The sequence below is a fragment of the Drosophila ananassae genome, chromosome XR (genome assembly GCF_017639315.1).
Source record: "Drosophila ananassae strain 14024-0371.13 chromosome XR, ASM1763931v2, whole genome shotgun sequence".
Taxonomy (NCBI): Eukaryota; Metazoa; Arthropoda; class Insecta; order Diptera; family Drosophilidae; genus Drosophila; species Drosophila ananassae.
Window position 1 is genome coordinate 11,078,028 of NC_057932.1, and position 144,179 is coordinate 11,222,206.

General features: G+C 39.5%; 6 protein-coding genes and 1 long non-coding RNA gene across 13 annotated transcripts; 3 read left to right on the forward strand and 4 right to left on the reverse strand.

Moving 5' to 3' along the window:
* Positions 1-4,351: 4,351 nt before the first annotated feature.
* LOC6504276 (solute carrier family 46 member 3) lies at positions 4,352-13,826 on the forward strand. Of its 3 annotated transcripts, none has more exons than XM_032452946.2 (5): positions 4,352-4,697; positions 9,664-10,075; positions 10,946-11,347; positions 11,688-12,428; positions 13,091-13,826. In XM_032452946.2, exons 2-5 carry the CDS (start codon positions 9,696-9,698, stop codon positions 13,368-13,370), a joined length of 1,803 nt encoding a protein of 600 aa, XP_032308837.1. In that variant the 5' UTR covers positions 4,352-4,697; positions 9,664-9,695; the 3' UTR covers positions 13,371-13,826. The 3 variants fall into 3 exon arrangements, with proteins under 3 accessions (XP_032308837.1, XP_001967392.1, XP_032308836.1); XM_001967356.4 differs by having other exon boundaries at positions 4,353-4,697; positions 9,681-10,075; XM_032452945.2 differs by having other exon boundaries at positions 4,353-4,697; positions 9,692-10,075.
* Positions 13,827-21,226: 7,400 nt separating this feature from the next.
* On the reverse strand, positions 21,227-96,644 carry LOC116655298. 4 transcript variants are annotated; one of them, XM_044717387.1, is made up of 2 exons: positions 95,976-96,644; positions 21,227-21,449 (listed from the first exon to the last, which is right to left on the reverse strand). In XM_044717387.1, exons 1-2 carry the CDS (start codon positions 96,395-96,397, stop codon positions 21,368-21,370), a joined length of 504 nt encoding a protein of 167 aa, XP_044573322.1. In that variant the 5' UTR covers positions 96,398-96,644; the 3' UTR covers positions 21,227-21,367. The 4 variants fall into 4 exon arrangements, 3 of the variants coding, with proteins under 3 accessions (XP_044573322.1, XP_032308832.1, XP_032308833.1); XR_004310428.2 differs by lacking the exons at positions 21,227-21,449; positions 95,976-96,644 and adding exons at positions 60,733-61,413; positions 62,594-63,321; XM_032452941.2 differs by lacking the exon at positions 21,227-21,449 and adding an exon at positions 60,735-61,413 and having other exon boundaries at positions 95,976-96,643.
* LOC6502059 (netrin-B) lies at positions 31,074-112,142 on the forward strand. 2 transcript variants are annotated; one of them, XM_032452940.2, is made up of 8 exons: positions 31,074-31,422; positions 31,912-33,482; positions 105,663-105,851; positions 106,544-106,693; positions 106,761-106,865; positions 106,928-106,993; positions 107,190-107,421; positions 107,933-112,142. In XM_032452940.2, coding segments are annotated over exons 1-8 (2,457 nt in total). In that variant the 5' UTR covers positions 31,074-31,420; the 3' UTR covers positions 108,075-112,142. The 2 variants fall into 2 exon arrangements, with proteins under 2 accessions (XP_032308831.1, XP_032308830.1); XM_032452939.2 differs by having other exon boundaries at positions 31,074-31,418.
* LOC26513970 lies at positions 77,015-77,673 on the reverse strand. Its single transcript, XR_004310429.2, has 3 exons — positions 77,584-77,673; positions 77,129-77,522; positions 77,015-77,069 (listed from the first exon to the last, which is right to left on the reverse strand). It is a non-coding gene; the product is annotated as an uncharacterized LOC26513970 (long non-coding RNA).
* LOC116655299 lies at positions 77,534-78,016 on the forward strand. The gene is made up of 2 exons (XM_032452943.2): positions 77,534-77,902; positions 77,962-78,016. Exons 1-2 carry the CDS (start codon positions 77,576-77,578, stop codon positions 77,968-77,970), a joined length of 336 nt encoding a protein of 111 aa, XP_032308834.1. The 5' UTR covers positions 77,534-77,575; the 3' UTR covers positions 77,971-78,016.
* On the reverse strand, positions 84,980-88,672 carry LOC116655300 (GATA zinc finger domain-containing protein 4-like). The gene is made up of 2 exons (XM_044717386.1): positions 88,516-88,672; positions 84,980-88,266 (listed from the first exon to the last, which is right to left on the reverse strand). Exon 2 carries the CDS (start codon positions 87,388-87,390, stop codon positions 86,053-86,055), a length of 1,338 nt encoding a protein of 445 aa, XP_044573321.1. The 5' UTR covers positions 87,391-88,266; positions 88,516-88,672; the 3' UTR covers positions 84,980-86,052.
* Positions 112,143-121,848: 9,706 nt separating the features above from the next.
* On the reverse strand, positions 121,849-123,702 carry LOC6502057 (gamma-butyrobetaine dioxygenase). The gene is made up of 2 exons (XM_001967403.4): positions 122,724-123,702; positions 121,849-122,186 (listed from the first exon to the last, which is right to left on the reverse strand). Exons 1-2 carry the CDS (start codon positions 123,623-123,625, stop codon positions 121,871-121,873), a joined length of 1,218 nt encoding a protein of 405 aa, XP_001967439.1. The 5' UTR covers positions 123,626-123,702; the 3' UTR covers positions 121,849-121,870.
* Positions 123,703-144,179: the final 20,477 nt, after the last annotated feature.

Here is a 144,179-nt window from a genome sequence, read left to right on the forward strand (position 1 = left end):
GTGCACAGCTTTAAGTAGAACGTGAAAATTTGAAACTGAAAGACTAAGTTGCGTAGAAACTGACAGCCGGATATGGAGACTGACTGACATTGGGTCGGAGATGGCATCAAAGCATTGCATATTTTGAACCAATATTATCCACAAATACCAATACTACCCTCTGAAAGGATATAAAAATACAGCAAAGTATTTTTAAATAAAGGCAATCGATTTTGAAGTTCCATAAAAAACAAATAAGAGTGGAATCATAACATCTTTTTTTGGAATAAATTGGTCAAAACATAATCTGTGCTAATTGATTATAACAACTTTTAAGTTCTTACTAGCAATACTAGTAGTAGATAAATTTGTTTTGGCTGACAAATAACTAAATAAGAAATTATTTAACCCTCGAAAGATAATAGCTTCTTCTTGCCTTAAATTAAATAATAAATACGTCTTACATTTTTCAACAGGAACTGACAAAATACGGTTCGTTAATTAGTTATGATTATAATAAACGTATTTAATGTGCATATAACATTAAAAATTCAGGTCTTCTAATTAACTTCTTACAAATATATGTCCTCAGCACATAGAAATAGTATCGAAATAATTTTATAATGTTTGAAATATTGAATATGTTTTTCATATTTCCATAATATGGGTGATTTTTAAATGAATTAAAATCCATTAAAGTGCCTAAAATATTGATTCAATATTGTTGTATGACTGAATTGCGACCCTAAAAACGTAGGGACGTACTACGTATGTATATGTTGAAAAAACTTTAGGCATTTTATACATTTCTTAACGCATTTAAGACACTATAAGAAAGGATTAACAAAATTGTTTTAGAAGAACTTAAAATATATAAAATAAAGTTATGCCACATTTTTTGAGACACTCGTCCCACTGTAAGCTAGTCTCTCGGGCAGTAGGCGGGGCGGTGCAGTCTGGTGGTGCTGATTGGTGGACTGGCGGGTGAAACATCTCCAGTCAATGCACTTTTTGCGGTCTCCGCGGCATTGTGGCTTTGTAAGTCAAGGGCAGGCGTTCACTGAACCCCGTTATTTAACCCATTGAAACCCATCATCATCATAATCAGCAAGTGCAATAATTATGGCCAAACGCTCAAGAGCCACTGATTACAACTAGTTGCAGTTGCAACATCGAAGCTTTCTAATAAACACACTAATTGAATGGGAACTTCTAGATGCAACCCGAATTTTATAAATTAAAGGGAAACTCAATGCTACCTTTTTTAAATTAGTTATGTAATTCACTTTTCAATGCATGGAGAAAATTACGTTTTTTTCATCTTGTGGGTTTTTTTCATTAAGAAGATATTCGGGATCTTTTGTGAAGTACCAAAACAATCTTTATCAATGGGCATTCCCGCAAAATTCAACGGCAATGTCGGCTAACTTGCGTCTTGTGGGACGTAATTACCGCTTAAATGTACAGAACTAATTAATGAAGCAATAAGGAAAGCCAATTAAAAAAAATATTAATTTCACCTTGAAACAGACTTTAGAAAATTTAGGGCCTAATACTTAAAATAGGAGATTTCTTTCTTAAAAGTAAAGCGTATTAGTACACTTAGTTAGTTTATTAGATAGTAGTACATTAAGTATATTAATATTAAGAAGTATATATATATAAGTATATATATATTTAAGTATTTAAGTATAGAATCTTTTAGCATTAATGTATTTTTATACCCTTGCAGAGGGTATTATAATTTTGGTCAAAAGTGTGCAACGCAGTGAAGGAGACATCTCCGACCCTATAAAGTATATATATTCTTGATCAGGATCACCTCCTGAGTCGATATATGCATGTCCGTCTGTCTGTCTGTCTGTTTCTACGCAAACTAGTCTCTCAGTTTTAAAGCTACCGAGTTGAAACTTTGCACACATCCTTGTTTTGTTTGCAGGCAGCACATAAGTCGGAACGGCCGGGATCGGTTGACTATATCCTATAGCTGCCATATAACTGATTGATCGGAGATGCCATAACTTCGTTGTTTTTCAAGTTAGAAAGATGGGACTTTCTATGAATTCTAATTTGGGCAAACTTATCCGATCAGACAAATTTCATAAGGATCGGCCGTCTATAACCTATAGTTACCATATAACTGATTCATCGCAAATGTCATATCTTGGTTGTTTTTCATGTTAGAAGGTTGGGAGTTTCAATGGATTCCTCTTTGGGCAAAATAATTCGATATGCCAAATTTCATAAGGATCGGCCGACTATATACGATCCGCTATATATCTAATAATATAAGATGCGTGGCTCCACCTAGCGGACTGCGACTCAACTGCAAGGGTATATAAACTTCGGCTCCCCCCGAAGTTAGCTTTCCTTTCTTGTTATATCCAATATCAAAATATTACCCTTAATCTACAAATTTCAAATGGTTTTTGTTTACCTATCACAATTTCACAAAAGAGTAGGAAGATGAAGAATCTTTTAATAGAAAAAATTAGCAAATGTAAATATGACACAACGACCCATATATTGTTAAATATAAACAAGTTTTATTATTTAAAAAATTTGAAAAATGTGTATTGCATATATATTTTTCCCAACATGATTGTTGTCTGTCTGATTTCTTTAAACATGTAACATTTATGAAAACTTCCAAACGTTGATCCGTTTAAACATATCTTGTAGCCAAATAGTAAAGAATAATAGAAATTAAAATAATTGATGACGTCGGTTTCTCTATAAGATGCATCTCTTACTTGTTATAAATATTTTAAATACATTCAAAACTGAATAAAGCGCAAATGGTATTTAATTAGTGGGATTTATTTTTATTTTCCTCAATACAAACCCGATAAATCTTTCTGGAATAGTGTAGATCATACCCGATATAATTATAATCTTATTATTATTTCACAAGAATTGTGAAATTTGTAGAGCTGTCCGCTGGTGCATAAACTGTGACAATGAGCTTGTAAGTTTTATTAAAGTTGATCTAATTTCATTAATGACAATACGATTAGAATATGCGAATAAAAAATCATCTGCGAAATAATTTTTATGTAATAGTTGGTATGTATCGACTCCACATTTACAGCCATGGCTGTTCGGATCGGAGCGATATAAATTATGGAAATACAAATATCTGTAAGATATATATGTGTATGTATGCCGAAGTATACGAGTACGCATGAAGATAGCTCTTTTTCATGTTTAGGGAATTAGCTTACATACACTCCATATTACATATTGTAAATTATTAAAGGAATCATTTACTAAATAAGTGTTTTTTGTAAATTAAGAAGTCTCAAGAACTAATATAAGTCATGACTATGACTAGTTTAAAATATTATTATTTTGATAATCTTATCTTTAAAGCTTCCTAGACTTTTTTCCTGTCTTAAAATATTTTATTTTATGTAACGTTTAATTGATAAGCTTTTTAATAATTTTAAGTTAAATTTTAAACTGATGGAACGAAGGGGTATTTTATTATACCGTTATAATTATAACTCATAAAAATGGTGTAAACATTTACCATTTTTAAAAATACTTACGTAAAGTGCTTTTCTTTTAGCCAGTAATTCCTTTGTTTTTTTTTTAACGATGCACCAGAATAGAGTTCTGCCGTCAAAGTCAAAGTCTAGAATAAAAATATTTTAAATATCTTAAATCTCTTTCAAATGCAACTATCATTTTCAATCAGTGTAGTTTTTACAACAGTGGCGTAGATAGCTTTTTCATATGGGGGGGGGATATGACTCAGAATAATATCCTGTTTTTTTGTAAGTTTTATTTTACACTGCGATAATAACCCGCAATCTGCGATAATAATAATTATAATGCTGTACTGCACAGTCATCGCGTAAAAATGTGTTTCTTTTTCAATTTTGAGATTATATCATCTTATAATTCTCAGACCCAAGGGGGGGGATTGATCCCCCTGATCCCCCCCTATCTACGCTACTGTTTTACAAGAATACAGTTCGGAACTTTCCTCCACAAAATGAAGTTACTCCTGGAAGTAGGCAGCAGAAATGGGCGCCAAGTTCCGATCCTCTCCATTACTCAAGTATCGGGTATCCATAGCAGAAACAATTGGCTTATGACAGCTGTTGGAGTTGTAACGGTACCTCTGCCACATGTACCTGTGTTTTCACCTGTAGCGCAGTTTTCGGTTTCAGTGTTTTCTCAGCTTAGCGAACCGGCAGCGATCGCAGCGCGTCGCCTCACCCACTCGCACACCAGCGCGCACTGACACACACACCTATGCACACCTACAAAGGTAAATCTATGTATCTGGAAGCAGCGTCGGCAGAGGCAGCAGCAGAAGCAGCAGTAGCCGCGAATTTACCGTGCGGCGGCTGCCCAGCGGCATTCATCAAATTCAATGCGACAATTTAGTCGCCGAGTTCAGCTCAACGCCGATGGTTTAGAGACAGAAAGCACACAGCTAGTTAGGCCGAAAATCTGCGTTTCAAATAACACATAAAGCGCAGTTATTTTTGCCGCAGTTCCGTTGTGTTGTTCGCTGCACGTTTAATTCAATTCCCAAAAGTGAGAGAGCTGCACCCTGTAGTCATGCCAGTCGGTGTGTAGGCCAATAGAAACCAAAACAAAAAAAAAAAATAAGAAAATTTCAAAGGAAAGTTGAAGAAAAGAAAGCGACAAGTCAACGAAAAGGAGCCAAGCCGAGCACAAGGAGTTCGAACCGCGAGTCAAAGGTAATTTTCCTCAGTGTACTTACAGTTCCTCCCTCGGTGATTATATAGACGTAAATGACTTCCTCCTCCTGTGTGTGTGTGTCAGTGATGCTTATATTTTATTTTATTTTTTTTTCTTACTAATTTTATTAACGACATGTAAATTAAATCAATTCTGCGCATTCATGAAATTCGTTTGCGCCGACATCCGCCCTCTTCATCTTTTTGGGGTAAGTCCATCCCTTTCCACCGTTCTAAGGGGCTAGAGAAAACGATACTAATAAAAAGTGAACATTATAAACTTAAAAAATGTTGTAATATTTTATTAAGACTTTCAAAATTAAATACTGAAATACTGAGGAAATATGTATGTTCCGAGCTCGGTATATGATCATACGTGGAATGATAGTTACTAAGAAATACAACCTGGACACCGAACCTACAACCGATTAAAGATTTCTTTCACTTATAAAATTTCTAAATGGCTTCACATCATTTTTGAAACTTTATCCATTGGGTATTATAGGAGTCTCCTTGCAACATCTTATAGCTCTTATCTTATAGTTCCGAGATCCACGGGATCATTCAGCCAGACGGACACCCTTCATACTTGGGGATACCCTCGATCAGATGAAAGGCGATTTGTCCTCCACAATATACTCTTGTACTCTACGAGTACGTGTGGAATGTGGAAAATTAAAAATACTTCGAAATTACAATTTGCCAAAAAAAATACTACGGTTTCTAGAGAATTTATGAAACAGCTGTAACCTCCAGGTAGCGTAACTTTTAGGTTTATTATTATTTAATTCCACATGCATAACAAAATTACACATACATACAGTGTGTGAGAGAGCGTACCAACCGACTATTAAATATAACAAACCATTTGAATAATGCACTTTATTCTGTTTGTTTATATTTAACAATGAAATCCACTTTGTGTCCAATTCCATCCAAATTTTTGGCGGTGATTCCCGAGTGATTTGCCAAGCTAAATTAATTATAATTATTGGCGAACACAATTTGAACCACTCTCGCATTTAATTTATTCCACACTCGGTTGTTTCCCAATTTAAAATGAGATGCACAGTTTTGGCTGTTGTTTTGATTGCCCAAAATTAGTGGCTCGTTTATCACTATTTTCGTCGCTTCCATCGCTATATCTCGTTTTTTATCGGGGTTTGTTTTGCTTGTCGGCGGCTTGAGAGCGTCTCCTTAGTTGCCGGAACTTTTGCAAATCGCTCTAAATAAAAAATAAAAATAAAAATAAAAATAAAAATAAAAATAAAAATAAAAATAAAAGATACTGGCGTAGTCGAATGGCGCCTAAATATTGTACATTGGATCCGAGGAGAGTCTTTTCTCTTTTTCGGCAGCTAATTGCATTTAATTATTCTCAATTTAGAATCTGGCTAAAACAGAACTTTGTGTCACCGCCAGACTTCGCACAGCTGTATCTCTGTACTCGCGTACTCATACATCTAATTGTATCTGGCATAGACATGCAATTAATATAGTAAATGGGTAATTTAGACCGCTATCGTTTGTTCCGATACGCTTGTGTGAAAAGTTTTGTCCGATAGCCGGAAATGAAAACAGTCGGAGAATAATGAAATAAAAGGTTTCAAATTTAATAACGGCGCATGGGCGCCGGGGGAAAAAATATTTGGTAGTAATTACATTAATTTGTTTATTAGTATTATCCAATCTTAAGTATAATTTTCTCGTAAATGACCTTTAGATGTTGTCGCAACGTATGCACGCATTTATTAAATTAGCTCCGCTGGGCAAGGGATGAGATACCCGGTACTCTGCCAAAGTAGCACAACAATACTTTAAAGCTATAGCTATTTGCGTAATAATTTTTAATTTTAATTTTAGATATATATTTAGATTTTGACGCCAAGCTATAGATGGAAGTACGTTGACAAATAGTGCAGGGGAAAGCCTAAAGAATGGTATGAAACTACAATATTCTTGCCTACAATTTAGATGAAACCAGGTGGCAACCGGTCACTAAAAGAAGTCTTTTTTACTATTTTCAACACGCTTATAGTATGGCCATCAAATATACTTTGTTTGGATAATCGAATATGCTGCTTCCTGGAGTTGCACGTATCCATAACCATCTAATCGGTTGTTTAGTATGCCACACTGTGTCTGCTGGCCAAGTCTAGTGACTATGCCAACTTGACGTGACTTATGGTCGACCTAACTGACCTTAATCGGTCTTCGGGCTTTGTTTTTCGCATTGTCTTCCGACTGCTTTGATCAAGTCTGCGTAGGTGAGTGCGGCAGACTACTATTTGGCCAAAACTGCAAGCTTGCTGGAGATGTTTCTTAGCCAGTTTACAGATTCAAGGTCAAAGTCTTCATCGGAGCCGATCACAGTGCGCCGGAATAGTATTTGCCTCTGGCTTAACAAGCTGACGTACAATAAACAATGTGCGAAAGGTTGGACTCTGGGTTTTATAGTAATGTTAACTATAACTCGGGTTTTTAAGTCAGAAGCCTTCTGGGCAATCCTATTAATTTATTGATTTCGCTTTAAGCCTATACAGTTGAATTAAACTGAATATTCCAGTAGCGGAAAAAGTAATTCTTTGCAGTGAAATGAATATCATTTAGTTGGAAACGTGAATCCTAAATGCTTTTCTGTCACAATTAAAGGCAATTGAAGTAAAAGCAAACGAGATTTGCAATTTAAACCTAAACAATGCCTGAGACAATAAACTATTTAAAAGTGAGGTACAGTGGACCCTCGAAGAGGGGCTGGGAAGTGTGTGTGGATCGCTTTTAAATGGCTGCTTTTACTGTGTGGTCTAATTACTGTGTGGTCTACAGATATTTTGTTTGTCGTTTTTTTTTTCCTATTTGTATTTTGTATTTTGGCCAGTAGATTTGACCGCGTCATCGCTTGGCGGAAGTTGAAGATTAAAACGGTCATTGATGCACTTTATGGGTCGCCACATACTTGATTCCGGATGAAGGCCAATTAGTTTTGCCAAAATTTCGCCATTTTTCGACCTTGGACCTTGGATAATTAACAAAAAAGGCTAATTTTAAAACTATTAACAAAGAAAAAACCACAAATTTCATTACTATAATGTTTTATTTTTAAAATTAATTGATTTTCTCGAATTATATAAAAAAAACAAAGTTAGCATTTAAAAAAAATAGTAAAATATTCAAAAATGATTATAGATAAAAAATGAAACAAACAGCCATTGTTATGAGTACTATTACGAAATTACGAAATAGTGATGACTTCAGAAAGTCCCTTCAAGACTTTCGAAGGTTTAAGACACTTGTACAAGTTATTCAAAAAATATATAATTTAAGATGACTTTAGGGAATAATAAAAATGAATCGATTCTATTTTAGTGCTTTTATTTAGGCATAAAATCAAAGTCTGTCAAGGAAGTTGCAAAAACAAGGAAATATGTTTTGGCTTTTCAGATAAGAGTTGTTATAACTTTTGTGTCTCGCGAAAATAATTCAACACACTCCGTCAAAGGTAGAAGGAATCAGTGATCCATAATGTGTTTTTTGCAATCACTTCGCGATTGTTGCTTAAATATTAAAACAAAACAAAACTTGCACCACATTGGCATGATAAGGTTAATGTGCTTGGCACGTGAAACTGTTTTCGGGGAGAGCAGACTGTCGGCCAAACACGGCTTTAGGGCACCTCGGTGTGGCAACAATTGTGTAAACAATTTCCGCGAACAACAACAATCCATGCACTTGCCAAAACAATTAAAAGCTACAAAGCAGCGAAATTTCAACAAAGACGACATCGAATGAGAGCCCCGGTAACTTTTTGGAATTTCCAATGGCAATTCGTCAAGAGCTTCACAGAGATAGGGCTCTCGGAGCCGGGAGAACCCGGCCCCCTAGAGATCGGAGTTCCACTAATTACATTTCGTAATTGAATTGCCCTGGCACACAGAAACATTAGATCCGCGATGTTTCACGACAAGTTTCATTAACGACCAGCGGATGCCTCTAAGGGGGATCCCTTGAGGGATACGCGTGGGGGTGTCATTAACAGAGTAGCAAGTACCGGATCTCCGATAGCGAGCTCCCCATTCGCGAAGATGATACGACTAGACGCAATGACCTGGCAGTGGCACCAGTGAGTGAAAACGAAGCCACTCTTGCTCAATTCTTTAGACAACAAACAGCGCACACTATCACCAAAGTCAATTGAATTAGACAAAATACCCAATTGAGTCAAGAGTGTCTCTTGACTATAACTACCTAATACTACAGATCTTTGCAAGGTAGTGTTTTACTAGTGTAAGACCTATCGAGACCTAGCTAACAGTGTTCAATATAAATTCTAGAGCTTTTGCACTAGAACTATAAATACCCGCTACTATAGATTTCTGATTTAATTAATTGTTATTAAAAGTAAAATAAAATGGGGCTGGTATTACACAACTCAAATTTTTAATTTACATTAATAACTTACACTTTTTAAAGAACAATGACAATAATAACAATTAACCATAAATGACAATAATAACAATTAAAATAAACCATAAAAAATATATATCTTTCAAGTAGTCAATATTTGAGTAACTACCAATTTGTATTAAATAGCGGATGAACTCTTCTTAAGCAAGTTCTTAAAATTGTTTTTTTAACGAGTGACTGCGAATAACCCTTTAAGGTGGCATCTACTTCTACCGTTTTTACTTACATATACATTTTCCAAGCTGTTTAAGTATTAAGACTATTAATCGTGAACTAATTTTGACTGTAAATCAAATCGAATATTTCTGTTAAGTAAGCCTGTTCAATCAAATCTGAGTTGCTTTCTGGGTTATCGCATTTGTAAACCTTTAGTAGAGTACAACTAGGGCTATTAAAAAACTGTAACTATTAAGATAATAAATAAATTAGAAATTATAATTACATGAATGAGGATTTAACAAATTAAATTAAATAAATTTTTTTATATATATATTTATTGGAGACTTACCTGTTTCGTAGATTGCCGCCAGGACCATGTCTCCCAAGGACGGCAGCATGGGCAAGCTCGAGTACGGTAAGTACACGGTGAACCAGACGGCCCAGTCTCCTCCGATCACGGCCACGAGCACGCCCTCACAGACCGCCAGCCAAGAGAAAGGTCCTCCATCAAAGGAGAAGAATGGCAAGGATAATGCTGCTACGACGACCACGAAGCGTTCCTTGCGGGAGAAAATCCGTCTGGTGGCCAACAACATCACCGTGGAGCCTATCCTGGCGGCCTACATCATGCCCAGCGTTCTCTCCAACCTAGCCACACAGAACCTCAACCTCGAAAAGGCCTGTCGGGTGAACATGGCTTACGGCGACGAGGTGTGCGATGCCTTGACCCGTCGCCAAACTGCCAACTACACACTGTAAGAAAAGCAAACAACAAATCAGCACTAAATACGAAATAAAAGCAGTAATAGCAGATGAGGTTATATATATAAATATAGAACATAAGGAAGCAGCCAACATATCCTTGGGAAGAGTATTATTTTAGTATGATAGAATTCCCTACCAGATATAGTTGTGTCCGAATTAGTCTCCACAAATAACAGTTTCTCAGTTTTAAGGCCTGTTTTTCTGAAATGTATTATGGTGTTCTTTTTCCGATAGCTATCATATGAACCAAACAAGATAAACTGCCATATACATCGGAATTTTAAAGTCAGAATCTTGGTAACTTTTTTTAGTCTTCAATTTACAGCTTGAGGGCTTTTTAGTGTCCTTTTAGAAAGAAGATAGAATATTGGATATTATATAGAAAATTAGATAGAATGCAGAATATTTCTTGAGCTTAACTCTGTCCGAGACTTTATATTTTTTCCATAATTCACTCATTATGTTAGGCCCATATGTTATGTTAGGAAATAATGTTAGGCCCATTAAAGGATGGATATAATTCATTAATATTAAAGAGGAAACTTGTTAAATTTAAATACATTTGAGTAAAATTTATATTTTTGAAGGTTATTTAGTCTTTTTAACTAATTTCAAAAATTTTTTTCCTAAATAAAAAATAAATGAAATAGAATTAATAGAATTTTAGATATTTTTTTCTCTCGATGAAGCGAAAGATTTCTTATATAAAATTAACAAACATTTCTCAAACATATAAAGTTACTATAAAAATCGTTAATTTAAAAAATAATCATTTAATTTTTTAAAATTAATATTATTATTAAAATTTTAAAGTTTTTAACTTTAACTTAAATTTATTCTTTACTTTATTTTCTCACCAGGGAGGAGGAAACCGTGCAACAGATGGTGGCGCGAATGGCCGCCTGGAAGACGGTGATCCAGTCGCTGTTCCCCTGCCTGCTGATCCTCTTCTGGGGCTCCTGGAGCGATCGCCATCGCCGCCGAAAACCGTGCATCCTGATCCCGGTGGTCGGGGAGTTCCTGGGGGTGGTGGGCCTCATGCTGTGCGTCTACTTCGAGAAGGCGCCCATGGAGGTCGCCGCTCTCACAGAGGCCATCTTTCCGTCCCTCAGCGGCGGCTGGTTCACCATGCTGATGGGCGTCTTCAGCTACATAGCGGACATCACCACGGAGGAGGAGCGCACCTTGCGGATCGGGATCCTCAACGTCTGCTTCTCGGTGGGCGTGCCCATTGGCATGGCCTTTTCCGGAGTGCTGCTCAAGTGAGTCACTCGAGTCCTTGACTTCTATATAGATCTCCCAGCAATTATATTTTTAGACTGCTTAAGACATTCAACTTGAACTTATTAGAAGACATAATCAGTATAATTACTATTGAATTATTTTTTTCACAGTAATTTGAATAATTTACTTTTTTGTTAGTTTATTAGTATTTATGCCTAAAAGTATGCTATGAAAACTTACCACCAGCATTGGTCTCTCAGGCGAAAGTCGACTACAGAAAATGAAATATTAAATAATAAACAAATATATGAAATGAAATATTTGGAAAAATATTATTTAAAGTTTTTATAAAACTAACCATTATCTTTGACCTTGCAGGCAAATTGGTTTCTACGGCGTCTTTTCCATTTCGGCCGCCTTCTACGTGATCGCTTTTGTGTATGGATTCTTCTTCCTGGAGGAGCCGGTCGCGCGGCCGGAGAAGAGCGTGGATCAGAAAAGCCTGCTGGCAGACTTCTTCGACAAGGAGCACGTGGTGCAGACGTTCCGCGTGGCGTTCCAAAAGGGCGAGAACCAGCGACGCAAGCGAGTGATTCTTCTGATGATCGTGGTGATGGTGATCATCGGACCACTCCACGGAGAGATGGCTGTGACATATCTGTTTACCCGGTTCCGTTTCAACTGGTCGGAGGTGGAGTTTAGTTTCTTCTCCACCTACGCGATGTTCACGGGCCTAATCGGAGTGATCTTCTGCGTAGGAGTGCTCTCGCACAAGCTGAACATTGACGACGCCCTGGTGGGCGTCCTCTCTAGCACCTCCAAAATCCTCTCCTCGTTCGTCTACGCCTTCGCCACCCTGCCGTGGCACATGTATCTCGGCGGCCTGGTGGAGATCTTCAACGGCACCGCATTTATCGCTATGCGCTCCATCGCCACCAAGCTGGTTTCCAAGGACGAGCTGGGCAAGGTGAACTCCCTCTTCGGTGTCGCCGAGGCGCTCATGCCGATGGTCTTCGCTCCCATGTACACCACCCTCTACGCGGCCACTCTCCGGGTCCTGCCCGGCGCCTTCTTCCTCCTCGGCGGTGGTCTCACCATGTTCTCTGTAATCATCTTCCTGTAAGTAATAGGGGGGAATAGCGTTAATTGCGTTGCAGAGGCACATTATTGTTTTTTTTTCTTTTTGCAAAAAATTATAGTTTTTGAAACAATTAATGCATTAGCTTTGAAAATGTGAGTGGCAAACGACTTTGAAAACATCTTTTGTGGAAAAAACTCTCTTAAAACTCTTTTACCTTTAAAAATTCAAGAAAAATCATTGATATATAAAAGCTTGAAATTTCGTTAATATTGTTATTGAGCGTTTAATTTTTAAATTTAAAAATATTTATTGGAAATCTCTTGCCACCGTGGCTAAGTACATGTTTCTGTTTACTCGTTCAAATAGTTTTTTGCATAAATTTTAAATATATATATTATATAGACGTTCGTTCAAACTCAAATATTCAAAAATAACTTGCCTTTTTCGATATTTTTTTGATCTAAGAGACGGTTTTAAATATTTACTATTCCAAAGAAATAATATTCGATTTTTTTGATTAGACAAAAAAGGATTAAAAAAAGAATAAGAGAGTTGTAAAGTTAGTTCGAATAGTAAGACTAGATTGGATTATTTGGTGATTATCTCTATTTTCGTGGAGCGAAAACACCATCTCAACATTATATAACCCGTTAAGTAAATGTCTGGCTTAAACTAATATTAATTTTTTATTCCCTATCAGATGGATGTACCGTTTCCAGTTGAAGCAGAGACGCCGTCTAGCCCGCTCGGACGCGGAGCGGGCTTCCGTGAAGGACCCGAACGGCAACATCAACGCCATCGAAGCCTTGGCCCTGGCCAGTGAGGCCAAAGGTCAAATGAACGGCATTATTTCCAATGTGATACACGAGTCCCTCGAGCATGCCGATCCCCCACCTCCGACTGCTTCCGATCCGATTGAACGGGGAATCGAGAACCAGGGATTCATTCAGGAGGAGCTCCGGGACACCAAGGCGGTGTAGGAAAGCCTTTTGACCCTGTCTCCCCTCATGTACATACTTATAGACACACGTTTCCCCAGGGATGATAAAAACAGGAAGATCGTGCGCGGATTCAAAAACTATGGATTTCCTAGATCTCGTGCGAGATTCTAGATGGAAGTCACCTGATTTTATTGCAAGAAAAGTTTATTTCCACATTTTTAAAACCTGTTTGAAAAAAGTATTCGAAACTTATGTTTCCAAATACCTAAACATCGTATTCATCGCCTTTTTCCTATCCACCTACAAAATAACATGTACAATTGCAAATACACCTACATATTTTTTTTATTTAGCCTTAAGGATTTTATGTATTTCCAAGTTTTTGTTGTAATTATCATATTTCTGTTTTTAGCTTTCATAATATACAACGTTTTTTTTGTTCGTAGCTATAAGAAATATTTAGAGGTATTTAATAAATGTAACTGCGACCGAAAATCTCCTCCGTCCTTTGACCTTAGGGACCTGTTAGGAGGGGGATATTGCGGCACGATATCCCGGATATCCACGTGCAGTCCTGGACACCACAATCTGTGCAACTGACAAACAATTACACACACAAATGAACCGTCGTGGGCGATGGGTGGTGAGCGAAGGGTGCGGCGCTCTGGCCTCGGGCCTATCGTATCGTACCCTTCCTGCACGCACACAGGACAATCGAGCAGGACACTGGACACTGGAAGGGGGCGCGGAACAATTGGTTTGCTCATGTCGCAAATAATTGTCGATTGCGTTTCACGAAACGGATGTGTTTTGTTGTCTGATATTGCTGCTCTTTTGGCAGTGTGTCCTTGCAAAAAAGGATGTGAGTGCATCTCTCTGATATGCCACGAATTCGCGGTGCCATTGAGGCCGACACTGTATCATTATGTCATTATCTTACACATTCCATAGCGGCACTTTAGCTGTTTTTACCCTATAAAAAGGTGTTTCATTTCCAAGGGAAGGGCTCAAGTATCTATGTTATGTTGTATTCTAACTTGGAATTAAATTTAAGGACAATTTAAGAACACCAAAGAAAACTATTTAACTTCAAAGTACTTGTTACAAAACTAAGGTAGCTCTTCAAATAAATTTTCCCAAAATGAATCTATAAAATGTAGAATTGTAGTTTCAACATATTAGGTACGTTTGTATAAATATATTATATTTTCTATAGGATAGGTGTTTTATTAGACTAAATACATTTTTTGTACTTTAATGAAGAACTTATAAATGAAATACCCTTTTATATAAAAGAATAAGCAGGAAATAATCCCGCATAATATTTTTGTATACGTATATTTTTTAATGAAAGATCACAAGTAATTTCTTATTTAGTTACCATTATAGCGTTCCATACAAACTCTTGTCAATAAATCCTGTACTGTAAGATTCTTTTTTCCGACATATATTAATTTTGCGGAAATGCATATCCATATTTTCAGACAAAAGTTAACTCAGTGTATCCTAAAAAGAATGGAATAATACATTTCATGACGGAACTCTATGAGCAGCTAGTAAAATTTGACGTAAGTATCGGATACACCTAATTTAAATTGTGTATCGACGAGAGATTAAAGAATTTATATCACTGTGGACGGACGTCCACGAGGTGACGACCTGCATGCCTTGGCGTCCTCGAGGAAACTCTATTGAACATTTGGACATTTAAATAGGAATTTTTTTAAATACTTATGTATCTGCTGCTGACTACCTCAAATTATGCTTGTGATACCAGTATTTATTTTGATTTAAGACCTTTTAACGCCGCCAATACAGATATTGAAGACTAAAATTGGTTTGCGGACTATTCAAAGATACTTACTTTCTAGTGAATTGCAATTAGGCAATCTGTCGCTCGAACGCATTTCCGCTGGCGATGCATTTTTGGCAACCGCATGCGGCACGTTCTGCACTTGACAGGTCTGGTGGAGGTGGGCGGTGGGCGGTGGGCATGGCAGACAGGGCAGCATCGGCGGGCATCCTCGTTGTTTCTGTCTTGCTGGCCTTTAATTACTTTTTCGATATCGACTGCGCCGAGTTTCCTCCAATAAAACGCCCACCTGGCCACGCCCTCTGCCCCAGCTCCAGCCCCGCCTCCATCCGCCTACTTGATCGCTGGCTCCCAAAGCAGTTTTAGGCCAAACCCTTTTCTGCTCCCCGCCATGCTTAGCAACATTGCTGCTGGCCAACATGTTGCTGACTCAAGGCATCTTGTTGCTGGCTTTCGGAAATCCGATAGGCCATTTGTTTCTGTTTTGCCTGCTTTTCCTCTGCTGGCTTAAGATAAATTTTGACCCATAAATAATTGGACTAAACAATGCGAGTGCAACGAATTCGAACTCGAACTAGAATCGGTACGGGAATGGGTTAGGATGCGTATTTGTTTATGTGTTTATAGGAAAACAAGCGGGGCAAGCCCATAAATCTAAAGCGGCCTTCATTTAATCTGGCTTAAACACGCATTTTCTTGACAATTTCACAGTAAACCGTCCATTTAACATGTCCCTGCGCTTGTTCCCCGAAAATGAATTGAGCACTCCCCATAATTAATATGCGATTTGGCTTCGGATGGTCGGGGGCATAAATCAAGTAAACGCTAACGGTAAATCAAACGCAAGAGCAAACGCAAGTCGAGATGCTAAGTCCAAGTCAGCGGCAACGGCAGAACCCATCGAGGTCACCGGATTGATTGAACCCCGGCCCAGGGGCACATGGATTTGGCCCGAATCAAACGAGTTAATTAGGCGAAAGAGCAGAATCAATGGGTGGGGAATCAAGTCCATAGTTTTGGCCAAAAATGCCCCGGATGTAGGACAAATAAAGCCACAAAAATAAACCAATTTCAATAAACTGCAATAAACTTTTATATTATATTAATGAATAAAATCATAAACATTTAAAGAAATTAAAGATGAAAATTAGATTTTAATACGAAAGTTATTTTATAATTTTCATAGTTTATAGAAAAATTCTTTTCACCCTATATTTTTTAAAACTATATTTATCTTATATCTCTTAATTATCATTTTTTTAAAGAAAGTTGGATATCAATTTTCTGTTTTTAATTATACAAGTAATTTATAATGTACTTAAACCTTTAATTTTTTCTAAAAATAATTTTTCTAAAAATATACTCATGTGACGGTGTAAACTACATTATAATAAACTTATGTATTTTATTTTTATAATAAACTTATACATCATACCCTTGACCTTCCCAATATGAGGGGTGTTACAAAAATCAAGGAAGTAGAACAAAGGATAAGGAAGCTGAAGGAATGTTTTCCTTGGCTGGGAAAAGTCAAGCGATTTGACCGTCAAATTCCCGCAACGGACTCTATCCGTGGGTTGGTAATGGGAGGATACGGGTGGTCGGGGATGATTGTGGGTGGATGTGGGTGGTTAAAGGTTGTTGTGGGGCTTTGGCCGTAAATGGGTCCCACCACTTACCCGCTCAGAAGCACTGGCAAAAGCCAGACACACATGTCAGTAAGCCTATTTTGTCTCTTGACCTCATTCCTTGGTCTGGCTTTCGCTTTTCCCCCATTACATGCTTTCCTCCTTCTCTCCGCGCCCCTTCCACACCACACCACTCCACTCCACTGCACTCCCTTCCCGTTCCTTTTCCTGTTCCTCTGCCATTTCCTTTCGGCCTGGCCAAGTTCAGAGTCCAATTCTACCATCGATGGCAATTGCTAAGTAGTTTCGCTTTTAGTGCAGAATTTGGTAACCCACTTTCTGTGTCTCCTGCCTTTTTATTTCTGTTGCGGCCACTTCACATTTGTTAGACTTTGATATTTGCCACTCTCGAGGGTGAAAAGGTTTCCTCTGCTGAGACCCTGCTAAGACCGGACCCGGCGTCCTGGAAATTTCCTCAGGAGGATATTCCTGGTGGGAAACTTGCTTGGATGGGACGGGGAATCAATCGATTTGAACTCTGACACGGGATCAGGCAGTACTGCTCGGCGGGTGGTGATCAAAAGGAGAAAGGACTCCCTTCCACTTATCCCTCACGAACTCAGCTCCTCCCCTGATGCTTGAAGTCACCTCTATTGTTTGCACAGTCTTTATGTCAATAGGAGACTCTTAGATGCAACAGTCACTGTTGCACTGAGAAACAAAATGAACACGATATGAAGGTTGTCTCATTCAAATGGGGAATGTATTAGGCGCTTGGCCCCCCATCAGGGAGATTGAAAATAATTTCTTCTCTAACTTTAAATCTAGTTGAATCAAAAAAACAGAAAATATATTTATGCAATTTCATATTAATATTTATTAATTAATGAAAACACAAATTAAAAAATAATTATTAGTAGTTCTATTAAAAAATAATTTGCAGACTTTCTAAAATTTACAAATTAATACAATTGATTTGTTGAAAATGACACAAATTTGGTGTTTTTGAAGATTTGGATGAAGAAACTTTTCTACAAAATTTTATTAGTATTGAATAAATAATTATAACATAATAAAAAGATCAGATTTGTCATAAAAATTGGCATTATATTGAAAAATGTCCGATATTTGTAATAAATATCTGCTTCAAAATTGCATTCTTTATAAAATAACCTGCCACATAACTTCTAGGGTATATAAACTTTCATTATTTGAGTTTATTAAGACATATTTTTTTTATTAAGATTTTTTTGAGGTAGCGTAAGGAATTTTTTTAATAGCCAATGGCTTGAGAAGCAACTTTTCTGGAAGTGTACAAACAAAATTAAAAATTTGTAAGCCTAATTGCCTATATTTTATTAATTTCTCTTAGTGCGAGGCTGCAGTATTCGATGTTGCACTCGCGGCGGGCAATTAAACCAAACAATAGTGGCAGGAAATCTGTGTGTGCCCAAGATGCTCCTACCCGTTGCACACATGTACATACGTACCACCCCGACTCAACGACTCGCCCCTCCAGCCCCGCGGCTCTCCACACTTGCCGAGTCAATTGCCACCACAACACTAATGTAGTCCAGGCCCTGGTCCCAGGTCCCTTGTGGCAGGTTCCTCGCCCTTGCGGAATCTTGCCACCCGCCCCTCGAGCCCGGGCTTAAGTAAATATTTGGCCTACGTGCCCATTACGTGATTTCCCGATAGTCTCCCGATCTGATAATTGATGGGACGGCGCACTTGAGATGCGACGCCTCATCGCCTGGGTCTTCGCTTCTCTGGTTCTCCGCATCTCGAGTGGAAGATGCGGCCCGGATGAAGAGCGGAAGCCTCTGTGTCCCTCTGCCACTATTCGACATGCCTCAGTGCCAACGAACTGGGGATTCCAGAACTTGGTGCGATCCGAGCCCAAGTTGCTCGCTGTCCTCTCATCTTTTCGGGTTGTCGGACACAATGTCAGGCAATCGAACAAATCGCTGGGAACCAAACAGTTCTCAAAGTTGAAATTTGTAATTTAACAAGAAAGGAAAGCTAACTTCGGGCGGAGCCGAAGTGAGATATACCCTTGCAGTTCAGTCGCAGTCCGCTAGGTGGCGCCACGCATTTTAAATTATTAGATATATAGCGGATCGTATATAGTCGGCCGATTCTTATGAAATTTGGCATATTGAATTATGTTGCCCAAACAGTAATCTGTACCAAGTCCCAGCTTTCTAACTTAAAAAACACCAAAGTTATGCCAATTCCGATCGTTGTATGACAGCTATAGGATATAGTCGGCCGATCCTTATGAAATTTTGTACATAAGATATTTTGGTCAAGTATAACATGTGTGGAAAGTCCCAACCCTCTATCTTAAAAAACACCAAAGTTATGGCATTTCCGATCAATCAGTTATATGGCAGCTATAGGATATAGTCAACCAATTCCGGCCGTTCCGACTTATATACTACCTGCAAAGGAAAGAAGGGTGTGTGCAAAGTTTCAACTCGATAGCTCCAAAACTGAGAGACTAGTTTGCGTAGAAACCGACAGACAGACGGACAGACAGACAGACGGACAGACGGACATGGTCTTATCGACTCAGGAGGTGATCCTGATCAAGAATATATATACTTTATAGGGTCGGAGATGTTTCCTTCACTGCGTTGCACACTTTTGACCAAAATTATAATACCCTCTGCAAGGGTATAAAAATATATATTCGCTCAAACGTGGGCTTGAACCAATCAACAGACTTAACAGTTTTATAGATCGAGTCTCTACAAAAAGGTAAAGACTTTATTTAATTTCTGAACCAAAGTGAAGAAAGGTTCATTTCTAAATTGAAAGATATTGAGTTAATATTAAATAAATTGTAACTTTGAGCTTAAATGTTTAAATTCAAACAATTTTATGTTTCTGGGCAATATAATAATTTCATGTGTGTTGAAGTCGGGTAGGGCGTACATTAAGTCCAATCAGTGACAGTTTCGATCCAAAGGAAAATCAATTTAATTGACACTAAAAAAATCAAGATCTTTTATTGATAATTAATAAAACTAATATGAATATCACCTAAATAAAATAATAAAATAAAATATACCAAAGATCATGGGTTTATTGGAAAATATCTTTGCCTTTTCATTTCAGTCGTTTTCATGTTGGATACAAATGTGTGCACATTTAATCAATCGAATAAAAACTAGTGAGCACATGATTTGACTTTGTTTTAATTTCAAAATTTGTTAATTAAACTTTCCAGGAAACGTAAGGTCCTATTTAATATCCTGTCAGGAACAGAGGACTGCTGTTGGAATATTTTTGTGGAAAAGGGAGGCAAAAATAATGATAATGCTGTATGCCACGCTTTTTGTTCATTAACTTGATGCGGCGTTGGAGTCAAGAGCTACAACAAGGATGTGCCTCTCTGATGCCCCTTCCCCATGCCCGGTAGCTGTCCTGCCACATCCACACCCACGCCCGCTTCTCGTCCCGACTCGTCCTGTGTGGCCGAAACATGGCTTATATGGAAAACTTTATGCTTCGTTAAAAATGATGTACAAATCAAATGCCAGAAGCAATTTCCCAAAACAACTACACCACCAAACAAAGCCAGACAAAAAGCTGCAACAACTTGGGTAAAGGGCAAGGAAGTTGGTAGCAATTGGGGGCTGCGGGAGCTACCACGGCGAGGGCGGAGTGTGTGGTTGGGCGAAGAGTTGGGCGCAAGGCAATGAGCAAAAATAAATAAATCATTTAAATGAAAGAAATCGCATATAGAGACATGCGTGTGTGCGGGGGAGTGGGTGGCTAGTCCACCCATATGGCTCATTAGAAATACATAGAAGCAACCACAACACCACGGCAATGAATTGAAAATTTAAAACTAACGAAATAAATAAGTATACCGCAGGGTCCTGGCTCTGCACTTCTGTGGTTTATGTACATTTATTGTGTTTTCGAACAAATCAAAAGCTATGGCAAACATCCATGGATGTTGCACAGATAGTTGTGCTGCAGCTTTGGCCTTTGTTCTGATTAGGTTTTTTCTTAAGTGCCACAGAAGGTCCATGAAGACGTAAAAATAAATAAGTCTAAGACTTTTTTTTTTTAAATAATTTTTTAAAATGATCAACTAACTTGGGAAAATGTGGTAGCTTAGCTTAGTTAGCCTAGGTAAATATAATGTATATTGTACATAAGATCAAACAAATAGAAAAAATATTGTTTAATAAAGCTTATTTTTAGCTTTACCAATTAGTTTTCTTACCTTATGGTTCAAAATGCCCTTCCTTTAAGCGGCAAGTTCACCATTCTTTAGAGTTTTTGGTATTTTCGACTTACATATGTTTGTATGTATGTATGCATAAGCAATTTTTTTTTAATATTAATAGACATCCCCCAATAATGCTATTATAGAGTAAAAGTCAAAATAATGTTTAACAAGGCTTATTTATAAATTAAACAATCATTTTCTTACCTTTTCAGCGTATTTTGGCGCTTTCTTCCTTTTATATGTGGCATATCAGAAAACTTGGTCCCAATTGAATGGCATCGTTCAAGTATTACTTTTTTATGACTCGGTGTTTTCATCATTCCAGGTTAGAATCAATCCCAGTTTTTTAGGAATGATTTACTCGAATTTGCTTGCAAAATATTGTAATAAAAGCACATAACCTTGTTTGTGGCTTCCTGGAAATAGAGCTGTAAAAAAATCTAAGGAATTATCGATAGTATCGATGGTTGGCCGATATTTTTCAGACTATCACGATAGTATTAAAAACAAGAAAGGAAAGCTAACTTCGGGCGGAGCCGAAGTTTATATACCCTTGCAGTTGAGTCGCAGGCCGCTAGGTGGCGCCACGCATCTTATATTATTAGATATGTTGCGGATCGTATATAGTTGGCCGATCTTTATGAAATTTGGCATATCGAATTATTTTGCCATTGAAACTCCCATCCTTCTAACTTAAAAAACAACGAAGTTATAGTCTTTCCGATCAATCAGTTATATGGCAGCTATAGGATATAGTCGGCCGATCCTTAACAGATAAATATAGAATTAGATTAGATTATTAGATAAATATAGAATAGAGAAATATAGAACTTAATAAATAGAATCTGTACCAAATCCCATCTTTCTAACTTAAAAAACACCAAAGTTATGCCAACTCCGATCGTTCTATGACAGCTATATGATATAGTCGGCCGATCCTTATGAAATTTTGTACATAAGATGTGTGGAAAGTCCCAACCCTCTAACTTAAAAAACACCAAAGTTATGTCATTTCCGATCAATCAGTTATATGGCAGCTATAGGATATTGTCGACCGATCCCGGCCGTTCCGACTTATATACTACCTGCAAGGAAAAAAAGGATGTGTGCAAAGTTTCAACTCGATAGCTCCAAAACTGAGAGACTAGTTTGCGTAGAAACCGACAGACAGACTGACGGACATGCTCATATCGACTCAGGAGGTGATCCTGATCAAGAATAAATATACTTTATAGGGTCGGGATGTCTCCTTCACTGCGTTGCACACTTTTGACCAAAATTATAATGCCCTCTGCAAGGGTATAAAAATACTCGATATATCTATTTTTTTTGGTGATATTTCTTAATATTATCGATTGATATTTTTTTCACAGTAAATATCATCAATACGATATTTTTTCAAAAACCAACAACCCTACAAAATAATTTGTAATAAGTGCAAAATGGAAATATTTTTGTAAAATATTATATATTTTTGCGTCTCAAGGACGCAAAATACGAAACCCACACTAAAAATAAGTTTTCGTTAGCTTTTTATTGCATTTACAAAGTATCCCGTAGAGAGGCGGTCTTGGGACAAATCGGGAAAAAAATGTATAAGATAAGTTAGAAAGGGAAACAACTTATGACATATTTAAGTACGAATAATTCAGTACACATGGAACGGCGACAAGTAAATAAGTTATCAACTCTTTCCGACGTGGAGATTGAAAAATTTTTAAATTCTATTGTTTTTGACATTGATCTATGTTGGGTAGAGAGATTTGTGTATCTTCAAGCGGAGGTCCTACTCCTTTTGCAAAATTGTTGTCACCCTCAAGTTCGATTGCGTCCTATTCACCTCAAGCCCAGAAACGCAAACGCAAAGCGCCTGCTGAGCATAATACTGCTTATGTTAAAGAAAGCACAATAGTTGAATGTGGATCTGTTTGGACTATCGATCCAAAAGCACCGCTTCTCAAAAAGATGTTTGGTGCCAAACGAACCTAGTCATGGATAAATCTGCAATTTCCTTTAAGGGGTTAGGTGGGTCTGGCGGCAAAAAAAAAATCGTTTTTTTTTTATTTTTTTATAAAATTCTCCAGAATCTCTAGAATATTCTCCCAAATTTTCAAGTCGATTGGAATAAAAGTTTCGTAGATACAGTCCTGAAAAGCTGGACGCTCGAGGTCAGCTATAGGCAGAGCGCAAACTTTAAATGCGTTTTTCTCAAAACTGTGTTTTTGAAATCGGTTGTCAAGATTTCTCGGAAACTACTCAACCGATCTTGATAAAATTTTGCACAGGCCTTCGAGATACGATTATCTAGAACTTGAACGAAGGATTTTTATTTTCGTTGATTACAACTATTTAAAAAAAAAAAAATGTTCGAAAAATTTCACCAAAATTTGAATTTTTTTGCAAAAAGGTGTCCCAAAAATCCAATTTTTGCTTGATTTTGTTTTCCTTCGTTCAGTTTCTAGTTTTAGGTCTGTACTAAAGAAAAATATTTTGTTTTTTTATTGTTGTCAACGCAAAAGCACCTTTTTTGCCAGGAGTCATGGCAAATGACGTCTCAATGGCTAACTGTAAAATATTTTTTTCTCAAAATTTCAGAAATTCATCTATAAATATGTATATTTAATAATCCTAAAAGTTCCAATAAAATATTTCATTCTTTATATAAAAAAAAAATTTTTGAAAATAGGCCATTTTTTGGCTTCCCAGACCCACATAACCCCTTAATGAGCCTGACCTCGGAGATCTTAAAAATCTGGATACGCCATTCAAGTATATCCAATTTTTATACCCTTACAGAGGGTATTCAAATTTTGGTCAAAAGTGTGCAACGCAGTGAAGGAGACATCTCCGACCCTATAAAGTATATATATTCTTGATCAGGATCACCTCCTGAGTCGATATATGCATGTCCGTCTGTCCGTCTGTCTGTTTCTAAGCAAACTCGTCTCTCAGTTTTAAAGCTATCGAGTTGAAACTTTGCACACATCCTTCTTTGCAGGCAGTATATAAGTCGGAACGGCCGGGATCGGACGACTATATCCTATAGCTGCCATATAACTGATTGATCGGAAATGCCATAACTTCATTGTTTTTCAAGTTAGAAGGATGGGACTTTCTATGCATTCTAATTTGGGCAAACTTATCCGATATGCCAAATTTCATAAGGATCGGCCGTCTTTAACCGTATATAACTGATTCAAGGAAATGTCATATCTTCAATGTTTCAATGGATTCCTCGTTGGGCAAAATAATTCGATATGCTAAATTTCATAAGGATCGGCCGACTATATACGATCCGCTATATAACTAATAATATAAGATGCGTGGCGCTACCTAGCGAACTGCGACTCAACTGCAAGGGTATATAAACTTCGGCTTCGCCCGAAGTTAGCTTTCCTTTATTGTTTTTAATAATACTATTATTGAACATATCACTTACAGTTGCGGTCAAAATAATAGTAGTGCCCACGTAGGCTAAAAAATAAAAATGTCGAATAAAAATGAACGAGTCAAAATAATAGTAGCCTACGCTTAGCTTTAAGATTGATCCTTTATAGTCGCACTATAAGTTCTCAATCGCGTTGAAATCGGGTGACTGTGCGGGATGTTCCATGAATCCATGTTCCACAATTAGTTTAATTTGATTAAACTTAAGAGAGATCTTTTTAATTAACATGATAATTTTAACATTATTCCTTTGTAAGGAACCATTTTTATACCCTTGCAGAGGGTATTATAATTTTGGTCAAAAGTGTGCAACGCAGTGAAGGAGACCTCTCCGACCCTATAAAGTATATATATTCTTGATCAGGATCACCTCCTGAGTCGATATGAGCATGTCCGTCTGTCCGTCTGTCCGTCGGTCCGTCTGTCCGTCTGTCTGTTTCTACGCAAACTAGTCTCTCAGTTTTAAAGCTATCGAGTTGAAACTTTGCACACACCCTTCTTTCCTTTGCAGGCAGTATATAAGTCGGAACGGCCGGGATCGGTCGACCATATCCTATAGCTGCCATATAACAGATTGATCGGAAATGCCATAACTTTGGTGTTTTTTAAGTTAGAAGGATGGGAGTTTCTACACATGTTATATTTGACCAAAATATCTTATGTACAAAATTTCGTAAGGATCGGCCGACTATATCCTATAGCTGTCATAGAAAGATCGAAATTGGCATAACTTTGGTGTTTTTTAAGTTAGAAAGATGGGATTTGGTAGAGATTCTATTTTGGGAAAAACAATTTGATTTGTCGAATTTCATAAGGATCGGCCAACTATATCCTATAGCTGCCATATAACAGATTGATCGGAAATGCTATAACTTCGTTGTTTTTCAAGTTAGAAGGATGGGACTTTCTGTGCATTCTAATTTGGGCCAACTTATATGATGACATGCTAAATGTCATCAGGATCGGCCGTCTATATCCTATAGCTGTCATATAACTGATTGATCGGAAATGCTATAACTTCGTTGTTTTTCAAGTTAGAAGGATGGGAGTTTCAATGGATTCCTCTTTTGGCAAAATAATTTGCCAAGTTTCATAAGGATCGGCCAACTATATACGATCCGCTATATATCTAATAATATAAGATGCGTGGCGCTACCTAGCGAACTGCGACTCAACTGCAAGGGTATATAAACTTCGGCTTCGCCCGAATTAGAATGCACAGAAAGTCCCATCCTTCTAACTTGAAAAACAACGAAGTTATAGCATTTCCGATCAATCTGTTATATGGCAGCTATAGGATATGGTCGACCGATCCCGGCCGTTCCGACTTATATACTGCCTGCAAAGGAAAGAAGGGTGTGTGCAAAGTTTCAACTCGATAGCTCCAAAACTGAGAGACTAGTTTGCGTAGAAACAGACAGACGGACAGACGGACCGACGGACAGACGGACAGACGGACATGCTCATATCGACTCAGGAGGTGATCCTGATCAAGAATATATATACTTTATAGGGTCGGAGAGGTCTCCTTCACTGCGTTGCACACTTTTGACCAAAATTATAATACCCTCTGCAAGGGTATAAAAATGGTTCCTTACAAAGGAATAATGTTAAAATTATCATGTTAATTAAAAAGATCTCTCTTAAGTTTAATCAAATTAAACTAATTGTGGAACATGGATTCATGGAACATCCCGCACAGTCACCCGATTTCAACGCGATTGAGAACTTATAGTGCGACTATAAAGGATCAATCTTAAAGCTAAGCGTAGGCTACTATTATTTTGACTCGTTCATTTTTATTCGACATTTTTATTTTTTAGCCTACGTGGGCACTACTATTATTTTGACCGCAACTGTAAGTCGATTGAATTTGCAGTATTTTTTTTGCAACTTTAAGGTATTTTTGCTCAAAATAAGTCCATTGTACATTTTTCATTCGCAGAGCAATAATCTTTCTACAATAAACTGTTTATATTTTGATGCGTCAAAGATGATCTGTTATCGGTTGGTGAATATGTGGGTACTGTGTTTCACATTTGTTCAAAATGCCAACTAAGAGGGTAAATCTACTATTTCTGAATCCTTTGCGCTATTAGCAATTTTACTCTTACTTCAACAAAATTTCGGCTTGCATCTGATCGCCTTGAAACTTTAAAACATAAAAAACAAACCTCATCTCTAGTTTTCGCACTCCCCATAATTATAATGGGCGCCGTTAAATTTTAGATTTGAGTGCCGCGCCTCCATTGCCACGAGCTGGTCAGCGGTCATCACCATCATCGTAATGATCGTCGGCCTCATCTGGAGGAGTGTGCCCAGCTTCGCAGTGATTGTAATAATCAGGTGCTGGCCAGTGGCCACTCTCTATTTGGCGGCACCCGAAAGCGGGACGGCGTCATAATAACACATTTGCAATTTTACGGTCCGATTTGAGACCTCAAGCTATTGCCAAAACGGAAGAGCAATGTAAGTACACTTGGGGAAAAAAACTAGAGTTATTATGTCATGCTAATTCATGTTAATTATTTCTTTAAGAAAATATTACATTTTAAGTATTTGGTATATTAAAAAATGTCGAGACATTTCAGATTAATGCATTGACTTTTCAGAACGTTCTTCCTTTGATTTAAAGTAATAAGGAATTATTGTAGATGCAAAGACGTCCTAAAAAACCTAGAGTACTTTGTACATATGTGTAGAGCATGTAACCGGGAGAAGGTTGATTCCGAAAAGCCATGATTTAGCCATGTGCGGTCCGGTTGTCAAAATATTCCGTAGAGAAACTTATACTCAGAAAACAAAATTTATCCAAATCAGCCCATTGTAAACAGTAAACACATCGGTAAAAAATAGTTCAGCTTCCCTAATGGTACATATGCTCCGGAAATCTATTGTTAAAAATATATTTTTTTAGAAAGTTAAATGTGTAATAACCTTTATATGTATGTATGTAAATGGAAACTGAACATTCTACGTATTTCTAAGTGTTTTAAAGCTTTGCTTTCCATGCAAAGATCTTTGGGGAAGTGAAAAGTAGGATGGGGAAAGTTTGCTCGGTAAAGGAAAGCAAAACGATATTTCGCCGAGAGCTCCTAGGCCAGTAAACAACCGAAATTAAAATTCCATTACGGGAGGCTCGAGTCGAACCCAAATCAAAAAGGGGGATAAAAAGGCAAAGGAAACACAAAATCCTCAGCAGGTCAAATAAGGAATCATACGAGACGAAGGGACCGGCCATAAGACATGCCCCACTCTGTCCCTGTCCCACCGGCCCACTGCCCATCTACCCATTTCCCTCGCACAACACATGGGCGGGTAGCGGGAGGCTGGCTGGCATAAATATTTATAAACAATGAACACAACCAACAGCAACAACAAATTCGTTATAAATAAAACATAACGAGCAGATTTCCAGCTCCGAATCCGAATCCACTTGAAACGAAACGCAAGCAACACTCAGCCTGGAAACGACGTCGACAGCCATGTCAAAAAAAATGTCAAAAACAATAAATCAAAAAGTAGCGGCGGCAGGCGAGTTAAATAAATGCGAAGAGAAATTAAGTTTAGTATTTAATTTCGAGGCTTATGAAATTTTCACTCACATCTTGGGAAATAAATTTTGAGTAGCCTTCGTCTAGCATTCAGGCCCTAAATTATTTTTGGAGGCTCAGTTTTAACTTTCTTTAAATGAAAAGTAGATTATATTATATTTCAATATATTTTTTTAATGTACTTAGTTACGCATAAAAAATATTTTTGTTTGAAATTCTGTAAAATTAAATTTTATTTTTATTTCCCCTTGTTTTTGTCATTTATTATCACTTATAGTCCAAAATTTATAGTATTGTGTCTTGTGTACTCGATTTAATTATAATATTTAAATCAACAATAAAAATAGTCTCTTTTGGCTAAATTATATTTAAAGGTTTAGTTTGAATGTTTGAATTAAATTTTAAAGAACAAAGCGTAAGTTCCAAAATATTTTGTTTTGGAAAATGGCTGAAAAAAAACACATTTATTTTAAACTTAGTATATTTAAGGTTATGCAATATCTTATAAAATATTTTAAATTTGATGATCTTTACCCTTTTACTAGAAACGGGGACTGAGTTTTTAGTATTTCTTAATGTTAGTATTTTTTTCCAGTGACTTTTTGAAGAAAATCCGTTGCAGGGGGAGCAGACTGACGATCTCTCCGGCTACGTTCCCTTTCGTAAAAAAAAACAAAAACAAAAAAAATTGTGACCGTGAACGGGGTGAAGGTGGAGAGGACTGGAAGGCAGCGGAATGGAATGGGATCGATGTCACTTACGGAATCTCTTTACAAATTGCTGGTCAGCAGCGACGTTGACGGCGCGGCAGTGGTAAGTGGCAGATAAGCGGTTGGGGCATGCCGCTGGGCATGCTCGGAGCATTAAGAGACCGCTGTGCAGGAAGCGGAGAGAGTGAAACAATCGTGCCGGCGACGCAGTGTCTTCCGAAGCGGTCGCCTCTCGCATTCCCCATTACCCATCTTCTTTTTCATGTCCCTGTCGCTTCTCCCTGTCCCATTTCGTACTCATTACTTGTACATTGCGCGGGTACATTTGGTTTTTGGGAACTATGCATGAAGTACGAAGGTTGGTCTCAATATCACACATTTCCGACATTATTTTTATGTGTTCTCTTTTCATATCCCCACCACCTAATTTTTAATGTTTTATTATGTCTAAAATTAGCCATTAACGAAATTGCTAAACTATCAACAGAAAAAACGCTCTAAATACCAGGGTACCCATAAAGTCATACCTTCCCCTTAACCCGTTCCTTACTTGTATCTGTCTGCGCTACGGACTTATGAATGGGTGGAATGTCGAAAAATAACCATCACAGCGGAAGTTCGGGGATCTCAACGGGTGCGACCTGGAATCGCGAAATATATTATACGATTTTGCTATTCCCTTTTCTATTATGCTTCCTGTTAAGAATATTTTTGGGGAGAGGCGTGAAAACAATAATACACAGTTTTATATACAAACGATTGTATGTATTTATGTATTATTTTTTTTTATCTATTATCATTCAATCTTTAATGCTAAAATAAGATATTTTGGTCACAAATGTGAGAAGGGAAATCTAGCAACAAGTGTTGTTGCAAATGTTGCTTTAATTCTTGATGCAACAATGCCTTATCATTACTAATAATCCATTTACGCATAAGAAGTTATTGAATCGGTCTTACCGAAAATGAAATTATATATTTCTGCTGCCAATAAAAACTTAATTATTTTGAAAAAATCACAGTTTACTTTATATTTAAAATTACTTTGTGGTTTTTAGTAATCCCCGAATGTTGCTGGAAAAGTGGAGGCTGCAGTGTTGCTGCCTTTCTAGCAACATGCCCAGCATCATCTTCTCAGGCCAAAGAGCGAGGTCTCTCAAAGTTGTACTTTTAAGTCGCCCTCTAACAGCAGACGCTAACATGTTGAGAGAGCACTGGGCCTCTGAGGACGTCGGCGCTCTCTCGGCAGCATCTATGCTAATTAACAGCTATCTACAGCATCTAACAGATAAAATACCTCATAGTTGCTTTTTCAATAAATCCAAATTTATTCAAACAAAGAAAATCTTAGATTTATTTAGCAACATTTTTTAATTATTTATGATTAATGGGTTTATTAAATGAAACTTGAATTACTTGAAACTTAAAGAGCTTTTTATTTTTTTTTTTTTAATTAAATAATTAAATTATAAGAAACTAAAAATTAATAATTAAAAAATCAGATTAAGTAGTTGACCTTGGATAATGTTTTTTTTTTAATTTTCAGCTCAAAACACTAAAGGGCATTAGAGAATTAAAACTAGAATGCGGGTCTGATCTCAAAGAAAATCAAAACAAAAGAAACGAAACTATCAGAAAGTGCCTTGTGATTAGTGTAGATGCAATCTTTGGGCATACAATTTCCAGGAATGATGAAATTTATGGTCCACAGTTTTCTTTCCCATTACATAGTTATATGTAGCTGGCTTTGGTGGAGATGTATTGGAAGTTATTACAATAAGCTTTCACATTAATTTCGAAATATGTATCTACCTACCGAAGGGTTATTTGATTAAATTTTAAATATCAATATTATTGCTTTACATGAGTTAATTAGCTTTTGGGATTGGTACAATAGTAATGCCTTTTAAATAAATATTTATGTAAACAAAATTGAATTATTTATTTTTTTAAATTTAAATATATTATGTGCTATTGATGATTTTTATGAATTGAGACACTTTGTATAAATAAATAATTATGTATCGCAATTCGATAGGGGCTAAAAGCGCAGAAGTAGAGCCTACCATGCATCATATTCAAGATTCCTGATTAGGATTCCTGTTTAAGGTCCCTGGAGTATGCAGAATAAAATTATCCAAATTATCCACATTTAGATGACAGTTTAGGGAAGATCGGCGATGGTTTGGGGAGAAGAAGTGGCCGCTTCTAGGCGGCAGTTTCCACGGAGGCTGCAACCGGTTACCAGCGCTCTCTCATCGCCGGCGCTCTCCGGCACCATTGACGCGCACGCGCAGTCGAGAGTCGCGGCCTCGGCTCCCAACGAACGCAGCCGAGCGCCGCCGACGGCGTCTGAGTGAACGAGTGGACTTCGCCGGCGTCCAGCGGCGTCGGATGTTTCAGTCGACGAGGCGACGCAGCAGAGTAACGGTAAACAGTCGCGACGTCACACTGGAACGCTGGCAAGGCAGAGAAGCTCAGAGGTTTCGTCGTTGTCCAAAAAAAACGCCGTGTCGCGTCTTGTTTTTGTTTTTTGTTTGTTTGGTGAACGATCTAATCGCGCGTGTGTCTTGCAACAGGCAGCAGTGACCAAGAAACGATACAAAATATATTCGATTAAAAATATACTCAAGTAGAGAGAGACCGAAGTGAGTCGGAGGACTCGTGGACCCGAGTTTGAGTTAATGTATGTACGTAGCTGGAGCACGGGGATCCTGCGAGCTTTTCAATATTCCAGATCGAGATCGACGTTGTCGAGATATGAAGTTTCGAGCCCTGTTTGAGAGGTTTTCAGAATACTGATATTTTGGCGGTTTAAGGTTTATAGTGGCAGCCCATGAGTGCCAATATAATATATTCGAAGCATTTTTTTTATTTTCTAATAGCCTTTCATACTTAAAAATAAAATTTATATAGAGTTTGAAACAAATGTACTTCTGGTCAAGTGATAAGGATTATCAAGATTGAGTTTTGGGTGAAAGGCCATTGAAAACGATAATAAATATTGTTGCACTCCTTCCAATATTCAGAAGTAATTGTTTTTTTTTAGTAAAAATTGTCTTAAAAATAGAGGTTTCTTTTGTTTGGAATATTGAAAGCTTGGGGAAGCTAGTCCCGCTCTCCTGTGGTTGCTATTCGCTGACCTTACCGTTTATTTGTCGCCCTCCTCCGCCATCCAGGGTTGAGAGTGCCAGGAAACCACCAAAGACAATGGCAAGCCTGCTCCTGGCACTGACACTGGCGCTGGTCCTGGGCCTGGCCGTGGGTCCCGGACCCGCCCCCGCTGCCGCCGCCGCCGGCGTCTCCGCCAACGATCCCTGCTACTTTGAGGGCAAGCCGCGCAAGTGCCTGCCCAGCTTCGTGAACGCCGCCTACGGGAACCCGGTGCATGCCTCCAGTGTGTGCGGCGGCCAGCGGCCGGAGCGGTACTGCGAACTGCTGCGGGACGGCAGCGCCGGTGAGTGCCGCACCTGTGACATGCAACAGCAGCAGCAGCAACTGCGCTACGGAGCTGCCGCACTGACCGACTTGAACAACCCCAGCAATGTGACCTGCTGGCGGTCGGGGGCGGTCAGTGTGCCCCACGACCCGGACAGCGCGCCGCCAGACAACGTGACCCTGACCCTGTCGCTGGGCAAGAAGTACGAGCTGACCTACATCTCGCTCTCGTTCTGTCCGCGCTCGCCCCGCCCCGACTCCCTGGCCATCTTCAAGAGCTCCGACTTCGGGCAAACCTGGCAGCCGTTCCAGTTCTATAGCTCCCAGTGCCAGAAGTTCTACGGCCGCCCGGACCGGGCCAAGATCTCAAAGTTCAACGAGCAGGAGGCTCGCTGCATCAACTCCCAGCACGACGCCAGCGGCGGCGGAGCGGGTACGGGAGGCGCCGCCCAACGATTCGCCTTTAACACTTTGGAGGGGCGACCTTCCGCCAATGATCTGGACGCCTCCCTGGTGCTGCAGGACTGGGTGACCGCCACTGACATCCGAGTGGTCTTCCACCGTCTGGAGCTGCCGCCACAACTGCTGAAGGCCAAGAACGCCAACAGCTTCAGCGACGAGATGGGCGGTAGTCGGGAGGCAGGCGACGACGACGACGACGCCGACCTGGAGCTGGACGGCGACCAGGACGAGTACGACTACAATTTGCAGGACAATGACAGCGCCGACGCCGGCTACGACGAGGAGTACGAGGAGCCCAAGAAGCACCTGGAGCTGGACGACGAACTGCATCTGGACTATGCCAGCGACGGCGAGGCCTCCAAGCGCCACTCCTCCAAGCACAAGGGCAGTCTCTACGAGAAGCACTACCAGGGAAAGCTCTCGGCCACAACGCCCCCCCAAACGCCCAAGAGCACTCCGTCTAGCAAGGCCACTCCCCCCAGCACCACCACCGCTTCCGCCTCGGCCGCCGCCCAAGCAATCCTGCCCGTCTCCCATCACTACGCCGTCTCAGACTTTGCCGTCGGTGGGCGTTGCAAGTGCAACGGCCATGCCTCCGAGTGTGTGGCCACCGCCGGATCCTCCGCCGGATCGGGACTCTCGGACCCGGACGACGGCCAGGACGAGGACACGCACCTGGCAGGAGGGCACTTCGGGCGCAGCTCCCTGGGGCTGCAAATGGGCGTCAAGCTGGCCATGACCTGCGCCTGCAAGCACAACACCGCCGGACCCGAGTGCGAGCGCTGCAAGCCCTTCTACTTCGACCGCCCCTGGGGCAGGGCCACCGACCAGGACGCCAACGAGTGCAAAAGTGAGTACCTTGACACATTCCCAGCCACATAGAAATAGGGGCACTGCATCTCTGGGGCAACTGCCTCTCAAAGAAGTACAATTTTATGATTTCTCCAGACACTTTCTGAATGGTCTCGTACTTTTATCTTCAAAGGGGCTTATCATTTGTTTTTATAGAGTGTTTTTAGTTTATATTTTAATTTGGGAATTACTTTATGAATGGATGGTTCAAATGATTAATGTTTTTGGCATCAAAGTGATGAATATTTTAGTTATGTTGTTGCATTTAAAACACTTATTTAAATCTATTTTTGCTTAAATAATTATTTTGATAAGAATTGCATTTAAATTGCCTTGATCTATGGATAGTATCAGGCTCTATATACTATAATTATGGAGGAATGATTTATTCTCAGTCTGATGAGAAAGTTATAGTTAGGATATGATAAGTTAGTTATACATTAGTTCCATTCCATTAATCATCTGTCTCGTATCTAATTCTCATTAAAGTATCTAATAAATCATGCTTGAGGTTGGCCTCTGCGGTTCCTGGTTACTAGAGATACATACTTCAGTTTACACTTTCCACACAAGCGGTTAGCAGTCTAAGCCTTTTTCTTCGCAGACTCATTAAAGTGTCATTTGAAAGGGTCATATCCCTTACAAGTCGGGCCTCCAACTACCACTGTCTTTAATTAAAAATATAATAATTTTTTTTTTTTGGCAAATTTTACTTTTTCTCAGAGAGATTTCCACTTTAAACCTTGAAAACTTGCTCGGGGAAACATGATACGATTCTGAGGCTTCTATTCTTCCATTGAATCCGAAGCGTGAGTCCTCCTCTCCATTCTGCAATGGTCATTGGAGCGACCCTCGGCCAAGAGCCAGAGCTCTTTTCATGGTCACTCGCAGTGGACACTGCAGTTGAGTGCATTTGCTGGTGACTGGCTGGCTGGACGACTGGCTGGGTGGCTGGCTGGAGGGGGCAATGGGGCATGCAACGTACGTGTGCTCCGATTCGAGTGCCGATTTCAATTGTGAGCATTGTGTGGCACTCTGCCGCTCTGCCGCCTCCCACCGTCCAGTGCCTCCTCCTTGATGGCACTGGAGTGCTCGCCATCGATCCCAACGCTCCGCATTGCCATCAACATTCCTGCCTCTGCATTCTTTATTCAACACTTGGGGAATGGCGCAGTTGAATGCTTCGAACCGAGACGGTTTTCTGCCGCCCAGCGGCATCCAGATATATTTTATTTAAATCAGTAATAAAATTATTAGTTTTCCCCTTATCTCCTGACCCCTTATCGCTGAAGAATTCAACAAAGCATTCACGAAATGCCTAAAATACCGCTTTATTTTAAGGAAATCGCCTGGAAATGGCTTCACTAGAGACTCCTAAGAGCTTCCTTAGAGACTATTCTGTGATAGTTTTCCTACAACAATTCTTAAAGCCAAAATCGGGGAAAAAAAACATATAAACAGTGCCAGGGAGGAATCGATTCAACAAATCTACGCAAACATTCCCTTTCAAAAGTCAACGTCGCCATCATTGTCATCAGAAATACGATAGACAGAGTCTATGTCTGGATGGCTTGTCCTCCGGTATCCTTCGGACGGACTCACCTTGGCGGCCCGCCTCCGCAGAGAGCCATAAATTACTAACGATTAACTTTTTGTAGGCCATTGACGGCGACGTTGGTCGGCCCCCATCCAAAATTAATCAAAATGGTGGTGATTTGGGGTGGTTATAGGTACACCCCATCACCGCAGGTCAGCTTGAGACCCAGAGCCACGTCAGTCGTCACTAATTTATTACTCAAGAGACGAGAAAAGAGTCGAAGGCTGTTTTGTGTTTCCAATGCAACCTCCTCGATTAGGTTACAAAAAAGCGGTAGTCAAGCCCGCCCCAACATCCAAGGCTCTCGGATCCTTTGATAATTCTACATTGGGTTCCAGAAAAAGTGCCTGGGCTAACGTCTTCTAATTGACCCAGAAGCCAACTAAGGCGAATGAGCCAAAGTGCTGTGGCCAAATCTCTCCAATTCCATCGAAAAATTAATTTTCCTTGGCTTACATTCGAATTACCCCCGAACCAGAGTCCCTGGACTTCATTAAAAATGCAACGAACACTGGCCTGAAGGATTTGGAGCTTGCAGAGTCATAAAGGAATATCTGGCTTTCACAGAACAACTCACAAGAAATCCATGAATGGTCTTTAACTCGGTATAAGTTGGAACTTTGTAAGCAATTTTAAATTATAAATATGACAAATAATATGTGTCTTCTTTGCTGTAGACTTTATTTTAATTTCAAATCAACTGTTTTGAAATATATTCAGTGGATTCCATAATCCCTTATAGGTGGAAATCCCTCGAACTAGAGTGTTTACATAGGAACGCGAAATACTCGCTACTGCTGTCGTACGAAATTGTTTCTCAAAGTCCCTGAGCGCAAAGGAATCCCCTTTGACCGGCCAGGGCCCCCGTCCCTGGCTCACTTCCGAGCCATTGGGTCGCACATTAATATTTAGATTTGCTTTATTCGCCGGCGATTTGTTTCGAATCCGTTTGCAGTTCGGCGGTCGCAGTTGGAAGCGATCCGATAAATTGCTCCCTTTCCCAGTCCCCATGTCCACCCGCTTCGAACAGGTCGCTTCGCACAGTGGGCGATTTGTGTAAATACTCAAGAAAAATAATTTAAATAAATCAGGAAGTTTATTTTTTTTAAACTTCATTGAGTCTTACATAGAAAATCTAAAAATAAAGGCTTACAATTGAAAAATTTAGGACTGATAGACTGTTGAATTTAATATTAGTTGAATACAGTTTTTTTTATTACGTTGAGTATATTTTAGTACGTTCCTACTGCCCTAATGATGATTATTTTTTTGTAAAATTATTATTTTTAATTAAATACTACCCAGCTAATCAAGTACTGAGACTGACACTAACGAATAGTGTATATAAATATACTATATTGACAGTAATAATTTATGGGAGTTTACTTTTTACTTATTCTTAAAAGTATACTTCAAATTAAAATATTTAAAAAAAAATACTATTAAATAAAACTTTTAAATGCATAGGTTGATAAGAAAAAAATGGAATAATATGTAGTTTCTAGGAACTTTGTAGAAACTTTCCAGTTCCAGTGTGAACTAAGGAGGTGATCCTGATCCATAATCCGACCATTTATAGGGTCGTAGATGTCTCCGTTGCACACTTTTGGCCAAAACTACAATCCTCGATAATAATCGAACTACCGTTCAGAATTGTTAAGCAAACAATAGGTGTTGCATATTTAATTGTGCCTAAAAATTGAGAGACTCGTTCCACCGTAAATTCGGTGGCTCATTGGCTCACGGCTCGCGGGCCTCTGGGGTCGAGTGAAGCGCATCTAATGCGAGACATCTGTTAAATTTTTGGCAGACTGCAGCAGTTAGGGGCGGGGGTGGTGGAAACAAAGAGGCAGGGGCAGGGTTGGTGGCATTGGCAATGGAAACCAACAAGCCAAGGGGCATTGTTGCCGTCCCCTGTCCCCTGACCGGACCTCGGGTCTTGTGTCCCTCATTGAGATGCTGCTTTCTTTATTACATTTATTTGGTTGTGATTTCCATGTGTTTACCATTCCGCCTCTGCCGGCCGAGGGGTGTTCGGTGTGTTGTTGTGTGTGCGGCACGGGGGCGCGACAAATTCGCTTCGAAACTAATTCGCCTGCAAATTGTGCCTGGTAATCCCGACAGCTGGGCGCTCTTAGCGCGAGTGGTGTGGTGGGCCGAGGTGGAAACTATACATTCCGCAGCCAGGCACCCACAACTGACTTGCAACAAATTGGCCTGGCTTTGCTCCGGCTGCACTGCCGATTCCATCGGGGTTTCCTCAATTCCCAATTAAATTTGTAAAGGTTTGATTGTGCCGGGTAATACCGCCGAACATGTATTTATTCGGATTTGTACCATAGAGCCCACCCTCGATACTATCATCTTCTTGCTAAGAAGTCACTTGAGTGTTGTAAATATACAGAGAGATTGGTATACATTTTTGGTATAACACGATATGATACCCGGGACTTCTTGCTCCTCCTGTTCAATTAAGAGTCTGTGTTGCCAACAGGCTAACTAAAACTCCCTTGAACCTGAGTAGAAATTGTTGCCAGTGCACTTGAAATAGTGGCAGATAAAACAACAGGAACTGAAAAATAGAACGAGCTACCTAGCGGTTGGTAGTTGAGTTGTTGCACAAGTAAGGCGAGAGGATGCTGGGCGGTTGGCAGACCGAAAGCAAAATGCAACATTTATTGCATAACCACAGTGCTGTGGCTTTCCCTCTCGTCCTGTCAGAAGGGAGGAGGGGTCGGTGGGTGTCAATGTAATAAAATACTGCCATCGTTTCGATTTATCCTTTAGTGTTTCAGGCGCTCGCCCCTTTAAGGCCACAAAAAATGTTGATTATTTAAATAATCTGTGGCGCAAAAAACGCACCGGAGAGCCGGGCATAATGAGTGTCCTTTGTGCGGCGGCAGGACTCGAGACTGTACTTAATTTGCATGCAGCCCGCCGGCCCGCTGTCCACGGGCACAAATGTGATTTGTTTCGCTGCCCGGAATTTGAGCGAAATTGTTCGCAAAAGCGCAATGGGAATCTTAATCGGACCAAAACTCACTCATTGTTTGGAGGAGTGCTGGCGGAGGAGGACTCCTGGAATGTTTTTGAGCAATTTATTTCATTCCATCTAATGGATGACGCTGCAGGGAGGCAGTGGAGGCAGGGAGCATCAAGCAAGGAGATAACATCAGTTTATCCTTCAGAGCTACAATATTGCCAAATTATGCATCAGGACAATGTTGAGATTGCATTTAATTTAATGCTTTGTGGCGAGCCATTAACACTTCGATAAAGGATCTATTGTGGGAGAATCCTCTTTGTAGTCCTCCCGAGAAACTCAGCTGTGCATCCATATGGTTATAACCTGAGAATGTTCAACAAAATGCTTCGGTTTCGAACCAATGCCAACTGCATCTTAGAGTGAACCTGGGTTGGTTTCCCCGGGGAATTCCCGTACATCCTGCCAGTTCCATCCGCAGGACTAATGGCCTCGCCGGCACTCTAATTCCTGGCATCACTGCACAGCGTTTGATTCATCACTTTTACTTCTATTTAATTGCTCCCGCAAGCATTTGTGAACCACCAGCTTGGCCATTCCCGGGTCTGCTGCAAGATTGCTACTGCCACTGCCACTGGCACAGCCACAGCGTTCTCTGCTCCTGCTGCCTCTTGGCCGAAAAACAACGATAAGTTGATGACTTTTTGGCTTTTTCCGGAAACTTGAAACCTTTCAACTGCACCAAACTATGACCCACGCTTCCCCGACCAAGCTGCTGTTCTTGCCGCTGTTTGTTGCATATTTTTGCCACAGAATTTTTCTCAAGCAATTACTTTTTAATTTGAGCAAGCACTTTGCGCCAGCAACAAAGAGCCACGTCGGTAGTTGCGACGCCCCCTTAAAAGCACCTACTTCTGCAGCTTCTTGTCTTACGTCCAACTACACTTTGGGAAAAGACAGAGCTCTTCTCAGTTGCATTCGCACTCTCATAACTTTTGGGAACGGTGATGTCAATACCCGAAAGATTAACATACAAACAAGTTTCGGTTTATTGGCCAAAATTCTCCCCCAGTCTCTCAGTGCTTCGGGGACCAAAAGCTGATTAGGCTAACTGGTGATCCCCCTCGCCCACGGAAATTCAAAACAAAAGCGTTCTTTGGCACTGCTTCCCATATGGAACGGCTAGCCTCCATCCAGTCGCTTTTATGCGACTCTCGTTTTTTGGTCAGCCGCCGCAGATGTGGCCCAAACCGTCATCCGCTACTTCGGGCCACAACCACTTCAAAGAGCCTCTCGGTCTCGGCTAATGCAGCTCCAATTAGATTTCGCTATAAACTCAAATTTAAATTTATGATTTCGGGCAAAAAAATGACTTCATCGTGAGTCAGGGGCCAGGCTGTGTGGTAACACTTTCCGTATGTATTTTTATCTTAAGGCCTTCGGAGATTATCGGTCACACATTCAAGTCTTTAAAATCCCGGTTTGCCTCCAAAAGTGGACTCTAATTCCCATTTTCTTCACTTGTCAGATGCAGAAGAATATTTCAATTAATTTGTTAGGTTTTCACTCTCTTTGCGTTTTGTTTTATTTTTTTTGGAGTGCGCTTTGTTTTTTTCCGCTCGTTCTGTTTACTTTTATTGCTTACCCTCTGGTCCTGGTTCTGTTCTTCAGATTTCCTAGAGTTCCTGGCTCCGATCCTGGCCCCAAGACCCGAAAACATCCCACCGATACTTCCAAGGCTCTTTGTTTTTCCATTATTGTTTTTGCTCTGCTGTGGTTTTGTTTTCAGTTTCGCTGATTTCGTTCCTGGCCTCAGAAGATCACAGATGTGGTGAAGTGTACTATTTAAATAAGTATATAAGATGTTAACTTAGTTAAATTAGTAAATGTTAATAATATTTAAACTGGTACTCAAAAAATTCATGACATAAGGTTCTGGTCCTAAATTTATTCCAATTTCTGCCTATTGTTTACCTCAAGAAACACTGATTAGTAACCTCATTTATCCAATCTATTCATACCCGATACTCATAAAGACTGACTGGCTCTAATAGCCATGAGAGTCTTCTTACTGGTTAAGGTTTCACACACATTAGGGTTAAGTTTTATTAATTACTTTTATCTTAAGCCCATTGCTTATTAACCCCATTCGTATGTATATTTTCCCTCGACATACCTGGTACTCAAAAATTACATGATATAGGCGACTTCTCTAGTTACTATTCCTATTTCAGCCTGTTCATAACGACTTTCTGCTATGAAACATTGTCTTTTATCTTCATTGTCTTATCTAAACTACTCATAGCCAGTACTCATGATGGGGAAGGTCTTCTTTCTTGTGTCAATATCAAGGTTAATTTTATAAGTTACTTTTATCTTAAATCCGGTATCCGAGTACCTATTACTCAAAAAATGCATGACATGAGGTGATTGCTTCCATAATTATTCCTATTTCTGCTATATTCCTATTTCACTAGAGTCTTCTTTTAGACAGAAGACAGTCTTCTTATTTGTCACAATATTAAGGTAAAGTTTTTTGATTTTATGTTAATCCCAAAAAACTCAAATCAAATAGGTGACAGCATCGTATGAAGCTTCTCCTTTCCATAGAAATTGTGGAAACATTTTCTACGTACACACACTCATTCATTCATTAAGTCTGTCCTTCATTTGCTTATTTCATTCAGCCTTGCTGTTGGGAGCTGTTGGGAAAAAGCTCTTCCTTTCCTTTCTGATTGAAAATAGAAAAAGTTTTTTGTCCGCTTTTCCTTAGTTCCTTTGGCATCTTTGCGTTTTGTTTGTTTTATCCTTTCATACCCTTTCTGGGTGCTATGTATATGTGCTTGTGTAGTACATCATATAAGGAAATAGTTTCGACTTTATGAACTTTGTATAATATTCAAAAGGGCGGAAAAAAATGTCAAAAGGAAAAGAGGAAAGAAATATGTGCTTTGTGCCATTTTTTTCTTAGTATTTTTTTAATTTTTCGTATCTAACTAATTCATTCCTGACTAGGTCAGGGAATATTTGGGTGCAGAGATAACTTTATCACAAACCCTTACCTTCTGATAGTTACCTTATTTCTTCAGTGATGGGCATTTTAGACAAAGATTGATTAAAATCTTGCTAGGGTATGAAAACTCAAACTCCGTTCGAAGCAAGTCCTGCTTTCTCGGCTCAACTGTGACTTGTTTCCACAGATATGTACGTACCTCTGGTTCCGTATCTCCGACCCGGTCGGAGTCGGTCGTGTTTAGCTGCAAATTGCAATTAGTGTTCACTTATGCTGCGATAGGGGGACTGCAGGGATGGAAAGCCATTTGCCAGCCCTTTCATTCATTTTCTTTTATTTCCTTGCGGCGTTTGTGGGTTGTTCGGATTTGGTTTTCGAAAAGCGAGTTCCCTTCTTCCCTGCTCAACTGATTTGATGGCGATTGGACATAGCTATGCACTTTATTTTTTCGTTTTATATTATATTTTCGGGTAGTAATATAAAGAGCTCTGTGTAAAATAAAACGCTACCCCCTTCTCTGGGCTACGTCCGAAAACTATTCCACTCACCTGCTGCCGCTGGTATTTTAATTGCCAAATGCTTTGTAATTCACCGCAAAACAATATGAACAAGTGAAACAATGAAACAAAACACTAAAAAACGACAAGGCAGAATAGGAATAATGTTTGGTTAGTTTTCGGGGTGTGTGTTAGTGTTACGGTGGAAGTTGGCGCCGCACAGAACTTCATTTAAAAGCAATTTTCATTGCAATCCGAATGGTTTCGGTGGCTGGGTGGGTTGGGGACTCGTTTAAAGTGTCCGACTTGGTCGGGGTCTCCCCTCCCCGATTTCGGTTTCATCTCGTTAGTTGCCTTGAAAACTCACATAAATTAAAGGCACGGAAAAACTATTAAAGCGTTTTGTCGTGCCTCGGATTGCCGTGAGTGTGTGTTAATGAAGAAAATTATATGCTGAGGTGGTGGTGTGACACGGAACTGGGGGTATTGGGGTGTCGGGTGTAGTGGGCCTGCCTTAGTCAGGAAAGCATTTCAAGCCAAAAATTTTCTGCCTGATACTTTGCCTGGATGGCTCATTTAGTGATGGGTGGATCAGGCGTGAGGCACGCGTGATTCTTGGGTGAGTCGTGCGTGAGAGGAGCGTTAAGAAACTTAGTCGCAAGTGTCTGATGGGCCAAAAAAGGACAGGGAACTGCAATAGTCAGAAGGAATGTTTTATAGTTTCAATCGTAAGAGATGATCGTGTTTTTTTCTTTATAGTAAAGTACTATAAAGTTTTAATAAGAAAATATAAACAAATTAGACAATGTCTAGCGGCTCAGAAGCCCTGAGAAACTATTTTAAGCTAGTCGTAAACTTGAGTGTGTTTTTAAACTCTATAGCAATAAATAATAAGCATCAAGTATTTTATTCAGGCATTCGCATAGCACTCTTGACATCTGTATCAAGCAACTATCGTTACTTTCTGTGCTAGAAAGACTTCCATGTTCTTAGAAGGCACATCAAATCACAAGTTGTGGCACTTACCACCTCTATCTCCATTTCCCGATCAGGTATAAGCTAACTTGGCAGCATTCGAAATTCGAATGGGTCGCTGCTCTATGCGTGTTCCACATCCCATTGGGGAGTCCCGGCACACACGGCCACAAATTAATTTTCAAGCAGCATTTTGATGGCCTTTTCCTCCAGACGGAATGGGCGAGCGTCGTGTGGCAGCTGGCAGGGGGGGATGTTAATAAGTTGCAGCGATTTGTTGCCTGTCTGTCGAGCGCCCACAGGCTCCCCTTCTCTCCCGTGCCGAACCCCCCCACAGCTCCTATGCATACAAGTGTTAATTACTTCCAATTCGAATTTGTTTTCGGGTTAGTTTATAATTTTTTTCTGTGTTTGTTTGGTGCTTCCAACACAATGTAGTCGGGGAGTCTTCCCTGGAGGATTGGGCAGCAGGCGCCGCCACATAGTACACTAAAAATAAAATGTGTTTTCTTTTCAGTAGTTTTCAGTAGAAGTCGTGGGTTTCAGAGGGATTTTTAAGGGGAAAGTATATGTGCATCATCGTTAGAAGCCTTCGGATGAACTATATTCAAGTACCGGGTATTTCAGGCCTAGATTTTCAGAATTTAACCACTTTTGTTTGTTTTTGTAGATTTTCAATAAAAATGTTAAGTCTATAAAATGATTTTGGTGGAAAATATGAGGTCATTGAGCTGCAAGTCGACTTAACTAAGTTTAGATTTTTGGTAACAGATCGCATTTCTGGAAAGCCACAAGTTGGAGTTCCATTCACCCCGCAAGTGACTTTAACCCTTTTATTTGCGTTTAAGATGGGTGTCTTGTTTGGGGAGGCTGTCTCCGAATCGAACCCCATTACTGCATCATCTTTGCAGGCCTTTTTTCGAATTGCACGTGGACCGCATACGGGCGGCGCCCCCAAATAGGGGCTGGGGCCGGGGCTGGGGCTGTAGGTAAAAGGCAGTTAAAACTGCAGCACGTAGTCGTTAGCGTTGAAAAGCGCGAAAGCGTAGCATTGACTGCCAAATGAAAGCCAGGCAAATAAAAGCCAGCCAAAAGGGCAGAGGCGTAGTAGGGGGGGCCCAGATTCGACTGCACTGACCACGGAAGGGTGTGTGGGGGAGTGCCAGGCAGAGGCAGAGGCAGGGGCGGGGGCAGGGCTGGGCGCAGCGTAACCGCAGAATCATGCGGCCTTCGGTTAGTTTGAATCGCTTCTCCTGCAGAAGCATTTCAAATTCCATTTCTTTTCTCCCCTCTTCTTTTTCCTCGTTTTTCACGTTCTTTGGGGCTTTTCCCTTTGACTTGTGAGAGCAGCGGAGGGGGTCAGTGGGGCATGGGCATGGGCGGGGATGGGTGGCTGGGGGGACGGTTAGTTGAGTGCGTCTCTTTGCACTTCATTGAGCCGTGCAAGTGTTAAAAGTGTAGCAAATTGTGTGGTTTTTATGCCCCCGAAAGAGACGGCTGCATATCAGACGAAAGGGACGGGCGCATGCCCCTCGAAGAGGGAAATAATGAGAAGCGGTTGGGTTTCGCTTTGATTTGTGGATGTGTTATTTCGATTTGTAGGAATTCCTTAAATCTTCTGGCTGTACCGCTAGGAACTTCCCACTCGTGAACGAGAGAGGACATGTATGCCCTATAACTTGGGGAACAGAAAGTGACAGCATGTGGAGCGGAGAGACGGACACGCGGACACACGGTCAAGGAACAGATAAGCAGATTTCCCCAAAATGTAGTAGTAGCATATATAGAACTATTATTTTGCATTCCAACACTTTTTAAAATATTGATTTGTTTAGATGTTTAGTTTTTTAAAACTTAAATTTTAAATAAAGTAAGATAATAAGTTAAAGGATATGCACTAGTAGAAAGTCTGACGAATCAGAAGAAAATCAAGAGTATTCTCAAATGTATTTAAAAACGTTTTCCTCCCCTTATAGGAGTAGGGGATAAAGAACTTTTGAAGACCGAAGCATGAGAGTTGCATCCTCATGAGAATGAAAATAAAAACTAAACTAAAGTGGAATCATTTTATCCTAAAATTAGAGAAAGTGGTTGCGATAAAGATTGTTGAGAGCCAAAGGGACAGTTGAAAGTTTAGTATTCTATAATATATGACATTGTAGATATAGAATCCATATTTTCCATTACCCCTCTAAACCCACACATTAACCCATGAAACTAAAGCAAAATCCTTTTATTCAGTCCCTAATTAGGTCATCAAGCATTAATGAACTAAATACAAACACTTGTTCGCCAGCGCTTGTAATTATTATTTCTTGTTTGTTTTTCATTTCCCGTGTGATTAATTAATCTATGTATGCCACCTGCGATAATTTAAATCATATTCGAGGTATTCGAGGCGAAGAAAAATGAAGTAGGACTGCAACTTAAAGCCCCCTTCGGTTGGGGGCTTGATTTAAGTTCGATTCTCGCTCCCCGGCTCCGCTGCGGCTTATTAATATTGAATTATTTGTCACTGGCCAGCGGCTGCTCAAACAATGGAAAATTAATTGACGAGTTCATTAACTTTCAAATGAATATGCTAACAAGGGACATACACCATATACACCAACATCGATGGCAAAAAAACAAAAGCACACAACCGACAGGGAAAATAAAATTTCAGGCCAATTTAATTTTAAACTGTCGCTAATAACTTTTAACCCAACAGTTGCCGGTGGCCGATAAACTAATGATGTATTGTGTTCTGGCCCCCCTTTCTGGGCCCTCCGGCTAATGAGGTGGAAGTGGGCAGAGTGGGCGTGGCTGGCTGTGGGGCTGCAATAAAATTCAGGCTAATTAACAGGCGGAAAAAGGCTCAACGTTTTTCCATAAAATGCACACACGCTGCCTGGGAAAGTATGGCGGCAGAAAAGCGACCCAGTCTCAAAGAATATTATGATAAAATATAGTCAAAAAAAAATATGATAGCTTGTGAAGTGTTCAGTGGGAGAGTAAGGCAATCTTAGAGCTGCAACTTTGTAAAGTCGATACTCCAGAGTTGGTCCATCATGCCCTTCGTGCAACCATGCATTTCCAGGGTGACTGGAAAATTCGCAAAAACGCTTTAAAGCTGCTTACCAGTGCGATTTAGTTTCCACTCCAGACCTGGTTCATTACGCATTATTTATGGCCGCAAACAAAAGGAAATCAACAGCCACTCTCATAAATACAAAAACATTCATATAAACAATAAAACTGACTAATAAAACCCGCGCATATATTTTTGACTTCATTAAAATGTTGCATGTTGTAAATAGTGCTCCTATAAAGCTATTATTAGCAAATCTGGTATTGGGGGAGGCAGGGGCTCGAGATTCCACAGAATGTAGAAAATTTCATTAAAGTGAAAAGTTTCGGAAAAGCTCTTTGGCCCGCATTTCAATTTAAAACTCGAGTGGAAAATGCAGGCGCGTTAATCGAAAAGCCACAATGCCAAAAACGTGACAAAGAATAAAACTGTGTAATTAAATTTTCAATTTTGACTGCGACTTGATTGCACTGAAAAAGGGAGGGGAACACTAGGAAACTGACTAAAAATATACGTTATATTAGGCTATCACTTTATGGCTATTTCCACGTAAAGTATAATTTAAACAAAAACAGAATACAAAATTTACCGAAAAATTACGTTTTTATAATCTATATCGATTAATGCAGATATTGTATAGATTTAATATCCATTGCTATCCATCCATCAAATCTAAAGCAATACTACAGCCTATATTTTGCGTTTCATTTTTTTTTAAATGTCGCAATTTAATGAATCAGTTCGAATTTTTGACAAAAGGAGGTGAACTTAATATTAAAATTGTCAACTATACAGTCAAAACTTTGAAAATGATGTTCAGGGATCTGCCAAAAATACCGTTCTCATCGAGAAAAAGTGCTTTCGAAATAAGAAAATTTTGGGATTTAGAGCCTTTTTAAAATTAACAAAAAAAAAAAAATATAGATGGTACATCAGTGACATTATATATCCTAGATTAGAAAGGTATATTTTTTCCTCCAGATCCCTCATCAAAAAATATTTTAGATTTAGATTTTTATATTTTAGATAGATTTTTTTTTCAAAATTTGTACTTGGTGTCTCCCCTTAAGCACTTTAATTTACACACCAGAATAATAGCCATAGAATTTGCTCATTTTTGGTAGCCCCATTGTTTCAAAAACCGTTCGACAAGCTCGTCGACATTAAAGCCAGTCAGTGCCGGCAATTGCGAACTGTGCAAGCCCCGCCAGAAAAATTCGAACCCATTCAAAACCATTCACTCTGAATCATTCCGATGTCGATGCCGTAGCGCTGCGGATACCACAAAAAGCCGGACAATTAACTGCAGCAACAACTGATGATGAAATCGAGTGGGTGGCACACACACGCAGGTGGGTGACTGCCGATTGGACGGTCGGAGGGGCTGGTGGGGTAAATTTATACGCGATAATTAAATCGAATGCATTTTTAAGCTGGGCACAAATGACTGCAATCAATTTTGGTTGATTTCGCTGCAGTTAAGTGTGCGCATTTTTCAATATACCCCGATCCCGATAGCCAGACTGATGGCGGCCCATGTGGCGTATGAGTGATTTGCAGTGCTTTAGCCCACTAAGTTAGTCAGACCGTTTAACTGAAGATACCGGGCATTAATCACTAGTCATTGGAAGGTGATTTAAGCAGTGTTTGAGCTTCGACCACTTCATTGGTGATGAACGAGCTGGTGCTATGAGAGAACATACTGACAAATGCCTATCAGACATCTGCATGAATGCATCCACAGCGGCTAAGGAATCATTCTCTCTGAAAATGAGTACACGTTTTAGAGCTCTGCCTAGAATGAATATAAGTCAATGATAGTAATATGTCAAAAATTTTACGGAAACTTTACAACGCCCTTATGATGCTTCCTTTCTGATCTCGAAAAGGATCTTCTAATTCCTGATCTTCTGATCCTTTTTAAGGGATCAGATCGCTGGAGCAGTTAATATTGCTGCTGGAGCAGCAAGGGCAATATATCCTTATTATGCCCACTATTGCAGGACATTAAAATCTTAGTTCCGAATTTCATCTTATTATTGATGCCATGCTTTGGTTTTGAGTAGGTTGCATAGTGGACATTCTTGGACATTCATTCATTCTTGGAGTGCATTCATATTATATGAGTCTTATGCCCGCGTCATTTACCTTAATCCATGTTAAGAGTTTCAAAGTTAACTTCACATTTCACCAAATTATTCACTGCAAAATCTTTGAAAGCACGACAAATGTAATATCCATTTACTTGGAGTACAACTTTTTTGGGTCTCACTATTTTTGAGATGTTGTAGCAAGTGTTTCGGTATTATTGAATATACTGTACTAGAGTTTCTGAATGCAGCTACCTACAGTACAGAGCTATGGTGCTAGAAATGAATGAAAGCATCCATATGTCTACTGAATATTAAATAAATATTCTTTTAAAAAGAAAAAGCAACATAAACACAAACCCTGAAAGTGCTCCGGGGCGATGTCCCTCCATCAGGTGTATGGATTTCGCGGCAATCACCGCGTAGAACGAGTTACCTTCAATAACAAAGTCATCACTGTACCGCCATTCGATAGTTTCGCCACGCACTGTGCCTGCCGAGCTAATTAAATCGGGCAACCCAATATCTCCTTATTTAAATTCATATTGGCGATTGATGCGAAAATTCGTTTACATTTTCCGCCCACTGGACAGCCGAAGATGACGGCTGCGTCTGTTTTTTGCTTGGGACGAGATGGCATCAATAGCCGGGTTTCGGTTACAGTTCAGTTTCAATTTTTCGTAGCCCCATGCCTCCCGAAACAAAGAAAATAAAATTGCGGTTGGCTGTCAACAGAAGGGAAGAAACAAAAAAATCAAATAGAACAACAGCAAAACGAATCAAGAGAATCATCAACAGGAAGGCGGTCTGGCTGGGGGAGGGGCTCCCGTTTTGACGGAAATGAATAAATTATTTTTTAAAATTAAATATTTGAAATGGCAAAGTTAACATAAAAGAGCGAATTATGCGAGCGGACAGACCGAAAAATAAGTCGTAAGGAAGAGGAAAGCATATCGACTACAAATACCCGCTACTTTCAGCTTTCTTGGGTGCTTTCGGGCGATTGAGTAAAGAAATTGCATTTCTTTGAACTTGCTTCCATAAATGGTCCAATATTATGGCTTAATAATTATGATTTTATGGTTTTAAAACACGATATCTGGGTAAATAATATCTGAACGACAAATAAATAGAGTTACAAATAAAAAGACTGAAAATCGGATAAATGGAAGCTGATCAAGAAGATACTATATATTGCATCTCTTATAATTTATAATTCTTAGATTTATAGTTCTTCGAAGTTCCTGATGCGAACATACCCTTGCACACCCTAAGTACTGGGTAAGGCCAGAAGGAAAAATGAAAAATAAGAAGATGCTTGCCCGGTGGCGGATGTGGCGGCCGTTAAAACACTCGCAATGAACTGTCGGAAACATCAGTTGGGAATGAGCCGGAGAAGTCAAGGCAATAGCTATACATTCCCAGCAGCCGGGGGGTCCAAAGACCGAGGACTGTGGACCGGGCTCAATATTAATTTTATGCAAAGTGTGGAGCATTCAAATGATTGTCCCTCCGCCAAATCAGCCAACTGGACGTAATGCGACGCGCAACCAGAGCCGTAGGTCAAGCAGAACTGGGGAGGGGACCGTACAGTGCGCACCCAAAGAAAGGCAATCATCCCTTAATCTCGAAAGAGGTCAGATTTTACGGGATTTATTTCAGTTTACATAAATATTTTATTCCTCACATTTACGAATTAATTAGTGGTGTAGGAAATGGGAGGGTAACTTTTCTAAAAAGTTGTTTTTAGCGATGGAGAAATTAAACAAACAAAACAATTGATAATTTAAAGTTGGGATATAATTTTAAACTTAAATCCGTTATTAAGAAAAAGGTTTAAAAGCTTTTCAAATGGAAATTGTTTCTAACCTTCATAAATTGCAGGATGATAGTATTATAGTACCCACATCTTAGTTATGATAGATTTTTATTCGAATATCAAGTATTCCCTACAATTCTATTCTATACTGAAAACTGTTCTATGTTCTAAAGCCGTACTGTGGCCCTAGTCTCCCAGTGGACGGGGTGTGTGTCGTGCTGGGCGACGAGATGCTGACAAGTTGTCTAGGCCTTGGCAGAGAGACAGGCTGCCTAAAGGGCAATCGAAACTGAAACAGCCCAACCAGCAGCATCCATGTCGAGACTTTGGCCACTGGGCATAGCAGCAACATCAGCAGGAGCAACAGCGACAGCCGCAGCGACAGCAGCAACATCTGCAACCATCCAAGATGGAGGCTGCTGAAGACTCTCCCCTTCGGAGGGGGAGTGGGTGGATTCGGTGGCACCACCGACTTGAGTGACAAGTACGTGCAAATGATACTACAGCGTACGATGTACTTGAATTCTTCCCAGCGTGCTTCTGCTGTTGCACTTTGCGTTGCTGCGTTGAATTTATTACGCGTTTAATGACAGCGACAACTGGCGCTAATCTGCGACATCTATTAGTTGGCTGCGCCTTTCGCATTATCCGCTCTGCAACTATTTAGCATGTAAGCCAACTTCTTTAAAGCTCAAGTCTGCTTTTTGGCCCGCAATCGCGAAGGGCTGGGGCCAGAGAGGTCAAAGGCCAAGGGGCAACACGCGCATTGATGTTGCTGTGCCTCCACATTTCCGGCTGAGGCTGAGTGCTCCTCCACCTCCACCTCCACCTCCGCCTCCGCCCCCCGGTAAAGGTAAACCCAGGTATACCCAGTTTTTTATTCTCTGTATCGGCATGCGGAGATACCCACAATCGAAAGAATAAGAAGAATGGCAACCGCCACAGGAGGGGCGCACATTTTTATTCGCTTTAATGAAAATCCTCTTATGCTCGTCGCCCCGCTGACTGCAAATACGGAATAGAGATGCCTCCTCCGCGGGCGGGGGGCGGAGTGAGTGGGGGCGCAGTCACAGGAGACTCTTCGGGGGGGAGCCTCCGCACAGGCACGACTGTTATTGTGGCGTGATTGTGAAAGCAAAGCAGCTTAAAATAGGCAAGGCCTGCCCAAGCTCGAATCTGGCTGCTTTCGTTTCTCCGGTGCGCGCTGAGCGGATGTCCCGGCGACCGCAACAGTAACTGTAACTGTGGGTGTTGGACTTACTACTCAGTTTCTGGACTTTCTTACCTGACCTTTGGGATAGACCAGTATGCCCCTAAATAACCTGCCTTGGCTTGAATTGGCATTGAAGTTTTTTGTTTTTTGGGGTTTAAAACCTTATTTTCTATAAATAAATACAATTTTTTTATATTTTCCAATAGCAAGCAAGCCTAGGTTGTACTTTATACCAAAGTACAGAGATTTTTATCTTTTTATACCCTTGCAGAGGGTATTATAATTTTGGTCAAAAGTGTGCAACGCAGTGAAGGAGACATCTCCGACCCTTTAAAGTATATATATTCTTGATCAGGATCACCTCCTGAGTCGATATGAGCATGTCCGTCTGTCCGTCTGTCCGTCTGTCTGTCTGTTTCTACGCAAACTAGTCTCTCAGTTTTAAAGCTATCGAGTTGAAACTTTGCACACATCCTTCTTTCCTTTGCAGGCAATACATAAGTCGGAACGGCCGGGATCGGTCGACTATATCCTATAGCTGCCATATAACTGATTGATCGGAAATGCCATAACTTTGGTGTTTTTTAAGTTAGAGGGTTGGGACTTTCTACACATGTTATATTTGACCAAAATATCTTATGTACAAAATTTCATAAGGATCGGCCGACTATATCCTATAGCTGTCATAGAACGATCGAAATTGGTATAACTTTGGTGTTTTTTAATTTAGAAAGATGGGATTTGGTACAGATTCTATTTTGGGAAAAACAATCTGATTTATCGAATTTCATAAGGATCCGCCGACTATATCCTATAGCTGCCATATAACTGATTGATCAGAACTCGCTATAACTTCGTTGTTTTTGAAGTTAGAAGGATGGGAGTTTCAATGGATTCCTCTTTTGGCAAAATAATTCGATATGCCAAATTTCATAAGGATCGGCCAACTATATACGATCCGCTATGTATCTAATAATATAAGATGCGTGGCGCCACCTAGCGGACAGCGCTTCAACTGCAAGGGTATATAAACTTCGGCTCCGCCCGAAGTTAGCTTTCCTTACTTGTTATATATTTTATATTTTGCCTCAAAACAGATATTTAATTTAATATACTATTTATTAATTATTTGATTATTTTCAATCAAAAAAATCATTAGCTTATAGTATTCTAAAAGAGCGAGAATTTTTCAATTTGATCCTTGAAGGATTATCTACGTATTTCCACTATACATTTTTAAATTAATATTTTAATTTTTTGTTCAATAAATGATCATTATTTATTGATTGAAAAATATTACTAGAAAATAATGATTATTTCATGATTTGTATCCTAAAACCTATAATGATTATCCGTTATATGGCCTGTACTTGTGGAGTACTCTTTTAAAGGCATATTGGTTTCAATTAAGATTACTTTGCTTGTCCTGCTAACTTGTCCAATTGCTCATCTCTGACAACAAATAACCGCCAACGTAATAAGCAACAAACGCAACAAAAACGCCAGGTTGCTTTGTGCCAAGTTTTGTTTAAAGTTTACATTGGTTTTTGCAACTGCAACTGCGAACCCAGCGATGGCAACGGCAGGGCATCCTCGAGTCTCAGTCTCATCCTCATCCCCTCAGCTTCAGCCTCAGCCCCAGCCTCCGCCCATGTACTTTCGCACACACAACCGCATCAGACGGTGAACAACAACAACAACATTAGTGGCAAGAACCAACACACAAGCAACAACAAACAAACTGAAGAGTTGTCGACGCTTGACGATGTCGCTGCGGCAGTTGATGTTGCTGCTCACGCTGATGCACAGAAAACAAAAAGAGAGAAGAGGAGAAAAACAAAAATAAATAAACTACAATTACATGCAACATTTGCATCAGATTGCGGTGCGTTGAAATTATTTGTTTCTGCTAGCTCTTGTTTATAAATAAACATAAAGGGAAAGCTAGTGCCATAGGTTGCCAAAATTTAATCGTAAAAAATATAATGCATTTCGAATTTAATATTTTAATGAACATTTATTAATAAATAGTTATTTTTTACCATTGAGGGTTATTTATTGCAAAACTTTATACACATTTACAATTTTATCTAGTCTTTGATCACAAAAATGACAGAAAGTAGAATCTTCTGTGCCAAGACATTTTTTCAAATATATGTTTTTTATTTTTATACCCTTGCAGAGGGTATTATAATTTTGGTCAAAAGTGTGCAACGCAGTGAAGGAGACATCTCCTGAGTCGATATAAGCATGTCCGTCTGTCCGTCTGTCCGTCTGTCTGTCTGTCCGTCTGTCTGTCGGTTTCTACGCAAACTAGTCTCTCAGTTTTAGAGCTATCGAGTTGAAACTTTGCACACATCCGTTTTTTCCTTGCAGGTAGTATATAAGTCGGAACGGCCGGGATCGGTCGACTATATCCTATAGCTGCCATATAACTGATTGATCGGAAATGCCATAACTTTGGTGTTTTTTAGGTTAGAGAGTTGAGACTTTCCACACGTGTTATATTTGACCAATATATCTTGTGTACAAAATTTCATAAGGATCGGCCGACTATATCCTATAGCTGTCATAGAACGATCGAAATTGGCATAACTTTGGTGTTTTTTAAGTTAGAAAGATGGGATTTGGTACAGATTATATTTTGGGAAAAATAATTCAATATGCCAAATTTCATAAGGATCGGCCGACTATATACGATCCGCTACATATCTAATAATATAAGATGCGTGGCGCCACCTAGCGGACTGCCACTGAACTGCAAGGGTATATCAACTTCGGCTCCGCCCGAAGTTAGCTTTCCTTTCTTGTTTTCACATCTTTTTAGCATATTTTTTCAATTTAATAGTTTTTTGACTAGTTTTTTTTTTTGAATAGTTTTATCTACTATATTATAACTACTACTACAACTAATATAATTACTATCCTAGTTCATTTTAAAAATGGGAAATGTTAAGGAATATAATTTCATGTAACACAGATCGACAAAATGACAAAATTTTTACATCATTACCTACTATTGAAACCTTAAACAAAGTCTTTAAATTTTATTATAAATATATTATATTCTGTTTATTAATATTATTTTATATAATATTATAAATTATTATATAAATATATAAAGCTAGCTTATGGTTAAAACTAAAAGTTAAGTGTGGGGTAGAGAAATAGCGGCTAGTGGCCTTCAGTGTTAGTAATATAATTTCTTTCTAAGAAACAATTTTGACAAATAATAGCAATTGTTAAAAATGAATATAAATAATTATACAATATCAATGTAGTCAGACCTTTTTCTATTAAAGACTAAAAAGAAAAAAAAATAAAATAGCTATTTGAAACAAAATAAACATTCTTGAAACATAATTTTAATGTCAATTATTATGAGTTATTTAAAAAATATATCTTAAAAAAAATTTGCATTCTTTGAAAAAATAGCTTCTAGCCACATTATAAGATAGCATATTGGTCTATAATTTTTTCTGTCAGTGTAATGTTGACGTTGTCTATGTGCCATTGAGTTGGTTAAACGCGATGCCGCTGCCAACGTTGTTGCTGGCTCTGCGTGTATATTTTACTAATTTAGATAAACCTGCAGCAAGGGCAGCAGAAGGAGCAAGTGGGGGAAAGTGGGCAGGAGCATTGGGGCATGGGACATGGGGCAAAGAAATTCTATCGCATTGCACACATGAGCACGTACAGACATGGCACGGCTCCAAGCCGCCAACGAAACGAAACGAGACGAGTCCAACCAAGCCGAACCTGGATGTGGCAGAGGAAGTGGAAGTGGTCCTGGTCCTGGTCCTGGACCTGGCAATTTAAGATTATGAACCGCACACGGCAGCCATAGGAGCAGGGGGATCACGCCCGGAGCAAGGTCTAGGCCTTGGCAATATGCTCCATTCTTCGCCTGGCTCTTGGCCAAGCCCCTTGTTCTTGGCCGCAGCGTCTCGTTCCTCGCTGCTGCAGCAAGCAGGCTGCCTCTCCAGTCCCTGCCACATTTCCCTTACCATTTCCATTCTCATCACTGGCCGCAGGTGCAGCTGCCTGCCTGCAACTTAATTTTAAATACTCTCTGTTTGGGGTAGAGTTACACAGTAGTTGTATGTAAATATATCAGAGAATAAATATTCCTATCATTTCCAATATTCCAGAGCTGAATAATACTTCTTAAGTACTTATCAACTTTAAGCAGTTTTGCCTATTAGCATCTCCTTTTCTTATTAGTACCGGGTATTTATAGTCTTCTAGTTCTTCTTCTTCCATAAATTAAATCCTTTCAGGCAAAAAGTGTATCAACGAATGCGGTCACTCTGGCAAATTATCAGCATTCTCTATTTCGCTAACTTTTGCTTCGGTCTTACGGTTTTCTGTTCTCTGGGAGGTCTGGGAGTGTACTTTGCTCTCGATTGCCTTGCCAGCAAATTGTAATGGTGGGAATTAGCAGTCCGGACAGTCGCGTCTGTCCGCACACACACACACCATGCCACGCCCCTTTGGCGGCACGCCCCCAAACTTGTACCTGATGTTGCTGCTGCTGTCGAGTGAGCAACTTCATTGCATATTGTAATTGAAAAGTTTAATCAAATTATAAGCTAGCATTTCCCGTAATTGCAATTGAGTTAAGCATTTTGCTACGGCAACTCCCACATCTACGTGCCTTAACCAAATTGGAGGCGGTCACTCTGGGTGGCAGCGGTGTAGCCAGTGTGGCTGTAGCTGTTGCTGCTGCAGCGGAACGTGCCAAGAGTGGGTGGTCCATGAATATGCATGAGTGGCGTTCGATGGCACTTGGCGGTGATGTAAATCGCTGGGGCTTGGATGCCCGACGAAAGTTGGGCATTAGCCCATCGATAAGACGGACTTCCCTTTGTGTTTTCCCAAAGCTTCGACAATATCAGTTGCGGGAATAAGCTACACTTGTTGCGACCTCCAAGAGCGATTGTTTATGGCTTGCACCCATTATTCGCAGTTAGTGCAGCATCAACAAATTCCTAAGATTAGTCCTTGAGTAGGCACTATCAAGCTCTCTTATCCTTAGTTCTGGGCACCCTCTCTGAAGGATGACTTATTGCTGTGTCTTGCGGAAAACATGGCTACTACTTCAGTTCGAAGTATCTTCAACCACTTTCATCAATTGCAGGACATGCCCTAGAGCTTTAATAAATTACTCATACCCCACTGTTTCAATTAATGGTAGCTTTTAAACCAATCCGACCTTAAAGCTTCGAAGCCCCCAAAAAATATGTGTTCTGTTTCGTTTATCCAACTCCCAACAAGGCTCTGTAGCAGATTCCAACGAACATCTCGGGCAACTTGTCCCTCAACTAAATAATTTATGATATGCGGATTCAATGAAGGGCTGGTCGCCCGGACTCCTCCGGCTCGGAAAGTGTGCCGGATGGCGGGACTGGAAACTAAACGAGCCAAACTGCAAAACTGACAACTGAAAGTGAGATTGCAATGACATTTGTTCTACTGCAATCCGGCCTCCCCGCCGCCTCGCCCCCTTGTCGCAGGGCACTCGCAAGTTTCTGTTTGACTTTGTACCCCTTTGTTGCCCCCGCACCGGCCCCCGGCCCCCGCCCAGTTGTGTTATGAAACATTAAGCACTTTGCATGTTGTAGCCAAAGTTTGGATGCCTGCTTGGCTTGTTCCGTGCTCCGGAGGAGTATCCACAGGGGTAAGGCGGAGGGGCAGGGGATGCGGGTCTTGTGGAATGTGAAGTGGGCTGGGGCAGAAGCGGAGGTGGAGGTGGAGGCGGGGACGGTGGTTGCAAATCATTAACAGACATTAATTTTGCTCTGCATGTGTCGAGAACGACGTACAGTTTTCGCTGCCATCAGATCACAGCTCGACTAGGCCAGATTAAAGTACACTTCAAGAAAAATCAGGTATTTTAATTGGATTTAAATTTATATTTGTATAAATATTAACCCTTTGGTTGTGATGTATATCTGCAACATACCGTTTAGTTGCCAATATTTTGAACCAAAATTACAAAAAAGAAATTTAAATATTTCCAAATATATGTTATGCCAATAAAAACATTTCTTTAATATATTTTTTATAAAGTTTAATAGAATTCTTAAATTATGTGAAATACTCAAAATAAAAATAAAGATGGAAAATATTACTTTTCCAACCAATTTGTTTTACTTGGATATTTTTTCGGATTCGGTGTTCCTGCCATGTTGACATGGGCTAAGATATTTTATAATTTTAAAACGTAAATGAATCTATATCTAGCCAGAATATAATTATATTAAAGTTTTAATAAGCTTTATAAGCTCTCTAACTAAGACTAATGGTCTTGTAAAAATAAATATTCTCTGAATTAATTTTAATTTTATTAATTAATTATGTCTAATTTAGTGTTTATGAGGTTTCTAGCTCACCATTTTTAGCGCTAGTTTTTTAATAAAATTTGTTTAGTTTTTTAAATGATATGCCACTTGGATCGCTTTATTTTTGAAAGTGTAAAATTACCCGCAGACGGCAGCATCGGAGCGGAGCAGCAGCGCGCACAAAAAATGTTTGCCGACATCTAAGATTGCCACAACGTTGCCGGCGGGTTACACAGCCGCCTCTAACAATTGCGACCCGGCACCAGGTGAAGCTGGTTCCAGGGGTGACAGCAGGGGTTAAGGCCCCGGAGCAGGCAGAGTAGCAGGGGCGGGGGCACCAACCGGGGCAGGGGTAATGGGTCTGAGAAACTACAAAAGCTGTTGCTTGTTATCTATGTAAGAAGCCGACCGTGTTGCATGTTGGCCAGCGGATCATAGAGACAGTTGATGGTTCGTCGAGTGGCGAGTAGGTGTTTCATGTGCTTCTGATCAAAATATTGTGCTTAGTGCTGGAATTCGGCGCTCACCGCACCTTCTTTTCTTGTATAGTAATTCAAAATTTCCGAACTGAACTAATTACTTCTTATTGGGCTAGAGACCGAGCCAAGCGCTTAAGCACCGCGTATAAATGGACGAGTTACTAGCTCCACTTGAAACCCTTCATGGATGATAATTTCAAATTCATTGTGAAATTATTGCTTTAAAAGTATCTGCTGGAGTCCTCTGGCTGCTTCATTTCTAATCATCCGAAACGAATCTATACTGCCTCCTGGCGGATCAGGACGAGAGGGGGAGGACTCCTGCCCCAGTGGGCCTCATTTTCCATTACCACTTATTTTGTTTATGTGGGAGCGCCGTCTGCTCCCTTCCAGTATCTCCGGGTGGCAAATCACGGTCGCCAGAGCCCACCCGGCGTATACGTTATGCTTATGCAGGGAGGAGGACAAGATGGGGGAACAGTTGCGAGGACTGGAAAGATGGGGAGGCACTGGCCTATGAACTGGCTCTGGTTCTGGCTCTGGCTCTGGCTCTGGCTCATGGCCAAAATGATGGCCATCTCCTCCGTCGTCGAGTCGCTGCCGTCTGCTGGGTGCGCACCTTTTGAGTTAATTGCGTTTTGCTCAATTTAATATTGAATTTAATTAGGGGCGCATTTTTGCCAGCCATCTCCCAAGGAGGCCACCCAGGGCACATTAAAAGCTTTTAGGGCAAATGAGCAAATTAAATTTGATATGCGAGATGCCGGGACGTCGAGACGAGATAGTATGCCCCCGAAAGCGGCCCAGCTCGATATAGAATATACGTCTTCGGGCGTAATCCCATAAAATTAATGCGTTTATTCGGAAAGTGTTAAGCAGTTGTGCCCGAGGCAATTGGCGAGAGCATTAACGAGGCATTTGTTTAATTGCGACTGCCGGAAAGCTCCTAACGCCGGCGGAAAGTGAAAAGTGTTGGCGAAACTGGGCAACTAATTGACAAATTGGCGCTGGAAAGTAGGCAACACCCGTGGATTTGCGTACTGAGGGGGGTGGCTATCGGAAGAGGTGGTGGTTGTGGCAATCAATTGCTCATTAAAATGCTGTAGCTGAAAACGAAAACTGAACAACTGCCCACCATGACGACGACGATGACGCTGGCGATGAGTTCTCTACGTTTTTGCAACTCGTTCGCCATGTTGCATGCCACAAAATCATCAACACGTTAATTGAATTGTTGACTGACACACACATACGTATGTATGCATGTTCCAGGAGGGTGTGGGAGAGTGGTGCAAGGAACCAGGGGCAAAATTGCTGGACAGGCTTCGTGCGAATGAGGTTCACCGCTTTTCGGTTTCGAAAGAGACGATGGACTGAGATGGGGCATGCCCCGTTTAGTTGATGCGAATGCGTTTGCTTTCATGGTTCGCTTCGCCGGTGGCATGCAATGACTAGCAGCAGCACCACCAACAACAACAACAACAACAGCAACAACATCAACAACAGTAGCAACAATAACAAAAACAACAACAAACAGAAGGAGAGCGCCACGTCAGCGCCATTTTCAAAAGCCTCCCAACGATAAAATGGCTGCAAGTGGCAGAAGCAACAACAACCATCCACATCCACGTCTATCTCTATGAGTCTTCTATGCCTGTGCCTGTGCTGCGTGCCTATGTGTGTGTGTCAGTGTCCATCTATGTGAGGCCGACTGTGTGTGTGTGTCTGGTAATTAATGAAATTGCAACGCATTTGAATTTTAATTAAAACAAAGCGCACAAATTACGACAGAAGCGAAACGTGTAATGTTTGGCGAGGAAAGAGTGGAAAAATAATAGAGGACCTGTCATGGAAGGATTTCGGAATGAAATATTATAGTTTGTGTAGCAAATGAGCTATTGTCGAGCTAAAGTTACCAATATAACAATAGAAGTATTAGTAGTGACGTACTTACGCTTCAGATGACCTTTGCGCTGCTGGAACCAGTTGGGAATTATTCAAAGAAGGGAGCAGAAGAGAGAACTGTGAGCCGTACATTACAGGGCAGCGTCCGTTGGCGCTGTTCATTTAACCACAAAGAGACGCATACTGTCACTTGAAATGCAGAGAGAGATTTGCTGACGATTCCCAAGTATAAACTAAAAATAAACTGCAACTATGTAAAGTTTAGGATTTATTTTACCCAATTTCCATAGGACAGCCCTTGAATTACCTGGGAAACGCCGCTTTAAGCTCTCTAGCTCACAGACACTGATTTTTCAATCGCTGCTCTATTTACTTGTGGCCTCCCAGAGGGCCGATTGGCAATTCCTTGGCCTCGGCCTTTTTAGCAGCTAAATTGCTTGCTTCCGTTAACTTTCCCAGAGGACATGGTCCAGAAAAAAAAAATGGAAGAACAACAAACAAACTAGGTACTACCTGTGAGACAAAAGCTGAGTCGGTCGATGAGGCTGGTTAATCCCGGCCACTTTGAATAAAAATGGCTTATAAAAATAAAAAAGTTATTAGAGAATTGAATAATATTATGATTATTTCAGCCGAGAGTAGAGAAAGTAAAGAAAAATCTTCTTATTATAAGTGTGTATAGTCTCGAAAAGTCTTTCCTTTTTTTTTCAGTGTCTGGCTGTTTGGGTGTGCGTACGTATACATATGTGTGGCTACGAGGGTGTGTGGCCATTGAATGATCCACAATGTTCAATCGCCCCATGGGGATGCGTCGCTGGCCGAGGCAGCAGGGAGAAGGGTAGGGGCGCCGGTCAGGGACCGCTGGGCAATTGCTTTTGTTTCGAGAGAACAAAAAACACATTTTCGCCAGGCAGGCGGCTGACCAACCACTACCCATCGCACCGCCCAACCGCCCAACCACCCAACCACCCAAGTGAGAGGAAAGTCCGTGTAATTGCGTTTGTGATATTAGCCTGAAGTACACTTGCTGATTCTTTTTTCGAAATTCGTTTCTGGCATCCAGTCCATTGAAGTTTCTGCCTCTGTTGCAGTTTTCAAGCACATGGCCCCTCTCCGTCTCCCGGCTCCGGCTCTGGCTCCCGTCTGCCGACTCCCGACCATGTTTAATTTGAATTGTTTTCATTTACAGTTGCCATTTATTCATCGACCGAACGAGGAGCACTTGATTGGCAAAAAGCAACAAAAAAATGGGGAAAAAAACTTCATGTGATAAAAGCCCACTTCCGAAGTTTTTATACCCTTCTCAGTTGGCTTTGTAAACAAGAGGGGATGATTTAGCACGATCCTGTGTTGAGTTTCGCCAGAACACTTCATGATCGGTTCCTGGCGGACAAACAACGGACAGACGGACACGACTTTTTCTCGAAAATGTTTATTCAAGTACTCGCATCCATTGAAGATTCTGGTTAAGAAAGAACCAGATTTTTAGTATTATCGTTTGGAGTTTCAGGGAAGTACGGAAGATATTTTCGTAAAGTCTATATGTAGGTCTGATACCAATAAGTCCTCAACTTTTATTCTATACTTATACTCTACTGGTTTAAAATATTTATTTTAAATAGAGATTAGAAGCTAAAAGATAGTACTTAATCGCTGGTTTCTTTAAGCAGGTACCGGGTATCATATAGTATCCTCGAATATGCCCGAAAATCAATGCCATTTCCATTTTAGACACACAGACAAGATGGTTAGGGTATTCGAATTCATTGAAATTTCCGGCGGAGAAAAAGTCCGCTTTTCAATATGGAATTGTTTTTCGCTTTTGTTCTCCATGGCTTTTCATACAAATGGGCTTCATATTGAAGCGTAGATTTCCTGCTTGGCTCGAAGGACAAAAGCCCGGTCATTGTTGGTCATTTCGTCACTTGAGGAGGAGAATGTGTCCTGAAATTGTATTTGGAATAAAAAAAGGTAGCTGAAGAGTATTATGGAGGATAATTAAAACTATGGAATTATGCAATTAATAATACTTTGGGAAGACTCCCCCCTTAACCCACTTTCCTGTGTCGCTGTCGGCTCGTGAGTGATGGACGCTGTCAGCGGCGTGAGTCACGAGGCCACTGCACACGTAAACTTGCATTTCGCGAATTTCGCATTGCGCATACGACGCGTTGACCCAGTTGGAGAGAGCCAAGAAGCCCCCTCCATCCCGGCTCATCCAGCCAGCTCCTCGGCACCAAAGGAAGGCATATAAATTATAATTTCTCTTTGTTGATGTTGTCATTTGTTGTTAAGCGCATTTTCGGCTAATTAAAAGTGAGCGACGGGCGAATGTAAAGAATCGCAGCGCCGAGCAACGCAAATTAAACGAAGAAGCGATGCCGGAGACCGCGGGAGGGGCAATAAAACAAATGTGGCTGCCACCGCCGGAGGGGCCACGAAAACTGTAAACAAGCGCGGCTAAATTGAAATGAAAAAAGGTTAACTACAAAAAAGCGAGACAAGAAAAGAAGGCAACGCAAAGTGGCTGAAAACAAAGCGGCGGCAGCAACGTCAACCGAATTTCACGCTGACAAATTATGATTTATGCCAGAGCCCCGACTGCCGACTGTTGCTGTTGTTTGTTCTGAGGTTCTTGATGTTGCTGCCGCTGCTTTGGCTGCGATTGTCACTCGCTTTGACGTGGGCGCCAGGCGATGCGAGGAACGCAGCTGCAAAGCCAGCTCCGAGCTGTCCAAAATTTGAGAAACAAAAGCCCGGCATAATTGTTAAGTGATTTGAAGCGTGAATCGGGCGTAGCACGCTCATCTCTTTTTGCCTCCAAACCAAAAAAGTGTTGTACCGCTCCACATACAACAATCCATCAAACAGTCCATCGACATTTTTTGGCTCAATAGGTGCTATTGTTAATGGATTAGAGTGGAGTGTTTTCATGTTTCATGTCTTAGAGCCAAGGAGGTTATGAGAACGCACACTTTTTAATCGGGTTCTGGGAGGTTGTTGATCATTTTAGGAGTTTAAGGAGTGTGAATGGACTGCTATACTAATTTAAACACATTTTTTAAACAAAGTTGGCACTTAAGTAGCGGGTATGTAAGAGAAACTTATATATGTTCTTGCTTACCTGTATCAAAACATATGGATTGAACAAGTATCACCACAGGAAGCGACGTTTTTCTGTATTTGTAAGAACGAGATGCTTGCTGAGGCTTGACATTAGTGAACATGGAAAATGTGAAAGGAAATCACTACTTTGATTGTCGTACTGCTATTTGAGGCAATATTGCTTCTTTTTTTCTGAAATTATCTCTGGCTTAAGAGAAAGCTTTCTCGAAAATGCTGCTACAACTTTAAAAGTAGTGGAAATAGCGTTAGTGGAACTTTAAGGGTGATGTATGGCTGAAGTGAATGAATTTTATGAAGGAATGAGCCGTGCAAATATCTCTATTTTTGAGAAGCATATTTTGGATAATCTATAGAATCCTTCTCTGTCCAGTGTGCTTTCACTGTAACTGATGTAATCCTTGTAAAGCAAGTAGCCAGACGTTTTGGAAATACTTGTAAATTTTGGGTACTCGGTTGCTATGGTTCTTATTCCTCAGTGTTTTCGGGCAGGGCTCTACTATGTATAGTCGGTTTTTTACTTTGGTTCTTGGACTTAAACCGCTTTGAAACGGGAATAGAAAGAAAAGTTTTGGGAAATCTCTGGCAGATGGGCCCATAGAGCTAAATAAATAATTTTTGATTGATTTGTCTCTCCTTCGCTTTTGTTGCGGCTCTCAATTAGTGAACTCCTCCCACACAGCAGAGGCCGATGTCGGGAATCGATGAATCATTGTCGACAGTACAATGAGGACTAAGTGCATCTGCAGGCAGTTGTAGTCTTCGTACGGCATCCGAGGGGAAGCAGTGGCAGACCCCATTGGGCCTGTGGCAGATGGAAAAAGGCTTGATGCTTCAACCGCACACAAACACACAGATACACGGCGAAGCACAAAGCAGGAGACATGGCCGGCGGCGATCGTTGGAATCCGCATCCCAATCCGAGACCGAACCCGAATCCGAATCGGAATCGGAATCAGAACCCAAATCCAAAACTAAAGCCAGAGGAGCTGGGTGCCCCTTCTCCTAACTGCCCCTTCAACTTGTGCCTTCTGTTTTGCTGTCTGTTGAGAGTTGACAACTGTGCACTTTCATGGCCCATGGCTAGAGCCATGAAATATTTTCTCTGGCAACGATTGCCTCCCTCCCCAGTCCCAGCCTCATGCCTCATGCCACATGCCTCCTGCAGGTTGTCATGCGAAATCAGCAGTTGGGTCTTTGGCGAGCAAACGTAGTCGGCATGTGATTTGGTCAAACATTGCTCAGTTGCTTCCAGGCAGGAGGCATTTACATTTACTTCACCGTTTTCCATCTGGCCTGGTCAGGAGATATTCGAGCCAGGAGCTGGGAGCAGTAGCAGGAGCAGTAGCAGTAGCAATAGCAGGTTGGTTGCCCGACTCGTTAGTGGCTTGATAGGGAGTTGCGACAAGATTCGTTCTCAGTGGGGTTGCAGTATCCATTTTCACAGAAGCTTCAGAGACAAAGTTTAGAGGAGTTTTGAACAGCCAGCCAAATCCCCATTTAAGTCACTCTTTTGTGATAGTCACAGCTTCTGGAGGAACTCCAGTCACTGGCTATTACTCATCCCTGGCGGTCCCTTCGGTCAGGGAAGCTCCTTCTGCCGTTTAACTCGAAATTCAAACACACTTTTCGGTCAAGCGCTGATTGTGAAATCTTGTTTGTTTGTTGCCATCAGCCCCACCCACGGCCACCCACTCAATCATTGGACATTGGCCATTGTCCGGCTCTGGAGAACCTGCCATTCTGCAGCCTCCTTCGACCGGGCCAGAGCTCTGTCATGGGCCACGAAATGGAAATTCAATTAAGGGCCGAGCAGGAACTGCTCCTCGTCCGATCGGCGAATATATATGCAGATTGGGGGATATGACAACAGACTGCAGACGTCTATCCAAACATAACACCTTCATTTCGGAGTGACCTGCTTCTCGGGTCGTTTATCCCAGAAGCGATCTGCCGTCGAAGCTGGCCAGAAGGGGATCTGGCCATCGCCAACGCCTCTATGCCCGGCCAAGAGAGCTGCGCGTCAAAACTAATTAAATAACTCGTTCTTTTGCATCGGGCAGACTCTGGACGGGCAGACTGGAAACGAAGCTCGGCCCGGCCATGTTCAGCTGTCGAAAGCAATTAATTTTCAATTATCTCTTGGAAATTACACAAAAAGCCAGAGCCCAGTCGGACTCGGAGTCGGACTTGGACTTGGAGTCGAAGTAGAAGTTGAAGTTGGGGGTCCAGAAGTCCCAGTCCGGGTGTCAAAGTAAACAAAAGCGGAGGAGAAAGAAAAGTCGGCCAACTAAATTGGCCAATTACAGGGCCAAAGTGTTTGCATCGGAAAAGCCCTAGCCCCAACTCCGACCATCAGTTGGCCCAACTGACCACATCAAAGTCGAAATTCATAATTATAATAATTTTTTCTTTGACTTTGAGAGCCACAAGATGTGTGGGAACTTCTCGGCAGAGACACTGAGATTCGGGTTCAGGTCTTGAGGCTTGTGGCTGTTTATTAATCGTCTTCGAATAAAACTACCTGGTGCGGCTGCTACTTTGTATGTCCGATGGCCATCGGGCCAGTGACTGTGCATTAGCAGGGCAGATCAAAGACGCCATATCGGAGGCCATAAGGCGAATGGACGATTTGCATTAGCAGCCTCTTAGCCAGTGTCTGCACGCCGGCACTCAGACGCTCCAGCCCGGCCAGGTCCTCCCCGGTGTCTTTGGAAACAATGCAATTCAATTAAATCCAAATGGAAATGCAAATGCAATTTCAATTGCGGCATCCAAGCCGGAGGTGGAGCGGCTCCTCGCAGCGCGTCTCATTTGACCGCAGTTTTTGGTTTCGGTTTGCTCCGGAATCGGGGTCGGGGCTACCTCGTCTTGGAGCGACGAGTTTCAAGTTGTGAGCTCTGAGTTCCGGCTACCGGGTGCTGGGTGGCGGGGGAACTGCCGGAGTCTGAGACTCGTCTGCTTCTGTTCTGGCCCGCCTTCTTGCGGCCGAATCGCCTTGTCTGCGCCGTTCTGTCTGCATCTGTGGTGGCGTGATTTAAAAATAGTTTTGCGTGCCGGAATCGGAGGGCCGGGATGAGCAGGTCAGGCTAAAAATATATAAAAGCGGCGACCGGCTTTCCTACACTCGCAAAAAGTGTGAGTGTGACTCTAATTCATAGTATTCTCTTATTCATAAATAATGATTATTTCTTTTTTGAACAAAAAAAATCAAACACTTGGAAAAGACATAGTTACTACACACAAATATGTTTATTTCAGACAATCTATACATTGTCCCAATTAACAAACATAATGATTTTTTATGAGTTATTCAATATAAATTGGTCGTAATTATGTTCGAGCTAAAAAGAACAAAAATCATGAAACATAGTAATTGATGATTTTTATTTTTTTCGAGCAAAAAAATGGCAATTTTCAAATTATGCACCTCGTATCAAAAACTTTCCTTTGCCAAAGCCAAGTAATTTTGTAAAATTTATCAAAACGCGGTTATTATATACAATTACTATTTAATATTATTTAATTTAACAAAGAGCAGTTAGCAGGAGGATCTCCCAACTATGACTTCTGATGCCGGGACAGAGTGAACCCCTTTGAATCTAAGAAATGTTTTTTTTCTAATAATCCATAATATTGGATTATACACCAATGGGTCTTAGACTGCAGTTCTCGATTTCAACATATCATTCCTTTAGTTTGCAACGAAATCCTCTGTTTCATCTTCTGAAGCTACCTCACTTGGTTGCAACACATATTGCAACATATTGCACCAGCTGCATCTTGTATTTGAGTTTAAAAGCTGCATGAGTTTTGAACTAATTTAGTAGCAACATTTTGTAATTCTCGTCTTATCTTAACGAAACAATGGCACAATCGTTGCTACATGGTTCGTTTCTGTTCCTTTTTTAGAAAGTGCCATAATATCAGTAAAAATTATGACACGGAAACAGTAAATGGAAATTAAGCTTTATTTCGATCGAAATAAATAAAAATTATGAACAATCATCACTTATGATTTTATTAGGCCAATGATTAAGGCCAATTTTTATCAAATACTCAAAAACAAGCATTATTTGTAAGGCAAACGCTTAAAGCTGATAATATAATTACAAGTAAATTTTTTTATAAAACTGATTATTAATACGGTTCCTCTCATACGGTTATGAAGGCCCATTCCCTATGAGAATGGGCCTCATAGGTCAGAATAATATGTGATACCCGCTACTCCTTCCACTTTTCGCAATGGCGAGAGAAAGTAGCCACAATTCCAGTTCTTCTGGTATAAAGTAAACAAATGTTCCTAATTTCTTTACTTTGGTTTCTAACCGGCAACTAAACGGATTCCAAAGAGTTTATATAGCATTTGACGGCATCTGTCGCGCCATAAAGCCCATTGGTCATTATTGGACCATCTCCCCGGAATTCTCAACACACAAAAATTGATTCCTCCTCCGGCAGCCGAGTCGAGACTTTTATTATTTCATCTGCAGGGAAGCATTTATCTCCACTCTGACTCTGCTTTCGGATTTAAAGTGACCAAGTGACCCTTCTCCGGCTGAGTCCACATGGCCCATTGTCACATTGGCAGGGCGATTAACTTATTTGGGTAGCAAAGTCCCACTTCCCAGTTCCCAGCCCCTGTTGGCAGGTCCCAGATCTCAATCAATCCCCTTTGGACCGATGCTGTCACTGGCTCGCATTTAATACCCGTTAGTGAAGTGAGATCAAGGGATATACGAATGGGTTTTTGCAAATAAATATTAGTCTGAAATAGGGATAGATTATAGAAAGGACTGATTTTTTTTGGAAATAAACATAAAATGTATCTTTTATTTTCAAGTTGAAACATATCAATAATCTATAAAAGTCTATAAAAATTCATATTTCTTTAGTAATTTTTCTTCATTTCCTAGTAGTATTTTCTAGTTTAATACTTTTTATAAAATAATTCAAATTCAATGAAGTAAATAATGGTATAAAGTGCTAGTATATAATAAAATAAAATAGTAAAATGAAATAATAAAATCGAATAATAAAAATTCATAATATAAAAACTCAATGAAATCTATGTTGTTCGATTAGTCTTCTAATCGAATCTTAGGCTAGTTTTTCAATTCTCTTTCTCTCCTTGAAGAACTGTTAACTACATAGTTATAGTAACAAATTCATAAAAGTTTTTAGGCCCATTAATTAATCATGAAAATAAACTTAGAATTAGAAGCTACCCAATTGCTGAAGCCCCATAAACGCTTCCCGAAAACTACGACTATCTGAGAGATTATGATGATATCTTGGCTTGTTTAGGTATTATCGCCTCCTTAATCCCAAACCAGAAAGAGATCTGCATACCGCTGTATGCAGAGTTCTAGTCGGTGTGCTGGCGAAAAGTAAACACAAATCTTGGGTATTTTCACAGTCGCATATTTTTCGGAACTCGGGGCACTCTTTCTTCATTCTGCGCTGCGCTGTTTGCGTTGCGTCTTTTGCGGAAAGTGTAAATATTATTTCAAGATACTTAACCATGTTGTTGCCTGTCGGTCTCTGAGGGGGGCGTGGCAGGTGGCAGTGGCAGTGGCGATTAGCCCATATCGCCCCCGACAACTGGAGGAACGTCCTTGTCCCTGTTGTGTTTCTGATGTGTATTCTGATGTCGGCGATGAATGGCAAACTGATGGATTGACTGACTGACTGACTGTTTGCTTGTTGATGTTGTCAAAGCAAACAGCAGCGCTCCACTTGTGCCGTTGACGGGGGGACATGGGGAGTGGGGCTGTGAGTGGGTAGGAAATAAAAAACCGCCGTAGAGATGCCGCCGCCGCCACGGAGTCTGGCCAATTATTAAGCCAACTAATGGCCTCGCCCGCCGACGGATATGATGCAGCCAGCAGCCTTCTCGTTACGGCTCATTTGCAGGCGTCTTTCGTCGGATCCATGAATGTACATATATATAGTCTGTATACTATATAGGGGCGATACGATACATAGTGCATACTCGCCCCGTCTGCTCTTTATCGCCCCGAACGTTTAGGCAATATCATCAGATGCTGCAGCTGCACCTGCAACACAGTCGCAGCCAGTGCTCCGCAAACGGAAACTCATTAGCGAAACTGTGTCTTGACAGCAAAAGCCACGCCCACCTCCACCTCCTCCCAGCCCTACCTTACAACATCGTTATGATGTGCTTGAAATTTTATTTATTTTTTTACCGTACTGCTCCTCCTCCTCCCCCGCCTGTCGGAGGGTCCTGGGCCGGGAGACAATGGGGCATATTGGCTAGGCCATAAATCTCCGCCCGAGATCTTGCTTGGTCACCCGATTCGAGCAAATCTTCTCAAGATTTGTGGCTTCTTGCGGGTCGGAATAGGCCCACTCTATTTAAATATAGCCAGTTCGTGAATGGCTTCCACCAGAGACCTTTGGCATACCTTCGATGCTCTTTTTTCGGCCAGAGTGTGTATGAGGTTGTGTTTATTTTCGATGATGCTGGGTCCATTGGTGATGCTGGGTCCGAAAATCATCTAATACTAAATGAATACTATTAGGATAATCGGCCTAAAAAATGCCATTTGTACATATTGCTTAGTTATGATATTTATTTTAATATATCTAGCCCTTCTTGCGAGGAATGCCATAAAATATCGAAATAATTATCATCCAATCCTTAATGCTTGTTAAAGTATTACTTGCTCCTTGGTTATCCCAGCTCTTGCTTGATCTAATTGAGAATTCCAACAGCGTTAGTGTATTACCATTCGCTGTTTTGTGGCCAATCCTTCGCATTCCCCAACACACACACACACACACACTGACACTTTGGGGCGACACATTGTGTTCCTGCCTCAACTGTTGGTGTTGTTTCTGTTATTTTTTGCCCCGCCCGTTTGCACACAAATTTTTATGACGACAGGTCGGTTGGTTGAACGTTCATTTGGAGGGACGCGGGGGCAGGACGAAGGACTAGAGCGCGATTTTATGCTCCGTGTTGCAGCCTGCACGGGAGGAAAATTCGCCGACAGGAAAATCGGTCTTCCCAAGCCTTCAGACTTGCTGAGAAAAGTAACAAAGGAATTGAAGTTCTTTAAGTTCGGGGGTTGGGTATTCTTTTCTTAAATATTTACTACAAAATCTTTAAAGAATAATTAGGATTTTAGAGTTTTATTTTTTTTTTGGTAAAATAAAAATGATTCTATAATAATCTACAAGAATACATTTTTTCAAAAATTAATCAAGTTCTCCCACTAGAGGAGTCAAACTTCGACTGCGGCGGCCCTTGAATTCTGACAGTGTTGGCTGAAAACGAGCAGCTGGAAGCCTGGTAAGTCGGCGAGGAGCGAGGAGCCTGAGCCGGGTGGACTCCCGGCCGACTCCGGGAATCTGAGCCACGGCCAAGAGCTAGAGATGCGGCGGGGCTAGAACGGGAGCCGAGTGAGATGAGTGGTTGACATGTAGCCGCCATTAGCGGTAAGATGACAAGCGTTGAAAGCGCGCCCGGGGAATTAAAACGCAAAAGGGGAAAACTGGCAAAAAAAGAAGGCCAAGGAAAAAGGCAGAAGGAGAGGAAAATGGGGAAAAGGCTATAGAAGTCGCTGGAAAAAAGGGAATTGGATGCAATAGTTTTTTCTTTGCGTTTTTTGCTCTTTTATGGCAGCAGTGTAGCAGGAAGCTGCAGGAGAATGTATAAAAAAGGTGCAAAAATCATCAGCATGCTGTCAGCGGCAGTCCCCACGCAACATGCCGCCTTCTTGCCGCCCTCTCCTCGCCGCTGCACGCCCCTGAAAACCGCCTGTCACATTAAAGTATCATTTGCAGTCACTCAGCCAGAGGCCCTACCCGCCCGCTCCTGCTGTCCTGCTGCGGAATTCCCAGCGATTAAAGTCAATGGCATTCGCGATTTTCAGACCGCCCGCAAGTCGCCGTATTGATTTTGCGATTCGCAGACATAATTTATGGCGGCGCGATTTTAGCGCGTTTTCCGTGCGATTTGCCTGATTTGCGGGTGCGTTTTTTCGCTGGGCATGACTCTGTGCCACCGAAGTGAATACATTAGCATCGATAATTACTGGGGAAGTAGCCCTGCCACTTCCTCCCCACTGGATGTGTGTACTTCCAGGTGTCCGCCGAACGGTTCGACTTCATTTCGAGGCCATAAATTCATAGCCGTTCTGCATTGCTAATTAATAATTCATTGGCCACTCATTCTTTGCGCATTCATAGCTGCTAAATATTCAAATCTGAAACATTTATGGACCTGCGAACGAGCCGGACCTGATTTATGAAGGCATTCGTTGGTTTTCATCAGGCCCTGTGCTTCGTTTCAAGCATATTTTTGGCTGCATTCGAAAATCTAAGACATGGAATGGATCTAGTTTGTGGCTTGGCGACCGTGACAGAGGTAGCTTTTGATGCTTCTCAGTCTCTAAAGCAACTGTGCCACTTAAATTATGTGGCAACACGATGCACCAATATTTATCACCTGGCTCGAGTGCAGTCTGTGGCCCGTTCGCGGCCATTTAAGCCAAGTTTTTCGGCAATTGTACGCACTGTGGGCTCCTAGAGGGGCGTCAAGTGGGACGAGGCCTGGGCCAAACGAGACCAGGCCCGGGATTAGCATTAGCATAAATTTCAGCTAGCTCGCACTCACAACATCCCGAGTATGAATATATAATTCGACGGTTGGGTGTTATTTATGATAGAGTGTGTGCGTTTGTGCCAAAGAACTTGGAGAAACTTTTCGACTGGAAACAGTGCTCGTTGATGGGTGGGATGTGGGACTAGGCCGGAACAGGAGCAGGATAATCGCTGCTTAATGCAGTCGCGCATATAACGCGACCCATCCGTCCGATCTAGCCAGCCATTTGTCTTACCATTCCGCCATTGATAACGAAAGCGAGACGGGCGTCAACCAGCAGAACCATCCGAAGCCACCCAACCACCGAGCCACCCACACCACTCCCCATGGGACCCATGTCTGCTACAGCCTACGCACCACCGAAATTTGAGTGTGCACTGAGAAAACAGTCACTGAGAATAATATTTAAAGATACAGTACCCTCCAGCTCAGGAGAATTCCTAAATAAGCTCTCCTTAGATGCCTATTTTTGGGTTAAAGGTGTCATTAAAAATATGGCGACCATGACTTTGAATTAGAACTACGCATATTTGTTGTAGAAATTCGCGAGAAGCTTTACGTTAGAGTTTTAATTTCAATTCAAAACATATAACCAATAAATAATAACTATAGAGTAGAAGAAGCTTAAGTAGTAACCCATGTAATATGCTTGCTTTTCGCAGATTTTTTCTTGCCGTGTCTCAATTGAAAAGCATTCAAATTTAATTTGCATACGGGCTGGGAGGAAACTTTTGTTTACCTTGCGGTAGTGAAATCAAATTTAAATCCGCTTTGCGTTCCGCTTCCTTGATTCGCAGCAGGATATTTCAAAGGGATCCTTATCGAAGTCGCGACTAACTAGGCCGCGTCTAGAGTCTGCGTCTCCGAGTCGAGGCCGAAATAGGTTACCGTTTTGACCAGACCAGGCCACGAGGAATCCCCCAGTCCACCGGCTAGCCCCACCCACCCTGAAACACAGTCGCGCCACATTCCCACCCCAAAAAGCCACCACCGCCCCACAGGTGGCAGGCAAAAACTGTTTGAAGTTTCCACCTGGACGGGATGGGTGGATTGGGTGGACTCGGTGGTTGGCTTGCCTTAAACGATGCAAAATTATTTTTATTTATTCGTCCGTTCAAACAGATTAGCGCTCGCAAGGTGGCGCCACCTCAAAGGCCCCGCCGTTACGGAGAAATGCAAAGCCGTACACGTGTATTTATCGGAGTGTGTCTGCGGCAAATTGCCGAAAAAACAACGGAACAAACAAGTCCCAAGAAACCTTCGAGGAATACAAATAATCCCCTTGAAAGGTCCCACCTCGCACTCTTTTTTTTTTTTGGAAAATAATCGTATTTATTTGTCTTTTTTTGGCGGAAATTATAATTTTTTGTGAGTTTCATGTTTAAAAGTTAGTTAAAAATAAATAAATATTAATTTTAGCATGGTTCCAATTGAATTTTTATCAAACAATTAGTCCCTCTTTCCATGCAAAAATTGAATAAATTTTCCCATAAATTTAAAGAAGAGAAATGTAAATTCTTAAATTGTAAGATTTTTTGTTAAGAAACCCATTGGATAAAAATCTAATCTTAACTTTTGAGGTGGCAAGAACACCAATTTTTATCACCTTTTTTAGTTTTGAAGACAATATTTGTATTCTTCTTTCTGTTTTTTTCAATTAGTAATGTTTTTCTGAGTTTTAAGAACAAATATTCGCCTACTTACTGCAATTATATTGCGATAAATACAAAAAGTTAGTCATTTTTAAATAAATAAAATACAATATTTACCATTATTAAGTTTTTAAGCTGTTTAAAGTAAAATTTGATACAACGAAACTTTATTATTATTTTATTACAAAATGCATTACAAATTTGATACAATTGTCTGATTTTATTTTAAGTATTCGACATATTCTAAAAAACACACTTTTAGTATTTATAAAAAAAATGTTTCTGAACGGCATGAAAAGAATGTTTGAAAAAATTATTATATAATATGCGACAAAAATGTGATTAGACTTGAGAACCATGACTTTAAATTTTTCAATTATTTTAATACCTTTCCTTAATTTGTAAAAATTTTACCTAAGAAGCTAGAAATGAAATGAAACTTTTTATAAAGCGATTCTGCGGAGAGTATTCACAGTCAACATTTAATCCATTGACTTTAAAGGCATTCGAATGTTCGCCCATTTGTGTATGAATTATTTGCCTGCGAATTTCCATCCTTTTCGAGGATATTTTCTGTGAAATCGTTAGGGAATTCAGAGGCTATGAAAACCAATATTTTATTGATGTTCGGCAGATGGATTGGAGAGATGGGCAGTGGCAGGTGGCAGGTGGCGGGCGGTAAGGCCAGTGATGAAGGATTCCGGTCGGACCCTCCAGCTGGCCTGTTGGCGAGCTATTTGGCAGCTCGTAAAGGCCCTAAGCAATTGGCTCGTGGCCATTGAGCCGCCCATTAACCCAGCGCATTACCTTGTTACCTGGCACATGAATAAATCACGGATGATTCACAGCCACCCTGGTCCGGATGATAAATGCCACGGGTTTCGAGCAACACGCCGAAGGACTGGCTGTCGGTTTCTGCGACGGCATCTTCGATTTGCTTAACAAATTTGCGAGATTCTTAACACATTTGCATATTGCGTAAGCCCCGCCGAACTGTCAAATGTATGACGTGGCGAGCATTTCGTTCGACTCCTGTTTATTTCCGTGCTGGCTCCCCCGGAGAATCCCTAATAAGTTGCCGGCAAGGACGACATTTCCGGCGAACGTCTGAGAGAAAGGGGGCGCTGTCCTTCGCACTTTTTATTGCTGTCGTCAGTGTTGCTATCCGAGCCATTTTAACAATCCACTCGAGGAAAAAAACGAGGGCAGGGTGTATCAGGGTTTATGGCAAGAGTGGCACAATCTTGCAAAGATTGTTCGTATTCTCGCAGTGTACCTCTCGGTGCCCCATTTTAAAAGGATTTCTGCATCGAGTTTGTTTAGCTTCTTCACACGATTTTAAAGACAGGACTGGAAAGTGTTCGGGGTTAGGGGGGCATCGCTCAATCGACGCTTCTCAATAAAAAATGTGCTGGCATTCCTCGGCATTCTCGCATTTCTTTGGCATTTGCGATTTCCTTCCAATTCGTCGCCAAAAGGTCGGCACCTCTTGATTTTCATCGACAAATGGAGCCGCCCTTTGTGCGAACCATGGAATTCCAGTGTTGGTTTGATGAGAGGTATTTGCTCGGTAATTTGCATAAAACCAGCGCCAAAAACAACCTCAGGTCAGCCCAGGATTATGACTGGGGAGGAGTGGCCCTTCTTGAGTTCGAATCAAAGGGTTATGGTTAGTGGAGAAACTAGAAACTGTTGGTAGAGAGATAGAGACCCAATTAGAAACCGAATTAAAAGAAAAACTTTTAGACGCTGCTGTTCATATACAGCCTGTGGCAGTTAATGTCCTTTCATCCTCTATTAGATAATAAAGCTGGGCCCTCTTCCTCCGGAATAAACCAAGCACTTGGCAGCACGGGAAAACACCTCGTAAATTGCAAATAATAAAAAAAGGACGAAGGAAAATTATTTTTTGCTGCTTTGGCCAAAAGTTTCCAAGTCGCCAATAGGAGGCGAGAATAAAAAACATTACCGAGAGGCTACTGACCTCCCTCGCCGACAGAATTCCCACTCTTCGTCAGCTGCTGTTTATAATATTTTTGTATTTTTTCACTTCGTACCCCGATGGTGGAAATCCTTTCCGCTCCTGGAGCTTGCCGGGGCCTTCCTGGGAGAACGCACATAAAATTTAATTAAGTGCAACAACAGCAACGGAATCAGGGACTCTGGTGATAGCACAGCATCGTTTATAAAATTCATATAATAACAATAAATTTTCAAATGCGCCATGCCAGCCAAGCCGTCGTCCTTCAGCCCGTCCTCGCTCCGGTTGTCCTGGCCAAGGTATTACAATTTATCGCCAGCTTGCGTAGCACGCGCAGCAAACGCGAAGAAATTTGCGTGCCGGATGCTAGTGGGTCGATGCCCGGGGGGAGGACGGCGGTTCGAGGCGGGCAGACCAGACTGAGGCGGTGGCGTGGCATTCCGCTGCTCCTAAACGGAGTGACTGCACTGAAAAAAACTAGAAAGTAGACTTTTTCATGACTTTTTATTTAAGACATCATATCTTTCATTGATCATTAAATCATTAATTACTCAAATCTCTTAAATTTATTCTACAAGGTCGATAAAAAGGGATTTAAATGAAAGAAAAAAGGATGATTATAAGAGTATACCTTGTACTTGTAGATAACAGATTTTGTATCTTAAAGTAACAAACTTTATTGGGAAAGAATCGATAAGGCATGAGAAGAGTACTGGGTATCACACAGTCAAGAAACAGGTGCCTTTCACTTTTGATTTTAAAACATGATATCTTTTTCATTAAAAATCTGTCAACCTTCTTATAATAAACATTTTAACTATTGAGAAAGTAACAATTATTTTTCTTACTGGAAAGCTAGAAGAGAATGCCCTGCGCTGGAAACAGCAGCTTAGTGTCCCCAGTGGAGACCAGCTTCCTCCCAGTTACCCCTCCCAACTTATCCGTCTTGGCAAATGTGAGGGCATATGTATACCCGATCGGCTTTAGGAATATAAAAAACCAGGACGGCTCGGTAGTCACATATGGCGAGTTCCTCCTCCACGACGACCCGCTCCCGGAATCATTTGTCTATTTGTTTGCTTTTCTTCGGCTGGCTGGCTCATTCATTTGACTCGAATTAATTACATGACACGCACACGGAACCTGGAGTCTGGCTCCAGCGCTCCCCTCCTTCCATCGGCCTGTTCTGGCCTAATTTATTAAAAAGACCGAAAAAAAAAACATAAAGGGAATCCTACTCTCCAGAAGCACAGGCCCATCGTCTTTATCTGCAACATTGGCAGTCGGCTTTTTCTTACACTGGGAAAATAATTGGTAAAGCGAATCTAATGCTTAAGTAACAGTGAAGTGGTAGTCCATCATTAGGATATAATTTAAAAGATACTTCACGGTAACGGAGCTTATTATTTATGAATTTAAAGGCTTTTAAGGCCTTTGACAAATAGACGTTGTCGGCTCACTTAATTAAATGTTACTTTAAAGGACTCTATTGCTTTAAAATTGTATATAATTGATTCGACATGATAACATTTCAAGGACTAAGCATAAATCTTGGCATAAATCCAGCTTAAAACAAGAAAGGAAAGCTAACTTCGGGCGGAGCCGAAGTTTATATACTAGGGTGGGTCGAATTCCAACAAGTTGTTCAAATCGAATTCTAATAGTGCGGAAAACTTGCTACGGAATACTACAAGCATTTTGCAAAAAAAAATTTTGAAATCGGTCAATATCTTCTGTTTGCGCATCGCACTTAAAGTTTCGAAAAATTTTCGAAAATAGCGAATTTTCAAAACTTCTTAAAAGTACGATTTAGCCGCAATTTTCCAAAGTTTTACTTATTATTATATTTATTTTGAATCATTTAAAAGGTTTTTTCGTAATTAGGTAAATCAATAGTGGTTTTAAGAATTTAAAATAAATAAGTTTTTAGTACAAATTTCATGCATTACGATTGTTTTTCACGCTCAGCTTTCCCCAGGATCAACGACGAGGACGTAGTGAAAAATCTGATCCCATTTTTTTTATTGCTATTTTTTTATTTGTTTTTAATGATTTTTTTTTATTTTTTTAATGATTTATATATTTTTTTTTGTTTTTTTTTTTTTAGATTTTTTAAAATTTTTGTTGTTTTTTTTTTAAATTTCCTTTTTGTTTTTCGATTTTGTTTTATTTGTCTGTTGTATACTGGGACTTGTTCTCAAATTTAGGCAAACTGAAACGAGAATATAAAGTTGAGCGTATGTAACCATCCCTATTGTGATAACCACATACCTTCTTCGACGCTTCAGTAACAAGCTTAACAGTTCGCTGTACTGCTTGAGTGTGGCATGGAAAGCTTAGCAAGTTGCTTTGACCGATTGATAGTTGGTTATCAATGGAAGATACCAAAACTGCATTTGACACATTCCTAAGTACTGGAGGAGGTGATACTGCTGTAGAAGACCAGTCGATCATTTCATAGTACTTAGTGGCATTAGATTATACATATCGAGTGAAGAGCCCTCCGAAAACTTAGTTCACATAGTTACATTTATAATGAGAGTGTATTTACCTACTTGGTTTCAAATAAAAATCAGTGATTCAATAACAGATGGTGCGAGACATGTCTTCACTATGATTAAAAATTCTCGATACTTGCCAAAACGTCTTTTAAAAGTAGTTGATCCTGTTATTCAATACAATTCTTATTTCGCGCATCCTGAAAATTTGCTTTTGTCTATGCTCACAGATGAAAATCTTAATGTACGTAAGATCGGGTTGCAAAGAATTTTAAAAGCCAGAGAGAAGACTCCTACTGCGGAGACTTCGGTGCGCTCGTTCCTTTTGCCAAAACTAAACTTTAATGCCACTAAGTACTATGAAATGATCGACTGGTCTTCTACAGCAGTATCACCTCCTCCAGTACTTAGGAATGTGTCAAATGCAGTTTTGGTATCTTCCATTGATAACCAACTATCAATCGGTCAAAGCAACTTGCTAAGCTTTCCATGCCACACTCAAGCAGTACAGCGAACTGTTAAGCTTGTTACTGAAGCGTCGAAGAAGGTATGTGGTTATCACAATAGGGATGGTTACATACGCTCAACTTTATATTCTCGTTTCAGTTTGCCTAAATTTGAGAACAAGTCCCAGTATACAACAGACAAATAAAACAAAATCGAAAAACAAAAAGGAAATTTAAAAAAAAAACAACAACAAAAATTTTAAAAAATCTAAAAAAAAAACAAAAAAAAAATATATAAATCATTAAAAAAATAAAAAAAAATCATTAAAAACAAATAAAAAAATAGCAATAAAAAAAATGGGATCAGATTTTTCACTACGTCCTCGTCGTTGATCCTGGGGAAAGCTGAGCGTGAAAAACAATCGTAATGCATGAAATTTGTACTAAAAACTTATTTATTTTAAATTCTTAAAACCACTATTGATTTACCTAATTACGAAAAAACCTTTTAAATGATTCAAAATAAATATAATAATAAGTAAAACTTTGGAAAATTGCGACTAAATCGTACTTTTAAGAAGTTTTGAAAATTCGGTATTTTCGAAAATTTTTCGAAACTTTAAGTGCGATGCGCGAACAGAAGATATTGACCGATTTCAAAAATTTTTTTTGCAAAATGCTTGTAGTATTCCGTAGCAAGTTTTCCGCACTATTAGAATTCGATTTGAACAACTTGTTGGAATTCGACCCACCCTATTATATACCCTTGCAGTTGAGTTGCACTCCGCTAGGTGGCGCCACGCATATTATGTTATTAGATATAGAACGGATCGTATATAGTCGGCCGATCCTTATGAAAATTGACATATCGAATTATTTTGCCCAAAGAGGCATCCATTGAAAATCCCATCCTTCTAACTTGAAAAACAACGAAGTTATGGCATTTCCGATCAATCAGTTATATGGCAGCTATAGGATATAGTCGACCGATCCCGGCCGTTCCGACTTATATACTGCCTGCAAAGGAAAGAAGGGTGTGTGCAAAGTTTCAACTCGATAGATTTAAAACTGAGAGACTAGTTTTCGTAGAAACAGATAGACGGACAGATGGACATGCTCATATTAACTCAGGAGGTGATACTGATCAAGAATATATATACTTTATAGGATCGGAGATGTCTCCTTCACTGCGTTGCACACTTTTGACCAAAATTATAATACCCTCTGCAAGGGTATAAAAATTACGCCATTCCAACTGCAGACGATGCAATAAAGAAAGAAATATTCGCCACATATTTGAAGAATGCACACCCTATTTTACACAGCGAAAGGCACTGCTCCATCTAAATAGATTAATATTAAGACAAGATATTTTTAAATCCACAATTGATAACTAGCTTTAAACCTTCGCTGTTACAGCTATTTTCTTCCCCAGAACAGATGGTTTGTGGTATTTTCCAAATACTCTCTAACCAGAAACTAAATGTAAATATAAATAAATATATATAAATATCATTTTTATGGAGTTTCATGGAGTTAAAATGAGTTGCCATAATTGTAATAACTTCGAAAGAGCACCTATTATATAACTATTTTTATGTTTTATATTTTTAAAGCTAGCTTTTAAAAGCTTTTCTCTCAGATTAAGAAAATGTTATTTACTTCCCTGACTTTATAATTTATTCTGGAAAACGAAATCAATTCCTTTTAATGCTTTCAACTTGCGGCAGAGACATTTTTTGCGACAGTCGGCTAATTTCTGGCAGCCCGACTTTGACTTACAGAAGGACAAATGACTGCTGGGAGTCCTCAGGGAGGCCCACTGCCTTGTTACCCCCCTCTTCGAACTCCTTTTTGGCCTCACACACACTCACACACTGGGATCTGAGCCATCTGAGCCTGCTCCTTGTCCGCTCGTCATCACAAATGACTGTCTCATGTTATCTGCTAAGCCGTCTTATCTGCTCGGGGCCTCCTGGCTCCGGCTCTTGCCTTTGGTCCTTTCCACTTCCTGTGCCCCAGTTGCTGCCGCTCCGACTCTGTTACTTACTTAATTTGTTGCTTATTTATGCTTCTGCCAGAGCAACAAGCAAACATGTCCAAGACAGCTTCCATCTCCCGGATTCCCAGTCCCAGTCCCAGCTGTAGTCGGAGTCCCTGTGCCAATCTGCGTCCCAGCACCAATTCCATTCCCAATCTAAATCCAAATCCTCCTGGTTCCATTCGCTTGTTTGCATATGTTTAACATGCTCCCTCCCCGTTGTTTGTTTGTTTGTTTGCTTGTCCGTCTCCAGTATTGTGTGCTTCGGCGAACTGAACTAAACTCCTTGTGTTTGCTAATGATTTTGCCAGGGTGCTAATCGAATTGCCTGCCCGCCAGCTCCAGAGGCTAACGTCATTACTGGAAGGTGGCGTCCCACATGGAGGGCCCCCTCCCAAGCATTTCGTATGTAAATAGTGTATCCGAGCGGTATCCGAGGGTAAACACGGAGATTACAAGTCACAAATTGCCCAAACCGAAATGCAGTTCTGTCTCTGGACAGCGATGCTGAAATATTTAATGAAACAGCCCGCAGAGTGCCGAGGGGGAATTCGTAGTAATACTACTTTCTCTAATTAATAACTTTCATTTTGCCTTTTATTTTTCCCAGAAAGAACTATTGGAACTCTTCAGGTCTATGGGCTTGTTTAGTACCTCCTAGCCTTGTTCTTGGGTCTTGGTTTTTTGACAGATCAAGTAGGAACCTCTTTAAAATTTAACTTCATTTCATTTTAACTCCCGCTTGGCGGCTCACAAATATATCTTTTTTTCATATGTAAATTAATTTTTAACTGTGGAAAAGTGACTGGAAATTTGAAGTAGTTCCAAACACCAGCAGTTAAAAGGTGGATCTGTTCGAGCGCTGAGTAGTCGTTTAACTTTAAACGCGTTTTTCTCAAAACAGTGTTTACAAACACTTCTCCATCGTATTTCAAATACGGCTTGACTGAATGACTTGAAATTTGTAGAATAGAATTTTTAGGTGTATTGAATGAATAAATGAAATGAATAAAATTCATAATTTGATATTCAACAAATTACAAACAACAAAAAACCCAAAAATTGCAACTTTTTGGTTCCATTTCTCTCCAATTTACGAAAAATTTACTTGATTCTAGTTCATTCCTTGCACTTTAATATAAAATTAAAGATTAAAACGCGGCTAGTTTATTTGTTTCAATTAATCGAATCATCCGGAAGTTTGGGGACATTTTTTGAAGTAGGGGTGTTTACAACGGTGTAACTTAGGCTTATACAATATTTTTTATTTTTCTTATACAATAACACGGGACTACCCCCTTCACATATTATGCTATACAATTAAATATAGATTTTATTTGATTTTTTTGGTAAATGAATAAATGACGGAAATCCGAATCCGCTTTTCGCTTTTTGGCGAAAATGGAACTTTTTCCATTGACGGCCCTTCGTCCTTTGGGCCATCTTGGCTGTCGCTGGCTTTCTTTAACTTTTACTGCAGCAGTTGGGCCGCCAAGTTGCAGCATTCGTCCCCTCCACCTAAGGGAGTGGGGCGCGACGCCTTGGAAGCCCCCTGCAACCCAGGGCACCTTGCCACAAGCTCCTTGGGTCGCTTGCTGGTTATTGCTTTGGCGCATTTTTCGATTAAAATTTATTTGCACAACTTATGAAAACTTAAATGCCCATAACGTCGTCGCTAAACCAGGACCAGAGTCCGGACCAAGACCAGGACCCAGACCCGGATCCGGAAAACAGAGGGCCAGCTGCCTGCCATCTCCCCCGCTTCAGCTCTGTCTGCGTTTTGGCCTAAATGGCGCCTTGACTGCCACATTTCTTGGCCAAAAAGTTTCAAATATTTCATAATTTGCAACATATTTCATGGGGGCGCAAGAGCATATTGCACACTTCCGGCCACGCCCCCAGAGCCATAAAATAATTTACAGCCATCTTATTACTATCGAAGAGGAGAATATTGAAATAAGTTTGGTTTTGTTTTGTATTGAAATATGTTTGGGGTTTATTTATTGGAGTTTATTTATTGGAGCAGCAATGGTGCCGCTCCAACGATCGAAATGTCTCTCCCTTTTACAATATTCTTTAAGTCTAACTAAGGCTAAGTCTCATAGCTGCGCTGCTCGCAGGCAGCGGCAGAGAGACGGCTACGTATCTATATACTTATGTATATTGCTATGCGCTCTCAAGTGTAAGCGCGAGAGGTATGTATATGCTGTCCGTTCGTTGCAATTATGCCGACGCTAGCATTTACCGTGTGTGGGCTAATCCATAACGATCGGATCATATTTCGGCCACTTAGGAGTTATGACCGGGATTTTGAAATATGTAAACACTGCAACAAAGTGTTACAGTGTGTACCCTTTAAGTATCTTCGGTACAGTGGGTATTCAATATATGTGCATACTACATCTCCCTCCTTTTGAAAAATAACGTAATATAATGAAGTTATTTTTATAATAAAAATTTCTAATTAATACATTCCCTTTTTTTTTTTTTATTTTATTAGAATTGAAGAAAATGAAATTATAAAAAAATATATGTTTATTTATTTATTTATATAGGTGTGTCTTTGTATGGCCATACTAAGTACAATTTATGAAATAAAGATTTTTAACCTATCCTTATGAACTGTTTGTTTCCTATGTTTATTATTTGTTATTATAATGTTGTCTCTATCTCCTATTTCCGTTACTATATACGGACCTGTATATTTAGGATCTAACTTATGACCTGTCTCGTTTTTTAATAAAACTTGGTCACCTACTGATATATCTATATCCCTTACTTTATGATCATATAGAATTTTATTTCTATTCTTATTTGTTTCTAACATAACTCTAGCTCTTTTATAGGCTACTTCTAATCTATACTTACTCTCCTTAGCATAGTCATCTATATTATATAGTGCTTCTATACTATCTATGCTATTAAAATGTTTCGGTAAATTACTTGTTTTACCGAATACTAGCTCATATGGACAATAAGTGTGTGCCATAGATGGGGTCGTGTTGAAACAGAAGACAAAATATTGAAGCCATACGTCCCAATCAGTTTTATCAACCGATATGTAAGATCGTATGTACTCATTGAAAGTTCTATGACTTCTTTCTATTGTTCCAACTGTCTGGTGGTGGTGTGCTGTGGATGTAATATTTTCAATCTTTAAATATTTGCATAAATCGTCTATAATTGAATTCTTATATTCTGTTCCCATGTCCGTAATGAACGTCTTCATTGGACCGTACTTCAGAATAAAAGATTCAAATATTGCTTTAGCGACAGTATTAGCATTTTTATTTGGAACAGGTATTGCAACTAAATACTTAGTTAAATCACATATTAAAGTGACTGCATACTCATTGCCATTTTCTGATTTTGGCAATGGACCAATGGTGTCCACTATCACTCTGTCGAAAGCGTTTATTGGTGTGTCTGTAATTGTTAAAGGAGTCTTTATGTGTTTAGTTATTTTGGCTTTCTGGCATTTTTGACATTTTCTTACGTACTCAGTTATATCTTTAGACATGCCTTTCCAGTAATAGTGTCTTTTTACTTTGGCCAAAGTTTTTGATATGCCAGTATGACCTCCTTGAATTGGATCATCATGAAATGTAGACAAAATTGCTTCTTTTTCTTTTAAATTTGTTATTTTGGTCACCGGGTTGAGTAGCGCTACTCTTAATGTTTTCAAGATTTTATTGCCCATTAATTTAAAATTATCTACTGAAGTATATTCAAAGATATTTTCCCACGGTGCCACTTTGAGTTGGCTGATTTTATGTATACCGGCTTGCATTTCAAGCCTTTGGAAAAATTGATCTAAGTCAATAACTCCATTAGTATATAAATCGCTAACATCATATCTTGCAGTAATTTTTCTGCCTTGTTTAAATAAACATAACGAATTTTTTATCTGCAAGGTCACTACTTTACGTACTTCATCATTGTTTATGACGTCGTATACGTTGGGCTTAGAAGCTTTATTTAAAGATTGCATAGGCAATTCTTGTTTTTGATTTTCCGCGCGGAATTTTTGTCTACTTTGATATCTGGTAGTGACTTTCAATATATTTCTAGTTATATTTTGTAGATCTTTGATGGTTATCCTTGATAAAGCATCAGCTACATAATTATCTTTTCCCTTTAAATATTCGACTGTAAAATCGTATTCTTCTAGTTCGAGCCTCATACGTGTCAGTTTAGAACTGGGATTGATCATTGAGAAGAGGTATATTAAAGGTCTGTGGTCTGTTTTTATTAAGAAATGCTTTCCATATATATATGGTCTGAAATGTAATATCGCCCAATGAATTGCAGCCAATTCCTGCTCAGTAGTACATTTGTTACTTTCACCTTTTGTAAATGCTCTTGATGCGTATGCAATGGGAAGTTGGAGTCCATTATGGTTTTGAGTTAAAACCGCTCCACATGCTTGCTTACTTGCATCTGTTATTATACAGAATTCTTTAGTGAAATCTGGATATTGTAGCAAGGTAGGTTCCATAAGTTTTGTTTTTAAGTATTGAAATGCATTTTCACACTCATCCGTCCATTTAAAAGGAACATTCTTTTTACATAATCTTGTTATGTGCCGTGAATAGTCGGCGAAATTTTTTATAAAACGTCTATAATAGTTACAAAATGCTACGAAACGTCTAGCACTGTCCGCGTCGTGCGGAACTGGGTAGTTCATAATGACATCGTATTTCTTGTCATCTGGAAGTATTCCTTTATCAGTGCATTTATGACCTAGAAAAGTCACTTCATGCATAAAAAATGAACATTTTTCTGGATGTAACTTTAGGTTGTATCTTCTACATTTCTCAAAAACATCTGTTAAGTTCTTAAGCATATGCTTTTCGGAACAGCCAATTACTATTAAGTCATCCATATAAAGGAATGCTTGAGAAGGTTCTAGACCGGAGAACGCAATAGTCATCATTCTTTGAAACGAATTAGGGGCTATTTTTAATCCAAAAGGTAATCGCGTGAAACGATATGAGCCGTTGCTCGTTGAAAAGGACGTTATATCTCTTGAGCCTTTTTCGAGTTCAATTTGATGGAATCCTGACATTAAGTCAAGACATGAAAAGTATTTTGCTCGACCTAGTTGATCTAAAATGTCATCAATTCTAGGTAATGGGAATTTATCAGATAGTAATTTTTTATTTATCTGGCGGTAGTCAATTACTAATCGCCATTTCTTAACATTTGACCCGGGGGATGATTTCTTAGGCACAAGTAACAATGGGCTATTGTATTCAGATACTGACGGTTCGACAATCCCGTCAGAGATTAATTTACCTACTTGCTTTTGAATTTCGTTCACCTGACTATGTGGGCTTCGATAGTTTTTTATATATACGGGTTCATCATCTTTTAATCTCAATTTCTGTTTATAAAAATTATTGGTGGTTATTGATTCGGTTTCCAATCCGAATATATCGCTATACTGGGTGCATAAGCTAGAAAGCTGTGACTTAAACTGTGGAGGGAAGTTTTTTGAAAGTTGTGATAGTACGGATTTTTTCCTATTGTCTGAATTTGTATTGACTACATCGTAGTTCGAAAGTGGTTCATATGTTAGGTTATCAGTACTGACTACTTGGTTGGTATTTGTTGTGTTTAGTAGTCTTATGAAGGCATTATTAGATGTTGCTATGGTATTTGCAATATAAATGCCATGCTGAATTTCCTGATTTGGAATAAATACACTGTCTTCTTTTAAGTTAAGCTCAATTTTCCGAATAACTTGGGATCTTGCTGGCAGAAGTATTGAATTATTGCCAGAACTATGAGTTATTGGTACATTAATTGGAAATTTTAAGTTATTGGGTCTAATTATAAGCCAATCTTCAGATGGCTTGAAGTCTAATTGACAGTTGAATTTTTTTATAAAGTCGATGCCTATTATTCCATCGCATGGAATTGGGAAATGTGAATTTAGAATATGAAAATCGTGTGGAATTATGTATTTAGTTGTCTGTATTTCCAAAGAAACTAAACCTTTGGATTTGGTTATTTCTTGACTTATGCCTTTTATGTCTATGATGTGATCATCTTGGATGTTTTGGAAGGTATCCGAAGTTTCTTTTAAAATGGAAATGTCTGCACCTGTATCTATTAAAAAGATAAGCTCTTTTCCAGTAGCTACATTGAAAAATGAAACGAATATATTTTGACTGAGATTAATGGTGTGAACTCTGACTTCTTTTACTATTGAGTATTTAAAGGGCTTTGGGAGTTTCCCGAAGTGTTTTGGTCAGTATTTTGTGCAATTCTGACATTGCTTTGATTATTGCCATTGGGGCCTTGGTACGAGTTTCCACCGCCTCTATAGTTTCCTCTATATTGGCCTCGTCCTCCCCTGTTGTTTTGGTTGTTGTAGTTATTGTTGTTATTTTGGTAATTGTTGTTGTAGTTATTGTAATTACCACGAGAATTACCTCTATAATTTCCACGTCCGCGATATGAGCCGCGCTGTGGATAATTCTTGAAATATAGGACAGTATTTGACTGTCCAGTTGCTTCGGTGCAACTATTGACAAATTTGGAAACAGCATCGTTCATAGTACTAAAGGTGCCAGCTTGCATGATAAGTTTCACCTTATCGATTGTGCAATTTTTAGTCATTGCTTTGACCGCATGCTGCGTGGAATAACTTCTGGCTAGCTCTAAAGGTAAACCATCCGTTATAAATGCACCTTCTAATGCTTTCGTCATCTGCTCAATTTCTTGGGTATATTGGTTAGCAGTTTTATTGCGCTGCTGTAGGTTCATCAGCTTCGCTGATAATACTTCTACAGTTTCGCCCTTGACGTTGCCTCTTAGTTTAGAAATCACTTCAGTAATTGTTGTCTCATTACCGATTAGATTTCTGGCGACACCTTTTAGCTTTGTTTTTATTATGGAGACAGCTAATTCTTCGTGCTCGCCTTTTATCGATTCTATTATTTGTAAAGCATCAATGAAACTCGTTAAATTTTCAGCCTTACCATCAAAAACTGGTATAAGCTTGGATGCTGTATTAATAAAATCAATATTTGATTGTGCCATTGTTACAAAGTTAATTATTTTGTTTTCTATTACACTAGAGGTATCTGAATCTGCTGAATTGTCCAGATCAGTGTATACCGCTGGAATAGTAAGATTATTCAAATCTTCATCCTCTATTTTGAGGTTTACTTTGGGAATCTCTTCTGACTCTGATTCATTCGCTTCTGTTGATTCTGAGTCAGGTGCAGTGTCAACTGCTATTGGGGTGTTTAGAACGGTTGGTATCGATATTTCTAAACTGTACTTTTGTTTAACAAATATTAAATTAGATCGTAGTCGGATCAAAAGTTTCGATACCTGCGACCAATGATCTTGATTTAACCTTTCCCTGTGTTTATGTATTAGCATTCGTGCTTCATTAAAGCATTCTACTAATATTTCAACATGCTTCCTAACAGTGTTCGTTTGGATAGGTCTATTCTGGGTTAGTGACTTATATGATCTGTCAAAATTAGTTTTAATGTTTGATAATTCTGTGTATAATTTGTTCCATTCCATGCCTTTAGTTTGGCCGTACTTTGTGAGAGGAATATATTGACATATTTTATATTTATTATTTTATTTTATTTTTTTTTTATTTCATTTTCTTAGATTTTTAGGTGTTAACATTTATGTGTAATCTGTTGTTTGTGCTATATATATTTTTTCCTTATTTTTATTTATTTGCTGCTTATATTTTATCCAGGTCATTTCCCCGGCTCCTATACCTTTTTTTCAGACAATTATTATGCAGCTTGTAAATCTTATAAAAAACAGCGGCGCACATAATAACGACAATGATTACTAAAAGTACATGTACCCAATATAGATCAACGTTGGTAGATTCTACCTTGTTGATGACATTGGCAGTGGAATCCACTGTTTTTATGTCCAACGTCATTTTGGTGGGTTTTGCATATACTTTTATTTGTGTTTCATTAAAATTATAAAGATCTTCTGTTGGAAATTTACTTATCGCATTACTGCGCATTTAAGTTAACAGCTTCCTACCTAGTTTTTTGCGTAGCTTTACAGGCTACACGTCTAATCGAGCAGAAAAGGTTCCGCTCAATTTTACAAAATATTATATTATGAATATAAAAAAAAATATGCATCGCAGTGCAATCAAAAAAAATATGCAGCGCAGTGCATGAAAAAAAAAAAATTTTTCCCCAGGTTTGGTGGTCCTTCCTTCCACGTCAGCTGGTCGTCGCCGGTTTGGCTGCGCTGACGCTCCCTCGAGGGCGCAGGTGGCGGTCGTGCCTCCCATGCTTGCTATTGTTTTGGGTTGGTCTTCGCTTTATTCTTCGGCTTCACGCATGTGCAATTGCATGCTGCAGAGTTGAGAGGTCCGGGGCAGTCGGTCGGGCAGACCTGTGGTCGTTTTGGCAGAGGCTTGGAAATATTTTGTGTCGATATTAGTTTTTGGTTTATAACTTTAATTTGATTTTCCGAGCGAGTTGTGCTCTGTGGTACTTTGTTTTGGAGGGTTTCTCTTAAGAATTCAAGCTCGTTGTATAGCTTTTGCGCCGTCGTCCATGGGGGCGGAGTTGATTGAGCAAATAGTAGCCACTTTATGCGGGCTATTCTTTTGTTGATTTTTTTCTTTAGACCTCCACGTACCATTGTGCACACTCTACTCACTCAGACGTTTTTCTCGTATGATGTATTTTTCCTTTTGCATTTTCAATCCTTTGATTCCTTTTAGCCTTGGTTCCGAATATCTTCCTAAGTCCTCCAGGACTCATGTCACGGTCGCCATGAAATAAGTTTGGTTTTGTTTTGTATTGAAATATGTTTGGGGTTTATTTATTGGAGTTTATTTATTGGAGCAGCAATGGTGCCGCTCCAACGATCGAAATGTCTCTCCCTTTTACAATATTCTTTAAGTCTAACTAAGGCTAAGTCTCATAGCTGCGCTGCTCGCAGGCAGCGGCAGAGAGACGGCTACGTATCTATATACTTATGTATATTGCTATGCGCTCTCAAGTGTAAGCGCGAGAGGTATGTATATGCTGTCCGTTCGTTGCAATTATGCCGACGCTAGCATTTACCGTGTGTGGGCTAATCCATAACGATCGGATCATATTTCGGCCACTTAGGAGTTATGACCGGGATTTTGAAATATGTAAACACTGCAACAAAGTGTTACAGTGTGTACCCTTTAAGTATCTTCGGTACAGTGGGTATTCAATATATGTGCATACTACAATATATACATTCGAGATACTCGGGACCCGATTCGTTGGCACTCTTCATGTTTAATAATTCAAACGACTTCCGACTTAGACTTCTGACATTTTGAGGCAGTTGACAGAATTTGACTTTGACGGCAAATGAAGCGGAGCAAATGATATCCTCCCCCGCCCGCTTCGCAGGTACGCGGGCAGGGCACTTAAAAATTAATTTTATTACACAGCCACTTACAGCAAGCATCTGAGGAGAGACAAGTGAGTCTTCCCCTTACTTTAAGAATTCTTGGGGAAATGCTCTTTTAAACCCCCATTGTCACACTATGGCACAAAGTTGTCCGCGAACTTCGAGCGAGCCCTGTAGCTGATTGTTTTTGAGCTTATTTCCCGGCATTTCGTTTAAAAATTTTTCTCATTACACTTTTTCCCTTTTGACTTTTCGCCGGCTTTGCCCAGAACACAAAAAGGTGCAGCCCAAAGCCGTCAAACTCTCCACTACTTTTTGTCCTTTCGCCGACTTTCTTTCAGGTTTTCCTTCACTTTTTCCATCACTGCCGTCTCAGCAACTTTGCCAGGTAATTTAATGACTCGACCCGAACTCCGGGCTGCAAAGTGCGGAGCGGAGCTTCCCAGTAATGAGCATCTAGAGGGGGATCGACACGCGGGCAAAGGATGTTTATTTTTTATAATTTTTTTGAAAATGCCATTGTAAAGTCAACGAGTAAAGGGCATCTATCGCTTATAAGCATTCGACTAAACGCTACAATAGTTTTTAATTATTTTAAATGACTTCAATGAGGTATCTCACAGATCTGCATGAATAAATAAAATGAATATCTGGCACTAAAATACAAAATAAACTTATACTCTTTGTTGCAATCGGGTGTTGGGACAAAGACATAAAGAAACAGTTTCGAATAAACCCGTTTAGACACAAAATAAACAAAAAAGGCAATAAATATTTGTTTTCCCAACGCCATTTGGTTTTTTATTATTTGTTCAAATTTTCAGTCCAGTTGCATGTTGCAAATACGCTTCCGAGTGGCAGTGACAGTTTTCTCAAGGCTAAAGGAATGGACTGGGGCTCTTTCAGAAAGTTGGACAAAGGAGCCGTAATTTCGTTAGAGTCTCCGAGTCGGAAGTTGACTTCAGCTTCGTCCTGCCATTTGCCACTAGTTCCGGATTATACAATGTATACGTAGCATAGTATATGCGTTGTGGTTCTTTTGCCAGCTCTCGCTTTGCTGCTGGCATTTCATTTAATTACTTTTGACATCAGGTAGATATTTTTGCTGCCCCTTATCCTGCCCATCCACCCTGCTTTCACCCGGCAAAGGATTTCGGGGAGGCCAAGGACTGTTTGAAGAGGGTTGCCTGGAAGCTGTCAGGCCGATATTCGGGAGGTTGGCGGCAAGTGTGCCAAATATTTGTTTAGGCATATTTGCTAATGGCCAATGGTGTTCTCATATCCTTATTCGCAACTCATCGCAGCCGAAACATCCGTGCCCAGCACACGCATGCCTGACATTGTACATTTCCATATTTGCATTTTACTCTTTCGACGTTTGCTTTGCTGGCATTTTTTGCCCGTACTCCTTCCGATTCCTTTGCATTTATTTTGATGTATTTCCGTTTGCTGAACAAATACACAGATACACGGGGAGAAACATCATATCTAATTTAATCCTATCATTAGAAATCCATCAAAGTCTTCGATACAAGATTCTCACTTGGTTAGGTACTCATTTTGAAGCATTTAAAACCTAGCTTCAATACCAAGCTTCTTTATCCCCATCCGAAATGTAATGTTACACATTTTGGAAACATTTGTTGAAACATTACTGAAAGCTTTCATATGAAATATGTTATATCATATAAAACATTTCCAAAATGATAACCTATGTTACGTATGAATAGTTTCAGAGAGAAGGATTCTGTAATGTTTCTGAAAGTTGTATTTTGATTTCTGATTATACTTGACTTCTTGATTACTTCTTGATTATACTTATTTCTGCAATATTTTTCAGAACCAATATTTTGAAGTCTATATTGCTTCTGTTTGTTTCTACCAGATTTCAATAATTTATATTTATATTATATTTATATTTATAAATTTATATTTCTAATTCAATTTGTTTCCTTTATATTTCATAATTCCATTAAAGGGCTAGCAATTGGAACAAAAACAAGTGCAAAAATTAATATTTATATGCACTCCTCCCCTATAATCTCTGATGACTGTGTCTTTATGGATACTATTCGTTCTCTCAGTGTAAGAGCTTAACTGATCTGAGTTATACGATGGCTTTTCATTAGCTGGTAGTTTGGCTTGCTGGAAGCAAATTTGCCCTACACTTCTTTGAGCTCGGTCCTCTTTGGCCAAAATCCATCCCTTGCGTACCCTTATTAGGACAACCGGATGCGGCGTTGTTGATTCTGTTGCGGGCGAAGGACGCAGGACGCACGACGAAGGACATCCGCCCTTCCGCTGGCCCGGAAAATGCGAAAAATCTTCAAATGCACCAGAGCAGTCCGTGCACTATACTCTTAATCATATAATCTGCATATCTACATGTTAATGAATTTCAACTTCTGGCCCCACCCCCGGAGAGTGTTTTTCCGAGAAAACTTTTATGTTTTTCCTGCCCGCCCGAAACTTTTGTTTTTATTTTGTGTTTGTGTTTTGGTTTCGCAAGCTCCGTGTTTTGTGTTTCGCTTATTTTCGCCTTTTTTCGTCCGCTTTGTTTGGCTTGTTTGCCGTTACTTTTAAAAGCTTTTTTAAGTAACTCAAACTAAATTAAGTTAAATACATTTGGTGTTCGTCCGCATGCTCTCTGCATAAAGATGAACGACAAAGTTATCCCCGCACATAGCGCCGGCACACACGGCGTATGCGTAACCCGAGTCCCGACTCCCAACTCCCGCTCCCAAGTCCTTCAACAAAACGTGAGCCACACAGCTCACAGGATTCCACACACTCAGCTTTTTAAGATGATGGATAGCGGACTCGGCTAATGGATTTCCCACGCGCCGAGGATATCAATTCAATTAGATATGGCACACATATGACGTACTTACGTACGTACATGCGACACATACGCGACCTCTGACCCCTGGCAGAAGTCCGTAGAAACCACAAAGTGTGTCACATATAATGAGCATTCAATGGGGACTTCCTTCCGATTGCATTTGTGAGCCCACACTCAGAGAAACAATGGAAAAATGGGACTAAACAAATTTTTCAAGGATGTCAGAAAACGATGCTTATTTTCGTGAATCTCTTGGGCAACATAACAAACATCGATGTTGCAATACAACGGTTGATCCTTTGGACCTTTGAAGAGTTTGATTCTTATATTGTTCTGATTCAAGACAGCCGCCTCGCAATATCGGGTCTCCAAAAATGAACTTGTCTTGGAGCTACATACCTCGTCTTAATGTCTACATCGGCACCTCTAGAAAAATTTATCTTTTCATATGTATATAGTAAAGAAAACCCAGTAAGTCAATACCTTCTTTTGCATTTCTGACGCTAGCTGCCATATCACAAACATTTAATATCTGAGCAGTATAAGCTCTTAGACTAGAAGAGTACCTTGTTATCAGAACTATTTAAAAAAAAATCTATTAAAAATAAAGAGATTAAATATTTTGGCCAATTGTTTGATTTTTGAGTATATCTTATGAGTTTAATATGAGTATTAAACTAATTTAATTAGGACCTAGTATCCATTTTTACACTGTTCCCCCACAAAAAAATTAGTTAATGATAAACCTTCCGGATTTCAGAGGAGTTATAGACTTTTTATTCTGCTTTCTTACTAGCTTTGTTTAGAGGCTTGTTTCAAAGCACCCAAAAATATTCAAAAAATTATAATATTTATTATATTACTTTATCAATTTATTAAACTACTTATGTTATTTTAATAGTTTATTACATTTATTTTTGAATAATTTGTAGCTTTTTTATTTTTGGTCGTTTAAACGAAAAAATCGTTGAAATCCAGATTTTAAAGAAAATTTTTGGGGCACATCTAAATAATTTTTCATTCGAATAAGCCCAACTTTTTTAAAAACTTTGAGTTCATAAGTTAGTTGAAAAGATAAGCGGCTTTTCTCAGCTTGAATGAACAAATTTGTTGTGTGGGAAAATAGTCAGGGATTAGTGGCTAAAGAGGGCATGTTTAAGTACTCATATTTTTCCATGTTCACGAGGCAGCACAGCACCCCCTAATACACATATCCCTTATCCCGGGGCGTTTTCAATATTTATGTTTCTGGGTTAAAACTGCAGTGTGACACTTTAAAGCTGCCACTTTTTCTTTTTCCTCTGCCGCCACAAAAGGGGTTTAAGGATGATGACTTTCTGGGTCCTGTGGCCGAGGGTGTGGGTGTCGGGTTAAGGGGCTGTGGAGGGTGGCGGGTGGCTGGAGCGGAACGGAGGTCGGAGTGAGTGTCCTAGAGCGCGGCTTACGAGTTGCAGCTTTGCTGCTGCTACTGCTGCTTATTTTTCGCAATTTTGCTGCTTTGTCAATACGCAGATGCTGCTCGCCGTGCAGCTCCAACCTCTGGCTCCTCTGCAACTGTGCTTTGTTTCGCAAAAGGATTTTCTATGTTTTCCAACAGCTTTTGTTGCCGCTTAGCACACACACACACTCGTGCACCCACTCTCTCCCGCACGCACACTCGCACGAGAGACACAAAGGGAAACTGGGGAACAGAGAGCTTTTAGTTTTGCATTTTAAGCAGTTTGGCTTTGCATTTTTCCGTTTTCCGTTGCTGTATTCACAATTCGCAAAATCATTCGGCAAAAATACAAATACAAATTCTCCTGCATATTTGTTATCTGCACGAGTATGCGTGTGCGTGTGGGTGTGGGTGTGGGTGTGGGCCGGAGTGGGTGTTCGAGTGTGTGTACATTAAACAAGGAGCACAAAAGTAAAGAGGAAAATATTGCAGCCTCTCTCCCGTCGCACAGTGGGTCGGGTGGCATATGTTCCTCACAAAAGCTCGTGTGCATAATTGGTGCAGGGGAACTGCGGCATAAAGTTAACTATAAGATACTTTATCGGAAGAATAATGAAAACTAATGGATATCAATGAATAAATAATAAAATCTTAAACTAATAATTATTTAGAAATGAATACAGTATAAAACTCAAAAAGAAGTATGTCAATTATTCAAATTGATTTATATTTCCAAAATACTAAATATTTTTCTATACATTTCCACTGTGCGTTGCCTGAGCGGCGGACACCAAAAGATTAGGGAGCGCAATCGAAGAAGAAAAGTGCCGAAAGGGCCGAGAGGAAGGTGGGGAATTGGAGACTGTGGGGCTTTTCCCAAAAGCCATAACAAAGTTCATCCAGTGGCAATTTAAGTTTTAAGCTTTTCAATTAGGTCCCCGGCAGTCCACGTAGATGCCGAAAATATAGCTAAAAACTGAAGGTGTAGACAAAAGCATGAGTCAAAATGATGAAAATATTGAAAATATCACAGTATATGGGTAATTTTAATTTATTAAAAAAAAAATTGTATTTTCTAATATATTTAAGAATTAATATTGAATCGTTAGACTGGCATTGTCATTATTTTTGATTTCAGGGACGAACTCAATACCTAACTAGCGACGATAGAATATCATATACACCTAAGCGAACATTTTTTCAATAATTTTTTTAATTATCAACAATTTAAACCGAATGTGATATTTGAATTCCAAATTTCTATATACTTTTTTGCCACTATCTATCCAAATATTATAACTAACAAGAAAGGAAAGCTAACTTCGGCCGGAGCCGAAGTTGGTATACCCTTGCAGTTCAGTCGAAGTCCGCTAGGTGGCGCCACGCATCTTATATTATTAGATATATAGCGGATTGTATATAGTCGGCCGATCCTTATGAAAATTGGCAGATCAGATTGTTTTTCCCAAAATAGAGTCTGTACTAAATCCCATCTTTCTAACTTAAAAAACACCAAAGTTATGCCAATTTCGATCGTTGTATGACAGCTATAGGATATAGTCGGCCGATCCTTATGAAATTTTGTACATAAGATATTTTGGTCAAATATAACATGTGTGGAAAGTCCCAACCTCTAACTTAAAAAACACCAAAGTTATGGCATTTCCGATCAATCAGTTATATGGCAGCTATAGGATATAGTCGACCGATCTCGGCCGTTCCGACTTATGTACTACCTGCAAGGAAAAGAAGGATGTGTGCAAAGTTTCAACTCGATAGCTCTAAAACTGAGAGACTAGTTTGCGTAGAAACCGACAGACAGACGGACAGACAGACAGACGGACAGACGGACCGACGGACAGACGGACATGCTTATATCGACTCAGGAGGTGATCCTGATCAAGAATACTTTATAGGGTCGGAGATGTCTCCTTCACTGCGTTGCACACTTTTGACCAAAATTATAATACCCTCTGCAAGGGTATAAAAACGCTATAGCATTGCCTGAAATTAGATTTAATTTTATAAGTGAGAAAGATGGACAAAATTGGTGTTTTTAAAGATAGAAGCTTTTACATGTTCTACTGAAAATCTCAAAAGAATTGGAAAACTACATCCGATAGTATATACATATGTATATCGAATAATATAAACTCCCTAAGGTTTCCTTTCCTCTTTATCTTTATGGTTTTAAAATACATAGTACATATATGGCCATATAGATCCCTACAAATAATGAAAAATAAACCATTTGTCTTCTGACTTGGCAACTTCGGGGCTATTTAATATTTCCTCTAAAATGGGAAGACTAAAAGCAAAGGCCAGCAAGAAATTTGTCGACCAAAGACCATTTCCAAGCGAAAAACCCATTTAGCTTCCACTAACACGGCACTTTCATGTGTAATAATTTTTGACAATAATAAAAGATGGACGTTGTGGACTTACAATTTACATGCACTGGAGTCCCGAAGCCCACTTGGCCAGGATTCAAGTTGGCCCAACTCGTTTGGCAGTTTGTAGGCGGAGGTAGAGACTGAGGCAGAGGCGATGCTATCGGGGGCCATTACCCATGAAATAGCCAAGCTATTGCCAATTTTTGCACTTGCCCAGAACGATTGCCTGCATTTAATTGCATTTTCATGTGGCAGGCACAACACCTCTGCGGAGCGACAATATCGAAATCGAATCCGCAACCGGTTCGCCACTATCGTAATCGAAGCTTCCACGAAGCTCATAAATCGTTCCATCATCAATGGCACATTGACAACGCCGATGGCCGTTTTGGCTGCCATCTGGTCGTATGTCATCTCCCTGGAACCAGTCGCTCTTTGTTTCCCCAATCCATCTCTCCTTTTTGCCTTCCTCATTTATTTATTTACTTATTTTCGTTTCTTTCGGGAAGGGTCGGTGCAGTGGAGTTGCGATATTACTGCAATTTGCCCACAAAATGCGCCATTTAAAGCCTCTTAGTCAGATAGGCCAAATAAAATGCTTGGAGAGAAGCACTGAAAAATATTTATCAATTGATATATAACAGTTATCGATTTAAATACAAAAATAATAAATTATACTACTGTCATTTAAATGTCTGTATGACAGAAATGTCTGAAAGACCACGAGAAAAAGCAATATGATCATCATTTCGAATACCTTTCATATAAGAGAATAGCTTTTACGATACATATCGATAGCCATAAAAAGACATTATGTGAAACGGAGTCACTCTAAAAATATAAAGCGAGGAAAATAACCTTTTGTTAGAATCAATAACAAGTAGTTTAATATTTTGAAGGGTATCGAGGGACTTCATTTGGATGTCTTATATGGCTGTCATTTATATATAACGAAATCGTTAAAAATTATACCTTATTTAAGCTGAAATAAACAAGTCAAGTCATAAAATTTAAAGCGATCATCAATGCTAGAACTCGTTTCCCTGTATAGCCATAGAGCAGGGATGCCCAGTCCCATTGCTCTCGTTCCTCCTTTGTTGTTGGATTGCTCTGTCATATGGGTAGAGCAAAATCATATACGTGTGCTGCTCCCAGTATAGGCAAGGCAAATTACAATATCAATTTTTCGTAGTTTAATAACACTTAAACAGTTTCAACACTTTTCTGGCATTTTGTTGTTGGATTGCCGAAAACTTTTCACTGCAAAAAATCACTTCTTGTTGTGGTTTTGGACAGAATGGTTGACTGTGGAACGATGCATTTTTTCTTTGCCGAAAATTTTCTTTGCGAGCAGCAATGTATTATATGTAATATAATAATAAGCGGAAACAAAAAAATTAATTTGGAAAGGCATTTTATTAAATGCTATGCTAAAGTATCTGCGTCACAAGCCGATATGGAAGCGCAGTAAAAAAAATTCGAAAAATAATTGAGCATATTGAAAATAATTATAATCCTAAAATTAATTCTCAATTATCCGAAATAATTTTTTTTTTTTTTCTGTTGAAAATGTTACAAAAATTTTTTTCAGTGATACGATAGAAAAAAAAAAAAAAACTATCGCTCATATGTATTTGTGCTTTTGTGCATAGGTATTGGAATTTGCTCTGTCATAAGCAGTGCTTGGGCACCCCTGCCATAGAGGCTTGAGGCAGTATGAGTTTGTCGCAGTTTAAGAGTTCTGTCGCCTTCTTGGGATCCTTTCAATTGTCAGGCCCCGCCAACGGGCTGCGGACATGGGTGTGCGGTGTGTGGACGGGAATGTGGGTCCGTGTAGCTCCATGTGAGAGTGTAATTCAATGCGCTGCAGTGGCCCCCCTCGCCCAGAGACACCCGACCCTGCCACAAATTATCCGGCCAAGTCTAGAGCGAATTAAGCCAAATCGCACAATTTATGTCTTATGAAAATGCTTGTCTCGGAACCCGAGACCCAGACCAAGCCAAGATACTTGGTAGCGGGCTCGGAGGGTAAAAGCCAAGTGACATTGGCAGAAAGGCAATGCTAATGTACGAGTCCCAGAAGACAAGCATGTGGGGGTATGGAAAGTGGTACAGATGAGCCAAAAAAATGCAATTACATGTCCCAATGGAATGCCATTAAGTTCATTGGGTAGAGCTGACTATAAAATAATTCTAATAATTCTCGAATTAAACTAGAAAGAGCTGAAAAATGTAAAACTTCTGTTGGCCTGACATCCGGGAATCAATTCTGGCCAAGACTGGCCATTCAGGTATTTTCCAAGCACCCTGCCAGGTGCGGCAAAAAGGCCAAGTCCAAATCTGATTTATACCTTTTTCTATTTTAGCTGCAATGTGAGGTTTTTCTTGGCGCGGAAATGATTTTCCTTCTTCATTTGGCAGCGCCGTATACTCGTCCCAGTTTCAATTTTCCGTTTTCCATTTTCCATTACCAATTTGCTGTTCAGACAACCCACTCAGACTCCAAGTTGCACAATCTCCCCGAATTATAACGTATTAGCGGGTCTCTTTTCTTTTTCCTGCTGTTGTTTGTCAGTCCAAGTAATCACCAGGCACTAGTCTTCCCAACTCAATTACACTGGCCTACGATAATTTTTTAGGGATTAGGAGAAATAGGCCTCAACCTATGACTAGCTTTAGTAACTAGTCGTACAATGTTTAGCCTTTGTTTCGCTTATAATTTACTATTTTATGAAGACGAATTACCACTTAAGGGTGTTATCAAAGGACTAAAATAGCATTTCCTCATCTACTATATTAATTAATAAATAAAAAGGTAAAGTAATACATGGCTTTTACGTACGCTTATCACAGCCATATAGCTCTTTCACTCAGACTATGTATATTTTTTTATATCACGAATCCATAACCGAGCTGGACATTATGCGGCTGGACTCATAGGTCGATTGAGCAGAAAATATTACCAAGTAAAAATTTGTTAAATATTTTACTTAACTTTATAACCCACTATTTAATACTACTAACCTATCTGACTGTTTTATAAACCTTGTCTGAACATTGAAAATATGAAACTTGAAATTGAAAATTTTTGTAAACTAATCTTATGGAACGCCCCTGCATATATGTACATAGGTATATTTTTGTTGTTTATATTTTTGGAGAGTGGATAAAGAAGAGCGAGGAGAAAGTTGAAAGTGGTGGGCGGTGACGCGACGAGGCGTGGCGTGGCGTGGCAGGACCAGGCGGAGGGGAGCGGGATGTTGGCGATTTTGGGCCTGCGATTTTCTGTGTTCCGATGCACATTTCTGGCGTAATTTGTTTGCCAAATTCGCATGTTGGCGTCATCGCCGTCATTATCAGCCGAGTTGTCACTCCGTCGCCTGCCATTTCATGGGGGTGTCGATTGCACAAACGGCCACAGCAGAGCTCTAATGCCACCCGCCCACCGGGCCATTAATAATAACGCTGGCAAAACCAATAGAAAAACCAAAGCTAATTTCGCCATTCCCGTTTGGTGGGAGAATTTCATTTTCTTTTCGGGTTTTCGGCGGAAGAGGACGGCTCTGCCTCATTCATTCCAAATGGCAACTAATGAAGGGAAATCGGCGGGACTAGCTGGTGCCTGTAGTTTCACTGTACAGTGGAGACTGTTGCCAATAGAAGTCAGCAAAGCAAAACCAACTATAAATTTATGCATTTTAATAAGAAATATCTTTCATAATTTTAATAAATATGAATTAAATTTGCTTACATAAGCAAAATATATATATTTTTTTATAAAAAATTTTATTTGTCAGTCTACATCAGTCTTCATGCTGCCGCTATATGATAATCATACGATTATTTTTTCTTCGGGTATTTAAATATATTACTTATGGTGTTTTTGGTATTTTTGGTGTTCGGGTAAAGGTTATATAAATTCAATCAAATAAAAGCGGGAATAATCTTTGTTGAATTTTCAATATAATTTTACAAAACGTCCCCAATTTTTTTTTTTAACTTTTAAAGGATTTAGATAATGTTACATTATTATATAATTATTATTTACTTTGATTACATTTAAATGTAATCTTATTTTACTAGATTCCAATATTAAAAGAAAAATAAGCCATTGTGACAGAGCATGGCACACATTTTCTTAAAGTTCAAAAAAATGGTAAGCTTTAAGTTATAATTTAACTCAAGATCCAAAAACATTAAAAAGTAATCCCAATTACTTATTTCGGGTGAAAAAAGCTCAAAATTTTTAAAAGTAATTAATTTTTTATATGATAATATTTTGTCAGGTTTAACCTATTTTATATATAGTTGAGTATAGTTACTTTTTTATGAAACCCATTTGGGGAACATCTTCAACTCATTGTGTTTCATTAAATGTATTTGCAGAGTGCGGTCATAAAATTTACAATTTCCCTAATTTGTTGATTGTAACTTTGTTTCAATTGTGTCTACTATAGAATACTATCTGGGGGGAAATCCTTAACACATTTTGCTTATTAAATGTGATGCGACTTGGTCTCGCCACAAATACAGTCTATTTGCAAGGCGGAGGCTGAGAACAGAATCTGTGCTATTTTTTGGGAAACAGAAAGTGCGGCAACCGCACTCGAAGCCTAAATATAAAAATCATTTGCCATTCAAGCGACAAATATCTTGGCAAGTCAAATTTTGAAATAAATAGAAGCGAGATGAGAAGAGACTGTCAGCACATTTTCAGTGCGAGACCAGAGTGGAGAGGATGGGGCTGACGCTGTGGATGTGGAAGATTGGGTGGAAATCGGGGACTGATATCATAACAGATTCTGACGAAAGGCAAGCAAGGAAGTAACAGGGCGAGCAAATTGAAAAATAAATAAAATTATGCGACGCAGCACATTCTAAAATCATTCGCCTTCGATGAGGCTTTTGTCCACGAAACAGCAGACTCGAATAGAGACGGGCATAGTACTACACTCGCCTCTCTTCACGCTCCACTGGCGCTTCACAATTTGACTTTATTTGGCTTCTGCTGGGAAAGTGGGAAACTGGGAGACTTGGAGACTGGGGAGCTGGCATCTCATTAAGAATTCAAATCACACCAAATTCTAAAACACACAAACCACGCAAATCGCCGTCGAACCAAATAAAAATGCGAGTACATAAACATAAAAATAAAAATAAAATAACCGAAAACGAAAGAAGGCCGACGAAGGCGAAAAATAAGGCAGAGGCGAGGAAAATGTTCTTGTCAACTGGCGAGAAAAGTACACAAAGAAAAGGAAAACCCAGCCGACTTGGCCACGTTTCGGCCCGAAACGAAAGCCAACACAGGGACAATGCCAAACAGGCAACATTTTCGCAGGAGGAACATATTTTTAGAGTGCCAGACAGACTCGTGGGTGAAAAGTCGGTAATTTGGCAGTACGCAAAATTTTAGAAGGTACACACAAATTACTCCAGTAATGAGGATCCAAGGCTGTAAGTCATTAGCTTTCAATTATACTGAGACTTGTATGATGACTTGTACGATATTTTGCGAAAGGCAGTAAGTACTATAACTTGGGATGAAAAAGAAAGACTAACAGGAACTACCAAAGAGCTTGATTCGTAAGCCTTGCCAATTCCGATTGGTGAGAGTTACAGAACTTGTTAGTTTTTTAGAGACCGATTGTACTATACAGATGTCGCGAGTTGGACTCCAACAGGCTTCGAATTTTTTTCTTAAAAGTATTTCGCTCCAAAATGAGTTGGTAATTCGTCTACGCCACAATGTTGTTCGTCAATTAGTAGGTCTTTCAGAAATAGATACTCGATTTTGTGTTTCGAAATCCCTTTTTTTCGGTTAATAAAATATCTGTCTTTAGCATTATATGCTTCGGTGTGCAATTTAAGATTTTTTTAAAAGCTGCTAAACATCTATCTCCCCTATCGGTGTATTTCTCATATTATTCCACTCATGTGTACTATGTTTTTCTTTATTTTCATATATTAATTGATAAAATAACACATTATATATCACAGATAATCAAAATATTCCAAATAATACAATAAATGAAAAAATATGCTTTTCGAGAGAGCAAGTATAATCATAATATAGATACAGTCTTCAAAACAGGTGTACTTGATAGTTATACCCCAGAATTCTGAAGTCTTAAATATATTGTTTTTAAGAAGCAAAGGGAAAAAGCTCTATCACCTCGTCTTTTCCTGGCCGATCAAATAAATTATATAGTTTATGGAGTTATGGGGAAATACTGTTTTTCCGCGCAACAAACATCTGGACATGATCTGAGACATGCTTCCTGCCAGCCTAGTTTATTTTAGTGGCATGAGAGTTGGCTGGGACGAACTCATCCCAAAATGGGATAACCCATTTCCGACATACGACCCGTACACTCGTACACTCGTATATCTTCTGGAAAGTCGGTCTCCCCTGCGATTTATGGGAACTGGCTCACTTTCGGCAAAAAGGCAAATGATACAATGCCCGCTCCTCAGTCTTCCACTTCTGGAATCCCAGAATGGGAAGAATGGGGCGCATGTACTCGAGTCTTGAGATCATATCATATCATGTTACTTCCCTCCCCCTGTCTGCCTAGTTTTTATTTTATTTTTTAGTTGGTTTCTGTTTTTTCGTTGTTCTTGGCAAACCCTCCCACTTTTCTCTTGACGCTGCCAACGATGGAGGAAAAAATGTAGACATTTTGTAGCCAGTTTAAGATGGCATGGCATGGGATATAGCCTGCTATATGGCCAGCCTCCCCTCCTCCGGCCGTCAGCCCCCAGACCCCTCTCGGAAATCTCCACAAATAAGGCCTGTTTGGTTTTCGCCCATAATTTCTGTGCCGTTTTACAACAAACGGGCACATAACTCTTAGACTCGTGTGGACTTATGAGCGGGGGGCTTGTGGAGACCAGTCCGGCCGCTGTGCCCCGGGTCCCGGGCCCCGTTCCCGATCTCCGGTCCGGGCTTATCTGTCGGCGCCGGGGCACCCGCCCCCGCAATCCCCCTCTATGCCCGCCAAGTGATAAGTTCAAAACGATTTTCACATGTTTTCCTTTATTTCACTCCGGGTTGCTGTTTTCGCACTTTTGTTGCTGGCTCGCATGTGTTTTTGCCACTTTTCGTTTTTCCACTCGCATTTCCATTTTCCCCAGAGAGTTTCCTCGGAGAGTTTGGCTTTTAATTAAAATTGCAGCTAAATTATGAACTTTTCTTTTCTCGACCGCCTGCAAATTTCTTTCGGGTTTGGGTCATGGTCCGTCCCGTCGTATATCACAAAGAGAAAAAAAGGGGAACCCGGTCCGCTTCGGTCCAGAGAGATGTGCGAATTTTTTCCCGATTTGTGGCTTATTCGAGGTTTCCCCCAAAATCTCGGCCTCTGGATGGACAACAAACAAAAATCGGGGCCACGGCAAATGAACTGTGAAATAATTGGCGTAAAAATGCGTTTATTGTTCCCCAATTAAGTCGATCGATCGTTCGACATGCTCGACTTAATCCCCCACATCGGTACATTGATTCCCAGACCCTCCGATCCGTGGCCGCCGAAAACGAGTGTGCTACTTTGGCTAATCACCGCGGGCTTTTCGTTTCTGGGTTAGACGGCTTTCGGAATTTATGGGGAGCTCTGTCGGAGATCTCTCGCCCAGGTCCCCCCACTCGCAGGCCCATTTTTCCTCAGTGCAGCCACTCCACCCTCGCGCTTATCGGCCAGGCAGATCTACTCAATTATTAGGCGTGTCAAAGGCAATACGACAACGGACATCGAATCCCTGCCAGTCAATTGAAGGAACTCCTCCTTCTGGGGAGGAGTGGGGCCTCGGCATCGCATTATCATTATTGTTATCATTAAAAGTAATATGGGAAAATAACGTAAACAAGCTCGACTGACAAAAGGCTGTGTCCGTTGGGTTTCCTGGCATTTCGGGGAAAGGACAATGGAATCGAAGATGGAAATGATAAGGGCAGTACTTTTTTGCGGGAAAGATTCGGGGATACAATGGCCAGCACTGAAATAAATATAATAAATGAGTTTTATTGCCGATATGATAATTTATTGCTTATATAACAGATAATATTATTGCCCATTCTCTTGCAGTAAGCCACGTATTCAGTTACTGAAGTCCCATATCCTGGGCTTTCTCCCAAATTTAATAAGCAAGATCTTGGATTTGAAAGCCAAAACTTTGAAAAGATTCCCAAAGGCGGTATGCTCGTCTAGTGCCTCTCCCTTTCGGACATTTTATGTCCTGAGGCCCAGGAGAAGTCGAGTGTCAAGTAAAAATAAAATTCATTTTAATTTGAACAACGACCACAACGAGGACGATGACGATGGCGAGACATGTGGCATGGTGCACATACTGAGTGCCTGGCTGCAAGTGTAAGGTTCGATAATATTCCAGGCATCAACGCATAAGCTTCCATCTCCCACTCCTGTCCGATTGTCTGTCCGCCCGTCCGTGTTGTCCCCCTGTCTGGCTGTCGTCTGTCCGGTTGTGTTCCATTGTTGCTGTTGCTGTTATTATTTGCCAAATAGACGACCGTCCATCCGCGTTGTCTTCCGTCCCCTTTCCCCATTCCCCCTCCGCCCGTGGTGAGTCCTTTGTTGTCAGGAAGCCTCCGGCTCCTGCTCCTTCTTAGTCTTCCTCCCTGGCTCAGATCGGCGATGATGCAGACAGAAGATATGAAAAATATGAGGCAACAGCAATCACAATAGTCGCACCACTCACCAAAGGCAATCACAGTCACCGAACCCCTTGGCAGTCGCCCATGCGTGGACATCGACGGTCGATTCCTTTCCAGACGGAATACGAATTACATCCAAAAACTCCAAAATTTTGGAGGGAGTTTAATTCTTTAGACAGTCAAGCCCTATTAAATGACTCTCTGAAAGTGTATGCTAATGAGAAGTCGGAAAAATATTCCACTTATCATATTCACTTAATTTTAAATCGAAATCTAATACTATTTAATTTTATTGACGATGAACTACAATTAAATGAACAATTAAACGAATTCTCAGTGTACTTGTGCGTCTCTGGCTCTGTTTTTCTGACTCAAGGTTACTAACCTGAAAACAAGTAAGACCCAAGACCTTGGGGATGCTGGGAAAGTTCCGGGAAAGACAGGACCATAAATTGCAGTCAAGTGCTGCCAATTAGTTGCTAAAATTATTTTATGATATTGTCCAACTAATTAAATGAACATTAAGGGTGTCCAGTGTGCAGAAGGCCAATCGCCAGAAGGCCATAAATAAATAAAAATGCGAAGGGCGGCCGCCTCCGTCCCCAGCATCTTCCAAGATTCTGCACACGACTTTTCATCAATCAAGGCAACAACAACAATAATCAATCATAGCAGAAGGGATGTGGGTGGAAGGCCCCGCACCTGTCGGAAAAATAGAGCACGTAACAGTTTCCTATCATTATTAATTATTTATGAAGCCCGCCCGGGGGAAAAATATGGAGCCCGAGGCAGTTCTGCCATTAAATGATTAGGTTTCTTCAGCTTCACTGACCAGAACGATGGCTTATGCTTGATAGGAAGGACACAGGACACGGGACACATGACACAGGACACGGAAGAGGGTTAAGCTCGTTGGGCCATAACGGCAATTTGGCCAAACTATCTGGGAGTTTATGGAGGAAACTTTTTGGACGACACACCATTGATTCTTTATACCTTGGAAGCCTTAAGCTTAAGCCTTTAAAGACTGCCAGACGAGTACTAACCGTTTCTCCTAAATTTTATTTTCAGTGTGCCAATGCAATGGACATGCCCGGAGATGTCGATTCAACTTGGAGCTTTACAAGCTATCCGGCAGGGTCTCCGGAGGAGTGTGCTACAACTGCCAGCACGACACCACTGGACGATACTGCCACTACTGCCGCGAAGGATACTACCGGGATGCCAACAAGCCGCCAAATCATCGCAAAGTCTGCAAGCGTAAGTGCAAGGACTATCTCATTTTAAATCTAACGAGGTCCTATTAAATGCATTTTACATTCTTATAACGGAAAGTAAACATTGAATGCTGATGAAGAATATTGCTAAGTGGTACACATATTTTGTACGACTTTTGTATTCCTATTAGAGTCATGTGGCATAAGGGAACTGTTTGATTTGCTTATTTAGTTTGCCAATAGATATTTATCCTTACATGTCGATGATACCATCATCCTACACTCGTCCTACTAACGAGTACATATAGGGGCCAAGCACCTTATTCACAGCCCCACTTACGACTTATGTTACTCCGTTGATTTATAAAAAACTGTTCCTATTCTTATAGTCTTAATTTTTACTTGTAGTGCTGGAATAACTCCATAAAACCATGTTCGTTTGTCTGTTGATTAACTTTTTGGCCCGTTTCTCCGAGCTTTTAGAAATATTGTACAAGTTGCAAAAAGCTGTGTCCGTTTAGTCTCTATTCTGTCCGTCGATTTCTTTAGTTATTAACAAGTAATAGCAACGTCGTTGCCCCACCGAGCCCACGTTGAGTTTATTGATAATAAACGCATAAGTCATCAATCAGTGACTCCGTCAGCCGTCTGGCAGGCCATTTATCTAGATCTGTCCCCTTGTCCCGTAAGCCGCTCTAATGAAGATTGCATCCCTATTTTTGTGGCTAACCGCAGGATGTGACTGCCACCCCGTCGGCTCGACCGGCAAGACGTGCAACCACCTGAGCGGCCAGTGTCCCTGCAAGGAGGGCGTTACCGGACTGACCTGCAACCGCTGTGCCCGCGGCTACCAACAGACACGCTCCCACGTGGCGCCCTGCATCAGTAAGTCTCCCCACTCCCCCACACATACCCCAAGCTAAGCCTCTCCTCTATCATCTCAACTCCGCAGAAGTGCCAACCAACGCGAACATGATCCAGGCCGAGAGTGCCGGAGGCGGCGGAAACGGGGACTACAAGGACGGCGGCAGCTCGCAAGCCGAGGAAATGAAGAAATGTAAGTACACTGAGAGAAATGGCTGAGAGAATGTTCCCCAAACTGGACTCATTTTTCCACAGACTGCGGCAAGTGCAAGGCCAGTCCGAGGAAGCTCAATTTGAACAAGTTTTGCATGGAAGATTATGGTGAGTGCTTTACTTCATGCAATTTACTGTTAAATGATTAGGTCAATGGGATTCAAGAATATTTATATAATAATTTTAACTCTATATTTAAATTTTTGTTTAAGATTGATTATTAATTAATCATAATTAATTAATAATTTACCCCTCACCTTTATAAGTGTAATAACAAACATCATACTTTCTTCAAACTTTTTAGCAATTTTGGCCAAGGTTATTGGTCACGACCGCGCCTCCCAGGACATCAGCACCGAAAAGTTTTCTATAGAGCGACAGAATGAGATCTACAAATATGAAATCAACATCCAGACGATTTTCAAGCGGAATCCCATGTCCGGCACCACCAGTTCTCTGCTGGGCCGTGGCAACATGATGTTGCTGGTGCCACGCAAGAGCATCGAATGCCAGTGCCCCAAAATCAAGCTGAATAAGTAAGTACTTTAATAACATTTTCAGTAACGAAAGCTAAATATTTTCTAATATGGTGACGAAAAAAACTCACAAAAAAAGAAAAAGTAACTCTTGAAAAGTCAACATTAAAACTATTTCATATTTAAAATTAAAGATTTAAATAGAAATTACATATATGTATGTATATGTATATATATTTTTTTTTGAATACTTGCAAAAAGATTATGAGAGTATGATTTATTTTTTTAAATTAAATTATTATTTTATTGTATAAATTAATATTTTTTTTATTATAAGAATAGTATAATAGGTGTTAAATTTTGCACCGTTGTACACAGTAGATTTTCGTCACCTATCTGGAAAGCCATCATAATGCAACAAGCACAGGTTCAAGTTTAATTTCATGAAAGTTATATACAATTTTTGGCAGGAAACAGTTAAATAATGTCACTAAGAGATTGCAAAAATTGCACTTAAAACTTTTAAAAAACTGTGGACATTAAGCGAATATTTCCCTTTCCTCTTCCTCAGATCGTATCTTATCCTTGGACGCGACTCGGAAGCGGCGCCAGGCTACCTGGCCATCGGTCCCAGCTCAGTGGTCCTAGAGTGGAAGGACGAGTGGTCGCTGCGCATGAAGCGGTTCCAGCGGCGGGCACGAAAATGCAGTTGAATCGAACCGGAAACGGAATATGTCAGAGCGGATTTCAATTTCACACACTTGGCTAGGTATCAGTTTTTGTATAAATTGTACAGTTTACTCAGATTTCTCACCTTCTTCGGCATTGTGCTATAAATTAATCAACCCGAGTCCCGAGACCACCAGTCAGATCAGCAGAGCCCCTAAATTAGTTAGCCCCCCATTCCGGACACCCACTATACACTCGCATGCAATTCCCTCCCACACCACCACCACCTGCTCCAGGGGCACTCTTCTCTAGTCCAAAAAACGGTTTACAGGCAGGCGAACAACAAAGAACATTAAAACAAAGTCAACAGCGGACAGACTACAGACGACAGAACAGTGTGTACATCCCCCTCATAAAACACCAAATGCTAATTACAGTTACGTGCCAATGGCGATGGGCGGTGTCCATAACAGTTATGCATGCCATAAAAAACAGTTATAAATTGAAAACAAGTGCGAAAAGAAGCCGTCGCGAGCAAATATGGCACATGCTCGTGATAGAGATGTGCATCCATACACGAAACGGGTTCAACCACGCTATAGGTACGTTTTTTTTTTAATAATTAAAGTAAGTAAGCAGTGAACTCTTGGAAATTGGGAAAGGCAAAGATATTCATTGTCCCAGGAACGTCCCTAGTCCATGTCCCACCTCTATGCACACATAAAGCCCAAAAGGCGGGAGGAACCCCAAACACACAAAAGTGCAGACATAAACCAACAACTCGAGCCGCGACCAGATGGCAGGCTTTCAAACAAACACAAAAATTTATACTATACATAAGTATGCCCCGGATTTTGAAGAGACGACGCGCTTTATCCGCAATCATTTATCAAAAAATACAAGCTTTTATTCAAATTATGAAACAAAAATTAGGAAACTGGAATATGTTTTAAATACAAGTTCATTAAACCAAACCATTGGCTTGGAATTATGGCCGAACCGACAAATATTTGCTTTGGGAACAGAAACACATACATATGTATATTTTTAGCCAAGTCTTGAATTCCATTAGTTGTCTGGCTTGCACCAGGCCTTTTTTAGACCCGCCTTGAAACACTTCCCTTCATTCAAACCTAGATTCAATTTCTGATATTTGCCAGGTTTTTTGATTTGATTTTTTTCGAGTCTATCAATTTCCATTGGCTCCTTTTTTGGCCCGGCAGTTGGGTAGCATTCGGCCATCTATTTGGTGTTTTGTGTGCATATGTTCGGTCAAACGCATAAAGTCTCTCGAAAATGTATGCAAACAGTTTTTAAAAGTAATTATGCACATGTTTATTGACATTTTGTTAGTTGATTTTTCACGCGTTTTTGCATAACAATTTGTTCGATGAACGCATCAATAACAGGCATTTAAAATGCATTTAAATCAATGACTTTTTATTTGAGTTATGCATGTAAATGAGATGTGTTTCTCACTCCTCCTCGTGGCCGAAATCGAAGGCGTCGGGCTGGTGAACTTGTTTTTTGGAGCCGTGGGCAGCCGTCACTTGATAGGCATTCCACGGTCCCTACACTGCAGCCAAGTCTGACATAATACCAGCGATAAACTCTTAAAAATTTAAGCTAAACTAATTCAAAACTCTGAGCCAGTTACAGGCTCTTCAGATTCCTCGATGGTCGGGGAACACTGCTCGAAAAAAGTTACATGCCACTCGGCCAACAGCATACAAGTGAACTTTGTGGGCTAAAACCCTGACGCATACATACCTTTTCGGACATATATGTTTGTACACGTATTGTGATGAATACCCCTCCCTATTTCCACAGCAAACACCCCTTAATCCCTCCTGAGCCAACTCGATTGCAGTTACATTTTTTCGATGTTGCTGCGGATTAAACATGTTTCGGCTCAAAATGTAACATGATATATGACAGCCGGGTGTCGAACTTGATAAATGTTTTAATGAATTTATTTTCGTGTTTATGTTCTGTCTGCCATCCGCCAGAAAATGACTGAATCGAGATCTTTATGCCCGACTTTGCCCCAAACACCTTTTGCCATGTAGCTGTCCGCCAATATGTCCCTCAGACCTGGGCCCGGGCTCGGGCCCATTACCATTCACAAGTTATTCAGGTCCGACCGTGACCATGATGTATGATAAATCAAAATAGGGGCACACACATGCCGGACAGTTAACAAGCTGCGGCATTTAAACCGAGATTTTTGTTCCCATTCACTCCCTGGGCCACTCCGGCCAGGGACGCATAATTAGCCTGGATCTGTTCTTGGCCAACAGGGCGTATGAGTCATGCCAACAGCCAACTTCAAAGGAGCTCTAATCCAAGCCACTTGAATGCCAAATTGCCACCAAAAAAGAATAATATTTTCTATAAATTGCACTCTTCCCTAATAGCTTTGAATTCCCCACTTTTCTGCGCAACAAGTTTGCCTAAAAACTCAAACAAGAATCCAATTATTTTCATTTTAAAATAAAAAGCCTCCAATTTCACCTTAAATGTTAAACACAAAAAACGTCATAAAAAATGTTTACAAAAAATTATTGAACAATGGCTGAACAAAAAACGATGAGAAAAAATTATAAATGAAATGAGAAATTGAATTGCGGCGTCGTCGGTCTGGTTCAACCCGGCGACTTCATGCATATTTAAATGAAATTTTGCGTTAACTGAATTTTTGTCCTGGCCAGGAGGCCTGCAAGGTAGTGGGAGTGGGGAGCGGGGACTTCAGCCACATGTGTGGAAGTGTGACCGCGGAAAACAAAATGAAAGTCTGTACATTATGTATGGATATGAACGGTTTATGTATGTATGAACCCTCTGATTTGAAACATTTATACATATATTTAAGTAAATTGGGTTCTTGGCACTTCTTTTTTTTAAATGGGCGGGGTATGGGCTGCAGGACCTATTAGCATATAAATTGGCAAACGCTCTGGTAGGCTTTGCCAGGATCAAGGACACTTAACTGTTCACTAGCATTTGGTGCCGCTTACATAATTAGAATACCCACCAAAAAACTAAACGTAAAACAAAAACTAAAAATCAGCCCCAAGCTGACAAATTGACTTCCGTTTCCGCAAGAACAGCAAACAAAAAAAAAAAAAGAAAAACTCGAAAAACACGAATATAAAAAAGTACTTAAAAATACTTAATGAGAGAGAGACGCAAACATAACCAAATTAGTCATTAGTTGATATGCCAATCAGTTTATTTATTTACACCTTTTTTTCCTAATCTTAACTATAAATTAACATCTAAACGGAGTATATTGCTAGCGAACACACAGAGAGAAAAAATGTATTTATATGTTATAGGAAACGGAATGGATAGTTTTAACGAATTTTGTTACGGATCAGAAGCTCTAGAATTCTATTCCCTTTCGTTTTGTATGCCTTAAGCATATTCTACTAATCACATATCCTTCAAAGACACAGAAAAATCACACACGATTATAAAGGAATTTTTTTTTGTTGTCGGTATAAAATATATAATATGCATAATGCATACCAGGAGCGTGTGTCCAGAAAGAAGATATAAGAAGTATATATAAAATGCATACGTATATGTAACACATAACTATAATCAAAAACAAAATGAAAAGCAAGCGTAATTTTTCTTAAATTTTTTGTAAATACTCAAAAAATGCGACAAGTCGCGGAGAAACCAGAAATTATCAATTCAAATTATTGCTAATTATTATGTTATATCATAAATTGCACACACAAAAGAAAAAAAATAGAAAACAAAAAACAGAACAGAAAAAAATGAAAAGAATTCACATTGTCTGATATTAAAGTATTGTAGTTGGTACTTATATATTACATATATATAAAAATAAATATTAAAATATGATTAATCATAAAAATACCTAAATATGCAATTTTTGTGGCAAAGAAAAATTATATCAAAGGCAAGCGATGCAAAGGATCCGAGTTATACATAACTATATATCATTTATGTGAACTTGAAGAAGTCGAATATCGAAAATCAAGAAACAAAGTCGAAAACGTGAACGTTTATCGAAGTAAGTGGACAAATTGCTAATGATAATAAAACGAAATATTATTAATAATAATAAAATAATGAAATCAAAAATTGTTGCTTTTTATTGGGAGAAAGTTATGGGTTTATCAGAAAATGGAGGTAAATAATATGTTTTAGGTAAGTAAAAATAGGTATAGTTATGTATGCATTTTATTTTGAAATTCGCTCAGATAATAATGATTATTTTGTGATTTTTTAAATAAAAACAAGAAAGGAAAGCTAACTTAGTTAGTTAGCTTATGTTTATGTTTCTATCACTGTGGACGGAAGTCCACGAGGTGACGACCTGCATGCCTAGGCGTGCGCGAGGAAACTCTATATATAGCCGAAGAATTAAAAATTTTTTGTAGGCAACCGATCTAAATGAATGATATACCAATCGAAAGGTATTGTTTCAATTAGATAATTTTTGTCGGAACATATTCCAAAAGTTATTTGGTTTGGGAGAAATTAGGGTGAAAGTAAAAAAAATTTTTATCACTAAAGTGGGGCTGGTGGACACATTTTAGTCCCCAGATAGAATATATTCGCATTCTAGAGCTAAATACGCGTCGATTGGTACCTCATCGGATCGACCCGATCCGACATTTCATTCAGAAGTTATTCGAAAAATTCGATTTTTTCTTCTTCTTCAAAATGAAGCCAGTTGTCGGTTTGTCGGTTTGTCTGTTTGCACTATTTTTATCTTAAAAATCCTGAAAAAAATTGGAAAATGTTTGTTACTATCATATGAGCAACTATTGTTCTACAACTTTTTGAAATACCTTAAGCTTACGTCAAAAAATTAAAAAAAACTTTGTTAATGAAAAAATTCATAACTTTATAATTAAGAAAGATATTAAAAAGAGCTTTACACCGTTGAAATGGTTTTTTAAATATCAATTTCACTTTCTTTGAGACCAAACGTCTATATAGTACACAAAAAAAAATACACTGAAAATAAACTTTTTTTTTAAGAAAAAAAATTATTTTTCACAATTTGGTCGACTGATCCTTTTTATATTGCACGTGGAGATTGCTTTTGAGATGACGCAACTTTTGATATATCGCTCATATCTGGCAAAATCCGTTAACTCAAGATATAGTCCTGTAAGTGCAGCTACCCATTTTGTGCAGCCTCCTGTGAAGCTTGCATTTACTTATACATGTGTATATTGGTAACTTTGCTTTTTGGAGTCTGCATATATTTGGTCAATACCCTAAAAAATATAGAGTTTATCTTTTTAGATTTTAGTTTATTTATTAAAAAATAAAATCCAAATAAAAAAAGGGTTTAAGAAGTATAACATAAACATTGACTCAAAAATTAGGACTCGAACCCTGGCCCTCCGTGTTAGGAACCACGACGCTCTCCACTAGGCCAACCTCGAACTTTGCCACTTAGTGGAAAATTTCGATGTAATTCTGCTTTGTGTTTCAGTGTCTCATGTCTTAATGAGAAGACTCACAAATGCACAATTTTACGAGTAAAAAGGTTTATATGCATATGGCATTTGCCCCCACTGAACATATAATGCATATAAATAAAACACTGCTTTACTTAAATTACAGCCACCACCGTTTTTGGGCCAAATCATGGATTAAAGGCTAAAAAAAAAATAGGCAAACCAATTCCGTCAATACTTTTCTAATATTTATTATTTTATATCGCACGCCCAAAATAAAGTGTTACATTCAACAATTGGTTTAACTAGAAAAACTGGAAAAACGTTTTTATTTTTTTAATTTTGCGCATATATTTTATATGTAATACATGTTTATTATATGATTGATCGGATATGCCATAACTTTGTTTTTTTTTAAGTAAGAAGGATGGGACTTTCTATGGATCCCACTTTGGGAAAAATTATCCGATCTGACAAATTTTGATAAGGATTGGTCGACTATATCCTATAGCTGCCATATAACTGATCCATCGGAAATGCCTAATATTGGTGTTTTTTAAGTTTGAGGGTTTGGACTTTCCACATATTTTAAATTTGGTCAAAACATCTTATGTGCAAAATTCATAAGGATCGGCCGACTATATTCTATAGCTGTCATATGTTTATGCTGTGGAATGTTTTTTAAGTTGGAAAGATGGGACTTAGTACAGATTGCATTTTGGGCAATCTTATTCGATTTGCAAAATTTTATTAGGATAATTGGCTTAACTTTGTTGTTTTTGAAGCTAGAATGATGGGACTGTCTACGGTTTCGTTTTGGGCAATCTAATCCTTTGTTCATAAGAATCAGCCAACTATATCCTGAAACCTATGTAAAATATTCTTGTTCGGCACGTGCAAGAAAAACAAAAAAAAAATCATTCACGTGCCGAACTAGATTATTTTTTATATGCAATTTTGTACCCCTATATGGCATATTTTCGGCACTAAAATTGATATCAGATATTTTGGGTTTCGCATGCAGGTTCGTCACCGGTACTTTACCTCGTCAAGAGGTTTTTTTATATGTTTGGTTTATGTTTCAATACAGGAAATTTCAAGGCCTACTTAAAAAAGATTTTTCGGAGTTGTTGGTACGATATCGTTGAGTATTGGTACAAGGGTTGAAATATTTTAGTTTTCCTTATAACTTTGCTGTACTCTTTGTAATTTTTTTTCTTTGCTCGGGGATCAAGAATTATATAATTTTGAGCCTTATTCCAAAGGAAAAAAGAAATATTTCCTATTCATGATGCAATACTTATATGTATACCTCGGAATTTGCATATTTTCTTATTTTTTATCCATTTGATGCCAAATTTTGTATTTAGACATTACATTTTTCAAATATTAGAATTTTAAATACATATTAAAAGTATGCTAAATATATGCAATAATTATGTAAAAATAATTCAAAAAATATGCAATTAAATTTCGTAAAAAAGGTATATCTACTTTTTAAATATTAATAAACCAGGAATAAAACATGTGGGTCACGTAACGTAAATATATAAAATTTTCTACTAGTAAATTATGATTTTCTACTGCAACACAAATTACCATAAATAAAAATAACTTAATAATAATAATCAATAATAATTAATAATAATCAATCAAATTTTAATCTATTACGTCTCCACGAACAGCTTTTATAAAATATTTTGATTTTAGTAATCATATCATTTTTTTTATATCCTTTTCATGTATTTCGCATATTTTGCATATATTTTGCATATTTTTCATATATTTTGCATATTCTGCATAAATTTTGCATATATTTTGCATCTGCATTTTATGCAAATATGCACGAAAAAAAAAATATGCTGATCGTTTCTAACTATCTATTCATTGAAATGAATTTTGGTGTTTTCAGAATTCAAATAACTTAAACCGTTAAAAATATGCAAATTCCGAGGTCTAACTTTTATACAATAGTTTGATTTCGAATTAATTAAAACAGTCGACTGAAAATTCTAAAATTAATGTCAATTTTTCGTTAATGTCTATTTCATGTTTTCTTTTTTATTTTAGCCCGAAATAATATTTACTTTATTTCATATTTAATTTTAACACTGTCGCACGTGACATGTCGAATGTGACAACTATTCCCATTTATTTTTCATTTTATAAAAAATCTTTTTCTTTTACTTGGGTGCTGCTATTCCCTTATTTTTATTGAAAACATCATTACTACAGCACCTAAAACTAGTTGAAATAAAAAATGCATTTTATATTTTTGACACCAGTATGATCAGTATAAGGGAAATGGCAGGCACAGGTGGCGCCAAGTCGCTCCAGCCAGGATGCTGGTGGAGCAGGAGCCATAAAGGAGTCGCGGGAAGGACTGCTTCTCGACGGCAGAGTCATTTAGACTTTGTGCTCGCAGCACTTACTTACTGGAAAGCATCACCAGCACTCCTTATTGATTTTGCATTTGCATAAGCAGTTTATAGCGCCGGCAAGTCCTGTGGCAAGTCTTGGCCGCATAGTACTGCAGGAATCTCAGGCACGGGCCGGACTCAGAAAACTTGCTACTCGTCCTTGGCCGAGAAAATTAATTTAAAGCGCAATTTAAGTAGAATTCCCGCCCGAGGCCATTTCTTAGTTTTATTTGAACTCTGCTTCTGCTCGTCTTGCGGATCCTGTGAGCAGCAACTGAAACTAATACGCATATTTATCAAATTTCATCGCCCGGGGAGTGGCCACTGCAAATGTACATTCACTGTAGTTTCTCGGAATTCAGCCTGCAGCCTTTGGGTTTTCGGGGAACAAGGACTTCTGGGAGTTCTGGGGGTGGGTGAGTCCTGCTGCAGGATGGCAGGGGGCAAGGAGATGGTGGCCAACCGCAATGCAAAACGGCAGACAAAGTTTTTGGTCTGGCGAACTTGACAAAGAAATAAAAGGTAGCGGCAAGTAAGTGGCATAGGACGATTTCACGGAATTCTCGACCCCTGAATACCCAGCAAAAGTTGGATAGGTTCCAAATATTCCAATTATTTTGCCTAAAGAGTAATCTGTACCAAGTCCCATCTTTCTAACTTAAAAAACCCCAAAGTTATGGCATTTCCGATCAATCAGTTATATGGCAGCTATAGGATATAGTCGACCGATCCCGGCCGTTCCGACTTATATACTACCTGCAAGGAAAAAAAGGATGTGTTCAAATTTTCAACTCGATAGCTCCAAAACTGAGAGACTAGTTTGCGTAGAAACCGACAGACAGACAGACAGACGAACATGCTCATATCGACTCAGGAGGTGATCCTGATCATGAATATATATACTTTATAGGGTCGGAGATGTCTCCTTCACGGCGTTGCACACTTTTGACCAAAATGTTAATACCCTCTGCAATGGTATAAAAATTGAAGCGAAACAATCGGGTTCTTAGGGTTGACTCTTTCAGGAGTTTTATATCCTTAAAATTAAATTTAAACGTAATTTTATATAATTATACATCTTATATAATTTTATAATCTTATATAATCCTAAAGTGGATTCTGTAGAAAACCCATCCGTCTTATCGACGCTGATGGTGATCCTGACCAAGAATATTTGACAATTATATTATAATACCCTCCTAAAACTAAGCTCTCCAATAGGCGATTTTAACCCGACAATAACAGGTAGTATTTACATATCAACGACAAAATAATTAATTTCAGTATCACGAAGATACTGTAAAGTTTGATTTTTAAATTAATTGAATAGTTTAGAGTTATGTGTTAAACATATGTATGTTAACTTTGAAACATTTTTGACGAACAAAAAAAAGATGGGAAAACTAGATTTTATGTTTATTTGTGCAACTCTATTTTATTTGTTGATTACTTAACTTGGATTCATTTCTTTTATTCTTTTATTAAAGTTACGAAAACCCTATATCCACAAAATAATTCCTAATTCTCTCCCATTCTGAAATTATTGAGCTTGAAAAAAGGGCTTAGACTCATTCAGGAAGGGAAACAAACGAGTGGCCAGGAGCCAGGACATGCTCAGAATCATAGGCCGATTCGCCTGGTTGCCGTGGCGATGCACGAAGGATAAAACCTCCGTCTGTCAGTGGCAGACACCCCCTCCCCTCTGCCACTTCCCCCTCCACTCTGCCACAGAATCTGTTATTCTTCACCCATCCCCGGACCTTTTCCCGGATTTTTTCCGAGCTTGCACGCTTCATAAGCGCAACGAATGAATTTTTATTTAATTAAAGATTTTGAAAAATTGAAAAATGCTTTCTTGGCCAAAGCTCTCCGCTTTCGCTTTCACTTTTGCCCCGGGTCAGGCGGGGGTGGATTTACCAGGGGGTTCGCTGTGGGTGTGTGGGTGGTTGGGACTCTTCCGAAGTAAGCCAGAATGCGCTACCCCATGAAAAGATATGCGGGGATTAGTTGGCCAATCAGTGGAGACAGGCACTGGGATTTTGTGGCCTGCCGTCTTGTGTTGCCATGGCTAGAAATGCCAAATGCCAAATGCCGATTGACGATGCGGTTGGCACCAAAGAGTATATACTGTACAGGTCTTAGAGTCCCTGCGTCCGGATTCGAAGAGCCGAGAAAGCCCGAGGAGTGAGGGCTTAGGCCGCATTAAACCTTTCCTTCGGTAGTGTTGTTGTTTATTCCCGTCCACCCCCCTACACCCCTGGTAAAGCTCAAAGGACCTTCATCCTGGCCCTAAGAATCTGGTGCTTTGCCGGGCTAAGAAGCATCCTCATTCCAGCAGCATCCTCCTAAAAGTCTACTGGAATTACGCCGCTTGGATTTAAAGTGCTGCCACTTGTTGTTGCTACAAACAGTTTCACGAACAGGACCTTTCCCCAAACCAGGGCAGCAACATTTTTGTACAATTACTGATTTTTTTTATTTAAATTATATTAATTTTCCTTTAGAAAACGGGTTTAGCCAATTATAAAAGAGAGGAAAGACACACATAATAAGAGGCACTCAGGAAAATACATGCTAATTCAAAGAAATAATTCTAGATTTTTTAGACTTAAAGCTAATTTGTTTTTTAATAAGGGCTAATTTTTAATATATTTACTAAGCCACGTTTGTTAAACTTAAATTAAATTTTTAAAAATGTTGTTAAACCTATATTTTGTAAGAAATAAATCCTATGAATTCTTGAATTCCTCATAATAATGGAAAATGATTTCTTATAGTCATTTGAGGACAATACTGAAAAATTCTATACTAAATTGAATTGCATTCGATTTTTTTAAAAAATTTTAAAGTTTTTAGATCATAGTTTTGAAACTAAAAAAATAAAATCAATTTGAATTTTAATTAACAAATTTAATTGATTAACAAAACAAATCAATAATAATTTAATGAAGGATAATTTAATCATATAACAATAACAATAACACAAATATAAATTATTTGAAATTCATTATCAAACTTCTTTCAGTCGTAATATAAATTTTATTTTTAATGATAAATGGTCCTCAATTTAAAATTGGGATATCAGGGTCTATAGGTATTACCGAAAAACCTCTTCTTAAAACTCCGCTCCTGTCTGAAAGACAAGTCCAGTGCACATCCCACATAGTGGAGTTGAAAGTTCCTGGAGGCAGCAGGAGAGGCAGTTGAGTGTTACAGAATTTTGCACTGAACCCCAAGCACGGAGGTCCTGCAAGGCAGGACGGGGATCGTGGGGCATCACTCCAATGGAAGCCGCATGGGGCGCATTGTGAAGTGCAAAAAAGGCGCATTTTACAAGATTTTTATTACATATAAATGCGAAAAGTATTAAAAAAGTAAACTTTTCATTTGCCTCCCGCTACTTCCGTGTTTTGTGGGCCGTGGGCTGGGGGTTTCGGGGGTCGAACAAAAAAGAAGTTCTACGCTTTTCGTCTGGGCGTCATGATGCGTGTTAAGGGAATACACCCTGAAAAATTCAAAAAGTATAAAAAAAATTCTGACACACACACACCCACAATCAGTCAAAAGTGGTATCCACACAGAAGCCAAGAAATGCTTTCACTTGCCTCAAAGAAGCCCAAGGATAACTGCGCTACACCCTGCCTACAGCATCGTAAAAATACTTTTTCGAGATGTTTCTATTTAAACATATTTTTGTGGTTTTTGGATTTTATTATGTATCTGCAATTTTAGAGTTAAATTGAGTAAATTTTCTTCTATTTATATTTTTTTCCCCCAAAAATAAGGGTCTATTTTCATATTTTTATATCAGCATATTTTAATAATATATATTTAAAAAGTATATATGTATAATACTATATTTTACCTAGAAGCATAAAATGTATTTAGAAAATTAAATTATTTCTTTGAAATAAAATAAAATTGTAGGCCTTCAAGTCAACACCCTAGGATATGTAATAGTTTTCTATAATATGGAAGTTAGAACATACTTTCAGGCGGCTCCAGTTTTGTAAAATTCAATAAAGGTCTGATCTGCTATTCTATTTTCTTACAAACTTTAAAAATATTTTTTAATATTTATAAATATTATTTAACCACAATTAAAAAAAAAAAATTAGTCTAAATATTTTTGCCAGACCAGCCGTATTTTTAGTGCCCTACCCTAGGTTTTTCACAGTCTCACCCCTTTTTTTGGGCCTCCACGCCAGGCTGTGTTTTGTTATTGTTGCCAGGATGCTAGGATTGAGGGAGGGTCTAGGCAGGGGAAGGAAGGAGGAGGAAGGAGGAGGGAAGAGTGTGGGCGTGGGCCCGAAGACGCAGAGCTGTTGTTCAAAATGTTTGCCAGTGACCGGGAGTGGTCGGGTTTTTCCTACCGCAGACTTTTTATATTTTTCTTAACAACTTTACCCGCTCGCGCCCCTCAGGATACTTTTTAAATTGTATTTTATTACTATAACAAGACATAAGTAGGCATAATGGGCCCTATGAAATATTCAAAAGGAAATTGGCATAGAAGTTTCGGTGTCGGGTTGGGGGCCTGCAAGTATAGTACTTCTGATTCTTTCAAGGGCCCGGAGTAGAGGCCGTAGAGTTCAAGCAGTTGTAAGCGCGTGTTAAGCGATTAACGGTGTTTTCTATTGAGTGCGCCTTGAGGTTAATGTCCTGGCCGGGATCCTGCTAGGATTTGGATGGCACCTCCACCTAACCAGACTTGACAGCTTTGGCAACGCCACTCGCAGAAGAAAAGGATTCAAGAAATGCTTATGAGGCCTATCAAGTCCACGAAGCCGTGAATAATTGGTTTTCATATTTTCTCTAAATAGACATTTTATCTTCTTATAATAGACACGAGGAGGAACGCGAGAATTATTTCATAAGTATGCTTTTGGCTTAAAGATGTAGAGTTCCAACTTATTTTATGAATAAGTTTAAATTCGATTATATCTTATTTTATTACATTTTTTTATTTTTTTTATTTTTCATCATAACATATCATACTAGTATAACCATACTAGAAAAAGATATACATGACACTAAAGAACTTTAATAAAATTTTGAATTTTTATAAACATTTTAATATTTCAAAATCTAATTACATGGCTCTATTACAGTATCAACGTTGACTTCAACAGAAATTGACTTTAATTTCCTGTTTCTCTTTAAATTAATTTGTTTCAAAAATATATTACATATTGTGTGTTTTGTTTTCAAGAATGCTTAAAATATAATATGTTTATATTATATTATAATGTTTTTTTCGAAAACAATAACTTATGGACACAGAAATTTAAAACATTTTTAAGGCTTTTTAAACTGCAATTTTAAGGGATTCTTTTATTATTCAATAATGCATTGACTATTTCATTGTTTCTTGTACATCAAACTGTATTAAATTGTAAAATATGTAAAACCAAAAACTTGTCATTTTCTTGACACTGGATTTGTCGGTAAAACCCCTGGCTTTTTCTTTTCAAAATTGCAAATTCGAGTTAGGCCAATTTTTGACACTCAGCTCCTCTTTTTATTTTTATAACCTTAACTCCCGCTGTCAATCATTTTCACAAGCGATTTGTCTGGCAATGTCGCGATGCAAATTAGGCAGGACAACCCACTACCCGACCCGCTTTCACTCCCGCTCCCACTTCCTCTTCCTGCCTCACAACCACTGTCATAAGCCACCAACCCCCGCCCCAAATCCACCCTGATATTCCAGCTTGGTAGCTTTTTTTGCGCCTGGATCATCATGATTTTTTACAACTTTTCATTTTTGCGCTTCAGTTGGTTTATCTGCCGAAATTTGCGCCTCCAGCTATAAAGGATTAGGCGAAGGAGCAGCATATGTGGGCGGGGTAATCCAGTATGTGGTGGGTGGATTTGGGTGGTGGTGGGCGGCGTATGTAAGACCATTATTCAAATGCAGAGCCCCCATCAAATGACTTGGAAAATACGCTTTCTCGTGTTGGGGTTTTATTGGTTTCTTCGCTTTTTCAGGACCCGCAGCCGCGAGTAGATAATGTCCCAGTCCAGATAGGCCCCCACAATGTACCTCGAGTTGTTCTCAGTGTCGTCGTAGCCAGTCCGGCCGTGGAGCAGGCGGATGTTGTTGAAGGTCAGCACGTCGCCCGGGCGGGTTTTGAACGCGTGGGCCTCCGCCCGAGCCAGTTGCACGAACTTGGCGTACGATTCGTACCAGGACTGCACCTCCTCAAGCGGCACGTTGAAGTGGCTGTCCCGCTGGGGCACGCTGTGGTTCACTCGCGTGTACCGCCCCTGGGCATCAAGGCTACGAGGATACAAGTCATCAGATTTTTTTTTGGGAATTTGCTTTGATGAATTAGGATGAAGGATTAGTAGGGAACTCGAACTATTTACGAACTATATTTTAAAAGTACCAGGTGGGAATATATTTCCCTTCGTGGCTTAAAATTATGAAATACCATGTTGGTAATCTGCAAAAGTCTTAGAACAACATACGATTTTCGATCCCAAGATCCTTATTATTAATGACTATGTATTATAGACATTATGGAGCGAATATGAAGGGCTGGTATTAGGCGGCCAGCTAAAAGAAATATACAAAGCCTTCTATTCTTAAAATATGAATTCTTAGCCCCTGCAGAGAAAGGCAATGATATTTAACTGCTTTCTTTGATTTTAAAATATTAAATTTCGATAAATATTTATGGAAAGAGTTTTATAAAATGTGTGTTGATGTTATTATTCAAACCGTCACCGTGTTTTATTATAAACAGTGCGTGTGTGAAAGTGAAAATATTTACTATCAAGTCGCCACTCAGTAATCCTTGTAAACGACACTCACCAGATCACCGGCGCCCGCCAGATGTTGTGAAATTCGAGTCCGTCCTCGCTGCCGATGTCGTTCCAGTCGACCACTACTCGGCAGAGTCGCTCAAAGTCCTCGGGGTGCTCCTGGCGGAGGCGATCAGCTACGTGGAAGGCGTCCACCAGGAGGTTGCTGCCCCCCGGGGACTCCGTCTGAACTAGGCAGTGCAGGATGTTGACACTGGGCTTGTACTCGTAGTATGGCAGGTCGGTGTGCAGAGGCAGGGGCAGGGAGAGGTAGGCGAAGTTCTGGGCGCCCGGCTTGGCCTGCACCACGAACTCCTCGCCGTAGGTGGTGCGCCGGATGAAGCCGACCCGCTCGGCCACCCGTCGCACCACCCCCTCGTCCAGGGGGGCGCCCCGGAGCAGGGCCACCCCATAGACGGCCAGGGCCTGGAGCCACTGCTCCAAAACCTGGTCGTTGTCCATCACCTGGCCGTAGTCGAAATGCTGGGCAATCGCCTCGAACTGCGACCCTGGCCAGTGCCGGCTGGGCGGGCGGTAGAAGTCGGCGAGATACTTTTCCTGGCGCTCCTCCTGAAAGCTCCGCTCCCTGAGCCACTTCATCGGAAAGCGGCTCTCGTGGCTATCGCTCCAGCTCACGATTGCCTCCTGGGCCTGCTCATCCGTGCGAACTTGTAGGGGGCGCACTCGAGTGTCGAACTTGTCCCAGTCAAGTTTCCTTGACCGGGAGCTGCCGTGGAAGCACTCCTCGCAGAGGCAGTTGTCCCTCAGCCAGACGCCTGGGAAGATCAGAGATTGGGAGTCTGTCTGTTCCTGAACTTCCACGTTGGTTTTCCCCACGATCCGGGCACTAATGGGGCGGCAAAAGCGGGGAGCATGGCCGACCATGGAGCGGCCCAATCTCTGCACCCACATTTTGGGATCTCTAATTCTAGTTCTATTCCACTCAAGCGACAGAAGCGCAATGAGGCGCCGGACCAACACGCTACATTGAATTGAATGGAAAGCTGGAACAGGTCTTTGGACTTTGTCTGCCAGCTCACTTCATTCGGAAATTTATGGTAGGCACAGGGGCGCCACTCTGGCTGGGATTTGGGGCTCCTATATCTCTAGCTAGTATATCCTTATCTTTTAAATATAATCTTTTGTATTTAACAACTTATATTTTGGCACCGAATCTCAATCCCCCTTGGAGCAACTGAAACCTACGACCCTGCTCGGAGGCATCGTCTTATCAGCTCGCTGGTCCCGTTAGAATCTATTCAGAGCACTATTCTACAATATTTACTTTCTAGATGAGAGAAACATAGAGAACATAGAACAGAAAGAGTCGGATTACTTTGCATATCAAATAAACGGCTTTTGTTGGCTTTTGCCATTTGATAGAACAAACAAGTCTTAAGTGTGACAACCAACCGTGACGAAGGAAACTTAATAATCATAAAGTCAAATAACATGCATTTGTTAATTTTTTTAGCAAAGCAAATAACATAACACCTCTTAACCTTTATAAGAAGGGTAATTAGGGAGGAACTCTATGATTAATGATTATAATATTAATATTGGTGTAGTTGAAATACAAGTGACGAAAGAACCTCCGATCCCAAATACAAATTTATATATAAAACATAAACATTGTAGATTGGAATTTCTTAATTTGTAGCAAGAAAAGCGTAAATTTTCTCATAAATTACAGTGATGAATGCAACTTGAGGCACAAAATTTTATTAAATGATTGTAGGACCGTCGTAGTTAAAAGATTTAAACTATAATCTAAGGCAGATGTAAGTTTCGTCATTTATGCGGTCGTTTTCTAAACTGAATAAATTTGTATTGATTTTGTATTATAAAAATCGGGTTAAGGCAAATTTCAGCTAAAGAGTTAAAAAAAATATTTGGATGATCAGAGGACTAGATTTATTAAATTATAAATTTAATTTAAATATTTCTGTGGCACGAACTAAGTTGAAAGCATGAACTGATGGTATCAGCGAGAATGTCGGCGGGAGTAGCAGAATGGTCACTGAATTTACACAAATTGTAGCGACTATTTGTCAATATTCCAGCGGCAATACTCAATTTCAATTCTCGATTTAATTGTCGTTTTCAATCAAACCCTCGTGTTCTCCGACCCGGAATTACCATTTCCAAGGGCCACCAGCACTGATTTGTTTGACGTCACACGCTGATAACACAGTGGCGGGGCTACCTTCCTCCTCGTACCCTTTGGCGGTCAATCACTCAATCAATTGAGCCAGCCCCTCTTATCCCCAGCTACCTCCATCCCCATCTTTCCTCTTTTAGCCATATTCCTGGCCTAAACGCCTTTAAAGGGCCTGCCAAATTCTCGTGAAAGCAATAAAATTGCAGCGCCTTGTGCAACTGGAGCTAACTTGTTGCACAATTGAATGCGAGCAGCGCTGTGTGGCAGTGCAACTCGCACGCACAGAGGCAACGGTGGGAGATACACTGAAAAAATGCTAGGGCACTAGTCTCCATATTTTATATAAGAAAGCGCGAAATATAGTGCACGCGAAGTATAGTGCAAAACCCTATTGTTCCCAAAGTCCTAAAACAGTTTATTTACTTTATTGACCTTATGAATATTATCATTATTTATTTTATTTTTTATGATGTTTTGTTAGAAATTGGAAATTTAAAATTGAAAATATAGAATCTTATTAAGTTCTTAAAAATAATAACAATTGTGAAAACATAGACTTGTGGCTGTAAAAATTATATTTTTCGAAAGCTTTAAATAAACAAATTATTAACAAACAATTATTAACAACAATTATTACCGAACAAAAAATTATTATTTTATTTTTAAAAAAGTATATTTCAATTTTTTTTAATAAGACGACGGTTTTAGGTAATACTTGGTACTTTAGAATAAAATATATTATTATCTGTATTCCGTCTGTCTTCTGGCTATATTTGGGAAGGATATGAAGGCATACAATTTAAAACACAGCATTTCTGAAAACATTTAAATATTGCATCATTTGGGAAAATTGTATTTAACTCATGTATGTATGTTCCATTATAAAGATACATGCAAAATATTAGTCCACGTATTCTATAGTTGCAAAATTTTATCCCAAAAATTTATAAATTATCCATTAAATAAATAATTCCCTAGTCTATAAAAAAACTTGAACTTCTATTGAAAACTTCACCAAAGGATTTGAATAATTCGATTTATAAATTAAACCTGAAGGACTTTCAATTTTTCATTAATCACCCAATAGTCTCGCAAATTTTTTGAAAAATTGATAAGTGTAAGCCCAGTAGCCAGAGGCCAGTCCAGTGGCGATTTCGATTCCAAGTCCGAGTCTGATCCGAATCCCGATGCCGACCCCGGCCCGGCGACTGACCAAAATGACCGCTTGCTCTGACCATTTAGAGCGCGGACAATAAATTCTTCATGCGAGGGGAGTAGAGGAGAAGGGGGAGGGATGGCAGGAGGATGGGGGAGGTGGCGGCTTTTGGAAATTTGCAGAAATTCCCAAGCCGGCGGCCATAAAAATGCGGCTCACATGTGACAACGATTTGTACTTTAGCTCCTTTTATGGCGCTCGGCTGTTGTTGCTGCCACAGTGGCTGTGGCAAGCAGCCTTCTGCTGCTGCGGCTGTTGCATTTTTAAAAAGCTGTCCCCGTTGTGCTCCCGCCCCTCCCCACCATCCCCTCCTCACAGATCCCTTTACAAATCTCAAAATCGCATCAGATTATACGAGTTATGCGATGAAGCGAAGATGGCAGCTCCCGTTTTGGGCATCCACCGCTTGGCCGCCAGTTTTGTAGGTCAACGCCTCCTCTCGGACCTGGTGTATCTATCTGGCTAAAGCCCCAGACCCCTTGGACCCCTCAGCACCCCCATGCAATTGGGTCAATTAACACCGACGACCCTAGAGGTTGCCATCAGCACCGGATGCTTCAGTTTTATGAGTCGATGGACGAAGATATGCTGAGTGACTCGATGATTATCATGTCACATGCCGCAGGACACAGGACACAATGGCCCTTCTTCTTCTTCATCTTCTTGTCCGGAATGTTAACAGTTTTCGTTTCACGTAATTAAGTGCTGCTGATCCACTAGTTTTCCTTTTTTTTATGTTTAAGGATGAAAGGACCGAGCCGAACCCTGGCGAAGTGAAAGCTTGTTGGCTTTCCACGTTTCGAAAGCGAAACAATGGGCCAGAGTGGGCCAAGCAGGACGCCAGGATGTGGGTGGGGCCAAAGGACGAAGGACCAAGGATGAGCCTTGAAAGGATGGGGTCTCTGTTTGCAAACTGTCTGGGCGAGACAACCTCGTACGTGCCGATGATGTTCGCCGGTCCGAGATGATCCGCCGCCAGAGCTGCCGGAATTCCCATACAAAGCGGGGATAATGGCGAAATCGCGAAATAGTTCCGATTATTTTTTCTTAAAAATATATTCATATTTAATACGATGTATTTCCTATTGATCTTTTACTATCTAGTGGAACTCAATTTTTGAATATTCATCTGCATCAAGTTTTTTAGTTTTTTTAAAGAAATATATTAAAGATCTATTCAAAATCGTTATTTTCTTACGAATAATATAATATTAGTTTATGAAAATATAGGATTTTTAAATTTTGATTCTTTTAGGATTTTAGCAAACTCTTCAAAACTTACAACGAATAAAGATTTAAAAAATTTCCCTTCCTTTCTGTAATATTTCATATTTCGCACTTCATTATAATCTACCATTTATGTCATATATATTTGCCAGAATATTAAATAATTTACTTAAGCCGTGAAAGTTGCATACAATGTTTTTAAAATGCCACAAAACATACCCCTTCGAATATAAATCTATAATTGATAAAATTGTAATCTTTTAAAAAATTTCCGCCATTAAAAACGTCAGCACTTTTCCTGGTCGCCTGCTTTTGCTGATTGCACATCTCGGGGACAAGACTGAGGGCTGAGGACTCAGGACTGAGGACGAAGGAGCGTCCGTCCAGTAGCGTTCCGAAAAATGTGTTAAGAGTCTAAACACGAACGTGCCGCTCAAAGGCCACTCGTTAACAGGAGCCGGGCAAGAGTTGAAGGAGCCGAGATTCGAGTTTCCGAGTTGACTCAGCATGGACAGGCGGCTATTGGTAAATATTTTCGCTATTTCCGACTAAAAAAATACAGACAGCCACGGGGATAGCCCCTGAAACTAGCCCCATAAAGAGCCCCATACAATATATCTTATTTTTTTGCCAGCGACTTTGGTAAGCCTTTTTTCAGGTGGCACTGGCATCTGCAAAATTCTCTGGCCGCCGTCTCTAAGATGCCAGTGGATACATATACCTCACTGCAGCCATTTCATTTGGTTGCTTATTTTATTGCCTCTGAGCCAGGCTGTTTGCTCTCCCAGACAGGTGGACACCCAGACAGACGGACAGACGGTTGGCAAACAAACAGGGCCAGAACAGGGCCAAAACTAGATATAGTTGCACTTTAAGTCGAGTCCCACAGCTTGCTTATCCCAAAGTCAGTAAATAATTACGAGCCTTTCCAAACCTTAATTACATGTTCTGTAAATAGTAGTAATAATACTAACTTAGTTTTGATTTGATCCTCATTCAAATATAAATTATTTCGGGTAATGTGCTTATTTTTCTACGTACATTTCGATTCAACTTACAATTTCCTTAAATTCATGCAGTTTATTGCAGGAGACAGTCGGTATGGAAGAGGCGTGGGCAAAAGGGTGGAACTTTAAGCCACAGGGATCCTAGTAAGTGAGCTAAGCCAAGTGGTGGATTCCTGAGCAGGTGCCACCGGATTTCAGACTTAATTCTGGATTGGATGGCATTTCTTTCAAATGACTTTAAGCAATCGAAGGGGATGTTTCTTAGCTCATATGATTTAGGAAATAAATTATTATTATTGCAGAAGTATATAGATAGTTTACGTTTTTAAACTCTTTAAGTTTGAAGTTCGGTAAGTTGAAGGAATTACATTGGTCTCACGCAAAAAAAAAAAACTGTTTTTAATCTAATTTTTTCTAATACGAAAAATTTACATTTCGCTCGAACTCTTTATTGATGTGACCTTTAAAGAACAATTTCAAATTTAAAAAAAAAAGTGCTATCGTGTGGCGTCATTTCCAGCGAGCTCACAGAAACAGAAGACAGCATATCTCGTAGTAGTCTCATAATAAATGAAAATATAAAAGTCGAGAATTCGTGTAAACCAATTTTGAAAACATGGATTGAAAAATGGATCTTGACTGAAAAAAGCGAACACTTATGGTAGTATGTCCAAAAATAAGCAAACTTCTACATAAAAGTTGTGGCAAATATTCTAAAGATCTGTTAAAAATTAATAGAATAATTCAAAAACAAAATAACCAGTGCGTTTAACCATTGAAGGAACTATAAATTTAAGACAAACTAAGGATAGTAAAGGCTATAGAAAAATAATATATTTATTTAATTTAGCTCATGTTAGTTTATAGCGAAATGTAAAAGTTTAACTAGTGGGGACCAATAGCGACTAGTCTTCTTTAGTTCGTATTTTAGTGAAAGAAATAATTCTTTAGCAATATGATTCTTATTTGTGTTGCTAAAATCAATCTAAAAAACCTATTTATAGTTTGTTTTTTTATTTTCCATTAACTGTAACCGGAATTCAGTTCGAATATAACAATTTTAAATCATTAAGATCTTACAGTTTAAAAGCCAACATATTGACAACACATTTAGAATGATTGACAGTTTTGAAGCTCCTATTTGATATTTTAATTATAATTTTAACACATTTTTGTTGAGAGGAAACTGGCGAGAAATAATGCCAAATATTTTACGCCAAAGATTGGCAGAATGGCGGAAAGAGGGAAAGTCGCTGCAGACACAGAATTCAAAGTACATAGCACTGATGAACTTCGTCAGTTTAATGCGGTTTTCCCCTTTCTACTGTCTCCCCAACATTTTCCGCTCTTCCGGGGTTTCCAACATTTCTACGGATTCTGGCGTCTTATTGCCGGAAAAATGGGAGTCCCGAGACCTGTGAGAGAATGAAGTCCCGGAGTCTGCTCGGAGGAGTTCTGTTTCAGTTCCAGGATGCATAAGTGTATTCCGGGCTATATAGCCCGCATAGTTTACACATTGTCTGCTCCGCTGGCAGTCCTGACAGGCCACGCCCCGTCCCTCCATTCAATCCTTGTCCGCCCCCTTTTTTGGCCGTCTATTGTTATCTTGTTTTCCTTGGCTGAGCTCTCGGTAAGCCGCGTCTAAATATCCTTTTTTCTCCTAGCAATTTTTACAGCTCATTCCGGGCGACACTCCTTGAGGAGTTGTTTGCGCATTGTTTACAGCTTTGTCCTATCTAAGGAGCAAGGACTAAGGGGAACGGGGGCTGAGGGAGGGGGTTTTGGGTGACTGACTAGCAAAAGAGGGCGAAGAGGGAGACTCTTGGATCCTTGAGTCCTGCTTTTAATGCAGTCTGCAGTTCTGTTTGCAGCTTGCCGCCTGGCAAGTGGCAGGAATACAAATCAAATTAACCTCTTAACCCCTTCTTCCCATCGCCGACTATTGCCCCCCTTTCCAAGGACCTGTGTCCGTCTCTGTCTCTCTAGGACTTTTGGTTAATGAGGCGTGGCCGCCAGTTGTCCCAAAAAGTTTCGACACAATGCAATTGCATTTCCAATTCCAATTCCGACTCCGATTCCGATTCCGATCCGATGTCAGTATGCGGATCTCAATGCGGATGTCTATTAGATTAGGGGGCGCTTTCGGTTACTCGGCACCCTCCTAGCTCCCACTTCTGCCCCACGCCCAGACTTGCCACTTGAAGACCCAATTAAACACAACTGGATATGTGTGGCATCTCCATGCTCTTTTACGCTCTGTGTGTGATTTTTCAATGGAAACAATTTCCAACTTTTCTTTGCCTCAAAATCAACAAACACGCCTCCCCCACCCCCACTGCCGCCACCTCCCTAACCCCTTTCTCACTGCCCCAAAAACAACGCCCCTGCCAGTGCCAGGTCTAGCCCCCTGCTCCAGCAACTCTGGAACTCTTTGGGCTCTATTGGAAGTTGGAACGTGTTGCGGCATATATTAATTTTTATTTTCAACGCGCCCGTCTACAAATAAACTTTCATACTCTACTGCACTTGGAGAAATTAGTGGTGAGACTAATTTATTTTTTTTTGAAGAAATGCCTAAAACTGACTTGTATTACTATTTGTCTGTTACTCAACTGCCTATTGTTTCCTCTTAATCCTCTTAAGTATTTAATTACTTATCAAACATTAATTAATTATAATCTTATACTAGTTCTCAATAGAGTCTCAATTCATGCATTATTTTTTAGAATCTTGGTAAGATTAATCTACTGGCAAGATCGATCCATAATGCTTGCCTTTTTTGTTAAGTTTTTATACAACTATTTTCTTGATTGAAACTAATAATACTTTTTTTCTCGCAGTGTAATTTGTCCAAGCTCACTCTCTTTCTGCTCTTCTTCTTTTGTATACTTAGCCACCGAATGATGGATAACACGCACACACCTACACTCCAACCCACAGGCACCAGTACACTCAAAGGAAAGAGTTCGGAAAACAACCTTCCAGGGATTTTGGATGAATTTTTTAATTCTCACTGAAAAAAGTTGTTTTTGTTGCTTGCGCTGCTGTGCTCCTCGCGGCCTTTGTGTTTGACATGCCTGCTCATTATTTTCACACGTTGCTTGGCACGCTCTGGCCCCGCCCCTTTTAGTAACGCCCCCAACTCCAACCCTAACACCTTCACCGCCCTAGCCCTTTACCCTGGCCGCCCCCTTCCCCGCCACTACACCCAACAGATTTTGTATATATTTTAAGGTAATTTTGTGAACCTCCGCCGCATTACTTGCAACTGTTGCGCCTCGAGAACCTCCTGCCACTCCCATATACGCTTATGTATACATAAATATATGTACATACATATGTGTTGGGGAAGACATCCACCCCTCACCACCCCCTGGGCAGGCAGCAGGCAGCAAAGGTCAATGATACTCACAGTTTGAACAACTTTTGGCCCAGGTCTATAGGACCTTGCAACGAAGTGTTCAAGTGGCTCGTGGAAATCGAGAATTGAGAAAGTAGGAGAAAGATTATTACGTAGAAAGTTCAAGACCTCAAGTAGCCAGCAATCGAGGGGAGCGGCCAAGAATGGGGGCTAGGGAAGGAGCAAGAAAAGGATGCTGTAAATGTGGTCAAGCTGCATGAAATTGAAATGGTCAAGCCATAAACTTGGCCATTTGTGTTTCAGTCCGGTTATGAGTAGAAACAAAAACACAATAAAAATGCCCCCAACAGTAGGAAAAGTGTAAACCGAAGGAACTGAATCGGGGAAGACATAGTTGTTATTCAACTCAAGGATTACCCATTCATATTTTTCAGCTGAAAGGGTAGTGGAATTTAAACTTAATAAAATCCTATAAATGTACATCGTAATTTCCAGTTGAAATAACGATTTTAGATAATATTTTAATACCAAATAATTATTTTAAGAAATATTTCGTCTGTTCTTAAAAAGACATTATTTTTTCTCTATAAAGATTAATTTTGCTCACAGACTCTATTAATATATTGATATTAGGTATTATTATCTTTTATCTATTATTTCACAGACTCTACTGAAAAATTTAAATTTTTGACACCAACCAAATGTTTAGGAAGTTAAACCAAAAAGCTTAGTGCTTATCCCGCGCCCAACAAACCCTTAACCCCGACGAGTCCCAGGGTATTCAATTGGAGATGCGGGTCCAAGGAAACGGACAAATGGAATAGAAAATTGCCGCAAAATATGAAATGTGAATTGCGAGAGGGTCTTGGAAGTAACCCAAGTAAAACGGAGGTTTTGGTAAATGGTTATCTTACCCTTTGGCCCCGGAGGAGAGGGGTGTGTTGTGACAGAGTCCTTAAGTGGACAAACTACAAGTGGGGTCACCGGCTCACGTCGCCAAGAAGGACGCGTATATGATCTGCGGGCGGAGACCAAAAACGCCAACTATATTAAGGTAACAAAGTGCTTTTTCACTTCACTTTGGGTAAGAACACTTTTCTAATATAATATTAAATAAGGTCTGGTTGTAGCCAGTATGCATATATTTAATTCAATTTCTCCATAAGGATAGCTTGCCTAGAATTTCTGTTAACCACTTTATGTATTGTCACATATAATCTTACATGTATTGATGAGGTTGATCAAATTATATGCTATATAGACTTCAAGTTCCGATGTTTTTAGTTATTTTAAAGAAATATACACAGATACGAATCTATAATCCCATGGCCGCCTCTCTACACATTTTCTTAAACAAATAAATATACAACTCAAAATTATAACTCAACTAACATCGTAGTCACATCTTTCAATTAATTTATTTATTTTAATTATTCATCAGAGTGCATTCAACCCATTTAATTGCCTCTGGGCCAAACAGATGCAAATACTTGAATTAATTATATTTACCTTGAAGGTGCCACAAGGTGTCGTCCATCCGAATCCCAGCTCCTGGCCATTTCCCAATTAAGTATAAAATATATAATGGAATAAAGCGATTATGATATTAATTTCAGGACAATTAATGATGCCAGAAAAAGTTTCAACAATAATTACCAACAATTAAAATTGATTTATGAAAAAAGTAGCTCAGGATTCCCGAATGGAATTCAATAAAATGAAAGTGCGTGTAGCATCCGCCGTAGGAATTGTCGAATAGGCCAATCAATTAATAAGAAAATGTGCAGGATCCAGTGAATTACAGTATCTGGCGGTGCATCCCGCCGCCCACTCACCGGCGAAACTGTCAGCCCAGCCCCCCTGACGTCCCCTAACATGAAAGCCGCCCAATGATAATTAACGAACTCACTCACACGGGCGACCACGGGCTCTCGCACACGCAGGACGATGGATAAATGCGTTTATTTAACAAATTAATTGGCGCCAAGTACGCGTAAAGCAGCATTACAAATACACCGAAAGAAACTTCAAGGACCATATTGAATTTGAATTCTACTTCAGTGTCATTTTTTTGCGACAGATCTTACGATCATTTCTGTTTAACAAATTCATTGTAATTTCATTTTTTTTTATAAAAAAAAATAGGTCTAAATATTCATAAATTCGAATCATAAAAATGGATACTTAATTAATAATATGTTACACTAAAGATCAACAATTATTTAGATTTTAAACATTTTTAGCTTTGGAATTAAATTTTACGATTCTAAATTTTTCCTAGAAACAAATTATTCTTTCCCCCCAACAGACACACTGAACTTCTCTCCTAAATATACCAATATTGTCAACAGAAATTTTGAATTCGTTACCGGAATTTTGCGTCATAGAGAACACCTTGCTGATATTTAGCTTTATTTTTTATTTATATAATATGTATAAATTAAATTTCTTATTTGAAAAATATAATTTTTGGGGCATCATTGAAAAAAGAGCATGCCCTAGAAGCCATGAAAATAATAATAAACTATTCAAAGTCAGCTTCAATGATCTAATTTTATAAATAGTTCGGATTCCTTTCAGTGTATTAAATTATATCTGAGGTGAGGTGAGCCACTTCCACTTTTACCGTCTCTGTCGCACTTCGACAATTACTTACACATTGTTGAACCCTCTTGCAAAACAATTTTTCGCCGCCAGTGGCGTGCGATTCCCGGGCCAGAATGTAATTAATAAACGTATTAAAAACGCATGCAAGTGAGCAACCGAACAGGACGTGGCCAGGACATGGACATGCCCATGGATATGTGAATGTGAACCAGAGCCCGAGAACCGTAGAATCGGAGAACGAATCCGAACCACAACCTGGAATATGGCCTGCCCAGGCGATTGGAATGAACCAATTAATCAGCTGCTGGATGTCGGTCCTCTCTGGTCAATGGCCTATGAAATGGGGGAAAACCAACCCCCCTTAGTTGATTCAATATTTCTTCTATTAAGCACCAGTCTCCGCCTGTAGCCAAAAAATAAAATAACAAAAAACAAACAATAAAAAAACATTAAGTGAAGGATGAGTTGACGACCACAAAGGAGAATGTTAGATAATGGGCAATTTTTATACCCTTGCAGAGGGTATTATAATTTTGGTCAAAAGTGTGCAACGCAGTGAAGGAGACATCTCCGACCCTATAAAGTATATATATTCTTGATCAGGATCACCTCCTGAGTCGATATGAGCATGTCCGTCTGTCCGTCTGTCCGTTTCTACGCAAACTAGTCTCTCAGTTTTAAAGCTATCGAGTTGAAACTTTGCACACACCCTTCTTTCCTTTGCAGGCAGTATATAAGTCGGAACGGCCGGGATCGGTCGACTATATCCTATAGCTGCCATATAACTGATTGATCGGAAATGCCATAACTTTGGTGTTTTTTAAGTTAGAGGGTTGGGAGTTTCTAAACATGTTATATTTGACCAAAATATCTTATGTACAAAATTTCGTAAGGATCGGCCGACTATATCCTATAGCTGTCATAGAACGATCGAAATTGGCATAACTTTGGTGTTTTTTAAGTTAGAAAGATGGGATTTGGTAGAGATTCTATTTTGGGAAAAACAATTTGATTTGTCGAATTTCATAAGGATCGGCCAACTATATCCTATAGCTGCCATATAACAGATTGATCGGAAATGCTATAACTTCGTTGTTTTTCAAGTTAGAAGGATGGGAGTTTCAATGGATTCCTCTTTTGGCAAAATAATTCGATTTGCCAAGTTTCATAAGGATCGGCCAACTATATACGATCCGCTATATATCTAATAATATAAGATGCGTGGCGCCACCTAGCGGACTGCGACTCAACTGCAAGGGTATATAAACTTCGGCTCCGCCCGAAGTTAGCTTTCCTTTCTTGTTACGTTTCAGATTTTATGGAAGCGACAAATTATGAACGGAAGAAATTCCGACTCCAGTACTGCATAATGAAGTCATGATGAGGTTAGGCTATAAAATGTTCGGGGGTGGAAATACCATGAATAAAAAAACCACGTCTACTAGTCTTTCCGTTTTAAAGCAATCGACTCCAAATATGGCTCAAGTCCTTCTTTTCTTTGCAGGAAACATGTGAGTCGAAAATGCAAAGATTATCGGGCCTAAATCGGCTGACTATATGTATCTAATAGATGCCACAAATCTTTTATTTGAAGGTAGGAACTAGGAGACTAGGAATTAAATTCTATTGATCCGTTCTACACAATTTTATAAGGATTACCCGTCTATATCTTTTAGCTGTCATATGACCAAAGGACAACTTCCATTTTGATTTAGATGAAAGTTGGGGGCTTTTTTTTACTTTTATTTAAATTGATTTGGTACTGAAATGTTCATAAGGATCAGCCTTCTATATCCCATATTTCCCATATCTTATAATATTATTCGCCATTTAAATATAAGGATATATAAGCTTCGGCTCCACCCGAAATTAGCCTTCCATTCTTGATTTTTTTTTTTTTGGTTATATTTTCGGGTGAGTAAAGTTTAAGTATTTGGTGTATATCTCTTTGTATATCTCTGACAGAGGATGCTTATTTATGGGCTGGATAGATGGGAGGATGACAAATCACAGACGCACCAGGATTTGAGTGCCGTTTCTGGAGTCCTCTGCAGGCAATGTAATCACATTTATTCGCGACACTTGAGACGTTCCCTCCCCACAATTATTGTGTTGTAAGCCACACGCCCCTTCCTACAAAAATAAGATAGAAGCGCAGGAGGATAGATGCAACTCGGAGAAACCTTCGCCCCCGCAAGCAACATTTTATACAAATCGCTACAGCCCCGTGGACACAACGCCCCTGACAGGACAGGACAGGAGACCGCTGAGTGATGGCACTTTTGCCTTATCATTTTTACGTTTTTGTGATAATTCATGTTTATAAATTGTTTATGTATTTCATTTTCCATTACATTGCAGAAAATGTCAGCTGGTTTCCTGGGGCGTGGGGTTTATTTTGGGGATGTATGGGGGAGGGAATAGCAAATTTGATTACCCGGACCGGGGAGGAAACAAATCCAATAAAACCAAAATCATTGTCAAGTCATTTAAGTGAGTCGTAATCCCAGTCTAAAATCTGTTCTTTCCAAAACGGAAATCCCTTGGAGAGCAACTGGAGGCTGGCGGAGTTCTTCCCGGCATTAGGCAACTTTCAAAACTCAATTTCTCGATGATTTACAGAGACCGACAGCATCCCGTCCTCGTCACAACCCATCAACAGCATCGGTTTTCAATCAAACTTTGCATATCCCATCAATCAACACTAAATCACACATCAAAGCCGCCAGAATGCGGAGCAAAAAAAAAACAGGAAAAGAAGAAAATATGATGCCGCCACCGAGCGGGGCAACTCCATACGTGCCTCGCCACATCACCACTTGCAACACCCACCGGAGAGTGCCCCGTAAAGAGGTAGGTACTCCATGGAAGCGCAACAAATTAGGCTAAACACCGACAAGTCCTCCTAAACACCCTCGCACAAGCCCGCGCTTCCATTGTGCGGCAAGACTTCCAGTGGCAGAAACAGCAGAAGCTGCAGAAGCCGCACAATGCGAATGGCAATCATCATCGGAAAACTGAAACACTAAGGTGACTCAACTATGTTGTGCACAGTGAGAAAATGTTTTTACTTAAATCTTTAATTTTTGCTATACATTTTAATTTCATCTATTTTTAAAACTAGTGTGTATGTTTCACAAGAATGTATATATATTATTGAATTTTGAGAGTTGGTTTTTATAGAATTTTCTTGGTCGGATATAATATTTTTATAAAAGATTCTGAGAACAGTTTCATAAACCCAAGTGATCTTTCTGAAAATATGCAGAATAAACCTTTTTCTTATAAAATGGGTTCTTAGGGAAGTACAAGCTTCCATCTACAAAAAATATAAATATATGTATAGGTGCACCCACTTATGTAGATATAGAAATAGAGAGGTGAAAATCGCTCTTGAAGACTTTTATTCTACTTGCAAAAAATCAAAGAGATATAACCAAATCTGAAGTCGATATCTCAAAAACTAGTTTTCATAGAAACAAATAGTGGAACACATAAGAAACGAAGGGTTTATACAACCTTTGCAGGTGATAAAGATCATGCTTATTTCTCTATATATTATAGGGTCAGATGTTGCTCATTTTTTGACAAAACTGCAATACGCTCTGCAATACGTTTATACATTATTTTGACATTATTTTGATACAAGTGCATCAAAATCTTTGAAAGTTCTGAAATATTTTCCTAAAATTGATGTATAATTTCACCTGCCATAAACATAAATGGTATGTTTATATTTCTAAGCATAAAATATTGTTATGCATTTTTAATATATACTGAAATAATAGCAGACTATAAATTCTATACAATAACAAATGACTATGCTCAATCTTCTCGAATATTCACCCTTTTAGAACTTTAACATTTCAAATTTTGAAGATTTTTTCCAGTGCTTGCCAAAAGCAATATCGCCGAAGAGAACCATAGACATAAATCATACATAAGTCTAAGTAATTGTGTGTGCCAGAGAGTGTGGTGAGTGGCGACTGGCGACTGGTGGTGATGATGCTGGCCAGCTGGATGCTGCTCCGAACCTGAGGAACCCATTCGGTGCCCACTACACTCAGTAGCTATGCCCACTACACTCAGTAGCACTCAGTAGCTATGATGCCCCATTTGTATTCCAGTGCTGACACAGCGGCGTCTGTCGTGGTTCGCAAACACTCTGACTGCGCATATCCGCACCAAATTAAAATTTCATTATGAGCCAGAGAGCGGATGCATGATTGTTGCAATATGCTTGGCCTCCACTCCGTGCCACTAGTTCCAAACAGTACCCATTATTTTCGACACTGCAACCGAGAAAACTATTTAAAATTTTAGTTGGAATATTAGTTTCAACATAAAAACAAGTTATTTTAAGATTAACCGTACAAAACACGCGGGAAAAATCAATTCGTCTTGACTACAAATGAAAATTGATTACATGACCTAATATTTATAATTTGATTTGTTAGTTAATGAAAAAGATTTTAAAGATTATAAAAAAAATTTTAAGCTAAAATACATACTTAATTTTATATTTTAAATCCGATTTCTTTATTATCATAATCAGTTTCATCATGAAAATAGTTTAAAAAAGACAAGTAATTTTTTAGCTAGATACACATACACAGGTACTTAGAATGGATGTCAGGACTTACAAAATGCTCAAGCAGGCTCAATGGTTCAAAGTTCATTAAAATAAATGCCACATTTGAATTTAACACAGACTCCCGAATTTGTCACAAAGCTTCGGATGGCTTTGCACCGTTTTGGTGTCAAACATAATAGTTCAAGAATCCACACCGAATGGAAGCAGAATCCCCCGAAATGACTTGAGGGCACAACACACATCCTCATCCTTGGTCCTTTGGTGGAGCTCGCGCTCGTGGCAAATTAAGCCGCATAAACAGGTTGCATGATTAAGTAAGTTGTAGTTGCGCTGGATTATGTGGCACAAACTAAAACTGCGAACTACAATGCAACAGTTTTTTCACGAAAGCAAGCCTTAAAAGAGAAAACCAAACCGCTGGGCCTGTGAATTAAGAGACAGTTCGGTCTCTAAAGGACCCATTTTTTTTTTCTTACACTAAGGCCCTTGGATTTATATTTAATGTTTTATTGAATCCTAATAAAATCTGTGTTTTTCGAGTCGATTAAGTCAAGGGGTGACAATATTTGCCAAAATATGATTAAGTGCGAAACAGTAATAATATTTTGAACACTAATAAATGAAGACAATATTTTGTTATGTATTAATTTAAGTTTAATATTTAAAATAAAGTTTAATAACTTAAAGTTTAATATTTAAAATAAATGAGCTTATAAATCATTAACTGACCTCTAAGGTGTGGTTAAATATTATGTTAAATTCATTCAAATTTTCATTTTTCAGGAAGTTGAAATCGGGGAATGGGTGAAATAATAAAAATTCGTGAACTATCTGAGACCTCGTGTCCTCAAAAGGAATGACCTCGCTTAATTGAATCATTTAACGCTGGAAAAGCCGACATAGCCAGTGGCACCTGTACGCCCCCCACAATGAGGACAGTAAAAAGCTCTTTGTGCGGGCTTGGAGCGTGGTGGTTCTGTGTGCTTACAGGACCTGCCTGACACACAGGCCAAGACACACTCACACTAATGTGGAGGCTAATGTGTGCGTGTTTGTAGTGCGCTTTGTTGTGTAAACATACCTAATTAGTGTCAACTATTAACATAAAGAGTGCACTTCACATAAGAACTTGAGACGACAACAGCAACGACAACATGCGGCAGCAACACGACAGCAACAATGCGGCAGAAGCCACATGATGGCGATGAGCTCCTGGCCGTAAACTAACTCTCGACTTGGATTTGACTAAGCTGCCACAACAATGCCACTGATGGGTGAGATGGGGTGATGTGGTGGCATGGCGTGTCCCTAATGTTGAACACTAAAAATAAGACAAAGTCGTCGATTCTAGTCGGTGAAAGTGTGGCAGCAACATAATACGCGTGCATTATCAGCGCTCTTCAAGTGGCAAATGAAGTGCGAGCATGGAAGCTTTGAGTTTTCATCAAAGAAGAGGGGCGAGGAGAGCGCACAAAGGAGGGCCAGAAATTTAGGTACTAAAGTCCTGCACTATCGTGCAACACAAACACTTTGTGCCACAATGAAACCAGAAGCCTTTGGACTACTCCACAACTCCATTTTGGCCAACAGATTCTTTAGCCACATCCTTGGACACATCCTGTAACCGGAAATCAGAAACATGGCCAACACGCACTGGCCACAGCCCGACAAACTCCACATATGGCCAGAACCTGGGCACAATCAACAAGCCTGGCCAAGAAGAACTTTGCCGAAAATTCGATGCACTTACGATTGGTAAGAGTTCTTTAAAGGAGCCCCTAGAAAGAGGCTTTATCTGTGTAATACATGTTTTTTAAATAGTGAACTTACATGTTCGAGGCCTTTATAAAATGGGTATAAATTTAAAGTACAAATTTTATTAAACAAACCCTTCGCAAGCACATGGGCGTCTATTGGTCGAATTCAGTGTGACCGAACGCAAAAAAGCTTAAAGATTAAAGCCACGTTTGAGTCTGTTCATACATGTTTAGTATTTTTTATTAAAACTAATTTTATTTCTTTAAACTTACATATTTTAAAGGAAACTTTATTTATTTTGTTATTTTTGAAATTGCATTTTTGTGTTGGCGGTCACTTGTTGTGTGTCCGTTTTAAAAACCATTCAAATTCGGTAAAAGGTAGTGCTTCTTAATATTAGATTGCACCAAAATACTATATTACTACATTTGAACTTAGCTTACAATTTTAAATTTGTATTTCAAATGTGTTTATACAAATGTGTGACTCCAACTTTTATTTTTTTTAAATTTACTTAATCATAAATTATGTTATTTATTATGAATAATTGAATTTGATCGTGAATTATAATCAGTTAACCCAAAAATAAGAAAATTTGTACCATAAACCGTATCCCTTAATATTTTTTCTTATGGCCAAAATTAAGTCTGATTATAATTATAAAACATTTTTTTTAAGACTAAATATTAAAAAAGCAATATCATGTATCGAAAACAAAGGGTATATTGTAAGAGTAAGAAAGTATATTTAAATAGCTGGAACACACTTTTAATTTGTTCATGTTCCTAATAACAACAAGTGACAAACTTCATCGTCTTGTATTTTTAAGACAAGAGAAAATTCGGATTTCAAAAATTGCTTCACTTCGGGAACTATGTCCTTGTTGTTGTTTCTTCAAATTCTTGAGTTTCTGGGTTTCTTTTTTCAATTTCTTAAAGACAGCTTTAAAAAGTGGCATACAGGAGTTGGGATACTTCTTGTTGTTTTTAAAGTTTTTTCAAAAATTGTATGAGAAGGAATTGATTTTATGATGAAATTCTCATAAGGATCGGTTTTTTTCACGATGTTTGCGATATACATGTATGTATATACATATCTCATAATTAAAATTGCCACTTAACTGCCAGGGATGCATAAACTTCGACCGAACTAAGCTTTTCTTCCTTGTTTTTCAAATATTTTAAGTCAGTGTGTTCGAATATAAAAGAAATGGGACCCTTGGCAACACAATTAGTTCTGAATCCCAGACTCTTAAATTGGAAAAATATATTAAATACCCCAATCCCTTATTTTTCTGCAAAGTTTGGCTTTAAAAAATGAGACTTCAAGGATAATTGCATCCCTTTTATAAAAGCCCCTTGAATCCATGTTTTTAAGCCAAAAGCACGAGAATCTCTTGGGCAATAAAAATTACAGGCTCCCGCCTGTGAGACCACAGGATTCCAGAGTTCCTCGAAGGGAATTTCGCAGGAGAGTCAAGAGGGGTTAGGATTTCATGCGTTAAGGTTCCAGTGGTTGGAAGCCCGGGCGACGAAAACTATGCTAAAATTATGTGTGCGAAAAGTGGGGAGAAAAAAGAAAGTAAAGAAGCTCTTTAATACGCTCATAAATTTGGCGCTTGGTGGGACAGGCTGTCAAAAGTGGCTAACTAATAGGTGAGAACGTTTAAAGGAGGGGCCTGGGAAACTTCTGGCTGCAACTATTTAAAAGCCATAAAAGCCGAAAGCTGTTGCCAAACGGATGTGCCGGCCGGATGCAGTTGATAGGCATGAGTTACACACACCAAAAGCCGGCTGCAGGACCCACTTCATGGAGGCCCTACTCCGGAGTCCTAGTCCTTGGTCCCTGGCCCCTGAGTCGGTGAGTACCGAGTCCTGGTTTTGGCCTACTCCCAAGGCCCGAAACACTTTCCGGCACATTTGGACGGCACAAAGGGACACCGCAAACAATGCCTGGCCATGGGTTAAGGGACATGTCCTGGCCAAGGACGATTCGGGGAGAGAGTGGCCAAAGCTACAAGGGATTTGGCTTCAGAGCGCACTAATTGCAATTCATGTAAATCGACAAGGACACACCGACACATGTGCACAGGCCCTCGCAGGACTCCTCGCTTATTTTGCACACGCACACAAAGTCGTAATGACACAATGACAAGGACTTGCTGCAAACGATGCCGACAAGACAAACGACCAACGACAACTAAAACCGACAAAGAAAACCCAGCTCGGGATCTAACCGAAGCCTCAATACTCTTATTTATTCAACCAGGTCCAACAGAGCTATGGAAAAACTGCCAACTGTGACAAATTATTCAAAATATTGAGAATAGTTGCAGCTAACAAAGTTAACTGTTTTTTTATTAAATTTTTAAAATTAATAAAAATATTTATAACTGGACATTCTATTGACCTCTATTATATTAAATAACTTCATTTTTAAAGATTTTAGAGAACTAAGTAAAAGCACGTTTACCATTTATGGAAAAATTTCATTTTAAGAATCTTCAAAATATGTAAAAAGATGAAAATATAACGTCAATGTTAAGAATCAAGAAAATTTAATATAGTATTGTAGTTTATTTTATATTACAAATTAATATGGCATTTTGATATGAATTGCATTCTTAATTTTAGAAAAAACTCGTTACCATTTACTTTCGCGGTTATGTGCACTGAGCACTTAAACATCAAAAGGTGGAACGTTTATAATGTAATAATTTTGCTCCCCACGGTATTTTAAAAAAAAGTTTAGTTATTAAATAAGCTTTTAGCAAAATGCATATAGATTTTTTTATTTTTACATTTGGAAAATATGTCGAATTTGTACAGCTGCGAAAAAAATAGCACCCCACCAGAAACAATTATATAATAGTCACAATGACAATGATTTTTAACTTTAAGAAAACGTTTTATACGTTTTTCAAAATCGAAGATCCTAAAGAAAATAGGTATGAACAAAAAAACTTACATTTTTAAATTGTAAAAAGTTATATAACAAAATTCATTAAAGTCTGTAAAATTCAACGAACAAAATAAAAGATTTTAAATTGTAATAATGACTAAAACGCATTTATTTGAGAGTTTTAAGGGTTGAAACGACAATTTTATCAACTAAGAAATAAATTAACTCCGAGTTAATCAAGAAATAAATAAACAATTTATCTTGTGGCTTATTATAATATAATTAACAATTTGAGAGCTTTCAAGAAATGACCAAAGAACATACATAGGCCTTGCCTTTCATCGAAATGACTTTGTTTGGGCTTCGGGAAATATTAAGTTTTCTATCCAAACACATTTATCCTGAAATACTCTTCAGAAATATGCCTCTCCCGCTCCCTAGCCATGCCCCTTGGCCGCCTTGTCTGGAGGGCGGGGAAGGAAAAGTCACTCTGGCCGGATGCAAGGACAACGAGTGCGAATACTTGCGTATATATCCTGTGTAAAACTTCAAGTAGTGCTTAATAGTTAGTTAAGTCGAGTTGAATGCGTTTTTCGACAAGGAGGCGTTGGGGAGTCACCCCCAAAGGGGGCAG

Excerpts from the sequence above, each read along its gene's own strand:
- LOC6504276 (XM_032452946.2), top strand. The coding sequence starts at position 9,696 with ATGTCTCCCAAGGACGGCAGCATGGGCAAGCTCGAGTACGGTAAGTAC. Across the intron at positions 10,076-10,945 it reads CAAACTGCCAACTACACACT|GGAGGAGGAAACCGTGCAAC; the intron begins GTAAGAAAAGCA and ends TTTTCTCACCAG. Across the intron at positions 11,348-11,687 it reads TTTTCCGGAGTGCTGCTCAA|GCAAATTGGTTTCTACGGCG; the intron begins GTGAGTCACTCG and ends TTGACCTTGCAG.
- LOC6502059 (XM_032452940.2), top strand. Across the intron at positions 105,852-106,543 it reads TCATCGCAAAGTCTGCAAGC|GATGTGACTGCCACCCCGTC; the intron begins GTAAGTGCAAGG and ends GGCTAACCGCAG. Across the intron at positions 106,994-107,189 it reads GTTTTGCATGGAAGATTATG|CAATTTTGGCCAAGGTTATT; the intron begins GTGAGTGCTTTA and ends CAAACTTTTTAG.
- LOC116655299 (XM_032452943.2), top strand. The coding sequence starts at position 77,576 with ATGCTCACAGATGAAAATCTTAATGTACGTAAGATCGGGTTGCAAAGA.
- LOC116655300 (XM_044717386.1), bottom strand. The coding sequence starts at position 87,390 with ATGGAATGGAACAAATTATACACAGAATTATCAAACATTAAAACTAAT.
- LOC116655298 (XM_044717387.1), bottom strand. The coding sequence starts at position 96,397 with ATGAGGAAGGCAAAAAGGAGAGATGGATTGGGGAAACAAAGAGCGACT. Across the intron at positions 21,450-95,975 it reads GACTCCAGTGCATGTAAATT|CTCTATTTCCAGGAAGCCAC; the intron begins GTAAGTCCACAA and ends ATTTTTTTACAG.
- LOC6502057 (XM_001967403.4), bottom strand. The coding sequence starts at position 123,625 with ATGTGGGTGCAGAGATTGGGCCGCTCCATGGTCGGCCATGCTCCCCGC. Across the intron at positions 122,187-122,723 it reads TGGCGGGCGCCGGTGATCTG|CCTTGATGCCCAGGGGCGGT; the intron begins GTGAGTGTCGTT and ends GTATCCTCGTAG.